This window comes from Pristis pectinata, chromosome 11, assembly GCF_009764475.1.
Source record: "Pristis pectinata isolate sPriPec2 chromosome 11, sPriPec2.1.pri, whole genome shotgun sequence".
NCBI lineage: Eukaryota > Metazoa > Chordata > Chondrichthyes > Rhinopristiformes > Pristidae > Pristis > Pristis pectinata.
The window spans coordinates 58570347-58714525 of NC_067415.1; positions in this window are offsets into that span (position 1 = coordinate 58570347).

Here is a 144179-nt window from a genome sequence, read left to right on the forward strand (position 1 = left end):
TCGACAAAATGATTCTCCAAACTACACCTTCGCTCCATCCGCTGCAACAGCCAGGATCTCCCGGTTGCCAGCTATTTTAATTCCACTTCCCATTCCCACTTCAACATGGCTGTCCACGGCCTCCACTACTGCCAACTGGAGGCTAGACACAGATTAGAGGAACAGCTCATCATATTCCAATTAGGGAGTCTCCAACCTGACGGCATCAACTTTGATTTCTCTAACCTCCAGTAACCACTTCCCTCTGTCCTCCCCTTTTTTTTCCTTATCACACGTCCCACCCCCTTCCCATTCCCTCCTCTGTCCTCTCCTTCCCCCCCCCCCACTCCCTCCATTCCCCCCTCCCCCTCCCACTGCCATCACCCACACGTTCCTCCTCCGTTTCCCCTCCTCACCTCCTTCCCTTTATTCCATGGTCCACTGTCCTCTTCTATCAGATTCCATCTTCAGCCCTTTGTCACTTCCACCTATCACCTCCCACCTTCTTACATCATTCCCACTCTCCCCCTCCCTCACCTGCCTGTCACTTCCTTCACCTGGATCCATCTATCACACTCCATTTCTTGCTCCACCCCTTTCCCTCATCTTTTATTCTGGCTTCTCCCCTCTTTCTTTCCAGTCCTGATGAAGGGTCTCAACCTGAAATGTTGACTGTCCATTTCCTTCCATAGATGCTGCCTGACTCACTAATTTCCTCCAGCATTTTGTGTGTTGCTCAATGTCAGCAAGTTCCCACATCCCTCCATCTCTATCATGAGTCTGTAATTATGCTCAGTTAGATCCAATGGGTGAGCCATGTTTACATGCCCAACACTAGTTTTCCAAGATGGATACTCTATTCTGACCATCTTCATGGTAAGTGATCTCCTGGTGCACAAAGGAAATGCATCAAGAATATTCTCAAAATCTTCTTGATAAATTCCAGGCCAATGATATTTAATCACTCTAAATGGGGAGTTTTCAGGATGGCACTGAGAACCTTGGCTGTCTGTGGGAGCATGCAGAAGCCGGGTGAAGATGGCAGAAGGAGTCCACAATATTATTCACCACACTATGCACCCCTGCCTCACCCGTGATAAGGTCTGGGCATCCCACATTTCCCTCATCAACCCCCTCAGAACCCACAGTACTGGAGTGGAGCCAAGTCATCCCCAATCCCAAGGGCGTGCATCAGAAGACTTTTTCTCTTTACAACTGTTCAATTTCAATGATTCGTGGTGGCCTTCATGAGAAATGTCAATTATGTGTTCCATTCGTTAGCTTGTGATGACAATGTGATTCTCTCATGGCACAATATCTAAGGAAGGTGTGATGATGAGCTGGTTCTGAACTCTCTGCAAATCCTGCAGCGTATGTGTAATCTCACAAGAGACCATGGTTTCCATGATGCATTTTCACTTCTGTGGCTGAAACACTGTTATTCAGACAGTAACAAGTTCCCGCTGTGTTACAGTTTTGATTTGCTCAGTGTCATCATCTTGGGCACAACATTCACGCTCATAAGAGACCCTTACTTTCTATCTAGTTTGGTCAGCTCAAGGAACTGAATGCATGATCTCCACAATGTGAGGACCTGTTGCTGTGTCAAAATCCAGAAATGTACTGCAAAAACCTAGATTACCGATGTTCAAGGATTTGTGATGAAAATGTGCCCAGAACTGTCAAAAAGGGTAGTACTGTCATAAGTAAATGGTCCTGCATTTCCTTGTAGAGTGACAGTGAAGATTGTTGAAGGTTTGTTCATCCTTCACATGATAACAAATTGATTTACAAGTTGCAGATATTTACTTTTACATATAGCTGAGTCCTTTGACAAGTGTGGTGAATAATAAAGGTGTACTCAAAACCATCAGAATTGTTGATGATCACTGCATTAATTTCAATGCTCACTACATCCTACTGAGCAGAAATTTATCTCAGTTAGACAGAGGGAATTCCATGAGAGAAATGAACTAACTGTGGTTAACAAAAGAGGTCAAGGAAAATATTAAAACAAAAACCAGTGCTTATAAAGTGACAAGGGTTAGTGGTAGACCAGAATACTGAGAAATTTTCAGAACCAGCAGCAAGAGACTTAACAGCTAATTAGGAGGGAGAAACTAGATTATGAGAGAAAGCTAGCAAGCAATATCAAAAGGATATGTAAAAAGGAAGAGGTGAGACCCCTGGAGTGTGAGACAGGGGAATTAATAGCAAGGAACAAGGAAATGACAGAGAGTTAAACCAGTACTTTGCATCAGTGTTCACAGTGGAGGACACAGTCAATATCCCAATGGTAACAGATGGGCCAGTTTCAAATCACATGGAAGAATTTGTAACAATCAAAAGAGACAAGATATTGGAAAAATCACTGGGACAAAAGGCAGACAATTTTTCAGTACCCAAGGCTTGCACCTGAGAGTTTTAAAGGAAGTAGCTGCAGAGACAGAGGAGCCATTGGTTGAAGTTTTTTCAAAATTCGCTGAGTTCTGGAAGGATACAACCCGTAAATCTGATTCCCTTGTTAAGGAAAGGAGAGAGACAAAAAGTGGGATCCTGTGGGCCTGTTAGCTTAACATCTGTTGTTGGCAAGATGCTGGAATATATAATCAAGGAAGAAATAGCTAGTCATTTCGAAAAGCACAATGTAAGTAAACCAAGTCAATATGGTTTTATGAAAAGAATATCAGGATTTCTCCTCCCATCACAGACTCTCAGGCAATACACTTGCCTAAGTCTCACAGCCTGCTTTCCCATTCTGCAGCTATTCCTGAAAGAACATCATGGTAGAAGCCAGCTTTTCCAGAGCAAGAGCTTACAAATATCATGTAGGATATCTTCTTCCCTAACTACAGAACTGAGGCCACCTTTCAGCAGGCTAGTAGCTGGCACCGGGAGAGGAGGTCTGAGAAGTCTCAGTCGGAAAGTAGAACCTACATGGAAAGCTAACACAATGAGGGAAGCCCTAGGGTTTGATAAATTCTTGGTTGTAAAGTAAGCTTCAGTTAAATGTTATCATTTTTTTACTTGGGCCCTACGAAAGGGAAATACTTACTACTTGTAATATCTTTGTCATTTTAATTTTACTTGTAATGCTGATTGAATCTCTTTTGTTGCATCTTGAGATTCATTGAGAAACGAGGAAAATGTACAGCACAATGAAGATGCCAGGCTCAAGAGAGGTGGAGAAATGAATTGTAGCACTGAACATTATTGTGTTTTGAGACATCTGAATCAGCCCTTGCAACGTGGAGAGAGAACAAAATTTGTTGTGATACAAATGTTAAAGTACTTGATTTGTCCCAATAAAAAGATAAGACAGAGCTCAGCTGTCCATTGGTCCACAGTGTCCATTGGTTTAGACCAGTGTGGTGGGGGAGGAGGGGGCAGAGCCTGTATCGTTTCCCACTTCTTGAGGTGGCAGAATGTTAACTGAAAGATAACTGACAGTAGAAACATTTCTTATGCACAGACCCTGACTCTTGGCCTTTGTCTCCAATGAACAATGAAGCTTCCCTCAGAGATGGTCAAGCATTGTGGCTGTGTTAAAGCTCTCATTTCTATTTAACTTGCAGTCCCCCAGGACCACCTTAGAAAAGAATCAAGCATTCAGATGTCTGTGATGGCTGTACGTTTATACCTGCTGACCCACTGGAAACAGCTTTATCCATGGTCTTGTATATCTTTGCCTGCTTTGGACCACCATGCCTTTATGTCTGCCTCTCAGTGGCAAGTAGGCAAAATGGGAAAGAAAATGAAAACCGGTTTTTTGCTTAGTCTTATGATATTGCATCAGAATTAATTGATCCTATGGTTTTCTTCAGTTGCAGCAGCCAGAGCAGCAGAGGGGAAGAGCTAGCAGCTTTTTTTTAAAGTTATCTGATTGGCTAAGTGTGTGGCAACTCAGCCAATAAAAGGAAGGTAGGGTAAAGTAGAGGGGCCATTGTGAGAGTGGACCAGTGTAGGACTGAGAAACTGAGGCTTTGGTGAAGAGGCACAGGTGAGTAGCAGGTAAGAACAGGTAAGTTTTTTTTAAGGTAGTTAAATAAAAGGACATCAAATTACAACTAATTAAATAAAGTAAGGATCAAGTGACGTGTTGTAGCTGCATGATGTGGGAGCTGGTGGATCCCATTGTGTTTCCTGGTGATGACATCTTCAGCAAGTGTTTGGTTGCTTGAGGAACTGAGGCTCAAAGTTGATGACCTGGAATCTGACCTTGAAACACCTGATGCATCAGGGAGGGGGAGTGTTACCTGGATACTGTGCTTCACGTGACAGTCACACCCATTAGATTAACTACTTCAAATTTGGTCTGTGGTCAGGGACAAGAAGGTGCAACTGTGAGTGAGGCAGGTAGGGGGATCCAAGAGGTAGTGCTGGAGGAGCCTCAGCCCTTGAGCTTGTCCAACAGGTCTGAGATTCTTGTTCCCTGTGTGGATGAGAGTGGGGGCTGCAGGAAGGATGAGCAACTGAACCTTGGTTCAGGGAGCCATTCAAGAGGGGGCAGAGAAGAAAATGTAGCTGTAATTGGGGATAGACACAATTCTCTGTTGCAAGGATCGAGAGTCCCGAAGGCTGTGTTGCCTGCCTGGTGCCTGGGTTCGGGACATCTCATCTGACCTGCAGAGGAATTTGGAGTGAAAGGGGCAAGATCCAGTTGTCATGGTTCATGTGGGTACCAATGATGTAGGCAGAGCAAGAAAAGAGGTTCTGCTGAGGGAATTTGAGCATCTGGGGACTAAATTAAAAACAGAACCAAAAAAGTAATGATCTCTGGATTCCTACCTGAGCCACGTGCAAATTGGCACAGGGTCAATAAGATCAGAGAGTTAAATATGTGGATCAAAAATTGGTGTGGGAGAAGTGGCGTTGAATTCGTGGGACATTGACACCAGTATGGGGAAGGAGGAGCTGTTCTGATGGGACAAGCTCCACCTGAACCATGCTGAGTGCAAGGTCCTGGAGAATCCCATAACTAGGGCTTTAAACAAAATAGCAGGGGGGGTGGGTTTGACAGATTGGAAAAGTATGGATAAAATAAAAGAGAAGGAGAGGTTAATGAAGTCTCCAGAATAAAGAATGAGATAAAGTTTAGAAAGGATAAGAATTGTATTTGAATGTACGCAGGTAGATGAGCTTATAGTGCAGTTATGAATTGGCAGTGTTGACGTTGTGGGCATCAGAGTCGTGGCTGAAAGAAGATCACCGCTGGGAGCTAAATATCCAAGGATACACATCCTATTGAAAAGACAGGCAGGTGGGCAGAGGGAGTGGGGTGGCTTTGGTTAAAAAATGAAATCAAACCCTTAGCAAGAAGTGACATAGGATCAGTAGATGTAGAATCCTCGTGGATAGAGTTAAGAAACTGCAAGGGTAAAAAAGGACCCAGATGGGAGTTATATACAGGCCTCCAAATAGTAGCCAGGATGTGGGGTAAAAGTAAACAAGAGAGAAAAAAGGCATGTAAAAAGGACAATGTTATGATGGTCATAAGGGATTTCAATATGCAGGTCGATGGGGAAAATCAGGTTGGTACTGGATTCCAAGAGAAGGAATTTGTAGAATGTCTGAGATGGCTTTTAAGAGCAGCTGAGGTTGAGCCCACTAGGGAAAAGGCAATTCTGGATTTGGTGTTGTGCAATAACCAGATTTGATTAGGGAGCTGAAGATAAAGGAATCCTTAGGAGGCAGTTATCATATGATAGAATTCACCCTGCAGTTTGAGAGGAAGAAGCTAAATTGGATGTAACAGTTGGTATAACACTTGAGCAAAGGTAACTACAGAGACATGAGAGAGGAGCTGGCCAAAGTTGATTGGAAGGGGACCCCTGCAGGGATAACGGTAGAGCAGCAATGGCAGGAGTTTTTTGGGAGTAATTCAGAAGACACAGGATTGTTTCATCCTGAAGAAGAAGAAGCATTCTAAAGGGAGGATGAGGCAACCGTGGCTGACAAGGGAAGTCAAAGACAGCATAAAAGCAAAAGAGAGCATACAATATTGCAAAAATTAGTGGAAGCCAGAGGATTGGGAAGCTTTTTAAAAACCAACAGAAGGCAACTAAAAAAAACACTAAGGGGAGAAAAGATGAAATATGAAGGTAAGGCAGCCAATAATATAAAAGAGGATACTAAAAGTTTTTTCAGATATATAAAGAGTAAAAGAGGCAAGAGTGGACTTTGGACCACTGGAAATTGACACTAGTGCAGGAATAGTGGGGAAAAAAGAAATGGCAGATGAACTGAATAGGTAAAGAGAAACAGAGGACTGCAGATGCTGGCAGCTAGATGAAAAACACGATGATGCTGGAGAAACTCAGCAGGCCAGGCAGCATCCGTGGAGAAAAGCAGGCGGTCAATGTTTTGGGTCAGGACCTTTCTTCAGGACTGAAGATAGGAAAAGGGGAAGCCCAATATATAGGAGGGAAAAGCAGAGCAGTGATAGGTGGACAAAGAGGGGAGGTGGGGTGGGCACAAGGTGGTGATAGGTAGATGCAGGTAAGAGATAGTGATAGGCAGGTGCGGGGGAGGGGAGAGCAGATCCACTGGGGGATGGGTCAAAGGTAAGAAGAGAGAGGAAACAAAAAAGGGTCTAGGTAAGGGAAGGCAAGGAGAAGCGTGGTGGCAGGGCGTGTGGTTACCTAAAGTGGGAGAATTTAATATTCATGCCATTTGTCTGCAAGGAACTGAATAAGTATTTTGCATCAGTCTTCACTGTTTAAGACAAGTAACATGCCAGAAATTCAAGGGAGTCAGGGGGCAGAAGTGAGTGTAGTTACTATTACTAAGAAGAAGGTGCTTGAGAAGCTGAAAGGTCCGAAAGTAGCTAAGCCACCTGGACCAGATGAACTGCACCCCAGGGTTTTGAAAGAGGTAGTTGAAGAGATTGTGGAGGCATTGGTAGTGATCTTTCAAGAATCACTAGATTCAGGAATGGTCCCAGAGGACAGGAAAATCGCAAATGTCACTCCACTCTTTAAGAAGGGAGAGGCAAAAGACAGGAAATTATAGACCAGTAGCCTGACTTCAGTGGTTGGTTCGATGTTGGAGTCCATTATTCAGGATAATATTTTGGAGTACTTGGAAACACATCATAAAATAGGCCAAAATCAGCATGATTTCCTTAAGGGGAGATCTTGTCTGATAAATCTGTTGGAACTTTTTGAGGAAGTAACAGGCAGGATAGACAAAGGAAGTGGATGTTGTTTACTTGGATTTCCACAAGGCCTTTGACAAGGTGCAACACATGAGGCTGCTAAACAAGATAGGAGCCCATGGAATGAAAGGAAAGGTACTAGCATGGATAGAAGATTGGCTGACTGGCAGAAGGCAAAAAGTGGGAATAAAAGGGGCCTTTTCTGGTTGGCTGCCGGTGACCAGTGGTGTTCTGTGGGGGTCAGTGTTGGGTCTGCTACTTTTTATGTTGTATGTTAATGATCTGGATGATGGAATTGATGGGTTTGTGGCCAAGTTTGTGGGTGATACAAAGGTAAGTGGAGGGGCAGTAGTGTTGAGGAAGCATGAAATCTGCAGAAGGACTTAGACAGTTTGGGAGAATGGGCAAAGAAATGGCAGATGGAATACAGTGTAGGAAAGTGTATGGTCATGCACTTTGGTAGAAAGACTAAAAGCGTAGACTACTTTCTAAACAGGGAGAAAATTCAGAAATCGGAGTTGCAAAGGAACTTTGGAGTCCTAGTGCAGGATTCCCTAAAGGTTAACTTGCAGGTTGAGTTGATAATAAGGTGGACAAGTGCAATGTTAGCATTCATTTTGGGAGGGCTAGAATATAAAAACAAGGATGTAATGCTGAGGCTTTATAAGGTGTTGGTCAGACAACATTTGGAGGATTGTGAGCAGTTTTGGGCCCCATATCTAAGGAAGGATGTGCTGGCGCTTGAAAGGGTCCAGAGGAGGTATATGAGAATGACCCTGAGAATGAAAGGGTTAATATGAGGAGCATTTGATGGCTTTGGGTCTGTACTTGCTGGAGTTTAGATGAGGGGGGATCTCGTTGAAACCTCCCGAATATTGAAACGCCTGGATAGAGTGGATGTGGAGAGGATGTTTCCAGTATCGGGAGAGTCTAGGACCAGAGGGCACAGCCCCAGAATAGAATGCCATCCATTTAGAACAGAGCTGAGGAGGAATTTCTTTCGCCAGAGGGTGGTGAATCTGTGGAATTCATTACATTCAAGTCATTGGGTATATTTAAAGCGGAGGTTGATATGTTCTTGATTAGTAAAGGCATCAAAGGTTACAGGGAGAGGACAGGAGAATGGGGTTGAGAAGAAAAAATAAATCAGTCATGATTGAATGGCGGAGCAGACTCGATGGGCCAAATGGCCCAATTCTGCTCTTGTGTTTTATGGTCTTGACAGTAAGTGGTTTCAAATTGACAAGCTCATTATTTGCCCATTCTACTTCACCATAACATTAATTCTAACAGAGAACTGACTATATATTTATTATATATACGATTGACTACCACTTTATTGTTGACATTGATTCTGCCCTCACATGTAGTGGACCAATTGACCCCCAAATTAAAGTTGATTGAGGTATACAGAGAAGCTTAATGGAAGGAATCATTTGCCATGGTGAGAATTGACCCTGCCTGAAGAGTTAATTTAAGTACAATAGACGACATGTACCCAGGCTGATGTAATTCCAGCCTGACTAATTTAGATGAGCCATCACAGAGGGAACCATGGAGGAATGCTATAATGATGATACAATAAACATTAGTCACCAGCCATAGTGGTCTTGGATCAATGACCAAAAGTAACATTGGAGACGATGAACCCTTTTTCAGAAAAAAAACAATTTGGCAATTGCAGCCATCTATCAGTGGCTTGTCTACTGAAGGGGAATCCATGAATAGGATGGCATCTTCTGGATGTCACCAAACGCATTTTTCCAGATCCTGACAATGATTGTTATAGTGCTTGTAAGGAATCAGACCAATACTGGCAAATGACTTGGATGGATTGGAAACTAGTGTTCATTAACTATTATGAGAATCTACGGGTTATCACACGGTCCCTGACTGCATGTCTAGACAGGGCCTCCCTTCTGCAAACCCTCCCATTTTCATCTGCTGTGGGTGTAGGTGGTGATGACCCTTCTTCCTTTCCTCCTTCTTTTCTTCCTCCTCATTCTCTTGCCCTGCTCTTTTCCTGCCACTCCTTCTCCTGCCAGAGACCCTGATGAAGTGGTTCAGATTAACTGCTTAAGTAGTTCACTAAACAACAGACACTGACAAAGTAGGAGAAGCTGAATGATGAATTCAGGAGGGTGATTGATGTGATGGAGACAGTGAAATCCCATTTTGTGGAGGCCATCAGAGGTATAAGAACATAAAAAAATAGGAGCAGGAGTAGGCCATCTGGCCCGTTGAGCTTGCTCCGCCATTCAATAAGATCATGTCTGATCTGGCCATGGACTCGGCTTCACCAACTTGCCTTTTCCCCATAACCCTTAATTCCCCTACCATGCAAGAATCTATCTAACTGTCTTAAACATATTTAATAAGGTAAACTCTACTGCATCCATGGACAGAGGGCACAGCCCCAGAATAGAACACCATCCAGTTAGAACAGAGCTGAGGAGGAATTTCTTTTGCCAGAGGGTGAGCCTTGTCCATGATCCATGGACATGCATCCACAAATTCACTACTCTCTGGGAAAAGCAGTTTCTTCTCATCTCCATCCTAAATCTATTCCCCTGAATCCTGAGGCTATATCCCCGAGTTCTAGTCTCACTTACCAATGAAAACAACTTTCCTGCCTCTGTCTTATCTATCCCTTCATAATTTTGTTTCTGTAAGATCCCCTCTCAATCTTTTATCATGGCTTGTGCTGTTGTGGCTTCCTTCATTATGATGCTCAGCTGCAGTGGCAGGAGGAGTCAAAAGCCAGATAAGGAGGGGCTGTTATCCCCAATAGCTGCAACCACCTCAAAATGAAGGAATTTGAGTTCAGACGATACCAAGCCTGAGCATGGGTATGATTGATGAAAAGCTCTTGGTTTTCAAGGAAGCCTAGAGTGTTATAAGTGCAGTCTCCGAGAGTCTGTAATTTTGTGAAGAAACAACATTAGCAAGCTTGTGTTCTTTGCTAAAGGGTCAAATGGGTGAAATTAGAGGAGATCACTTCATCCGAAGTGGAGAGTATCATTAACCTTTATTTCTTTGTGGTAGATAGTGAACTGTGAGATATGACATTGATCAGTCACAGCTGCCTGGAATCAGCTTGAGGAAGCCGATTGCTAGACTTAGCTCACGCTTGAATATGTGAGGCATGGGTGTGAGTTGCATAGTCAAGACAACTGTCTTCATAAACGTTAGCTGCCATAGATCCTGCTCCTTGGAATGTTGGTCCCTTTTGATTCTGTGGATATCATACCTTTGGAAGTGAGATTTTGTAAGCCTTATCCCTCAAGACTTGATCCATCTCTTCAATCTCTGTTCCCTCGAGATCAGTTCCATATCTTGACTCCCACCTCAGTACACGTCTCAGTAGTGGTTGGGAGCAGTTTCTAGAATGGGCTGGCATTCTCTGGGGTTTTCTGCAACAAACTACAGAAGTTACAGGTGATAGTCTATGTGGTCCTTTAAATTATGCAGTGGCACAGCAAACAGCATTGTGAAAACCTAGACAAACTACAAGTGACCAAAAGCAGATAAATGTTGTACAATGTTTCTGAAGTTCACTCGACAACACTGAGGAACAGTGTTGGTTGAGGAATGGAATCATTAGATGTGTGTCTGTTGCTGGAAACAAGACACCTGCACAATTTAATCCTTGCTGGGAACTGCCATACTGTGCAAAATGACTTGAAATGGTTGTTATCATGTTTCTCTCCAGGTAAGGTCAAGTTCAATTGTGTAAAGGGAATAAATCAGCATTGTATGATCGAATTCCTAAATGGGTCTTCATCTTCACCCAACCTACAATGCAATGATATTCCTTTTAAACTTAAAAGTTGTTATATCATCCCTCTGACACGTGTCATCTCTGTCTCATTCTGATGTCTTAACCTTTATGAACTAAATTCCAATATTTTTATTCTCTGTATCCATTTTCTGTGATAATTGACTCCTGATTACTCGTCTGGTATGGCTGCCAATTAATTACTGGTACCCCGCATGTTTAATGCCAGTGTAAAACAGTCCCATGATTATCGAAGTGGCAGTTTCAAATATAATAAAAGTTTTGTGCAATATCTTCCATAGGCCATTTTCACCCTGCATGAATGCTTGGAGCCACAGCTGAGCAGGTATCTCACACGTCCTGATAGCCACACTGTGTCAGAACGTCTCACTGCCATGCATTCCTGGAATCCCAGTTGCTAATGCTCCGTCAGACCCTGGCAGCCAGCGGCAAGTCCCTCGATTCCTTGTTACTCCATGGCTCATGGTTTCTTTCAAGGACTATTCAAAAGCCAAAGCGCTTCTCATTTTTCCTTTAAGTAAAAGGTAAATCAGTTTTTATTAGACAATTAAGGTTAAGGTACTTTCGATTGTTTAACAGTACAATTAAAGCTGTAATTAACTCTCAATTAATTTTCTTAATGGCATGACAGCCTAGCTGTAATCTAAGTATACCCTTACAAACTGAATGCAACATGATTTTGACAGATTGTTGTAGTTGATTCTGCAGTTGAGAGTTGAAAGGTCTAACTCTATTTACTTGATTCTTAAAGCAACAATGCAAAAGAGGTGATGGATACTAACATTGGTGATGGGGATGGGATGTTGCTGATTGAAAGAGTTGCAGAGCAATGATTCAGTGTGATAAATAGATCATGGGGTTCTCCGAATAGAGCAATGACAATGGCAGGAAGGGACATATTAGATACATCAATGAGATTCAGAGGTACAATTTGCCCCTGTAAGTGGAACAAGTGGATATGTTCTTGAGGGTATCAGTGTGTCTCAGGTCCTGTATGAACACTGAGAAAGGTGACCATACAGAAGGTGAAGATATTGTTGCTGGAGAAACAAGAGATGTTGATGAGTCTACTAGTGCCACATGCTACAAATGAGGTTTCATATAAGGACAGAGGGAAAATGTTGAAAAACATTTTACTTCAGAGCAATCAGGGATTTTCAAGAACTATAATTAATTGCCTGGTATCATTATGGTCAATGTGCCAGGCAACAATAATCGTTGAAATAGCTGCAAGACTGTTTTTTGAAAGGATCATATTATTGTGTCAATGATGTTACTGAATCTCTTTGTTGCTCAACGTTATAACCCTTTGGGAAGCACTGGTCACACTCAGCAGGCCACTGTGTCAGATGGGTTTTGTAAACATCAGAAGCCTCCAGCTAGCAGACACTGGCAGAGTTTCAATAAAACATTTATGGAAAATGATAGTTTGATGACTATTCAACTACCTGGCACAGTAAGAGCAAGTACAATCAGGGATGAAATTGCAGCAGATATAGAAAGCATTCTCCATAAGGGCAGATGAAGTATCACAACATGGCTGTCATTATGGATGGAGATTGACAATAATTTTATCTAACAAGAAAGATGAAGTTTAGGGTGAAGAGTGCTAAACAATCACCCAACAGAATCTGCTGAAAGATGTAAAAGAATAGTTTGGTTGAAGCCTGCAGATGTTGAATACAAAGAAATTCAAAGGAAAGTCATGCAATGGAATCAAGGACTGTGATGCCCTGAAAACCTTTGCTATCTATAGAATTGCTGAGTGGACTGAATCAAGCATCGGATGATTTGGATGCCTTAAGAAAAAGTGCTATAAGACAGTTCTAAAGCTCTGAAGAACTTATGAGGGATGTCACAATAAGTAGCCAGAATACAACATAGCCAGAATAGGTAGACAGACCTAAAATAGGAAGAGCAGAGGCAATGACTTTGTGACTTCAAAAGTGACAATGGAAAGAAGACGTCTGCGTGCCCACTATCAGTAATGGACCAAATACAATATATAATTGTAACTAATGTGGTTGCTGATAAGAGTTATTGGGCTCTGTTAAGTTTAGTGCATACAGCTGACATCTGTGTTGATCTTGAATATGCAACATACCATATTCATTGTTATGAAGGCAATTATATTGAAGCAAACAGTTACTGAACAGGATGTGAGAACCAGCTGAGTAAGAGGCCCACCTGAAGAAGTGATCCACTGGATTTTAATGGCTGGGTGGATACTAAAGAGATATCAAGTGCTGCTTGCTGTGAAGAGTTCAGTGAATGAAGAGACAAAGTGATCGAGTGAATTTATAGTAATTGAATTTATAAATGCACATTTAATGTTAATAGTTGACTGAATAATTAACTTTGTACATTTTATGCAATATTTTGTATGTTTATTTTTTCAGAGTTGTGTATTTGAGTGTGCTTTTAAGAATTGAACTGACCAATGGGTTGACTATGATACATTGATGTCCACGCACTGCTGTTACTTGAGAGTTATTGCTATCATAAGGGATGTTCCACTGAAAGCTCTGCTGATATTATGCAAATCCACTATCTAACAGGGTCGATAGCACTGGTTATAGCATGCATCTTGTAGTCAATGCCTGTACAAGCCCTTATAGCTCCCGAAGAACAGTCACCATCACCACTACATTCCAACAATGAAGCCCTGTGGGCAATCACTGGCAATTAGACCACAGACTCTCAGCAGGCTGTCCACTCCCATGTCTTTCACAGAGCACGTTGTCAGCTCCTGAATCTTCCTTGCCACTCTTCCAAGGAATTCACCACAAGCTGTCCAATGACTTAGACCAAAGGTTGTAACTGAGCACTGCTTGCTTAGGAGGTGAAACATTAACTAAAGACTGTTAGTTGGTTATTTTGTGGTATAATTAACACCTGTACTTACACGCAGTTAGTGTGAGAAATCGCAGGGAAGATTGTATATCATAATGATAATGTGTGCAAAGCCTTGCATGAGAAACATCAAATAAAATACATTCTCCAGTAGCATTGAAACAAACTGGTGCCAGCCCTCCTCTCAGTACATTTTCACACATGTTTTCATAGACAAATGATCTTACAGTTGATTGTTTCTTTTCCAAAGCAGGTTATTTTATATCATTCATGATGCTTGGCAACCTGGAATCTTCTTGTATACCTCTCAATCAGTTTATCTCAGCTCATGAAGTATTTTTCTTGTCAAGTTTTCCCTCATTTCACATTTTAGGGTTTAGCCACCCATACCTTACTTTTTTCCAAAGGCAGCTGGGGCAATTTCAATCTTTCTTTTGATGTCTGCATCCCTGACACCAATCCACCAATATTTACAAACATAACCATGTGCTGGTGATGGCAGAAAATCCAAGTTGCCCCAGTATTTTGTCTACCCCTTTCTGATGCAATCTCTTTTTGCAATCTCTTTTCCAATCATGAATGCATTCCTCAGGAACAGTGTGAGTGCTGAGCAGCACACCACAACTGCCATGTATCCACAGAAGGCTGTGGTTGTGGTGTGGGTGGAATAATTTAAAAGTTTATTTTTAAAAGTTTTTAAAAGCATCCCTGATTTAATCATTTTACCGCTTTTGACCATGCACTAAGCTCTGGAATTTCCTTCCTTTATTTTCCTTTGTTTTACTTCTCTCTCCTCCTGTGGAAGACTGTTTGACATTGCCTTTGGCTACTTGTCTAATGTTTCCTTTCCTGACCTACTTACTTTTTGTTTGATAATTGAATATACAATGTCCTTTTGCATATTTTACTGAGCTACCAGTGTTACATAAATGTTAGGACTGTTTGTATCTCTGTCTTAGTATGATAGTCTTCTTTCGATGTTGAAATATTTCCCTTTCCCTTCCCACTGCAAATAAAACAAAAACATGGGTTAGGCAAATAACCTGGCAAACTAGGTTGTATTTCCAAGATCTGTTATGGTATGCATATGTCCACAAAATGTATTCAAAACAGCATTCAATCCTCCCTATTTTTGGCATTGTAACACCCCTATGTATCATTATTTTCATCTGGAAATTCATAATGCTCTTCTCTGAAGATGGAAGGAGGTTTAGTCTTCACCTAATGTGGTCAAAGTCAATCCCCACCAGTCTGTTTACTCTGCACCTTTTCGCTTCAAGGGGATTGACTGAGCTGTAAAAGGTGGTTGTTGATTCATTATCAATCCATTGTAGCGACTCACCGTCCGAGCAAGCGAATCGGTTCGGTGGTCAGGTCGCGAGTCGTCGGAGCGGCGAGGCCCAAGATGGCGCTGGGCCTTCGCCTTCCCCGAGCGACCGGGAGAACCCGCGCGTGGGAAGAGTTTGATGATGTAGTGCATACGTCATTTCCGTTTTCAGTGGGCGGGAACCATTCCTCTTTAAAGGCCCGTGCAAGGCGGGAAAATAAATCAGTTTTTGTTCTGCAGCTGTAGCAGCTGCTACATTGGTGATCCCGACGGTCCAAACGGATTTTGGACCCACACAATGGACGACAACGCAGCAGCCAACACAGTGGCACTCAAGCTACCCACCTTTTAGACATTCTGGCCTCGCGTCTGGTTTGACCAGGCCGAAGCACAATTCCAACTTCGGCAGATCACCTCCGACTCCACAAAGTACTACTATGTGGTCAGCTCTCTGGACCAGAAGACAGCCGCCCAGGTCAGAGACTTCATCCAGTCTCCTCCAGACGGAGGCAAGTACCCAGCTTTCAAAGACCTTCTTATACGGACCTTTGGCCTTTCCCGTCGCGAGCGCGCCACCCGCCTGCTTCATCTCGACAGCCTGGGGGACAGATCCCCATCGGCCCTGATGAACGAGATGCTGGCCTTGGCTAAGGGACACAAGCCCTGCTTGATGTTCGAACAGGCCTTCCTCGAACAACTACCCGACAACATTCACCTGCTGTTGGCCAACGCCGATTTCAGCAACCCACGTGAGGTAGCCGCTCAGGCAGATGTCCTGTGGAAGGCCAAACGCGAGAGCGGGTCGTCCGTCAACCAAATCGCCAGACCGCGGGCCCAACGCCTACCTAAACCAGTCCCAGCAACCGAGCGACTACATCCCAGAAACACAGACGATGACACTGGCGACCAGCTGTGCTTCTACCATCAGAGGTGGGGTGCGGAGGCCCGTCGATGACGTCCACCCTGCAAGTTTCAGGGAAACGCCAGGGCCAGCCGCCACTGATGGCTACGGTGGCAGGCCATCAACACAGCCTCCTATTCTTTTGGGACAAGCAGTCTGGGCACGTTTCCTCATTGATACTGGAGCAGAGGTCAGTATTTTGCCCCCGACCGGCCGCGACACTTGTAGCAGGCAACAGGGTCCCGCAAATGGCACAACGATATGGACTTTTGGTCCCAGTACAGTTCAATTGCAATTCGGCGACAGCCGTTTGACCTTGATTTTGCCACCGTCGCCCAGCCACTCCTGGGAGCCGATTTCTTTCGGGCCCACAGCCTGTTAGTCGACCTGCGAGGGAAGCGGCTAGTGCACTCCAGAACTATCCAAACCTACCCCCTGGGAGAAGCCAGCCTACCAGCCCCACGCCTGGACTCCGTTTCCCTGTCTGGCAACGAGTTCACCAAGCTCCTATGTGATGCTGCACCCCGTGTTTTGGCACCTCAGTTTACAAATTCAATGCCCAAACACGGGGTGCGGCATCACATCATTACCACAGGGCCACCCCTTCATGCCCGCGCACGATGACTACCTCCAGACAAGCTCCACCTGGCCAGGGAAGAGTTCCACCGCATGGAGGAGCTGGGGATCTTTCGCAGGTCAGACAGTCCCTGGGCCTCCCCCCTGCACATGGTCCCCAAAGCCACTGGCGGGTGGAGGCCCTGCGGCGACTACTGCAGGCTGAATGACACCACCACCCCGGACCGCTACCCCATCCCTCACATCCAGGACTTCACGGCAAACCTACACAGGGCCCACATCTTCTCCAAGGTGGACCTCGTCCAGGGATACCACCAAATCCCAGTCCACCCTGACGACATCCCAAAACTGCGCTTATCACTCCATTCGGCCTCTTTGAATTCCTTCGAATGCCGTTCGGCCTTAAGAACGCCGTGCAGACTTTCCAGCGGCTGATGGACACGGGAGGCCGCGACCTGGACTTCGTGTTCATTTACTTAGATGACATACTAATCACCAGCCGTGACCGCCAAGAACACCTTTCCCACCTCCGTCAACTGTACGCCCACCTCTGTGATTTCGGCCTCACTATCAACCCGGCCAAGTGCCAATTCGGACTTGACTCTATCGATTTCCTCAGCCACAGAATCACCAGCGAAGGAGCAACACCCCTACCCGCCAAGGTAGACGCTATCTGCCATTTTGCCCATCCCAACACGGTCAAAGGCCTGCAAGAATTCCTGGGGATGGTCAACTTTTACCATCGGTTCATCCCTGCAGCAGCCCGTATCCTGCACCCTTAGTTCTCGCTGATGGCTGGTAAGGGCAAGGACATCGCCTGGAACGACGAGGCAGCGGCTGCCTTCGTTAAGGCCAAGGATGCCCTGGCAGATGCCGCAATGCTGGTACACCCTAGGACAGACGTCCCAACCACCCTCACGGTGGACGCATCCAACACCGTGGTTGGTGGAGTACTGGAACAACTGATCAAAGGCCGTTGGCAAACCGTTGGCATTTTTCAGCAGGCACCTTAGACCACCCGAACTGAAATACAGCGCTTTTGATTGGGAACTTCTAACGCTGTACCTGGCGATCCAGCATTTCCAGTACTTTTTAGAAGGCAGGCCTTTCACCGCTTTCACTGACCATAAGCCTTTGTCCTTCGTCTTCTCCAAGGTCTTTGATCCCTGGTCAGCTCATCAGCAGCGACATTTGTCCTACATTTCCGAATTCTCAACGGATAACCAACATGTCTCCGGAAAGGACAATGCCGTTGCTGATGCGCTTTCCAGACCGACCATCCACAGCTCGTCTCTGGGTGTCGACTACACGGCCCTGGCTGACGCACAGCAAGCCGACGACGAGCTGCCCTGCTACAAAACTGCAGTCTCGGGCCTGCAGCTCCAAGATTTCTTAGTCAGTCCAGGTCAGCAGACCCTCCTTTGCAACATAGCAACAGGTCAGCCCCGCCCTATAGTTCCTGCAGTCTGGCGGAAATGCGTTTTCGACTCAGTACACGGGTTGACCACACCCGTCCAACAGATCAACTGTCCGACTGGTCGCCAGCAAGTTCATCTGCATGGCCTGCGCAAACAGGTCAGTGAGTGGGCCAGGACTTGTCCTCACTGCCAGACATCAAAAATTCAATGACACACCAAGGTCCCGCCACAGCAGATCGAGACTACCTGTAGAAGGTTCAACCACATCCACGTCGACCTCGTTGGTCCTCTGCTAGTTTCAAGAGGAGCCCGGTACCTCCTTACCATCATGGACTGGTTCACGAGGTGGCCAGAGGCAACCCCTCTATCCGACATCACGACTAATTCCTGTGCCCGGGCGCTGCTCACAACTTGGATCTCATGTTTTGGTGTTCAGGCCCCACATCACTTCAGACAGGGGCACCCAGTTTACCTCCAGTCTCTGGTCTGCATTAGCGAACATGCTAGGGATGCAGCTGCACACCACCACGGCCTATCACCCTCAATCAAACGGGTTGGTGGAACGTTTCCACCGCCATCTGAAATCAGCCCTGATGACCCGCCTGAAAGGTCCTAACTGGGTCGACAAACTGCCTTGGGTCCTGCTCGGCATATGCACTGCCCCCAAGGAAGATCTCCACGCTTCGTCAGCTGAACTCATGTACGGTGCGCCCCTGGTCGTCCCAGGGGATTTCATACTCGCCCTTCGGGGCCAAGAGGAACAACCCACGGCAGTCCTGGAAAGACTGCGCGAGAGACTTGCAGCTTGGCACCGATTCCCACTTCGCGGCATGGTCAAGCCCCATCCTGTGAGCCCAAGGAACTATGTGACTGTAAGTTCGTTTTCGTTCACAGGGGCACACCCCGGGCACTGTTGCAACAACCATACGAGGGGCCCTTCTGGGTCATCAGGAGTAATGGGTCCACCTTTATTTTGGACATTGGGGGCAAGGAAGAGGTATTCACGATGGACCGCCTCAAACCGGCCCATTTAGATCTACAACAACCAGTCGAGGTCCCAACACTGCGACGCAGAGGCCAACCTCCTAAGCGACAGCTAGCACAGTCCGCGAACCTTGGGGACTGTATCGCAGGTTTTGGGGGGGGGGGAGTGTTGTGTTGCGACTTACCATCCGAGCAAGCCAACCGGCTCGGTGGTCGGGTCACGCGTCGTCGGAGCGGCGAGGCCCAAGATGGAGCTGCGCCTTTGTCATCCCCGAGAGGCGGGGAGAACCCGCGCGTGGGAAAAGTTTGATGACTTAGTGCATACGTCATTTCCGTTTTCGGTGGGCGGGAACCGTTCCTCTTAAAAGGCCCACGCAAGGCAGGAAAATAAATCAGTTTTGTTCTGCAGCTCATCGACTAGTGTCTCACCTTCACTTCGCGGTAGCAGCCGCTACACCATCTCTTTAGACTCAACCTTAACCCTAGGGTTTTATTTCCTAAGTCTGTGATGAGGAAGGTTTTACTTAGGACTTGTTGGTTTTATGCTTGTGGCTTTCAGGACGCCTTCCATTGTTCAAATTTAATGATATGCTTGCTCCTACAACAATTTATGCATCACAGTTCCTTACAGTGGAAGCAAGTCAGTATAGATTTTAATTTTATGTCATCGAGTAAAACAGGTGATAGTGAATCAGCAACCAATTTATAAGATTCTAAATTTTTATTTCCATTGAATTTGTTGGAATCTGCTATAAATGGGTTGTTGTTCATCTTATTTTAACCCACAAAGTCAGAATATACCCGTAAATATTGCAAGACTTGTCATAACTTGGAGCCTTGTACTTGCCACCCTGAATTGTTTGCCTGGTTTCCAAACATTCATTGCAGGGAAACAAAGGAGCTTTCTAATCAACAATACCAGTGTAGAACAGAGCTCATGCAGAACCTCATGAGAAGGACATCAGGAGTCCTTGAATGCTGCACCTTTGTTTAGAATGTGGAAATTGTGGTGGAAGAGATTGACTCCTGAATGCTGAAGTGTGTTCATGATGAGTGAATCCTTGCCCCAGCAATACTGATGACAGACTTATCCAAAGATATGAACATGGGTGAAAAACAATAGACCAATTAGATCTTATATTTAAGATGATATATTTAAGATGATGTATTGACTTAAACAAAATCCATAGGGCATGCTTCAGCTAGTTTGAATCTTGGAATCTCCTTTTACATCACAGTGAAGTTACCATATTATTTCATTAACAGCTAAGTTCCAACAAAATGGGCTTGTAGCTAAAGCAGGAAAATTATGAATATGGTAATAATGACTTTATTCAGGCAGCAATGGTCTAATTATGACAAGTAATAAATCACAAGTTATTCATTTCCTTCAAAATGTGAAATGAATCCTTGTGGGGAATCAGCCTCCTTTTTGTTATAGGTCAGCAATGGTTGCTTTCACTGCTGTTTCTCATTCCTGTGATCCAGGCATTCTGGAATTGTTTAGTTAAGCTCATTACTCAGACATCACAGGGGAATAAAAGCAAGGAACTCTAATAAAAGGCCTGAATCTGCCACTTGGGGTTAGTGTCTCCATTAACTGACAACACATCCTTAATTGGTTAAAAAAACATAAAACCTTTTAACTGCAAAAACAGTTCTTCAGTGTTACGCACTATATCACAAAATGTGTTTGAATGGTTTTAGAAACAGACTCCTGCATTAACTAAGACAGACGTCTTGTCATTTCAGATAGCATGCATTCTGAATGTGAAATGTCTTGTTTTATCCAAACCTGTGCAGCCCAAACACACATGTCAGTTCAGATTAGAACGCATTCCACCATATGATCCATAAAGAGCAAATAAAGGATGCACAGAATGATAAAACTAGAATGAGCAATACAGCTCACTCTAACAGTGTTCATCGTGAATGGAATATCTTAACTGTACTAAAGTAATTCTTTTGGTCTTCTCAGCTTCATCCAAATATCGATGGTATTAACAGCATATGAGGTGTGTATTTTATGTCCAAAATTCAACTGCTCCTGAATTGACGTGCTTCAATGAAAAATATCCAGGGTAACCCTTACAAATCTTTGCTTTCTTTCACTTTCAAATCAACTTCCAAATAAAACCACTGCTTAGTTACAACAACTAAATGTTGCACCCTAAAAGAGATACAGACTTCTACTCCATTTTTTTTTCATTATTATGTGATGGAAAGAGATTTTACCAAAAATGAAACATGATTGAAGCCATTTCCAGGTCTCATCTCACCACTCCAGAAATATGAGTGGGCACTTCTGATGCGGATATGCATTAGCACATCCAATATGTGTTTTCAGCATCAGACACATGCCTAATGACTTCACTCCAAGTGCACTCTATTTTTTAGCATTCTTGGCATAAAATTAAAGCTCCCAAGTCTAGTAATCAAAATAATGGGTCTCCATAACATTGCATTTTTGGTGAAATGCCATTTAAAATGCCACCCATATTACAAATGGAAAGTCCGGTAGGCTGCCACAGAACTCATTGGATGCCGTTTTTGCAGACTCAATAACACCCACAGTCACCATAGATGATTCTGTTGAGTTCTACCTAAAAAAATCACTTGCTGTATACTGACCATGGGTGCTTTCGGAGGCACACCACTGGTAGGTCTTTTGAACGGAAACTTCAGGCCAAACATCACAAGGTCAGGGGTTCTAATGGAGTTGACATAGAAATGTACCAATACAAACACCCTATCTTCAAAGAATTGACAGGGACACACTGGACATCTCATCCGATTTTATTGAAATCTACATAACAAACACAGAAATAAAAACAGGACCTACACATTATTACCAACAAAAGAAACTAACCCTCATTTAAGGATTTAGATGAGAGGATGCAACCTTTTGGAAGCCTAAGGGATTCATGCACCATGAATCAGATGACAATCACCAGTAACACAGCCATGAAGGCCACAAGAACTTCAGTCTATGCATTTTACTATCTATGCATTTTACAACCATGATTTACAGACTTCAAAGTGCATTACTGATAAAATGTCTTGGCTGAAATGTTTATATAACAAGGCCTATGAAGTGTAAATAATAATAAAACACAGCAGCTGTGACTAATGGGATCTTTAATTGATGGGGGTCCTTTGCTTCATAAGGTCCCACTATCATAGATTCCTAACAACTTCCATCAATTTACCTGTTCAATCAGCTATAGAACTCCTCACAGAAATCTGTCTACTAAGGAGTGAACATCACAACTTTTTCATTATAAGTGTTGTAATAAAATCTCTTTAAAACAATTACTTCCACTAGTTCCAGCGAACAGTGTGATGAACATATTGATCTATTGATCTAATTTAAGGCCCATTCTCAGTACTGATTCTATTCTTCCCACCAATCATGTGGCTATTGTGGCTGAGCAAGGATCCCTAGGAAACAGATTATGTCTGGATAATTACATAAAGATTAATGAATTCACTACAGTTCTGCTCTCAAATCTGTATTCTCCACCTGGTCCAATGCAAGAAGGGCACAGTAATAATGTCATGCAGCCTCATTCACTCTGAAAAGAGATGTGTTGACACAAGACCCTTCTGCTGCTTTGAGGATAACTGTATATTCAAAGTTAACTGTCTGGCGGTTGATGAAGCAGTGGTGACTTGAAGCGATAGCAACTGATTATCAGATCTCTTAGGTATTTGAACATTGATGATGTATATTGTGTATAATGTGAATTGCTTAAATATACTCCAATTATCCAAAATCATAATGCCTTAGGCAAGGGATGCATTAACATTTCATGATCATCAAGTATTACTGCAGTTGCAAAGCTGCCTCAATTTCAGGAAGTCTTTATCAAAATCAAGTCAAAATCAGGTCACAAGAGTCAATGAGTCATGGAGAAATACAGCACAGAAACAGACCTTCAGCTACTGAGTCTTCACCAACCTCCAAGCACACATTTTTGCACCAGTCTTAGAGTCCGTCAGCATATGATGTGATGATGATGACAGGAGCAGTTCTTACTCAAAGCTGTGATGTGCAGTGACTCTGCCAGATGACTCCAGTCATTTACTGGTGTTCACATTTAAGGAAGTAACTAGCACACACAAGGACAGTGTTAGAGTTATCTTTTATAAACTCATGGACATATTAAGGAGACACAAGACTGCAGATGCTGGAATCAGAGCATCTGCGCTCTGTCCGCAATGGCCAACCCGACATCCCAGTTGCAAGCCATTTCAATTCCCCTTCCAATTTCCACACCATCCTGTCCACCCACAGTCTTCTCCACTCAAGGAACAAAACCTCGTATTCCGCCTGGGTAGTCTACAACCCAATCGTATGAACGTTGAATTTTCCAGTTTCAAGTAACCATTACCTCTAGTGGGATCCCCCACCGCAGCGTTACCCCTTTCCTTCCAATCCTCCTCCAATTTTTGTCCCATTTTCTGATACTCCTCCCCCCCAGCCCCCATTGTCCATTTTCATCGCCTTCCCCCTCCTGGTACCATCCACCTACTACCCACACATTTCACCCACCAACTTTCCCCCTTCTCCCCTCCCCTATTCTGGTTCCATTTGTCATTTACCTCTCCCCTAATGGGCCCATTATCACCTTCCTTACCTATCAGATTCCAGCACTGGTAACCTTGTGTTCCTGCTTATCACCCTCCCAGCTGTCTCCACCTTCACCCTTCCCTTCCCCCACCTGCTCTTGTTTTTGTTTATTTTGTCTGCCTCCATCTATCATTCGCCTTCCTCTGTTTCCCAACTCCACCCCTCCCCTTCCCCCGACCGGCTCCATCTGCCTGTCACCTCTCCTCAGTCCACCAATCACCTCTGGGCCCTGTCTCCCCAATTCCCTCCCCTCTTTATACTGGCTATCTCCCCTCTCAGTCCTGATGCAGGGTTTCAATCCAAAATATTGACAATTGCTTCCCATCCACTGACCCCCCCCCCCACCCCACAGATACTGCTCAACCTGCTGATTTCCTCCAGCAGATTGCTTGTTACTCATGGAAGTGTTTAACCTTTCTTGGAAAGGAATCATCTGAACGATTGACATTGTGTCCTTTTGGAAGTTGCAGCCCCAGTTCTCTCTGAACTCAGACAGAATGAAAGAAATACATTGCTTGAACAATTTTAACTAACAATAGATTAATTATTATAACATTATAATGAAGTTTAAAGTATTGACACATTTAGGTCAGTGCCTTTCCTTTCGAGTGCCTTCCAAGTGGATGTGGAATTGAAGTGGCTGGCCACAGGGATGACCTGGCTGTTGCGGCAGATGGAGTGAAGTTGCTCGATGAAGTGGTCCCCCAATCTGCATCAGGTCTCATTGATGTAGAGGAGGCTGCACCAGGAGCACCAGATGCAATAAATGACACCCTCGGATTCACAGGCGAAGCACTGTGAAGGACTGTTTTGGGTACTGAATGATGGTGAGGGAGGAGGTGTTTGCAACGATAAGTGCCAGGAGGGTGATGAGTGGGGAGGGGCAAGTGGACAAGGGAATCGCAGCTCCATTGCTCAGTCCGCCAGAACAGCCAGGATCTCCCGGTGGTCGGCCACTTCAATTCCACTTCCCATTTCCCATACTGGCATGTCAGTCCATGGCCTCCTCTACTGCCACATTGAGGCCAGATGCAGGTTGAAGGAACAACACCTCATATTCCATCTTGGTAGTCTCCAACCTAACGGCATCAACATCGATTTCTCTAACTTCCGGTAACCTCTCCCCTCTGTTTTCCCTCCTCCCCCTTTGTTTTCCCTCATTCTTGTGGCCCCCTCACCCCTTCTCTTTCCCCTCTCCCACCCTCATGACCTGCCCATCACCTCCCTTTGGTTCCCCACCTCCTTTCCTTTATTCCATGGTCTACTCTCCACTCCTATCAGATTCCTTCTTCTTCAGCCCTTTGCCTCTTCCACACTTAGAATACTGTGTCCAGTTCTGGTTGCCTCATTATAGGAAGGACATGGAGGCGTTGGAGAGGGTGCAAAGGAGATTTACCAGGATGCTGCCTGGATTGGAGAGTATGGATTATGAGGAGAGACTAAAGGAGCTAGGGTTTTACTTATTGGAGAGAAGGAGGATGAGGGGAGACATGATAGAGGTAGGCAAAATATTAAGAGGATTAGATAGAGTGGACAGCCAGTGCCTCTTTTCCAGGGCAACAATCCTCAATACAAGAGGGCATGGCTTTAAGGTAATGGGGAGGGAAGTTCAAGGGAGATGTCAGAGGGAGGTTTTTCATCCAGAGAGTGGTTAGTGCATGGAATGCACTGCCTGGGGTGGTGGTGGAGGCTGACACATTGGTCAAGTTCAAGAGATTGTTAGATAAACATATGGAGGAATTAAAAAAAAGGGATATGTGGGAGGAAGGGGTTAGACAGTCTTAGGTTTGAAGGTCGGCACAACATGATGGGCCGAAGGGCCTGTATTGTGCTGTATTGTTCTATGCTTCTATGGTTCTGTCACCTCCCAGCTTCTCACATCACTCCCTTTCATCCCCCTCTTCCACCTACATACCTTCTGCCACTCACCTGGGCTCACCTATCATCTGCCAGCTTGTGCTCCTCCCCCTCCCCCACCATTTTATTCTGGCTTCTGCCCTCTTCCTTTCCAGTCCTGATGAAGGGTCTTAACCCAAAATGTCAACTGTTTATTTCTCTCCATAGATGCTGCCTGACCTGCTGAGATCCTCCAGCACTTTGTATGTGTTGCTTGCCATCTCTAACATTTGTTCAGGCAGGCCAGACCATGTGCCGACCAGCCTGGTGGGCATTTGCACCAGCCTTCCCAACACACCTCCTGATTATAGTCCATATCCAGCCTTGGGAAATGTGAGAAGGCCACCCGTCCTGTCTTGGGGGCTCTATCATATTGGTAGCACCTTCACCTGAAATGCCAAAAGGTAGATGACTAGGGGTTAGTTTGGGAGGGGGCAGAGGTGTGTATGGTGTTTGGATGGATGTTGGTTAATTCAGGAAGGGGTAGAGGTCTGTGGGGCTATGGGTTAGGCTGAGTGGGGGTAGAGGTATATAGGGTTTGTCAGTGAATGTGGGTTTGTGTGAGGAGGCAGGAACATGTGGTGTGTGGCTGTATATGGTTTGGATTAGGATATATGTGTGTGTGTGTGTGTGTGTGTGTGTGTGTGTTGGGGTGAATTTCAGTTACTATAGGTGAGGATATTGGTGTTGGGTGTTACAGGTGGATGTGATTTAGTGTGAATGGGGACGGGGAGTGTGGGGGGCATGTGGGTTAATGCAGGTGGGGTAGGGATGTGGGAATCATGGGTGAATGTGGGTTAATATGGAGGGATTATGTTGTGTGGGTGAATGTGAGTTACTCTAGTTGGGGATGGGGTGTTGGACAGTTTGGATGGATGTGGGGTTGGGGTGTGTGGGGTACAGGTGAACATGGGTTTGTGTGAGTGAGTAAGAGCGTGTGAGGTGGATATAGATTATTGAGTCTGGGGCAGTTCCATACATGGATATTGAAGCTAGAGGAAGTATTATTGGTAGGAGTCTTCAGTAGTGCAGCTCCCACCTTGAGATATCAGGTAAAGTCATGGTAATGTTGCTGCACAGGGGGTCACTCCCAGAGATCAGGATTTTGTGAGTACCCAGGGAGGTGAGCAGTCTGTCCTGATGCAGGGCCTCTCCCTCATGGCACTGACTTCATTCACAGAACATCCTGGTCCATAAATAGGGCTGCTTGCTTCCTGCTTCCTATTGACCCTCCTCATCCAAGCCAACCGAAATATGTCTTGCAACTATTTAACTGCCATGGAGAATGTCCTTTAAGTTGGGAAGCCCCTCTGTGATTAATGTGTAGTTGACTGCTGCAGCTGTTTGAAGTTCAACAAGCAACCAGCATGATCCATAATGCTTCCCATACATGGAAATCTGTCAAAAAAGCACAATGATCGCTATCTTAAATCACAACAATTTTCAGTGGAGTTTATTGCAAAGATGACAGGTAATAAGGACTCCAGAAATGGAGCCAATGAACTTTGATCATAATACTATGAATGTAGGGCAGAAGCTGGTCTTGTGAGAACATTGCTACCCAGCCTTCTGTCTACCTGTTTATGAGAGCAGTGACATTAGGGGATCTTCAGAGGTTATACAGTCAGCAAGGGAACAAGATGATAATCAATTTTACTAAGACAGCAACTAGAGAACTGTCTCAGTACCTTGGCCCTCAAAATAGGCGCTCAAAAATGTCCGTCAGTAAATTTTCCAATTGAAACAATTCAGTGGGAGCCACACTTATTCACTTTCTTAAAGGCTGCTTATGTTAACAACTTTCCCAGCAATTTGTGTTGCAAGCTCCAGAGGCAGGCATGTGCCTGAGAGTCAACTTCTCGTTATATATTCATTGTTCTTTTGTAATAACTCTGGGGCCATACCTGTTAGCTGAGGGCAAGATGGAGAATGTCAGTGACCGAACTTGTGTACAGAACTCTCTTGGTCTCTCTCACAACACAAAAAAAATGTGAGGAACTTACTTTTGAGTTTCTCGTTGTCCAGGTGCACAGGACACATCTCAGCCAAAACTTGTAGTAGTGTCCCCATGTGCATCACATGGCCGCAATGAACATTTTAAATGACCAACCCAGCCAATGTAAGGCCATCCTAACCCATCAACAGCTCCTGCAATGGGGACAAATGGAGTCACAGGTTTTTCTCGCTAAGTTTGGCGATGTGCTTTCCTGCTTCAGTGGAGCATGATGCCAGAAAGTTCAGACTCAGTTAGCCAGCACAATGTAAATGTTTAAATTCTGCTTCACAATTTCCAACTTTCATATCTTTCTGCTTGGGAAGAAAATAAGTATCAGAGAGTCAGAGTCACACATACAGTGCAGAAGGAGACCCTTTGACCGAGTTGAACGAGCCTTTTGAGATTTATAGGAGATATAGGAGTGAATTTAAGAAAGAAATAAGAAAGGCAAAGAGAGGCCTTGAAGTGACCTTGCAAGTAGAATTAGGAGAAATGCTAAAATCTCTTAAGTATAATAGAAGCAAGAGGGTAGCTAAGGAAAGAGTAGGTCCCCTCAGGGACCAAAGAGGTAATCTATATGTGGAACCAGGAGACATGAGCGAGGTCCTAAATGAATACTTCTCAGCAGTATTTACCAGGGAGAAGGATGTGGAGGCGGGAGAAGGATGTGGAGGCGGGAGAATTAAGAGAGGGTATGTTGATATTCTAGAGTATGTCTGTATTAGAAAGAAGAAATCGTTAGAAGTATTGGCACACATTAAGGTGGTTAAATCCCTTGGGCCTGATGGGACCTATCCTAGGATGCTAAAGGAAACAAGAGGGGAGATTGCTGGGGTCTGATGGAGATTTTTCATTTTTGTTAGCCACAGGTGAGTACCAGAAGATGGATGTCAGCTGATGTTGTCCCTTTGTTCAAGAAGAGCAGTAGGGACAAACCTGGAAACTATAGGCTGGTGAGCCTTGCATCAGTGGTAGGGTAGTTGTTGGAGAAGATCCTGAGAGACAGGATTTATGTTTAATTGGAAAGGCAAGGGCTGGTTAGGAAGAGTCAGCATGGTTTTTTGCAGGGGAGATCATTTCGTACGAAGTTAATTGAATTCTTTGAAGAGTTAACTAAGAACATTGATGAAGGCAGAATGGTAGACGTGATTTACATGGACAAGGCCCTGCATGGTGGACAATAGGTTAAGCCATATGTTGATAGATTGGATTCAAAATTGGCCTGGTGATGGGAGGCGGAGAGTAATGGTGGATGGGTGTTTCTTTCTCTGACTGGAAGTCTGTTACAAGTGCTGTACCACAGGGATCGGTACTGGGGCCTTTGTTGTTCATAATATGTGTAAATGACTTGTATGAGAATGTAGATGCTCTGATTAGTAAGACTGTAGACAACACAAAAATTAGTGCAGTTGTAAATAACAAATAAGGTTGTCTATGGATACAGCAGAACATAGATCAGCTGGAAAGTTGGGCAGAGTAGTGGCAAGTGGAATTTAATCCAGATGTGTGAGGTTATGCTCCTTGGGAAGTCAAATTTAGGTAGGACATATGGAGTAAATTGCAGCGATCTTAGGAGCATTGATGAACAGAGGGACCTTGAGGTGCAAGTCCATAGCTCATTGCAAATGGCAACCCACATGGATAAAGCAGTGAAGAAGGCCTTTTGTATGCTTGCCTTCAAATATGCTGAGGGATGACCTTATAGAGGTTTATAAAATTACGAGGGGTATAGATATGGTAAATTGTTAGAGTCCCAGGCCAGAGGAGTAGTTCTAGGTTTATGGTGAGAGGGGAGAAATTTAAAGGAGATCTGAGGGATAGGTTTTTCATACAGAGGGTGGTGGTTATCTGGAATGAACTACCAGAGGAAGTGTTTGGGGCAGATATAATTACAAGGTTTAAGAGGCATTTAGACAGGTGTTTGGATAGGGAAGGTCTAAAGGGATATGGGCCTAATGTAGGCAAATAGGATTAGGATAGATAGCCATCATGGTCAGCATGGATGATGTGGGCCAAAGGGGCCCATTTCTGTGCTGTACAATTCTATGATTCTATAATTCTATGACCGATTATGTCCATAGTGACCATTAAGTACCCATCTATACGAATCCCATTTGCCAGGATTTGTCCCATTACCTTCTATGCCTTGGGATTTCAATTGCTGAAAATTGACAAATAGAGCTGAATTTTCATCATGCTGGTATTACTGTTCATTACCAACAACAAAGAAATTGATCACCTGCTGAATAATACTCCCGACTCTTCCTTCAACATGCCTGTATTTCTGAATTTGTGTATGAATGTCTTATTGAAAAATGGTCTGTGGACTTGAGCACCACAGAAGGAGGCCATTCAGCCCAAACTACTTATCCCTTCCTTTCTCAGATGAATAGTAATTTAGTTCTATTGTAGTTCTTTTGGAATCAACACAGAAAGAAAATAAACCATTGTAGGCCTCATCAACTCAGAGTGTTGTCATTACTGATCTTTATCAAAGGGAAATTATAACGGATTGACTGGAGGCCATTTATCCTGCTCTGGTTTTCACAATGGATCATGTCAGCATTATGTACCTGCCTTTGTTGTTTAACCTTCCTAATTATACTTTGCATACCTCCCCCTTATATAGCTTTCTTCATGTGGAAGGAGCCTTCAAAGGATATCAAACAGTTAAGAAAGGAGTTATGCAGGCAATAGGTATTGGTTTATTATTGGTATTGGTTTATTATTGTCACTTGTACCGGGGTACAATGAAAAGCTTGTCTTACAAACCGATCGTACAGGTCAATTCATTACACAGTGCAGTTACATTGAGTTAGTACAGAGTGCATTGATGTAGTACAGGTAAAAACAATAACAGTACAAAGTGTCACAGCTACAAAGTGCAGTGCAATAAGGTGCAAAGTCACAACAAGGTAGATCGTGAGGTCATAGTCCATCTCATTGTATAAGGGAATCGTTCAATAGTCTTATCACAGTGGGGTAGAAGCTGTCCTTAAGTCTGGTGGTACGTGCCCTCAGGCTCCTGTATCTTCTACCCGATGGAAAAGGAGAGAAGAGAGGATGTCCTGGGTGGGAGGGGTCTTTGATTATGCTGGCTGCTTCACTAAGACAATGAGACGTAAAAGACAAGAGTCCAAGGAAGGGAGGCTGGTGTCCATGATGCGCTGGGCTGTGTCTACAACTCCCTGCAGCTTCTTGCGGTCCTGGGCAGAGCAGTTGCCATACCAAGCCATGATACATCCAGATAGGATGCTTTCTATAGTGCATTGGTAAAAGTTGGTGAGAGCCAAAGGGGACATGAGACCTCTGAGGGATTTTTGGATGGAAGAAGAGAGATAAAAACATGTTTTCCTTTTACAAGAGGACAGCAGATGTTAACTCATATCTCATCTTCTGATGGTGAACTGGATGGGATGAGTTGAATATTATTCAAAAGGCAGAAAATGGAACTTGTAGACCAGGACAGGAAAATGAAGGAGCATTCCCATAATGTGAGATTGCAAGGAAGCAGACATGTTTGTGGTTGTGTACAGAGAATCGTTTAACAAACCTAAATTTATGGATGCATTTAAAATAAAGCTAAATTGTCATCCGAGGGAGAAGAAGTATGCTTTTGGGGCTCAGTAAGGTTAAGTGGGAGGAGATTTAACCTATTGGGTTGAATGGCCAGTTTCCTTGCTGAACATCCTTTGTAGGTGTATGTAAAAATGGCGTTGCTCTGTTAGAGTTGACTTTTTGGTCAGAGCATCAACTGAAACATTTGGCCTCCTTCTTTTCCAGAAAGCTTTGCTTGAGATGGTAGGATCAGTATATTACCAAATGTTCATAAATGCACTTCCTCTTGTGTCTGAGCAGCCTTTTTCACCCACTTAACTGCAATTCAAGTGTAGCACGGAAGTCAACCCTGATTACAACTTCAAGGAATCTGAAAGCATTATTAGCTCATGGATCAAAACCACAGTCTCCAGAAGAATAAGAACAACATGCTCAAGAGAATATCAACACCTTTGGATTGCCCCTCCAGGTCATATTGCACATTGACTTGGATATATGTTCTTCATGTTCACTGGCTTAAAGTACTTGAGCTACCTTTCTGACAACATTGTGGAAGTGCCTTCATCGGATGGACTACAGTAAGTAGTAGACTGCAGCACGAAGTCAGATCACCACCAACTACTCAACAGCAATTTGGAATGGGCAATAAATATTGCCAGTCTGCCCATGTAATATGAATGATTACACAAAAAATGGATTAGCAAGAAACATGGTGAGTGTCTTGGAAAATGGTTTGCTTGATTTAAGCACCAATTATTCCAGCAACACAACTTAATATTTCTTCAGAACTGCAGTGCTGACAAACCACTTTCTCCTGTTAGTAGTTTAAAAGTCTGCAAATAACAGGGGTTAAATTGGAGCTGTTCTGTCATCCTGAAATGCAAGAGTTCAACAAATGAATAGTAGACTTAGTCATTGTGACAGAAATGGTTTCATTTTTTATATAGAAAGCAAACATTTTGAAGTGCAAGTATTTCATTAACAATTGCTTTATTTTTCTTGATAGGGGGTAAATGGCTAAAATCCTGTAACACAAATGCTCCTCTGGAATTCGACTGAAGGCAAGTAAATTAGTTTATTTTATTAATATTAAAATAATTAGCATTGCAATTTGCCAAGTAGAACACCAACAAAGCATCCTAAGGCAGCATGAGGCATGACTCATTGATGTTTCTATCAGCCCAAATACACCATTAAAGAATAGGTTCTGTGTTAAAGCAGATGACTTAATTGTCACTAGTTTTCCCACTCTATTTGCAGCTGTTGATTTGGCAGGGACTCTATGTACCTTGAGGCACAGCAACAAAAATAGTTGTGTTGTCACTTAAGATATTAGCTTTGACAAAGAAAGACATGAATTTACATTCACCTTAATGTGGATCCCATAAATGATTTAAATGCAATGAGTTACTTTGAAGGTGATGTGTCTGTTGCTTTGCATAATACACAGCAATGAAAGTAGTTGTTTCATCAGTTTAAAAAGATAGCAATGCATGGTAATGCATTCCCAGTCAATAACACTATATGTATTCTATAGAAATGTTAGTGCACTGTCCTCTATTACTGACTGGAGATTTCTAAACAAGATGCCTATCTTTATTCTTTATGCGGCACCTAAGAGATTGCCTGAAGAGATATGCATGTGTAGGATAACTCAGCAATCCTGTATAAACCATGCATTTTCACATCAGACAATTAACATCACAGTGTCGCCCCTTCGAAACATATCTGTAAGGGCATCAGCATGACACCTGAAACAACTAGAAGCAGATGTAGAACAGGCAGATCATTAGTGTACAGACTTTAATACTAGCATATTTGGTACTAGCTATATTAAAACTCCCCATTCCAGCCAAGCATGGATTCAATGGCATAAAAGTTATCCCAACAGCACTATTTAAATCAGTAATCAATTTACAGGTAAGATGATGGATAAATTCTCCTTGCTGTTAATGAAATTCTACATGTTTTGAATGTTTTTTTCATATACTGTACTTAGCACCTTCAATAGACAGGTCAGCTGGCGCCAAATTCTTTTTTGGTAACTTAATGTGCACCAGCCACCAGCTTCCTGTGAGGTCCCAGTGGATCTTCCTCTGGAGAATGAGTATGAGGTGGAGAATGAGCAAGTGCCCTGCAGACTTAAAACAGGCTGCATAAGTTTGGACGAGAGACGGAAGAGCTCTTAGCAGGAGACCATTTCCTCAGAGGAATTTTAGGGAATAGTTTGTCGTGGTAGCAGGTTGTTCTGATGCCTTGAAATAGACATGAAACCAGTACCTAGATTCATGATAGCAGCATTCCATCTTCCATTTCAAAAGAACCAGATGATGGGAAAATTCTGTTTGTTCTGCAATGAATCTGAGACACAAGAGACTGCAGAATCTGGAGCAACAAACGATCTGCTGGAGGAACTCTTCCTCGTCCCTCCCCCTCCCACCTTGCTCCATCCTGTCTCTCATTGTTTTTCTCTTTGTCTGCCTCCATATATCATCCACCTGCCTCTATCTCCCAACACCACCACCCTCCTTTCCCCTACCTGGCGCAACCAGCCCAACATCTTTCACCCCTTCTCAGTCCACCAATCACCTCAGGCTCCTGTCATGCTAGCCACCCCCGCCCCCTCTTTATACAGGATTTCAGCCCGAAACGTTGACAATGAATCTGGGGATTGAGCATCGAGTGCAACGAGTTTGGTTCCAGAAGTAAATCTGCTGGAGGAACTCAGCAGTCAGTCAATATCCATGGGGGAAGGGAATTGTTTATTACAGGTTGGACACTCTGCATTAGGGTTCCTCCAGCAGCTTGTTTGCTGAACAGATTCCAGTATCTGGCATCTCTTGTGTCTCCATAAAAAACTCAGCAGCTCAGACAATATCAGTAGAAACAAAGTCCACATGTACTGATTTGTTGAGCATTTCCAAAATTTCCTACTTTTTATTTCATTTTTCCAGCATCTATAGTTGTGTGTTGCATTTGGCTCTAGAGGTACACTGATAGAGCTGTCCACCTGTTCCATACTGGAAAGAATGAGCTAAAGCTCTTGGCAGTATGCTGTACCAAATTGGTGCTGGGCTTCTCCTTGCTCCCTGATATTAAAGGCAGCTTTGGCTGCAGACTTCTTAATATATCAGCCGTGTAGTGTGTATATCTGCATTAGCCTTCTTCTATTGCTAGCTCCTTCAAAGTCCCCACCTGAGACCACAGTAGCAGAGCTACCTTGTAACCTTGAGCATTGATAAGCTGGGACCAATACCATTGTGTCCGTCAGCCCTAAGTGCACAGCAATTGCATCTAATGTATTGTCAGATGCCCCCTTCCTATCACCTAAGTTATCTGTTGCATCAGTGTCTGAGCCAGTCACTGCAGCTTTAAAATCAAATAAAGCTGTCCTTTCATCTTCCTTTTCTCCTACTTCTCACCGCCCTCTGAGCAGCTTACAGTTGTAGTATATCTAATATGGTATAAAAAATTACACAAGTAAAGTTTTGGTGAGAGGAGAGGAGAAAGAATAGGTGCTTACACCATCTGCTACTTGTCAGAGAACATAGAGGGGTGAAGGCAACATCAGATCAGATATCCTCCTCATTGACAAGTTCACCTTGTCAATGGCCTCTGAAGCTGCACTTCTCCCAGCACTCTCTTCCTTCTTAGGTTGAGAACATTCAAATGTGTCTCTAGCCTTGGTCAGCTCCTGTTTTTTCCAGATATGCATCACCTTCTCCTGCAAGATGTGGATCAGTGTGACTGTCGTGCAAGCCACTTAGGTCATGTAACAGATATTGTTGGATGGCTGTACACATGCTGAGACATGGGCGAAGAAGTTTCCTGAAATGTTAAATATGTGAAGATAGGGTGATGCATGTGAATATATAGCACAGACACAAGTTTTATGGTTAAATTATTCAATGCCTTTTTAATGCAAATAGCTCCTATTTTTGGAAGGTGCTTATGAAAAATGTCCTAACACTTTGGTTAATTTTTAATATGTTGATCAAATGATAACTGTGCACCATTCATTCCAGTTAGAAACATCGCTACCCTGTAAGGAAATTAGTTTGAGATTTGAATCAGCGGAACCAAGCTACAAGAAGTGTTTGATGAAGAGGTTTCTAATACCATAATCTTATTGTGCAATAAATCAAGACCACAATTAAAGCATAATTGTTTTCTTCAAAAATAACTGTTTTATTTAAAAGAAAAACAACATTTAAATAAATCTCTTAGAAAAATTGCATCTTGATAGGAACTGTCATAGCACAAGATCTGGAAGCTTGGGGAGAGCTAGGGGATGAACCAGCAGTGCTGTCTCTGGCTGTTCTAAAAGATGTTTCTGCCAGATATATCCAAGAATAATGCAAATAATTATACATCTGGTGTGATTATCCCCTTTGTAGATCTATTTATGTGCCTTAAAATTAGGGATGAAATTTTATTAATTATTCCATACACTTTATAGCCTCATTCATGTAGTTAATTATTCATCTGTTTGCATTGTTCTGCATCTAGAAATGTTGATTACTTAGAGTATAGACACAAACTGTACATGTACATCTTTACTGGCTGTCCTCTGATGCACAATAAGATCAGATCAATTTCCATAGACTGTCTCAATCATAAAATTCGTGCTGGTATAATTAACATCCTATAAGTATTAGGCTGTAAAAGCATGATAGATTGGTCATAGATATTGCCGATAAATAGTCCCACTCTTTTTGAAAGAATCACTGAGATGGACCTAATAGCATTTTTGGTGATCCATCACTTCACTTGTCCAAATACAAGTTCTCAAATCCAAGCAGTGCACTGTATTTTAGAAAGACAGAGAGATCAATAGCAAAGTTAAGTAACCAAACAAGATTCCATTTCAGTCTCTGCATTTACTCTTTGATCCATGCTACATTTAGGGTCATTAATTCTGGATCTTTTTTTCTCTAATCTTTGTATTTTCAAACTGGAAATGAAACTGTCAGCTTACTCCTTTTAACCATTAGCCAAAATAGTTGACAAGAACATAGAACATAGAACAGTACAGCACAGGGACAGGCCACTCGGTCCACAATGTCTGTGCCGGCCATGATGCCAATTTAAACTAATCCCATCCTGCCTGCACAGTCTCTATCCCACCATCTTCTGCCCCTTAACATTGTTATTGTATCTTCTTCCAACACCTTCCTTGGCAACACGATCTAGATGCCTAACACTCTCTCTGTAATAACTTGCCTCATAAAGCTGCTTCATGCTTTCCCCCCTCATCTTAATCTATGCTCTCTAGTATTTTCACATTTTCACCCTGGCAAAAGACTCTGACTATTTATCTATGCTCTTGTAATTTTATATATTTTCTGTCAGGTCACTCCTCAGCCTCCAATGCTCCAAAGAAAACAATCCAAGCTTGTCCAACCTCCCGGACATGTGCAAACTTGTTGGCATGGACTAGTTTGGGCCAAAGGGCTTGTATCCATGCTCTATTGCTCTAAGACTCTCCTTATAGGTATACTCTCTAATCCAGGCAACGTCCTGGTGAACCACTTCTGCTCCCTCTCCAAAGCGCTCCACATCCTTCCTGAAATGTGGGGACCAGAATTGCACACAATTACTTCAAATGTGGCCTAACCAAAGTTTTATACTGCTGCAAAATTACTTCTGACTTTTATACTCAACACCATGGCCGATGAAGGCAAGGATGCCATACACCTTTCGACCACCCTATCCACTTGTGTTGCCACTTTCAGGGAGCCAATGGACTTGCACTCCAAGATCCCTCTGTACATCAATGCTCCTTAGGGTCTCACCATATACAAGCTTTAAACATAAAGAGTAACACCATTGTAATTAGTCTTCTATATTACTAGTAAATGGTTAATCCCCTTCCCCAATATATGCAGTGCCTGTAAAAGGTCATGGGCAATCTAAGTAGTGAGGACTATGTTTACACAGCTTTTGTTACCATCTCTCATTCTGCAGCCTAACGCCAGTGTGGGCAATGGCATCTGAAGCTTATTTTGGCTGCTTGGAATTTAACAAAGACTATTTTGTTGAGAACCATTGATCCAGAACTTCTTCAAAGTGACTCCCTCTCCACTGTTTCATTAGAAATTCAAAGAAGACTCCATCCGTCTAAGCTGAGGTGGTTTCCTGCTGCTGTTCCAATAAAGTTATAGTGCTGGAACAGGAGCAGATTTGAAGAAATTCCGAGGGTGTCAGAGTAGACACACGTCTTGGCACCATGTGTGTAGCTATCAGTTAACATATGATAAAGATCAAGAAATAAATGTCTAATTCAAATGAAATGATTTCAACCTACAATATTAGTGCTGTTGCTCTTTCTCCTCAGATATTGCCTGACCTGCTTGTTATTTCCAGCATTCTCCATATTTCAGATTTCCAGGAACTGCCGTGTTTCAATGTTCCAGGTTTGTTACATTTTCATTTTCTCCCCCCTCTGTTTTCATCCATCTTTCCATTCACAGTTCCTCTTGATTGATGAGCTGTATTTAATAAGCCTTCATCACTTACTCTCTCAGCCAGCACAACCACCATTTGCATAATTCCATCTCTGTTGGTCTCCCTCATCACAAACATACCCGTTGTTCTCTTCATTCTCCCCACCCCCATCCCCTACCATTTCCTGCATCTTCATACACAGAATGATAGAATCACACAGCATGGAAACAGGCCATTCAGCCCAACTCACTCACGCCGGCCAGTGGCCATTGCCCAGCACTTGGCCCATGGCGCTCTATGCCTAAGTGATTCAAGTGTTCATCTGGACAGTTTGTAAATGCTGTCAGTGATCCAGATTCAACTACTCTCTCAGGCAGGGCATTCCAGATACTTACCACTCTCTGAGTGAAGAAACAGGTTTAACTAAAAGATAACTAAAAGAACTTTTCCTAGTTCTGATGAAAAGTCATGGACCTGAAACGTTAACGCTGTTTATCTCTCCACAGACGCTGCCTGACCCGCTGAGTGTTTCCAGCATTTTCTGTTGTTATTTCTGATGCTATTATCACCCTTGACACCTTATTTGATATTGTCTTGTTAGAAGTTTTCTATATTTATAACAACAACTTTCATTATCTGTGTCTATGTCCTGAACTGTGATATAGCAGTGACGTTATGACTTTACTGTGCATATTTTCATCCCTACATGCATAAGACAATTCCTTGTACTGAAAACTTTCACTTCACTCTTCCATTATAACATTCATGAAAGCCTAGACCCCTATCAGCACAAGAATTTAATTTCCTAACTTGCCTTTGAGCTATTCTCCAACACAATTGCACACTCTACACCTGAATTAATGAAGTTTAAGAAATTTTCTTGCTTAAGTGGCATGCTAGCTACCTGGAAAGTGTTAGAGGATCATTAAAAAGTGTCATGATTGGCTTATATTTGTTCATTACCACAAGCACAATGCTTCCCTCAGGAGTCACTCATTCCAATTATGTGCATTCCCATGTTTCGTTACTGATTAGCAAAGAAAGTCAGGTCTCTCCTGCATTTTCATAGAAAAAGGAATTTTATATCCCTGGTGGATTATCCCAACTGCTCCAACTTGGGTCAATTTGAAATTGAAATTCAATACTTTTCCCTTGCGTCTATATCTCATTAAAATGTTTCCATGTGCCATTTGTTCAATACACCTCAGCTTAACCAAGTAAAAAGACCAGCAGATTGTTTACATGGATTGATTTATTGCAATAATGAATTATTAACATGGGAAATATGCAGATAAGGATTTTTTTGCTGGCAGGCTTGGTCCTGTTGCTAAGAAATGTGCAAATGGAGACAAGAAATTAAGAAGGGAGACTTTTTCACTGCACCTTTTCAAACAGGCCTAAATCCCTCCGGCATAGAGAGCATTGGAGCTTAATGTAAATATTAAAATGAATGCGTAAGAGTGTTAACACTATTCTTTTGAAGAGACAATTCTTTCTGCAGTCAGATTCCTGTGGAAAATGTGAAACATCAGTCCTTAAAGGGTTATACACTTACTTTTGATTTGGAGTTTTACTCTGGATTTTTTAGAGCTGAGTTTGTGTTGCTGTTTGTTTTGCCACCCTATTTCTTGTTGCTTTATTGGCCAGGTTTTTTTTGTCTCAAAATTTTCACTATGAATTAAAACGTTAATATTGGAATGCCCCTTCTTGGTATAATTTTTAACAGCAGGATAGAAAGACTGGGAAGTAGGTTTACTTCTGCAGAGGTGAAGTGACCCATGCATCCCACAACTACACAGGTGCATCTTGTCTGAGAAATAGTGCATAGTGCAAGTGACTTAAGATGATTATTTTTTCCCCAATTAATTTATCAGCTGGGAGACCATTACAGATGGAGAATTATTGATTGTAGAAAGTAGCGGGGTTGTATGACGCAGAAGCAAAAATAATATGGACCAAGGAGATTGAAGAAAAACTGGATCAATGGGTTCAAACCAACATTATACGTGAAATTGTTGGAGTTTTCCTGGATTTCTCAGAGAAGTTTGCTTCATCTGATCACCTTCAGCCCTGCTATTGGAAAGTTATTAATGGAAATTTAAAAAAAACTGCAGATGCTGGAAATCTGAAATAAAAACAGAAAGCACACAGCAGTTCAGCAGCATCTTCAAACCTGAAACCATTACCGTGTAGCTCTTTCCATGGATGCTGCCTGGCCTGCTGAGTGTTTCCAATGGTTTCTGTTAGGTTAGTAATGGAGATGTTTATTGAAGAAGTTGGTGTTTGGATACATTCAGAACCAGAATCAGAATCACATGTATTTATCACTGACATATGACATGAAATTTGTTTCTTTTGCAGCGCAGTACAGTGCAAAGGCATAAAAATCTATAAATTACAGAAATAATAAATACTGCAAAAAAAAAGGAATAATGATGTTTATGGGTTCATGGATCAGTCAGAAATCTGATGGTGGACGGGAAGAAGCTGTTCCTGAATCATTGAGTTTGTGTCTTCAAGCTTCTGTACCTCCTCCCTGATGGTAGTATCAAGATAGCAGAAATAAGAAGAGGGCATTTCACAACTTATCCAATAATGAAGCATCATATGATAGCCTACATCAGAATTTGGATAACAGATAAAACATACCAGCATATGAATTATGAATAAGATTAGACTACTTGTTCCCTTGAAACTGCTCTGCCATTTAATAATATCATGGTGAACTAATCGTACCTTAAAATCCATATTCCACTCCACCCATGGTAATCTTTCATTCCTTTGCTTATCAAGAATCCACTTGTACTTGCTTTAAAAGAAACTGTTCCACACCCTTTGAGGAAGAGAGTTCCAAGTCTTATGATCCTCTGAGAGAAACAAAATCACTCCTCTCTGTTTTAATCCACCCTGTCAAATCCTGCAAAGGGCAGTGGAAAAAAAGTTTATTTTAATGCAGAGTGGATAGATTCTTAATAAGCAAGGGGGATGAAAGATTACTGAGGTCAACTGGAATGCAGAGCTGACATTACAATCAGATTAGGCCACTCAAGATAGAAAACATAGAAAACATAGAAAAACTACAGCACAATTCAGGCCCTTTGGCCCACAAAGCTGTGCCGAACATATCCCTACCCTAGAAATTACTAGGCTTACCCATAGCCCTCTATTTTATTCAGCTCCGTGTACCTATCTAACAGTCTCTTGAAAGACCCTATCATATCCACCTCGACCACTGTTTCTGGAAGCCCATTCCACGCACTCACCGCTCTCTGGATAAGAAAACTTACCCCTGACATCTCCTCTATATCTACTCCCCAGCACCTTAAACCTATGTCCTCTTGTGGCCACCATTTCAGCCCTGGGGAAAAGCCACTGATCAATACCTCTCATCATATTATACACCTCTATCAGGTCCCCCTCATCCTCCATCTCTCCAAGGAGAAAGGCTAAGTTCCCTCAACCTGCTTTCATAAGCATGCTCTGCATTCCAGGCAGCATCCTTGTAAATCTCCTCTGTACCCTCTCTATGGCTTCTACATCTTTCCTGTAGTGAGGCGACCAGAACTGAGCACAGTACTCCAAGTGGGGTCTGACCAGGGTCCTATATAGCTGCAACAATACTTCTTGACTCCTAAATTCAATTCCCCGATTGATGAAGGACAATACACCATATGCCTTCTTAACCACAGAGTCAACCTGTGCAGACCGCTTTGAGCATCCTATGGACTCGGACTCCAAATCCCTCTGATCCTCCACACTGCCAAGAGTCCTAACCATTAATACTATATTCCACCAACATATTTGACCTACCAAATGAACCACTCCACACTTATCTGGTTGAACTGCATCTGCCACTTCTCAGCCCAACTTCGCATTCCTATCTATGTCCCTCTGTAACTTCTGACAGCCCTCCAAACTATCCACAACACCCCCACCCTTCGTTGTCATCCACAAACTTACTAATCCCACCCCTCCACTTCCTCATCCAGGTCATTCATAAAAATCACAAAGAGTAAGGGGTCCCAGTACAGATCCCTGAGGTACAAACACTGGTCACTGACCTCCACTCAGAATACGACCGTTCAACAACCACTCTTTGCCTTCTGTGGCCAGCCAGTTCTGCATCCACACTGCAATGTCCCCTTGGATCCCATTTCTCCTCACCTTCTCCATAAGCCTTGCATGGGGTATTTTATCAAACGTCTTGCTGAAATCCATATACACTACATCTACTGCTCTCCCTTCATTGATGTGTTTAGTCACATCCTCAAAAAATTCAATCAGGCTTGTAAGGCAGGACCTGCCCTTGACAAAGCCATGCTGACTATTCCTAATCATAATGTTCATAAATCCTGCCTCTCAGGATCTTCTCCATCAGTTTACCAACCACTGAGGTAAGATTCACCGGTCTATAATTCCCTGGGCTATCCCTACTCCCCTTCTTGAATAAGGGAACAACATCCGCAACCCTCCAATCTTCCGGAATCCCTCCCGTCTCTATCGATGATGCAAAGACCATCGTCAGAGGGTCCGCAATCTCCTCCCTTGCCTCCCACAGCGACCTGGGGTATATCCTATCCGGACCTGGCGACTTATCTAACTTGATGCTTTCCAAAAGTTCAGCACCCACCTCTTTTCTAATATCTACATGCTCAAGCTTTTCAGGCTGCTGCATGTCCCCACTACAATCCCCTGGATCCTTTTCTGTAGTGAATACTGATGTAAAGTATTCATTATGTACCTCCGCTATTTCTTCCGGATCCATACACACTTTCCCACTGCTGCACTTGATAGGCCCTATCCTTTCGCATCTCATCTTCTTACTCTTCACATACATGTAGAAACGCCTTGGGGTTTTCCTTAATCCTGCCCGCCAAGGTCTTCTCATGTCCCCTTCTGGCTCTCCTAATCTCTTTCTTAAATTCCTTCCTTTTAGCTTTGTACTCTTCCAGATTCTCTAACATTACCTAGCTCTCTTTACCTTTTGCATTCTTTTCTTTTCCTTTTGACTAGATTTATTATAGCCTTCATACACCACGGTTCCTGTATCCTCTCGTGACTCCCCTGTTTCATCGGAACATGTTTATGCAGAACTCCACACAAATACCCTCTGAATATTTGCCACAGATCTTCCGTACTTTTCCTAGGGAACATCTGTTCCCAATTTAATCTTCCAATTTCCTGCCTGGGAGCCTCATAATTCCCTTTACTCCAAGTAATCGCCTTTCTAGTCTCATATTTCATATGTTCATATAAATATTTCATATTTCATGTTTCATATATGTTCTTTCTCACTCTTCAAAACTCCAGCAGATGCAAGTCTAACTTTCTTCCCTTGAATTCTGCAAATAAGGAGGACAAAAATGGTAACACATTGGGAACATTATTACCTTTAGTATCCCTTCAAGTTGCACACCATCTTGTCTTGATAATTTGAAAACAAGTTCCACAAAGGGTGAAGAGAGAAATGGCCAGATAATAAGTTGTACCCAAATATAAACAGCTTTACCATTATTGAATTTGACAATTTTCAGAATGGAGTTCAATTCTGCCAATTTCTAGGTTGAATCAACCTGAAAATTCAGCTGGCCATTTGCAGCCCTGAATTGTTCTTGCATTGATGACAACTTATCTGATGATGATGATGTTTCTTTCCAGGCAATGCTAATATAGTGTGTTTTCCTGGAAATTAGATCACACTGTTGTGAGTTATGCTCATCTGTGGGTTCAGTCAGAGCAATCAAATTATAATATTGGTGTTTCCTTAGCCGATCCTTACCAGGGCTGGATGCCTGTTTCAGGCATGTTTCTTTACTTATCTCCTCTCTGCCATGGACCTGATGCATTCCCTGACCCCATCTCTGTCCTCAATGACCAGATTTTTTCCTTGAGTTGGTTTCAAACCTGGACCTTGACTGAGGTCCTGACTCCAGTCCCTGACCTTTGAGCTGACCATAAACACCATGACCAAGGTCCTCATTTGATACCTGACTACTCACCTTCTCTTTTCTATGACTCCCTGGATCTGGACCCCAAGGTCAAGAACACTCCTCAGTGGCACAGCATGCATAGTAACTTGTGCAGTAGGTATTCAATTTTCCCAATCCATCTTGGACCAAATCCACAGCAGAATGATTTCTGGATGAAAACTGTTTTAGTGCTGATCATTGAAGGATAGATTTTGACCAGAATTCCAGGAATATTCACTTTCCTTTTCAGAATAATTTCAAAGATACCGTTACATAAATCTATGACAGTAGATAGAGACTCCATTTAATATTCCATCCTAGAGCCCAACAGTGAAGTACTCCTCAAAAACTAGACTAATATATAAGGTCATACTTGGTCGTGAATTTTCTGAAGTGCATCTTCAGAACCTCAAGGTCATGGAGAAACTTCGAATGAACCAAATACTTGCACTAAATACTGCTCTTCCATTGCCCTATTTATTATGAGAGCATCATCTGCATCTGGTGAAAGCTAATAATAGGATGAGTAGACTTTTGAAAGTCAAAGTAGAGTTTATTGTCATATGCACAAGCACATGTATGCACAGATGCAATAAAAACTTACTCACAGAAGCTTCACAGGCATATAGCATCATTCTGCTTGGTTGTCAGTGCTTTAGTTGAACCTACATGCATTTTTTTGTGGAAGTCCTGTAATCTAGTGCTGACAATGGTTTAACTGGGAGCAGCATCTTCTGGTAAGCTCTTTGTGCTGCAGCCTGTGTTGCTGGCTGCCCTGTGATAAGCAAGTACAGTGGGCTCCACTGAAGCAATGGGAAGAAATGCCTGCAGGGTAAATGGTAAGTGGATCTTTTTACTTTGTTTAATTCAGTTAGTTTAAATGCACTCAATCATTTTTTAAGTGAATGCGAGTGCTTTTAGCACTTCAATTTTTAAAACTTATTTAATAAATTTAATTATTACAAATTCCCAAGTGTTTTGAATGTTTTTGAATTCATAAATGATCATTTGCAGTGACATCTTTGATAACAGGATGAACCTCAGCCGCTATCAGAGCCATTCTGTGAGTGCAGTCAGCCACTTGCACTGACAGCGGTCCTGACGGGCTCTGTGCTGGACCATGTTGTTATAGTGGGAGCCAGACTCCCAGGGGAAGGCTTGAAAAGGATCACACCTGGAAGAAACTACATGGTCCAGGGACAGGATACCGAGGTCAGCAGGAGGTCCAGCCGGTTATTTTAATGCATTAGGTGTTCACAGCACTGACAAATGAAGCAGTGGGATGTACTCAGCCAATCAACATTAAGGTCAAATTACTACTGAGTTTATTAAGAGTAACTTCTAAACTTCTCTGGTGGTCACACAAACCGGAAATTGTACTGCGTCTCATGGTAAAATGGTTCTTGTCCTGCTCTAATGTTAACATTTTGACTAACTTAGTGAAGTGCAAACACCTCAAGACTTTATGGTTGATGAGATTTGAGTATACAAATTGTTCCCTGAATCATTCCTTAATGGGTATAACATCAAGCCTCCCGTTCTGCAGCAACATAGGGAATCAGTTCTCACATGGCAGCAGTCTGCTTGCTGATGACAACAGTGTGATCCTCGTTGTCAGCTCTCTGTTCTTGGAAAAGATCAGTCCACTTGCTGATAGCACTAATCTGTTCCTGGGTGTTCTTGCATGCAGTTGAGTAGAAATCTGATTGAAACTTTGTCACTTCTCTGAGGCAGAAGGGGTCTCTATTAGTGCTTCCAATGAAGTTTGGCAACTTTCCCATCCTATATCTACCAATCTGTTTAAGTCTCCCCTTGGTTAACAAGGCTTCTGGTCCATAGGACTTTGATCCAGTTATTGGGCTCTCATTCTGTGAATGGCTCGATGTTGCTCTGCTTTTTAAAGTAGTGATATGTGGCAAAATATGAGTTGTTGATATCTCCTGATCCTGCCAGGGAAAAGCCAGATATGTAAAGGGTTATCTGTATTCTCATTGGTAAACTGGTGCTTGTCCTGCTCTAATGTTACCATTTTGACTAACTTAGTGAAGTGCAAACAACTCAAGAGTTTGTGGTTGATCTCTCCCTCAATGGATTTGCAATAAAGCTTCCTTCTCTTTCTAGGCTGACTGGGGCCCAGAGAGCTAACCGCCTTTCCCTGTGAACCTGCTCTTGCATAATTGAGCCACTTCAACCTTTGGATGCCTGTATCTGGACTGATGCTTTGCAATATCAGGTGAAATTATGTTTTTTCTTGTTCAGTCCTAATTCAGGGTCTTGACTGAAATGTCAAAAATTCCTTTCTCCTCACAGACTACTGCTCGGCCTGCTGAGTTCTTCCAACAGATTGTTTTTGTTTTGCTTTCTTGTTTTGCTTCTTCCTCCACTTATTCCTTCTCCTCAGCAGAGTGGGGTTCCAGTGTGGTTCAGATTGGGGGAGAGGCATGATGTAGTAGGTCCTTTTGAAACTTCTGCAATGATAAAACAAAACAAAGACCAAGGGTACATTAAGTAAAATAGTTATTATCAGAACATCTGTAGATTGCCAAGGAAGGTAGCATAGGAAATACTAATACACACCAATAGTTGAACGATGATTGTTTTTTTTTCCATGTTTAATCTTTTCTTTCTTTTCTTTTTCAATCTTTTATTAGTTTTCAAATTAATACAGATTGATGATATAGCATCAATATTTATACATGTAATACAAAGAGATCAGGATAACAATCATAGCATATATAATCATAAGAACAATAAAATATAAAAAATCTGTAGAATCCAATGATCTCTTAGTAAATGAATATAATATAAAAGAAAGGAAAGAAAAAGATTTATTATATAAATTTAAAAAAAGCCCAAATCAATAAAAAAAGTTATAAACAATATAAACTAACAAAAAACTTTTCAAAGAAAAACAAACCAACAAAAAAAGGGAAAAAAAACTGGCTAAAATTTCTCAGTAGAAACAGAGCAATATTATGTCGTCAAGTCCGTTCCTCCAAGTTGGAAAGTTATTGAAGGGGGATCTACATCATGTGAAAATATTGAATAAATGGACTCCAAATATCTTCAAATTTAAGCGAAGGATCAACACGGTACCACTACTAATTTTTTCCAAGTTTAATATGATATAGTTGAGAAACCATTGAAAAGTACTAGGGGGTATTGGATCCTTCCATTTAAGGAAAATGGATCGTTTGGCCATTATTGTAACAAAAGCAATCATACGGTTAGCGGAAGGAGATAAATAGCCAGACTCTTCCTTGGTATTCCTAAAATTGCAATGATAGGGTGAGGTTGTAAATCAATCTTCAATACCTTTGAAATAATGTTAAAAATGTCTTTCCAATATTTTTCCAGAAGAGGACAGGACCAAACCATATGTGTCAAAGAAGGCACATTCGATTTACATCTGTCACATATAGGATTTATATGGTTATAGAAATGAGCTAACTTATCTTTTGACATATGGGTCCTGTGGACTACCTTAAACTGTATCAACGAGTGGCTGGCACACATTGAAGATGTATTGACTAAATGAAGAATTTTCTTCCAAGTCTCTATAGGTATAGATGTCTGGAGTTCACTTTCCCATTCATTCTTAATTTTGTCTAATTATTCTAGACATATTTTCATAATTAAATCATAAATTATCGCTATCAAGCCCTTCTGATAAGGATTAAGACCTAACATTTTTTCCGTAGTTTCAATTTTGTAAGGTGTCGGAAAGAGGGTATAGTAGTTTTAAAAAATTTCCAATCTGCAAATATCGAAGAAAGTGTGATCTAGGCAAATTATATTTATTAGACAATTGTTCAAAAGATGAAAACAGTTATCAATAAATAGATCCCGAAAACATTCTATTCCCTTCCTTTTCCATATGGAAAAAGCTGAGTCAAGCTCTAGATGGATGAAAGAAAAAATTAGATTGAATGGGACTTGACAAATTAAATTTATTCAATCCAAAAATTTACGAAATTGAAACCATATTCGTATTGTATGTTTAACAATTGGGTTAGTCGGTATGTTTACTTAACTTGTTAAGTACAAAATGGGAGAGAAGCACCTAAAATAGAAACTAATGAAAGTCAGGAACTGATTGGTGCTCAAGGAATACCCATTTGGGGCATTGAATTACATCAGAATCTCGTATCCAAAAAATTAAATATCTAATATTAATTGCCCAATAGTATAATCTAAAGTTAGACAAGGCCAAACCACCATCCTTTTTTAATTTTTGTAAATATTTCTTACTTAACCTTGGGTTTTTATTCTGTCAAATATATGAAAGAATTTTAGAATCAATAGTGTCAAAAAAAGATTTCGGGACAAAAATTGGAATCGCTTGAAATGAATATAAAAATTTTGGTAAAATATTCATCTTAATCGCATTAATTCGGCCTACCAATGATAACAACAGTGGAGACCACTTAGTAAATAATTGTTTAACACGGCCAATTAAAGGCAATAGATTAGCTTTAAATAAGTCCTTATTTTTCTTGGTAATTTTAACACCTAAATACATAAAATAGTCAGTTACCAATCTAAAAGGTAATTGGCTATAAATTGGGGTTTGCATATTCAATGGAAAAAGTTCGCTCTTATTAAGATTTAATCTATAGCCAGAAAAAACACTAAACTGATCTCGTAGTGATAGTACTGTGGGGATAGATTCATCCGGATTAGAAATATAAAGTAACAGGTCATCGGCGTAGAGAGATTTCTTATGAATCATCTGTCCGTGAGTAATGCCACATACATTTGAAGAGTCCCGAAGTGCAATAGCCAAGGGTTCTAAAGCAATATCAAATAATAAAGGGCTTAACGGACAAACTTGTCTAGTACCTCGAAAAAGCCTAAACAAAGGAGATCTTTGATTATTAGCAAGTATTGAAGCCATAGGTGTATAATAAATCATTTTAATCGCAGATATAAATTTAGGGCTAAAATTAAATTTTTGAAGTGTAGTGAATAGATATTCCCATTCGACTCTGTCAAACGCCTTTTCAGCTTCTAGTGAAACAACACATTCTGGAATTTGGGATGAAGGGGTATATATAATATTCATTAATCTCCTGATATTAAAATGTAAATAACAATTCTGAATAAATCCTGTCTGGTCTTCAGAGATAATTTGTGGGAGAACCTTTTCCAGTCTAAAGGCCAATATTTTGGAAAATATTTTTGAATCTACATTTAATAAAGAAATAGGTCTAAAGATGCACAATCAGTGGGATCTTTATCCTTTTTAAGAATTAAAGAAATAGTTGCTTCATAGAAAGATTGTGGTAGTTTACCCACTGATAGGGCATCTTTAAAAAGTTTGGCTAACCAGGGAACAAGATTATCAGAAAAGGATTTAAAAAATTCAGCTGTATATCCGTCAGGGCCAGGTGCTTTACCCGAGTTCATTGAAAATATTACTTTCTTTATTTCTTCTTCCGAAATGGGAGCATCTAATGGAGAACGTTCATTTAAAGATAGTTGGGGAATCTTCAGATCTCTTAAAAATTCATACATTTGTGGCGACTCACCGTCTAGTCGGGCAAACCGGCTTGGCAGTCGGGTCGCGCGGTGTCGGAGCGACGAGGCCCAAGGTGGCGGCGGGCCTCGTCTTTCCGAGCGACGGGGAGAACCCGCGCGCGGGAAAGTCCTGATGACGTAGGACTTATGTCATTGCCGGTTTTTTTGGGCGGGAGTTTTCTCCCTTAAAGGGCCCGCGCAAGGCGGGAAAATAAACCAGTTCTGTTTGGCAACCCTCCGAGTAGAGTCTTTTTTTATTCCCCGGTAGCAACCGCTACATTGGTGACCCCGACGGTCCAAACGGCTTTTGGACCCGCAAAATGGACGACAGCGCAGCAGCCAACACAGTGGCCCTCAAGCTGCCCACCTTTTGGACACTTCGGCCCAGCGTCTGGTTTGACCAGGCCGAAGCGCAATTCCACCTTCGGCAGATCACCTCCGACTCCACGAAGTACTACCATGTGGTTAGCTCTCTGGACCAGGAGACAGCTGCCCAGGTTGGAGACTTCATCCAGTCGCCTCCGGAGGAAGATAAGTACCTGGCTTTCAAAGACCTTTTGATCCGGACCTTCGGCCTCTTCCGTCGTGAGCCTGCTTCATCTGGATGGCCTGGTGGACAGATCCCCATCCGCCCTAATGAATGAGATGCTGGCATTGGCCGAGGGACACAAGCCATGCCTGATGTTCGAACAGGCCTTCCTCGAACAGCTCCCCGATGACATCCACTTGTTGTTAGCTGACGCCGACTTCAGCAACCCCCGTGAGGTGGCCGCCCGGGAAGATGTCCTGTGGAGGGCCAAGCGCGAGAGCGGTTCGTCCGTCAGTCAAATCACCAGGCCGCGAGCCCAACGCCCGCCTCGCCCGGCCCCAGCAACCGAGCAGCCACGCCCCAGGAACGCAGACGACGACACGGGTGACCAGCTGTGCTTCTACCATCAGAGGTGGGGTGCGGAGGCCCGTCGATGCCGCCCACCCTGCAAGTTTCAGGGAAACGCCAGGGCCAGCCGCCACTGATGGCTACGGCGGCTGGCCGCCGACAGAGCCTCCTCTTCGTTCAGGACAAGAAATCTGGACGGCGTTTCCTCGTTGATACTGGAGCGGAGGTCAGTATTTTGCCCCCCGACAGGCCGCGACACTCGTGACAGGCCACCAGGTCCTCTACTCAATGCCGCCAACGGTACAACGATACGGTCTTTCGGCACCCGTACCCTTCAATTACACTTTGGCGGCAGCCGTTTTACCTGGACCTTTACCCTTGCCACCGTCGCCCGACCACTCCTAGGAGCCGATTTCCTTCGGGCCCACAACCTGTTAGTCGACCTGCGAAGGAAGCCGTTAGTTCACTCTAGCACTCTCCGGACCTATCCCCTTGGAGAAATCAGCCCACCAGCCCCGCGCCTGGACTCCATTTCCCTTTCTGGCGACGATTTCGCCAAGCTCTTAGCCGAATTCCCATCGATTTTGGCACCTTCGTTTACAAATTCTAGGCCCACACATGGGGTACGACACCACATCATTACCACAGGGCCACCCCTTCATGCCCGAGCACGGCGATTACCTCCAGACAAGCTCCGCCTGGCAAAGGAAGAGTTCCGTCACATGGAGGAGCTGGGGATTGTTCGCAGGTCAGACAGCCCCTGGGCCTCCCCCCTGCACATGGTCCCCAAAGCCACCGGAGGGTGGAGGCCCTGCGGTGACTACCGCAGGCTGAATGATGCCACCACCCCGGACCGCTATCCCATCCCTCACATCCAGAACTTCACAGTGAACTTACACGGGGCCCGCATCTTTTCCAAAGTGGACCTCGTTAGGGGATACCACCAAATCCCGGTCCATCCGGATGACGTCCCCAAAACTGCGATTATCACCCCATTCGGCCTGTTCGAATTCCTTCGGATGCCGTTCGGAGCCTTAAGAACGCTGCGCAGGACCTTCCAGCGGCTGATGGACGCAGTAGGCCGAGACCTGGTCTTCGTGTTCATTTACTTGGACGACATACTGATCGCCAGCCGTAACCGCCAGGAACACCTTTCCCACCTCCGCCAGCTGTCTTCCCGCCTCTGCGATTTCGGCCTCACGATTAACCCAGTCCAAGGTGCCAATTCGGACTTGACTCTATCGATTTCCTTGGCCACAAAATCACCAGCGACGGGGGCAACACCCCTACCCGCCAAGGTGGATGCTATCCGCCATTTTGCCCGCCCCAACACAGTCCAAAGGCCTACAGGAATTCCTTGGGATGGTCAACTTTTACCATCGTTTCATCCCTGCAGCAGCCCGTATCATGCGCCCTCTGTTCTCGCTGCTGGCTGGTAAGGGCAAGGACATCACCTGGACTGACGAGGCTGCGGCTGCTTTCGTTAAGGCCAAAGGACGCCCTGGCAGACGCCACGATGCTGGTACACCCCAGGACTGACGTCCCGACTGCCCTCACGGTAGACCGCGTCCAACACCGCGGTGGGTGGGGTACTGGAACAGCTACTTCGAAGGCCGCTGGCAACCCTTGGCATTTTTCAGCAAACACCTTAGACCGCCCGAAACTGAAGTACAGCGCTTTTGATCGGGAACTTCTAGCGCTGTATCTGGCGGTCCGGCATTTCCGATACTTTCTAGAAGGCAGGCCTTTCACCGCTTTCACCGATCGTAAGCCTCTGTCCTTTGCCTTCTCCGAAGTCTCCGATCCCTGGTCAGCTCGTCAGCAGAGACAATTATCCTACATTTCCGAGTTCACAACTGACGTCCAACATGTCTCCGGAAAGGATAATGTTGTTGCTGATGCACTTTCCAGACCAACCATCCACAACCTATCCTTGGGTGTCGACTACACGGCCCTGGCTGACGCACAGCAAGCCGACGACGAACTGCCCAGCTACAGAACCGCAGTCTCGGGTCTACAGCTCCGAGATTTCTTGGTTGGTCCAGGTCAGCGGACCCTACTTTGCGACGTTGCGACTGGTCAGCCCCGCCCTATGGTCCCTGCAGCCTGGCGGAGATGCGTTTTTGACTCGGTACATGGGTTGGCGCACCCATCCATCAGATCTACTGTCCGACTGGTCGCCAGCAAGTTTGTCTGGCATGGCCTGAGCAAACAGGTCAGTGAGTGGGCCAGGACTTGTCCGCACTGCCAGACGTCAAAAATCCAGCGACACACCAAGGTCCCACCACAGCAGTTCGAGCCTACCCGTAGGAGGTTTGACCACATACACGTCGACCTCGTGGGCCCTCTGCCGGTTTCAAGAGGAGCCCGGTACCTCCTTACCATCGTGGACCGGTTCACGAGGTGGCCTGAAGCAACCCCCCTGACTGACATCACAACTGATTCCTGCGCCCGAGCGCTGCTCACAACTTGGATCTCACGTTTTGGCGTTCCGGCCCACATCACTTCAGACAGAGGCACCCAATTCACTTCCAGTCTCTGGGCTACATTAGCGAACCTGCAAGGGATGCAGCTGCACACCACCACGGCCTACCATCCTCAATCAAACGGGTTGGTGGAACGTTTTCACCGCCATCTAAAATTGGCCTTGATGGCCCGCCTGAAGGGTCCTAACTGGGTTGACGAGCTGCCTTGGGTCCTGCTCGGCATACGCACTGCCCCCAAAGAAGACTTCCGCACTTCGTCAGCTGAGCTTGTATACGGGGCGCCACTAGTTGTCCCCGGGGATTTCATACCGCCCTTCGGGACCAAGGGGAACAACCCCCAGCAGTCCTACAAAGACTGCGCGAGAAGCTTGGCGCCTTGGCCCCGATTCCCACCTCACGGCACGGTCAAGCCCCATCCTGCCAGCCCAAGGAACTACGGGACTGTAAGTTTGTTTTCGTTCGCAGGGGCACACCTCGGGCGCCATTGCAACGACCATATGAGGGACCGTTCCGAGTCATACGGAATAACGGATCCACTTTATTTGGACATTGGAGGCAGGGAACAGGTTTTCACGGCGGACCGCCTCAAACTGGCCCATTTGGATCTGCAACAGCCTGTCGAAGTTGCCACACCGCGACGCAGAGGCCGCCCCCCTAAGCGGCAGCTGGCATAGCCCACGGACCTTGGGGACTGTCTCGCTGGTTCTGGGGGGGGGTTGTGTGGCGACTCACCGTCTAGTCGGGCGAACTGGCTCGGCAGTCGGGTCGCGCAGTGTCGGAGCGACGAGGCCCAAGATGGCGGCAGGCCTCGTCTTTCCGAGCGACGGGGAGAACCCGCGTGCGGGAAAGTCCTGATGACGTAGGACTTACGTCATTGCCGGTTTTTTTGGGCGGGAGTTTTCTCCCTTAAAGGTCCCGCGCAAGGCGGGAAAATAAACCAGTTCTGTTTGGCAACCCTCCGAGTAGAGTCTTTTTATATTCCGCGGTAGCAACCGCTACACATTGATGTAAGATCCTCAGGGGATTTTGATTGGTATAAAGAAGAATAAAATTCTTGAAAGGATTTGTTGATTTGAACAGGATCAATCGTGTAAGTACCATCTGGTTTACAAATTTTATTAATCTGACGTTTAGATAAAGTAGCTTTCAATTGGTTGGCCAATAATTTACCGGATATGTCACCATGTATATAAAATTGACTTTTGTTTTTAAGTACTAGATTTTCAATTGAAGATGTTAATAATAAGCTATGTTGCAATAGGAGTTCTGTTCTCTTTTTAAAAAGCTCCAGATTCAGAGTACCAGAATATTTTTTATCGATTTCTTTAATCTTATCTACCAATATACGTATTTTGTTATTAGTTCGTTTTTTCAAGCCAGCAGAATATGAAATAATTTGACCACGGATATATGCTTTAAAAGTATCCCATATTATCCCATTGGAAATTTCTTCAGTAAAATTAGTTAAAAAGAAAAATGAAATCTGTTCTTTGAAAAATTGGATGAAATCTGAGTCTTGTAATAGAGAAGGATTAAATCGCCATTGTCTGACATCAAAGGATACATCTGGTAATTTAATTGATAAAATCAATGGTGCATAATCAGAGATGGCAATTGCATCGTATTTACAGGTCCATAGTAAGTGGAGCTAATCTAGCATCAATAAAAAAATAATCAATCCTTGAGTAGTTATGGCAAACATGAGAAAAGAATGAAAATTCTTCATCATATGGATGCAGAAATCTCCAAGCATCTAAAATTCCAGATTCAACTAAAAAGGAGTTATATCCATGGAAGGGTTTAGACAACAGTTAAAATCTCCACCCATAATCAAAGTGTATTCATTTAAATTAGGAAAAAATGCAAATAGATGTTTAAAAAAATTCAGGGTGATCTACATTGGGTGCATAAACATTAACCATAACAACTTTTTTATTATGAAGCAGACAGTGATTAATAAAAATCTACCATTTGGGTCTGATATTGTCTCATGACGAACAAACAAAATTGAGGAGTCTATAAAATAGAAGCTCCTTCACCTTTGCTTGTGAATCCGAATGGAACTGTTGACCCCTCCAAAATCTAAAAAAACCTTGATTATCTTTCTTCCTGATGTGAGTCTTCTGAACAAAAATAATCTGAGCATTTAGTCTATGAAAACTTTAAAAATCTTCTTACGTTTAAGTGGATTATTTAAGCCATTAACATTCCACAAATAAATTAATAGTCCATATCCATTTTACAGGTTAAAAAATATGGTTAATCCTTAATATTTCCAAGTCTTACCAAACAGGAAGAAGTAAAGAAAATATTCAAGAGGAAACGGATGTGACGACAATTTAGAAAAATTTGTAGTTTAGCCCAGAAGAAAAAAAACATAAAAACAACCCCACCCCCCTCCCCCAACAGCCCGAAAACTGGCCAATAGGCAGCCAGTACGCTACCCTCTAATTGAACTAACCCCTGTTCTATTGGTGGCAATAGTCCAAATTGAAAAAATATATAACCCACCCATGTTTTGTCTTAAAATGAAACAACATAATACAAACAGAGATAACGAACTCACAACATAGTTGTGAGATTGAAACAGAGCGTTAACAGCCGACAGTTAAAAATACGGTTTAATAATTATTTCGAAAAGAAAGCAAACAATCAGTTATTTGTTAAATTCTAATGTTATTAAAACAAGACATTAAAATATTGAAAGAAGAAAAAGAAAGGTTTAAATCTAAAATTAGATTAATAAAAACAAGTAGGTAGTAAATCAAAGGAAAACACTGTGTCTCTTCCCCAATTTCTTAGCTTCTAAAATTAAAAGCTAATTCAAAGAAAATTCTCAGCTTCTTAGAAAATTCTCAGCTTCTTGAATAGATTTAAACCATCTACAAGATTTATCAGGCAGTGTAATTCGCAGCCTTGCTGGGAATAATAATGCAGGATGGTAATTGCTTTGATAAAGACGAGCCATAATTGGTTTGTAGGTCAGTCTTTCTTTCATAACTTGCTGGGGTGTAATCTTCAACTATTTGAAACTTCCATTGTTTAAATTGAATCATTCCATGTCTACGAGCAGTACGAATCAGGAGCTCCTTGACGCTGACAAAATGAAATCTCAGTATTACTGGCCGAGGTTTTGATCCGGAGCAGGTTTGGATCTTAATGCTCTGTGAGCCCTATCCAAATGGGCTGATGAGGGAACATTTCGGAACCAAAAACATCGACCAAAAGATTAGAGAAGAATTCTGTTGGGTTATCAGTCTCGGGTATTTTCTGGAAAATTGATGGTCCTTAAATTTTTTCCTCCTGCCTGCGTCCTTCCAGCTCGATGATCCTCTGTTGTTGCTTTTCCAGGTTTTGCTTGGTCGTAATTAAGGCTTTTCAAGTGAGCGCAGTTTGGCATCTCTCTCTTTACCAGCTTGGTCGAGTTCAGCAATTAATTGCCTTTGTTTGACGTTTTCCTGGATAAGTGTATTTTGCTTTCCTTCAAAGTCTTTTTAAAATAGACTTCAATTCAACAAAGCTCCAATCAAACTTCCTGTCCAGATTAGAAATAGCTTCCAAAGTAGGTTGTTCTCCACTACCTTTACCATTAGCAGAGGCTTTAGATCTGATGGTCATTTTCACAGTTAAAAATCAAGATTAAACTTGTGCCAGTATTGTAAAAGACTTATTAAAGGGTGGTAAATAATAGATTGAAAAGTGCCTGGACCAAAGCCAAATTATGACTTAGTCCATGGAGCGCCACCAACAGACTGCCGAACGATGATTGTTATCGATGAGTTATGTTGTGACTATGACTAAGTCAATGGAGAGACTGGAGAAACTGGTAGATGTGGATGGTTTTTTATTTGAAACAACAAGCAGATATTCTCTTGGATACATGCTCAGTGAATCTGTCCAAGCTCAAAGTACATTGAGTTTTTATACTCTTAAGAACCAAGATAACAGACTGTGATTCAATACAATTTCAATAGCTACAATGATATTGTTTACTTCAATATTTTGTGTCTGACAAATGGTTCTATTGAATTACATAATTGTAATACTGTACTTGACATGACTCTTCTGAATGTTCAAACATCTTACTGGGACAAAGTAATTCACACGGATGCGTCTAAAAGCTTCTGAGGACAAAGATTCCCAGGACATGCATAATTAGTTTTTATGAGGGCTGACGCTTTGAGTCTACAAATATCCCAATTATTGATAGACAGAGCAAATATGTCTATAACTATGCTTGATGTGCTAAGTAAGAAAATAACTTATCTGATGCCTGGTTTGGTGTAGGCCAATTAACATAGCCCCATTGTCTCATGTTTGGTTGATGCATACAAGAATCTCTCATGGTCATATCGGTTTGCAAACAATGTCTCTTGAGCAGCCTCCTACTGTGGGCCAGCACACTGTAGGCAGCACTGTTTATTTACATAGCTATCCTTTTAATTTCAAAACTGATTACTGCTTGTACTTTTTATATTTCAACATTGTATTTGAAGACTCATTTTCCTTTGAATTAATACTTGCTATATCCACATAATTCCATAACTCCTGAATCCACAAAAAGTTGCAACAACATAAATAGGGTTGTTCAAGTTTAGCATTGTGTCCAAATGAAATGTACTATTAAGTCTGAGTATGCATTGGGGTTTGAGTAAAGCTTCGAAGATTTATGTGTTTTATTAATTTTCATAATTAAATTAGAAATTAAAATTAAATAAAATTGATTCAAGACATACTCTTCTGTAAGTTCGCTATCCGATATAAAGGGATCAGAATGTAACGAATGAATGTTTTAGTTGTAAACATTAACAACCACAAAAATATGTGACATTTACTTTAAACATATTGTAAAATAGTTGGCTCAGTGTTGACCTGGTATTAATTATTTCTTGTCACATTAAAAGCCTCATCCATGAGTTTCCTGCACCCTCTCGTGATAGTGTTTTTATATAGAATGCTCTGTGGTCCCAGTACTCTATCAAAACCTCAGGATTTATCAAACCACTTTAATAATATATGTACAATCAATGAAACGAGATTATTTGAATGATTATTTTATTCCAGTTAATTTTCTGTTAACAAAGGTCAGTTAGGAAATGTTGTCATTCATTATTTTGCATGTAGTAAATTATTGGGCAGTTGCAACATAGGAATCCAATGTTCAAGTTTAGATTGGGATTATGAATACCTGTTTGATTAGTAACTGTTGGCACTTGAATAGCAACTGATGGTTAATAATTACTAGATCACCTTTGAATCTTGATTCTGTCCTCAACTGCCCCATGGTATTTCAGCATTCTTTTCTGTTATTATTCAAAGCATCTCATGGGATTGAGCCAATTTACTTTGCAGCACTGCCGTAACGTCATTTTACTATGCACAGTACGAAAGCCCCAAGAGACTGTCAATTGCACCACATTAAAAAAAATTACTGATAGAAAGTACTGAATAAATGAAGATAATTAACATACTAATAGTCCTTAATAATTTTAATCACATTAAATATTATACAAGGCCAAAGGTCCAATTGAATCATGTCACAACTTCATATATATAGTTTTTGTGACAGTTTTTGCAAATGGTAAATTGCGAAAAAGATTTCAAGGCTTGTCCATAAACAACTTCTTTTAGTTTTCCCTGTATTTTTGCCTAACTGTGATGACTTGAACCTATAAAATTATGTTATTGCACCTCACAAATGTTTGCAACAATCTTAGTAGAAGTATTTACTTTTTTATGATAGACAGTGGAAGACTAATTTGACATTGAGAATGAGTTGAAGGTTGTGCTTCATCAAGCCTTTGCCTTAGAACTCACTTTCTAAATACTGTCAAAACAATACTGAAGCCTCCTCATTCTCAATCTTATTTCTAAAGGAGCTTTGTCTGTGATTAATGATGAGGGAGATTAATTAGTATTTGTAATTTTGGTATGTTACTGAATGCTACAGTACAATTGCTTAGATATTATGAGTGCATTTCAAGAACACCCACCTTATTATATTCATTGAAAACAAAAAGCAGGTAATATGGAGACACCCATGCAGATTATGAAGTGATTATTTTGAAAAAGTAACATAAATTTTAGAACAGTTGCAAAGTTCTGTATGGGATTCCATAATTAATGTATGTAATAAAATCCATGATATGAATGACTGCTGTTTGAAATTTAAATAGTTTCCTGAAATTTCGATTGAAAAAAAATCAAACAATACTGAACTATTCTTGCATGAAAGATTCTCTTGTGTCTAGAAAAAGAAATCTGACATCAATTTTATGCAAGATCAAAGCTAATTGTTGATACACCATGAACCAACTTTGCTTATTTCTCCAATTGGGTGAGAAATCTCATGTATTCTTTACACATTTTGAAAGGAATGGGTTTATGAGATTCTACATGCAAAGAGGGAGTATTTCACTTGTTCTACAGGATTCATACAGAAATGCCCAAACTGAGAAGAACCTCCACAAATTTGTGTAATAACAACTCAAGTTTGCATAAGACGGTCAATCTGTTAGTTGAACACAGAGCGATAAACTACAAACAAAAGTAGCATGATGTAATTTTAGATCAGTATAATTTTTAACATATGATATTCAAATGACAATTCTACCTCAGATTTATGATTTTTATAAGCACATGTTCATTTTTGATTCTGAGTTGGACATTCTTGTTATTATTGATGATCCTGTTCAATGCCAAACACAGAAATTAATCACCTTGCCCTGTTTAGTATTATAACCAGCCTCTATTATTTAAATGCGGCAATTACAGCAAATAATTCAAGTAGATTATGAATTATTTGCTTGGAATTTATATTGCTACCTTGACTATAAAGTGGTTGCTGATTTTAAGACTGTTTTGGAATTTAGTAAGGTTTATTATATTCTGTTATGTGGATATGTTGTTCATGAAAAGATGATAAGGTTTTTGTCCAGTGGCAGAAGAACCCGAAACTGTAGTCCTTCCCCACCGAGCCCTTGCGTTGGCTGCACCCAGCTTCAGTGCAGGCCTCAGCATGTGCTTCTGCAGCCTGGAATGTGCCAGTCGGCAGCATTCCTCTACGGACATCTCTCAGTGCTTCTGCCACTGGAGAAGGAGGGGTGGGGTCAGGCGAGGAAGCCCCATAAATATTGTAAATACAAGATTGGGGTAGCACCCCAGGGAGCCATATGGTGTGGCATCGGTGCTGGTTTTTTTAAATAAAAGGTAACACTAATGATTGATCTGTACACAAAAGTAAAGGTTTGCACTGCTTTATTGTTGTATATAGTTTTTTTCTTTATGATGAATAAAGTTTATTTTGGAATTAAAAAAAACTTAAGGTTTTGTTGCCTGTGAGTGAAGAAAGGACAAGCGACTTCCTTATGTTCTGTTTTTTCAGTACAAAACTCATACAATGTCCAATTTCTAAGGAGATTTAGTTAACTGAAAGAGTAATTGATTAACCTATAAACAAAGCACTTTTAAGATGAGTTTCACTCATTGGGTGAAAGGTGCTACTGCTGAGCAATTGTATTGTTTTGACATTCAGTGTCAGAATCAACTTCTTGTCAGGTATAACACTGCTGAAGAACAAAATTTAGGGACACACACCAGAGTGCTTAAACGTAACTCATGTTCCACAATGTGGACACAGGAAATTTTAGACCCATCATTTGGACTTGGACTCTGTTTGTAGAAGTGGGAAGGCAATAACTATAATGCTGCTTCATATACTTTGCTGATATTTTTACTCAAGTACACATCAGAATGATAATTAAGTTAATGTTCCACTTGGTGTTTTTCTTATACTTGAATATAAAAACTTCCATTGAAGGATTAACTGTGGATGTCAACAGCAAAGTTCCAAACCAATTTCCTAACTTTGCATGTGAGCATGAGGAGTTAGAAGATCAGATTTAAATCAAATTACCAACTAACTATTCGAAAATTTCCAGATTCATATTATTCCTTGTTTTGTACTATATAGATATATGATGGGACAAGTCATGGAGTCATAGGGCCATGGAGTCATACAAACGGTCGAAACTGGCCATTTGGCCCACCATGTCCATGTTGGCTAGAGAGGACCCATCTGCATTAATTCCATCTTCCAGTACTTGGCCCACAACATTCTATGCCTAGGCAATTCGAAGTGCTTGTCTAAACATTTCTTAAATGCTTTCAGTGACTCCTGCTTCCACCACTCTCCCAGGCAACCCACCATCCTCTGGGTGAGAAAGGTTCCCCTCAAATCCCTTCTAAATCTCTTACCCCTTATCTAAATCTATGTCCTCCAGTTTTATCCACCTCTGATATGAGAAAAAGTTTTGCTGCACCTATCGATACGCCTCATAATTTTATATACCTCAATCATTGTCCCCTCCTTCCCTCCTCAAACTCCAGGGAAAACAGACCTAGCTCCTTCAGTTTCTCCTCATAAATCAGCTGCTACATCCCAGGCAACATTCTAGTGAATATCCTCTGCACCTTCTCCAGTGCTGTGCATAGTGACCAGAACTGCACACAGTACTCCAGCTATGGTCTGACCAATGTTTTATAAAGTTGGAGCATAAGCTCCCTGCTCTTGTATCAATGTCCTGCACCAAAGAATGCCATTCTTGTTCAGTGCCTCCCTACACTTTTATACTCTTGAAGGGCCTCCCAGCTTTAGTCCTCTATATCTGCAACATATTTCCTTTGTTTCTCTTTATCCAACCCTTGATATCTGTTCCTCCATCTATGGTGTATGTCCTAGCCTCATTAGTACTCCCTAAGTGCTTTACCTCACACTATCCTGATTAAAACGTATGCCATTCTCTCAGCCCATTTTGGAAACATATTGATATCAAACCATAGACCCTCCACATAGTCAAAAACTCCACCATGTTATCTGTGAACTTAACGATCATGCCTCCCACATCCATATCCTAAATCATTCACATATATTACAAACAGCAAGGGTCCCAACACCAATCTCTGTGGAACACCACTAGTCACAGGCATCCAATCATGAAAACAATCCTCTACCATCAACCTCTGTCTCTGACTGCAAAGCCAGTTTTGGAATCCAATTACTAAGTTGCCTCGGATCTCATGGGCCCTAATCATTTGGACCTTGACAAAGGTCTTACTGAAGTCCATGTATCCCACAATTACTGCAGTGGCCCTCATCAATACACATTGTTAGTTCCTCAAAAAATGATCAATTAGATTGGTTCAGGCAAGATCTGCCCTTGACAGAGCCATGTGGCTATCTCTGATTAGTCCCAGCCTTTAATTTTGTTCATTAATCCTGTCCCTCAGAATTTTTTTTTCCAACTTCTAATGTAAGGCTCACAGGTCTGTAACTACCAGACTTTTCGTTGTGGCCCTCACTGAAAAAGGGACCACATTTGCCATCTTCCAGTCATCCAGTACCTTACTTGTGACCAGCAAAGATGTAAAAATCTTAGCCAGAGTGCCGACAATCTTGTTCCTTTCCCCCATTGCAGCCTGGGATAAATCTCATCCTGATTCAGGGGATTTATCAAACTTTAAACCCATCAAGGCACTCAAGTGATTCCTCTTTATTTATGAGACTTGCACTAAAATTTAACCTTTTCCTTCACTTAATCCTCCAACTCCAAAGTCCATTTCCTTTGTGAATACCAATGAGAGACATTTATTTAAAACCTCACCTATACCTTTTGGTTCCACACACAGATTGCCTCTTTTATTCCCAATGGGACCTACTCTTTTCCTGAATATTCTTATGCCCTTTAATATAGTTATAAAACACGTCAGATTTACCTTAATCCTATCCACTAGTGATATTGGTGATCCTGCTCCACCTTCCTTATTTCCTTTTTAAATGCCTCCCTACACTTGTAATTTTTTGAGGGGCCTCCATTATCCTCAGGTCCTCTACACTTGCCACATGTTCCTTTTTTGTCTTCATCCAACCCTTGATATCCCTTGACATTCATGATTCCCTGTACTTTCACCCTGACAGGCACATGTTGGCCTTGAACTCTTACTATTTCTCCTTTGGATGTTTCCATCTGTGAAAGTGTAGACTTACCTACATTAGACACTCCCAGTCAATCTTTGCCAGGTCCTGTCTTATTTTAATAAAATTTGCTTTCCCCCAGTGTGAAACTTTTATTCAGTTCCATCCTGTCTTTGCAATATGGTCACTATCTCCAAAATGCTCCCTCACTGACACTTCCTCAGCTTGACAACTTGACCCAAAATGAGGTCCGGTAATGCTTCTTCCCTTGCTGATCCATCTACATACTGTGTCAAAAAGCTCTCCTGGGCACACCTTCAGAATTCTACCCACTCTGAGCCTTTTATGCTTAGGCAATCCCCGTTAATATTTGGGAAATTGAAATCCTGGAGTATTATAACTCTATTTTATTACATCTCTCTTCTATTTGCCAGCATATCTGTTCCTCTATCTCCTGTTGACTCCTATCTCCTGGAATACATCCCCAGCAAAGTGACAACACCCTTTTTTGTTCCAATCTCTACCCATATGGCCCCATTTGAGGAACCTTCTAGGATTTGTCCCTCAATAATGAAGTAATACAATTCTTGCCAACCACTTTTATATCACCCTCTGTTTTGCTTGAAAATTCTATACCCTGGATATTAAGTTCCCAGTCCTGCCCATCTTCTAACCATGTCTCCCTGAGAGCAAAAAAATATAGTCTCATGTGTTAATTAAAGTTTTGAGTTCATCTACCTTACTAGTTAGACTCCTTGTATTAAAATAGATGCAGGTTTAGTTTTGTATTGGTATTGGTTTATTATTGTCACTTGTACCAAGGTACAGTGAAAAACTTGTCTTACAAACCGATTGTACAGGTCAATTCATTAGACAGTGCAGTTACATTGAGTTAGTACAGAGTGCATTGAGGTAGTACAGGCAAAAACAATAACAAGGTACAGAGTAAAGTGTCACAGCTACAGGAAGTGCATTTCAGGTGGACAATAAGATGGCAAGGTCACAACAAAGTAGATTGTGAGGTCAAGAGTCCATCTCATCATTTAAGGGAACCATTCAATAGTCATATCACAATTGGATAGAAAGCTGTCCTTGAGCCTGGTGCTATGTGCCCTCAGGCTCCTGTATCTTCTGCCTGATGGGAGAGGAGAGAAGAGAAAATGACCCGGGTGGGTGGAGTCTTTGATTATGCTGGCTGCTTCACCAAGGCAGCAAGAGGTAAAGACAGAGTCCAAGGATGGGAGGCTGGTTTCCCTGATGTGCTGGGCTGTGTCCACAACTCTCTGCAGTTTCTTGTGGTTCTAGGCAGAGCAGTTGCCATACCAAGCTGTGATGCATCCAGATAGGATGCTTTCTATGGTGCATTGATAAAAGTTGGTGAGTGTCAAAGGGGACATGCCAAATTTCTTTAGCCTCCTGAGGAAGTAGAGGTGCTGGTGAGCTTTCTTTACCTCATGTACATTTATCCTTCTGCTCTGCCTACCGGACCTACTGACTTTTTCTCCTCTAGTTGACTGTCCCTCCTCATCTGAACATCTACTTTGATCGCTTTTCCCCTGTCAACTCAGTTTAAACATTCCCCAACAGCACTAGCAAACCTCCCCAGAAGGATATGGTCCCATTCTGTTTAGTGCAACCTGTTCCACTTGAACAGGTCCCATCTTCCTCAGAAACAGTCCTAATGATCCAGGAACCTAAAAGCCCATGCTCCATTCCTTCACCAAGCATTTACCTGACTTATTCTTCTATTCCCATACACAGTAGTACATGGCACTGGAAGCAATCCAAAAATTAGAGCCTTTGAGATCCTACTCTTTAAATGGCTACCTGTCTAAGTTCATGTTGCAGAACTTTGTCGCTTTTACCTCTGTCTATTTCTCAGTATTAATTTCCAATGTGACATAAGGTTAGCTACTTTAATGAATTGTTCCCTCCTGCTACAGTCTCACCATGTTTCCTGTGAACAAACCTTATTTATCTTGCAAGGCAAAGACTGCTTCATCGTAGAGTTCTGCACCTGCAGGGCCTTTCACCTTTAGGACACACAGATTTCTGGATCTCTAGTACTTCCTAATCTTCATTTCTCTGAAGACGATCCCCTACCAACATATCTCTCTTAATGTGGTCTCAGGTTTTTAAATTAAACAATTTAACTATTTAGGTTAAACAACTGAAGCTGAACTGTGGTGCATGGAAGGACTGACACCCTCAATGAGTGATCATGCAAAGATTTTCATTTGGTGGGGAGCTTTGATGATGAAATTGTAGAGACATAATCCAGTTTTCTATCAATTTAAATTAGACCATAATTTGTGATGTCCAAAACTTTGTTTAAAATAAGTTCTACTTTCTAAATTACTTTAAAGTACCTTTCTAAATCAAACCCTTTTGCATCAACTCAATGAATCTTTCATGGCATTATATCCTCAGACATAAAGAACAATTAACAGTCATTAATAAAAGACATGTTTTAAATTTAATCTAAAACTCAAGGTAGTTACGCTTTAATTAACTTACATTTATGTATATCTAAATGTTGTCTTACTTTAGATCACCTTAACCTCAGCAACTCATTAATTTGAGAACAATGTTGTTAGACATGTAGAAAGGTTCAAATTTCCAAAATTCCTCTTGGTATTAAAGCAAGACATTTTGCGGATTCATACGTTTCCTGTGGTATTGGGTAGTGTAGGCATTTTGCTTTAATAGGTTAATCCACCCCTCCCCCCCACCACTCCCCAAAACAGTTGTTTTATGAAAAAGGTTATCAGGGCACAAGGGTACTGAAGTCTTTCATCGTCTATAGGTGAATAACTATTTTGTCTTCTGGTGATAAGAAATGATACAGCTTCTCAAGTTCTTCTACTTTCTCAAATGACAAAAAACTTTCCAAATGTATTTTTAGGGAGAATGGTGCCTCTTTGTGTCTGCATTTTGCCAAACCAACTCTGTCCAATTCAATCAATGTTTTGTGACAGTATTGTTAAAATAAATTTAAAATATACCGAAATTAAAGGTGACCACTTACTTTATGATTTGTCCATATTTTTGCAGAATAGAGAACTGTCTTTCTGAGGCATTTATTGTAGTGATGGTGTGAAGTTAAGAAATATGCCCTGCAGTACTTGATTTCAGCAGGTAGTTAGGAAAATAGTGAGTTGGTTAACCATTGGCATATTCTATATTCTTTGCGATCCAGGTCTGAATAGGCTGCCTCTGATTTCCCAACATCTGGACTTCCTATCTTATCTACCTCAATCTTCACCTTTCTCTCTATCAATGTTATTAATTCCTACAAGCCTCAATTAGGACACCCTTTAATTCTGTAGATTTCAAAAACATTATCACTCCTCATAACAACCAGTTCATTCCTGATAGGAATTCTGATAAATCTCCACTGTACTCCTTCCAAAGCCAACTGCCCAGAACTCTTGCAGTACTCTCAGTGTGGCTTTGTATTGCTACAGAAAATCTCCTCCTTTAAAATTAAGCCCTCCAATGGTAAATGTTTTATTAGCGTCTTTGATTACTTTTAGTACATGACCACAACAATTTGATCATCTACTATTCCTAATGTCTATTTAGTTAAAAAAAACATTAATATCTATTTGTTTTGGTCCAAAGTGGATGACCTGTTGAAATTCATCTGCCACAGATTTGTGCACTCACTTAATAAATCAATATTCCTCCCATTTTGAACCTCCAATATGTTAAGGTGTTTCCTGTTATGCTTAAGGTTTTGGTTCTGACTCTGAGCTGGGTCCAAAGAGCAGTGTCAAATTAACTTCCTTAATATTTGGGATGCATCCAGGTTTGAATTTATGAATATAACTCTCTTATTTGCATCAATAACTTGAAATTAAATCTGAATTCTTTGGAATTTAGAAGAATGAGGGATGACCTAATTGAAACATAAGGGAACATGACAGGGTAGACGTCGAGATGTTTCCAATGGTGGGAGAATCTTGAAGGAAAGGACATAGTTACAAAATTAGGGGCTGTCATATAATTCTGAGGTGCTTAGGAATTTCATCTTTGGAATTATCTGCCTTGGAGGATAGGGTAGATCATCAGGGGCATTTAAAGAGAAAGTAGATATATTTTTGAAAGATCAGAGAATTGAAGGCTATGGGGAAATGGGCCAGAAAAGAAGATGAGGTTTGGGACAGATCAGCCATGATCATTTTGAACAGTGGGTCAGGTTTAAGAGGCCAAATGGCCTTCTCCTGATCCTATTTTCTAATGTTCTTATGTTCTCAGAAAGTGAATAACGAAATTTCCACAACAGGAAGCAGCTTACATGTTGCAGGTATAGTTAAAGTAAAAATGTGAAGTGGCCATGTGATGGGAGATTAAATTAAATGCACTTAACTGTAAATGAGTATAACGCAGACCAAAGTCACTTTTCTTCTTTTCCTTCCTGTCACCTCTACATGATTGATTCAACTAACCTTCCTCTTGTTGAAGTTGCACTTCCAAATCCTATCCTTCCTCATCACCCTTGCAGAAGTTTCCAGAAAATCTCTGATTAGAAGCAGAAGTAGTCTTACAAATCCTCAAGCATGCCCCACTATCAAATAAGGTCATGGCTGATTGTATGGAACATAATAACATTCTGAGGGGGATTAACAGGGTAGATGTTAAAATGACATTTCCCATAGTGATGGAATCTAGAACCAAGAAGTATATTTTCAGAATAAGGGATTGCACATTTCCAACATTGATGAGGAGGAATTTCTCCCCTCAGTTGGTCACAAATCTTTGGAATTCTTTACTTCATAGCTATGGAAGACGTGTCATTGGATATATCCAAGACCGAGGTAGAGAGATTGTTAGTCTATAGCGGAAACAAGTTTACGGCAAACAGGCAAGAAAGTGAAGTTGGGGCCAAGATCAGTTCTGCCATAATCTTACTGAATGGTAGAACAGGCCTGGAGGGTTGTATGGTCAATGCCAACTCCTTAGTTTCATCATGGAAATGATGAATGCATTTGTTCATATTTTTTGTTTGTTTCTAAGCTATATCAGACTGATTTATTCTGATTTTTAAAAAAATCACTGTCTATGGGCCCATGGCATGATTATACCCATGCAAGAAAAGAAAAGTTTTCTCACTGAATTTTGTTTGACAAGCTCTTTTCTTTATTTTTAATAAACTAAATACATTTTATAATTCATCTTTGTGGTTGCATTTAGTGCTTTGTTGGACACAAAAGATTCAACAGGATTTGCACATATTCCCTCAGTCCTTGTTATCTGCAAGGGATTGGGCATATTTACCTGCAGATACCACACAATGTAGATACCACTAAGGCCCTCTCCTATATACTCAATATGCCAGCACCCCCTAATAAACATAAATATCCCTTACAATGTTCTAGCCGCTGCTGTGCATTAATAAACAGAGTTAAACATTTAATCGCCTGAATGGAAAAAAAACATTTGTTGATTTATGTTTCAGCATTCTTAACAGGGAATTACCAGATTATAATGCTAATATGCTGAATTTAAGATGCAAAAGCCTGCGTGAGGCAGACGGCATGCGGAACTGGATAATCAAGGGATGCGGATGCTCAGATCCAGACGTCATGGGAGAAGAAATGCATGTGTGCACTTTCCCATTGTTTGGAGGCATTTTAAGTGCAGCTCAAATCTTCCAAAAAATTTTCAGGCGGGGTGTGGGGCTGACCTCACGAGTATATGAATCCACGGACAACAAAGCAATAGACAACGAGGACTGAGTGTACCTGAAACAGAACCTTGTGGCAGCCTACCACATCCAGTGTGGAGGTGTTTTACCTTCTTTAGGTGGGAAAGTGCAGGTCCCCATTGCTGGTTGAGATAACTGGCTGCTTTCACTCAAACTGTGTTTCAGAATGAATCATAGCAGTGACCAGAGTGCAAGGCCTGAGGTCTAATTTTCCTATTTGCAATCACCATTAGAGAGGCTCTGCAGCACAAGCTAAATTGTCCTAATTGTACTGAAATTCTTAGTGAATCCATTGATTTCTGTGATGGCCTGATGGATATTTTTTCCACAAAACAGCCATTTCTGTAAATGCTCATGTGTTTGCAGCTTCATTTCCCTTGAGGTTCAAAGGCCAGGGGCTACACATGAAAGGAATTGACCTTTCTGGAAATCTTGCTAATAACCTCCTGCATCATTGAAGGAATGTTTTTCTTTCAAAGGCCAAGGATATTCACATCATCTACTCAATAGATCAAGCCTAGTCAGGAGGTCCTGATAATTACTTAAAAAGTAGAATGAAGTGAAATGGAAACTTTTTGCTTTTTTAGCAAGTCTGCTATTTCAACCCATGCTTTGCCAGAAGCTGGGATGCCAGGCTTTGAGTTCTAGCTTTGGCTATTATTCAACCCTGAAGCTCCTCCCATGTCCCAAAGTTTAATCCAGGTCATCAATACCCAATAACAAACAGATGTGAAGTGGCGAGCCAATGGAAGGGAATGAGAACAGGTAGTTGTTAGGGTTTACTTTAATGTTCCTCACTATGAATTCATAGATTAGATGGTGGATGCTGAGAAGATACGCAAGATCTGATTTGTTTTTAATGACTAATAATCCTGGATAATGTGTTTTATTGTACCAATCACCAGGGCTAGCGAGTCCACTGAAAATACTGTTAAGTACATTTTGCAAACTGCATCCTCTTCAGGCGAAAAGAACAACTGTCTTTGTACAGTAAGGGGAAAATTGGTTTTAAAGTAAGGTAAAATACTTTTTAAAGTAAAAGTGTTTTACTTTATCATTAAACTACCGTTAATTGATGTATTTTCTTATTTCTTATTTAGTTTAGGGAAAATTCAGATAGTTACAGATCACTTTCCTGCAACTACTAATCTGTAGAAATTTGTAGTTGTAAAAATAATAAGCATTTAAAGAAAACAATGGAAAAGGTAGCTCAGTTATTTTGAAAGTACAAGTCTTGCTTTATGTCAGAGATTTTGGAAACAAATGTAACTTCACAAACTTGTCCTGAAAATCAGATCTACAAAAACTGCATGTCTTGCTGGCAATGTCTAGCAGGCAGAAACAATGTGGTCTTTGACAGTTATCCATATCAACTTTATAAATCTCTCACTCTTTGCTCAATTCAATTATAAGGAGCCAGGTTTGTCACATGAGCATAGTTCAGATTGACTGTGGGGTGCTCTCTTTGCACAACTACACAACAGCCTTCTTCTGAAGGGACATCACATTAAGGTAATGCTTTAAGCTCTTTGAAAGTGCACTACCTCTAAAATTGGGGATTTAGGGGGAGAGGAGGGAAAGTGGTGTCTGTGGGGAGATCTCAGCAAACTGTGACAAGGCTGTTGAGTCCAGAGATAGTATGGGGGATTTTCTCTGACGAACTTCCAAGTGGTGCTTGCAGAAAAGGTAAATGCTACTTCTGGAACAGAAAAGCAAAAAAAAGCCCTGCAGATACTTGAAATCTGAATTAAAGGCAGAAAACTCAGCAGATCAGGCAGTATTGGTGGAGAAAGAATCAGAGTTAATGTTGCAAGTCAATGGCCTTTCATCTCTTCTGATACTTGCTGCCCATCCTTCATTGTTCTTGAAAAAGTGGAACTGAGTTGCCTTCTCGAATCTGTTGTCTTGTGTGAATATACTCTCACATTACTTAATGACACATGTCAACACATATACACTTTTCAACTTGCTTCCCACATTACTGTTAGAGAGGGAATTTCAGGATTTTAGTCCCAAAAAGATGGAGGATTGGTGAGAATTTTCCAAGCTGCGTTAGTGTATAACTTACAGTGGCAACGTACCGTGGTGTCATTTTCACACTTATGCTTCCCTTGTCCTTTAATTTGACATTTGTCCTGGGTTTGGGAGGTGCTATTCAAGGAGATTTAAGGAGTGGCTGCAGTGTATTTTGCTGATGGTACGTCTTGCAAACAAATTGGTCAAAGACAGATGGAACGAATGTTTTACATGGTAGATGGGGTGCTGAAAAGAATTCTCACTAGGGAGAATTGAAGGATATGTCAAAATCATCTCAAAAGGCCAATGTAAGCTGTCAATATGTTTTACTCAATAGCCCACCATCAAAATGACAAAAAGAAACTGAACTTGGAAATAGTTTATCATTCTTTCAACATGGAGCAAAAGCTAACAAGCTGTTGGGGCTGTGCACTATTTTCTTCTAGTACAACCATGACCTTGAAATATCTTTGGATTTAAGATTTATTTCTGTTGAGTGGAATTGTCTGCAGCTGCAAAACCTTCAGTTCTTGAGACTTCACCATCTACCTAGAACATAAAATGTCACTGGCACAAAGGAAAATTATTAGTGAAATTTAGAATTACTATTGGTCTGACATTTCTAATGAAAAGTTTGATTTACCTTGCTTACATTGTTAAATATTATACTACATGATTACCTCAAGAATTTATTACAAGCTTGTTGCAACAGGAATCCCAGCACTGCCAAACACATAATACCCTGTATGTGACCATAGAAACATAGGAGCTGCTTGAATCATCTGACCCATTAATCTGAGTGCTATGGTTTTGCTTCACTTCTTTTTAGTGACAGCAAAGTTGATGAATTTGTGTTTTGATTGCCTCATATGCTGCTGCATGCCTCAGATAAAAGTGCTCATTTCTTGCCTGACAACTGAATCACAGTTCTGCTCAACATGAGGGTGATAAGCAGCAAAAGGTGTTTGAGTGAGGAAACAAACACTCACTGATGGTATGTAAGATAATGCCCAAAGGTAGACATTCACTAATGGTTGATGTACTGTTCACTGAGGGTTTTGTTACAGATCTAGACAGGTTGGCACTATTTGTACAAACTGACCTTTGATCCATCTTCTCATAAATTGTTTTTATGCAATTTGTTTAAAGAGAGGCTCTTTGCTAAAATAGAATTTATGCATAGAACATTTACAGGTATGTAGTATTTCATAATTCTCCACAATCAACACAAATCTACAAGGTCGCAGATATCTCCGTGAATTCACAATATTAAAAAACATGAAATTTTCCAAACTGATCATTTCTGCAAATGTACCCAACAAAAAGTTTAACATATACAACAATATTGCATGTCTAACATATTAATTCATAGAGCTATACAGCATGGAAATAGACCCTTCAGCCCAAATCATCCATGCTGTTCAAGATTTAAATTGTTTTTTAATTTAACATTTTATTTACAGTGTAGTAACAGGCCCTTCCAACCCAACGAGTCCGCACCGCCCATTTTAAACCCCAAATTAACCTACCTGTATGTCTTTAGAATGTGAGAGGAAGCAGGAGCACCCAGCGGAAACCCACGCAGACACGGGAGAACGTACAAACTCCTTACAGACAACGACGGGAATCGAACCCCGATCGCTGGTACTGTAATAGCGTCGTGCTAACCGCCACGCTACGGTGTCTACAATAATCCCATTTGCCTGTGTTTGACCATATTCCTCACAACTTCTCCTGTCCATGTGCCTGTCCAATGGTCTTTTAAATGTTGTAATTGTACCACCTTTTCTGGCAGCTTGTTTAATATACACATCATCTTTTGTGAGGAAAAATTGCCTCTCAGATCCCCTTTAAATCTTTCCCCTCTCACCTGAAACCTATGCCTTCTGGTTTTAGACTCCCCTACCCTTGGAAAAAGAGTGTGACTATCTATTCTATCTAAGCCACTCAAAATTTTATAATCCTCTATAAGATTATCCCTCAGTCTACTTTGCTCCAGGAAAAACAATCCCAGTCTATCAAATCCTTATAACTCAAGACCTCCACTACACTCAATATTCCCATGAATCTTTTCAGCACCCTCTCCAGCTTTATCACATCTTTCCTGTACTATGGTCACCAGAACTGCACACTGTGGCCTAACCAACTATTTGTACAAATGTATCATGACATCCCAACACCTGGACTCAATGCCTTGGCCAGTAAAGCAAGCATACCATTCTGTCTGTCTGTATCACCAGTTTCAAGAACTTTGTACCCCAAGGCCTTGTTGTTCTATAACACTCCCAGGGGCCCTGCTGTTCACTGTATAGGCACTGGTCCAGTTTACCTTCCCAAAATGCATTACTTCACACATGTCTGAGTTAGATTCCATCAGCCATTCCTTTGACCCCTTCCCCAGTTGATATGGATCCTGTTGTAAGCTTAGACAACCTTCTTCACTGTTCAATGTTCCACCAATTTTGGGTCACCTGAAAATTTACTAAGCATGCCACCTGTATTCTCTTCCAAATTGTTAATGTATATGACAAACAATAAAGGACCCAGTACCTATCCCTGCAACACAACACTAGTTACAGGGCTCCAATCTGAAAAGCAACCCTCTACTACCATCTTCTGGCTTGTGCCCTCTTTCTTTCCGGTCCCGATGAAGGGTCGTGACCCAAAACGTTGACTGTTTATTTCCCTCCATAGGTACTGCCTGACCTGCTGAATTCCTCCAGCATTTTGTGTGTGTTCCTCCACTATCACCCTCTGACTCCTTCTACCAAGCTGATTTTGTATCCAATTTGCTATCTCACAGTGGATCCCATGTATAATAACCTTCTAGATCAACCTACCATGCAGGGTCTTGTCAAAGGCCTTGCTGAAGTCCACATAGATAACTTACACTGCCCTGCCCTTGTCAGTCATGGTAGTGTTGCGGTTAGCGTAACATTATTACAGCGCCAGCGACCCGGGTTGAATTCCAGCCACAGTCTGTAAGGAGTTTGTACGTTCTCCCCGTGTCGGCGTGGGTTTCCTCTGGGTGCTCTGGTTTCCTCCCACATTCCAGAGGCGTACTGGTTAGGAAGTTGTTGGCATGTTATGTTGGTGCCAGAAGGGTGGCGACACTTGCGGGCTGCTCCCAGAACACTTTACACGAAAGATGTATTTCACTGTGTTTTGATATACATGTGACTAATAAAGGTATCTTGTCTTATTTTAGCTTATCTTATCACCTCTTCAAAAATCTCAGTCAAATTCGTGAGACATGATCTCCCATGAACAAAGCCTGCTCAGGCCCCAGCAATTCCTTTAAAGACCACAGACATCTCCTCCGTTGTTGTGTTGATCTACATCAGGATGTCACTGTTCTCTTCCCTGAACTCAATAGTTTCCATATCCTTCTCCACAGGAAATACAATCAAGAGGTATTCGTTCAAGATCTCAACCATCTCCTGTGGTTCCACACATGGATTACCACACAGGCCCTGAAGGGAACCTACTCTCTCCCTTGTTATCTTTTTGTTCTTAATGTACTAATTGTTATCATGGGAGACTTCAACTTCCCAAATATTGATTGGCACCTGCTTAGTACCAAAGGTTTAGACGGGGCAAAGTTTGTTGAGTGTGTCCAGGACGGATTCCTGTCACAGTATGTTGACAGACTGACTAGAGGGAATGCCACATTAGATCTAGTAATAGGTAATGAACCGGGTCAGGTGACAGATCTCTCGGTGGCTGAGCATTTGGGGGACATTGACCACCACTTCATAACCTTTAGCATTGTCATGGACAAGGATAGGAGCAAAGAGGACGGGAAGATATTTAATTGGGGAAAGGCAAATTATGAGGCTATAAGGCTAGAACTTGAGAATGTAAATTGGGATGACATTTTTGAAGGGAAATGTACGATGGAGATGTGGTTGATGTTCAGGGATCTCTTGCAGGATGTTAGGGATAAATTTGTCCCAGTGAGGTAGAGAAAGAATGGCAGGGTGAAGGAACCATGGGTGACAAGAGAGGTGGAACAACTAGTTAGGAAGAAGAAGGCAGCATACATAAGGTGTAAGCGACAAGGATCAGATAGGGCTCGTGAGGAATATAGAATAGCAAGGAAGGAACTTAAGAAGGGCCTGAGGAGAGCAAGAAGGGGACATGAAAAGGCTTTGGCAAGTAGGGTTAAGGAGAATCCCAAGGCTTTTTATTCGTATGTGAAGAGCAGAAGGATGACAAGAGTAAAGGTAGGTCCAATTAGAGGCAAAGGTGGGAAGATGTACTTGGAAGCTGTGGAAGTGGGTGAGATTTCTCAATGAATACTTCTCTTTAGTATTCACCAAGGAGAGGGGCCTTGATGACGCTGAGGACAGTGTTGGTAAGGTTAATGTTCTAGAGCATGTAGATATCAAGCGATAGGTTGTGTTGGAGCTGTTAGAAAATATTAGGACAGATAAGTCCCCGGGGCCTGACGGAATATTCCCCAGGCTGCTTCACGAGGTGAGGGAGGAGATTGCTGAACCATTGGCTAGGATCTTTGAGTCCTCGTTGTCCACGGGAATGGTACCAGAGGATTGGAGGGTGGCAAATGTTGTCCCCTGATTCAAAAAAGGTAGTAGGGATAATCCAGGGAATTACAGACCAGTGAGCCTTACATCTGTGTTGGGCAAGCTGTTAGAAAGGATTCTAAGAGATAGGATCTATGAACATTTAGAGAATCATGGACTAATTAGGCACAGCCAGCATGGCTTTGTGAAGGGAAGATCTTGCCTCACAAGCCTGATAGGGTTCTTTGAGGAGGTGACCAGGAAGATTGATGAGGGTAGTGCAGTAGATGTGGTCTACATGGATTTTAGTAAGGTGTTTGACAAGGTTCCACATGGTAGGCTTCTTCAGAAGGTCAGAGGACAATTGATCCAGGGAGGCTTGGCCATGTGGATTCAGAATTGGCTTGCCTGTAGAAAGCAGAGGGTTGTGGTGGAGGAGGTGCATTCAGATTGGAGGGCTGTGACTAGTTGTGTCCCACAAGGATCGGTTCTGGGACCTCTACTTTTTGTGATATTTATTAATGACTTGGATGAGGGGGTGGAAGGGTGGGTTAGCAAGATTGCAGATGACACAAAGGTCAGTGGTGTTGTGGATAGTGTGGGGGGCTGTCGAAGCTTACAGAGGGATATTGATAGGATGCAGAGCTGGCCTGAGAAGTGGCAGATAGAGTTCCATCCGGAGAAGTGTGAGGTGGTACACACTTTAGAAGGACAAACTCCAAGGTGGAGTACAAGTTTAATGGCAGGATTCTGGGTAATGTGGAGAAGCAGAGGGATCTGGGGGTTCATATCCACAGATCACTGAAAGTTGCCTCACAGGTGGATAGGGTAGTTAAGAAAGCTTATGGGATATTAGCTTTCATAAATCGTGGGATTGAGTTTAAGAGCTGCGAGGTAATGATGTAGCTCTACAAAACTCTGGTTAGGCCACACTTGGAGTACTGTCCAATTCTGGTTGCCTCATTATAGGAAGGATGTGGAAGCATTGGAAAGGGTGCAGAGGAGATTTACCAGGATGCTGCCTGGATTGGAGAGTATGGATTATGAGGAGAGTCTAAGGGAGCTAGGGCTTTACTCTTTGGAGAGAAGGAGGATGAGGGGAGACATGATAGAGGTATACAAAATATTAAGAGAAATAGATAGAGTGGACAGCCAGCGCCTCTTTCTCAGGACACCAATGCTCAATACAAGAGGGCATGACTTTAAGGTAATGGATGTGAAGTTAAAAGGAGATATCAGAGGGAGGTTTTTCACCCAGAGAGTGGTTGGTGCTTTGAATGCGCTGCCTGGGGTGGTGGTGGAGGCTGATACGTTGGTCAAGTTCAAAAGATTGTTAGATAAGCATATGGAGGAATTTAAAATAAGGGGGTATGTGGGACGAAGGGGTTCATTTGTCTTAGGCGTGGTTTAAAGGTCAGCACAACATGGTGGGCCGAAGGGCCTGTATTGTGCTGTATTGTTTTATGGTTCTATGGTTCTAATAGAACTTCTTCCAATTATCCTTTACCTTATCTGCCAAGGATATCTTGTCCCCTTTTTGCAGACCTAATTTCCTTCCTAAGTTTACTCCTACACTCCTTAAACTCTACAAGAGACTCACTTGATCCCAGCTGCCTACAGCTGACATTTGCTTCCTTTTTCCTGACCAGAGCCTCAATATTCCTCATTAACCATGGTTTTTTAATCCTACCCAGCCTTGCACTTCACTCTGATAAGAACATATTGGTCCTGAATTCTCCCTATCTCACTTATAAAAACCTCCTAATTGCCAAACATTCCTTTACCTGCTAACGTTCTCTCCCAATCAACATTTGCAAGTCCCTGTCTAATGTCATCAAAATTCATGTCCTCAGATCCTGCGAAGATCTGCTGATGGGGATATTTTCAATCTAAGGTTCCCACCTGCTTTAAGAAGACCACTTTCATTCCATTTCCTAAGAAAAATAAGGTAAAGTGCCTTAATGACAACCGCCTGATGGCATTGACATCCACCATCATGAAGTGCTTCAAGAGGCTGGACATGACACTTATCAACTCCAGCCTCCCAGACAACCTTGACCCACTGCAATTCACCTATCACCAAAACTGGTCCATGGCAGATGCCATCTCCCTGGCCCTACACTCATCCCTGGAGCATTGGACAGTAAAGGTACTTACATTAGACTATTGTTTATTGACTACAGCTCCGCCTTTGATACTATAATTCCAAGCAAGCTCATCACCAAACTCCTGAATCTGGGACTCAACACCTCCCTTTGCAACTGGATCCTTGATTTCCTGAACAACAGACCACAATCAATAAGGATAGACAGCAACACCTCCACCACGATTATCCTCAACAGTGATACCCATAAGGCTGCGTCCTCAGCTCCCCTACTCTAATCCTTGTACACTCACGGCTGCATGGCCAGATTCTGCTCTAACTCCATCTTTAAGTTTGCAGATGATACCACCACAGTGGGCCAAATCTCAAATAGTGATGAGTCAGAGTGCAGGAAGGAGGTAGAGTGACTAGTGGCATTGGTGCATAAAAACTTTCCCTTAATGTCAACAAAACAAAAGAGCTGGTCATTGACTTCAGGAAAGGGGCAGTGCACATATTCCTGTTTACATCAACGGTGCTGAGGTTGAGAAAGTTGAAAGCTTCAAGTTCCTAGGAGTGAATGTCACCAATAGCCTGTCCTAGTCCAACCGTGTAGATGCCATGGTCAAGAAAGTACACCAGTGGCTCTGTTTCCTCAGGAGACTAAAACATTTAGTATATCCCCTTTGACAGTCACCAATTTTTATCCATGCACCATAGAAAGCTTCCTATCTGGATGCGCCACAGCCTGGTATGGCAACTGCTCTGCCTGTGACCACGAGAAACCACAGAGAATTGTGGACACAACTCAGCACACCACGGAAACCAGCCTCCCCTCCATGGACCCACAGTCTACACTTCTCGCTGCCTTGGTAAAGCAGCCAGCATAATCAAAGACCCCAACCACCCTGGATATTCTCTCTTCTCCCCTCTCCCATTGGGCAGAAGATATAAAAGTCTGAAAGCACATACCACCAGGCTCAAGAATACTTTCTATCCTGCTGTTATAAGACTATTAAAATGGTCCCCAAGTAAAACAAGATGGACACTTGATCTCACAATCTATCTCATTATGGCCTTGCACCTTATCGTCTGCCTGCACTGCACTTTCTCTGTAACGGTACCTCTTTATTCTACATTTTGTTATTGTTTTCCTTTGTACGACCTCAATGCGGTGATGTGATGAAACGATCTGTATAGATGGCATGCAAAATAAAGTTTTTCACTGTACCTCAGTATGTGACCCACCTTTTTTATTTCTAAGTTCTACTGATACAGCTTCTCTGAACAGGATATCCTCTCTTAAGTACTGCCTTGAAGTTCTCCTTAATCAATAAAACAAGTTCCCCCCTCTCTTACCTCCACCTCTATCACAACCAGAAGCATCAATACCCCAGGACATTGAGCTACCAGTTCTGGCCATCCTTCAACTGCATTTCTGTAATAGCTGTAACATCCCAGTCCCACGTACCTATCCATGCACTGAGTTCAGCTGTCAAGCTTCTTGTACTAAAATAAATGCGTTTAACCTATCAGATCTTCCCCTCTCCCTGTCCTGCTCCTGCCTGTCATGCCTACTGGACTTGTTTGTTATACTTGCTTCAACATTCTGATCTGCCACACTACTACTTTACATCCCACCCCCTGCCAGACTTGATTAAACTCTCCTGAGCAGTTCTAGCAAACCTTGCCGCCAGGCTCTTTGTCTCCCTCCAGTTCAGGTGCAAGCTGTCCCTCTTGTAGAAGTCACCTCTTGCCCAGAAGAATCCCTCCCCTCTGCACCAGATTTTCAGTCACATGTTCATCTGCCCTATTCTTCTATTCCTACCCTCACTAGCACATGGCACCGGGAATAATCCAGAGATTACTATCCGTATGGCCCTTCTTTTTAACCTACTGCCTACTCCCTATATTCACCCTGCAGGACCTCATTCCTTTTTCTATCCATGTTGTTTGTGCCAATATGTACAACGACCTCTGGCTGCTTACCCTCCCCCTTGACAATGTTCTGAACCTGCTTGGAAATTACCTTGACCCTGGCACCCAAGAGGCAACACACCATCCTGGAGTCTTGTTCACGGCCATAGAATCTCCTATCTGTGGCCCTAACTATCATGTCTCTAATCACAACAGCTCCTCTTGTCTCTGCCCTGCCCTGTTGTGCATCAGAGCCACAGACCTGGCTGCTACTGCTGCTCTCCTCTGAAAGGCCAGCCCGCAACAATATCCAATATTATATGCATATTGTTGAGGGGAATGGCCATGGCAATCCTGCACACCATGTGTACCCCATCTTCCTTTCCTGGTGGACACACAGCTACCTGCTGCCTGTACCTGTGGAGTGACCACCTCACTGAAGCTCCCATCCATGTTATTCTCAGTGATTCTAGCTGCAGCTCCAGCCACTCTGTGCAGTCAGTTAGGAGCTGCAGCTGGACACACCTTCCACAGGTATAGTCACCAGGGACAGTAGAATTTTCCCTGATCTCCCACATCCTGCAGGAGGAGCATGCAACTGCCCTGACTGCCATCTTTAAACCATCAATTCAACATGAGGAAAGTAAAAGATCTTACCTTCCCACTGCTCAGCCTCTCTTGACAAAGCCTCAGCATTATACCTCAAATACAGCACTTCAGCTTCAAAACAGTCACTTTGACAATAGCTCCCCCAAAATGGTTGGAAATGAAAATATAGTCAGCTCTTTTTAAACAGTTCTTTTCCCCCCTCACAAGTGGCGCCAGTCTGAAATTGATATGCTTAATTAGATGGTGCAACATGAATTTAATCTTTAATTATCATATTTTTAAAATTCATTTATGGAATGTGGACATCATTGGCATTTACAGCTCATCCTCAATTGTCCTTGGGAAGGTAGTACTTAATTGCCTTCTTAAAATGGTGTTGTCCATGTGCTAAAGGTAATCCCACAATGCTCCCATGGAATCAGTTCCCTGATCTTAAGACAGCAATGATATAAGTATCCAAATGACTTGGTGCTCCCATGTGTCAGTTCCCCACATTCTGCTGGATGGTAGAAGCCATAGGATTGACCAGTGTTGTGAAGGCAGCCTTGGCAAGTTGCTGCCCATCTCACAATAGATGGTAGATTTTGCTGTGGTGATGCTTTAGTGGTGCAAGAAGCAAACATTTAACATGATAGATATTGTACTTTGTCATGGGTGAATTTGAGCTTCTTGAATACTTTTCGTGCAGCATTCATCCGAGTGATGTGAATTCCATCATGATTTTTATGTATTATGGATGATGGAGAGTGGAGAGTGACTTGTTACTGAACATCTGACCTACTCTTGAAACCACAATACTTATGTGGTTAGTCCAGTTATGTTCCTGGTCAATCTTATTCATGTTATTCACTGTCTCTCTCTCTCTCTCACACACACACACACACACACACACACACACACACACACACACACACACACACACACACACACACACACACACACACACACACACAGGATGCTGAAAACAGAGGATCCGGTGATAACGACGACACTGAATATCATGGGGAGGTGGCTGGGCTCCCTTGCTGGATACAGTCATTTCTGGTGTTTGTGTGGTGTGAAGGTTAACAACCAAAATTTGAACATTCTACATGCCTTGGTGTGTTTAACATGGATTGTATCGCTATGTCAGGAAGTTGGAGCTGTAAATGAACACAAAACAATCTTTGATAAATGTTCCCACATCTAACCTGATGATCGAGAAAAGATTATCTAATGAATCAGCCAAAGATGATTAAGCTTTGAACACTGGTCAAAAGAAGATAAGACAAGATAAGACAAGATAAGATAAGATAAGATAAGATAAGATAAGATAAGATCAGATAAGATCTTTATTAGTCACATGTCCATCGAAACACACAGTGAAATACATCTTTTGCTTAGAGCATTCTGGGGGCAACCCGCAAGTGTGGCAATACTTCTGGTGCTAACATAGCATGCCCACAACTTCCTAACTGGTACTTCTTTGGAATGAGGGAGGAAACAGGAGCATGTGGAACATTTGTAGTGATGTCCTGTGACTGAGAAGGTTAGCTCCCAACAAATACAACCATTTCCTTTTTACAGCCATGATTCTAGTCAATGGATTGTTCTCACATTTATTCACATTGACTTCAATTTTACGAGGGTTCCTCGAGGCTACACCTGATCAAATGCTGCTTTGATGTCAAGTTCAATTACTCCTGCCAAATCTCTTGAAATCACATCTTATGATTAAGTTTAGGTCATAATTATAATGAGATCTGGAGCTGGGAGGTCCCAGCAGAATCCAAACAGTGCATAAGTGAGCAGGTTATTGATGAGGGTCACATAAATGCACTGTCAACAATATGTTCCATCACATTGCTTCAGAGTAAGCTGATCTGGCAGCAAATGATCAGATTAAACTGGCCTTGTTCTTTGTGGTCAATGCATACTTGAGCAATTTCTCATTTTGTTGTGTAGATCTCCTTGTTGTAGATATACTAGAATAGTATAAAAGTGCGCTAGTTCTGGAACACAAGTTTCAGTAGGACTCCCTTGATGTTGTCAGGACCCATAGCCTTCACTGTATATATTACACATCGACCCACTTTTTAATATTAGTATGGAATGAACTGAATTGTTGAAGACTGGTTTCAGTCAAAGTGAGGATCTCAGGAAGAAGCTACTATCAGTCATTCACTCAGTGTTTCCTGCTGGAAGTGACTGCAAATGCTTCTACTTTATCTTTGAAGCTCATGTGCTGAGCTATATTGTCATTGAAGATGTCATTGGTATTCCCTTTACTTGTTTAATTGTCCACCAACATTCATGACTACTTTAGATCACATCCATTGGTTGAGCCATTGCTTAAGTATGTTTTATAGTCCAATGCACCTGCTGTTTAGCAGAAATATAAATCCATTCTGTAGCTTCACTGGTGTAGTATCTGTGTGGTTACAAGAAGCAATTAGATGGAGGTGGGCTATAAACAGAACCTGCTTTGTTAAAGGTGGGTAACTTGCAACTAAATTGCAATGTCAGGGTACACCAACATATAAGAGTCCTGCTTTGTGACACAAATTAGTCCTCAAAGTGGGTGGCACAGCAGCACTATGAATAATACTGCTGTCACACAATTCTAACAAACCAAGTCTGATTTTGACTTTCAGTGTTGTCTGTGTCAAGTTTGCACATTTTACTTGTGAGTGAATTGGTCACCCCCCTTCTTCAGTTCCCCCCCACATCCCATGATCTGTTTGTTAGGTTAATTAGCTGCTGTAAGTTGCTCTGAGTGTAGATGGTTGTCAGGAGAATGGGGGGAGGGGAGGATGTTGAAGGACATGTGTGGGGCAATAGGTTACAGGGAAAAGTGGAAGAATGTGGAAGATTGCCCTGAGAGTCTGCGTAGAATGAATGGGTCATATGGCCTCCTCTATGTCATTATGAAAATATGAAACAGTTAATGATGCCCTATATATTTACATACTTGGAGACACAAGAGACTGCAGATGCTGAAAATCTGGAGCAACACTCAAATAGCTGGAGGAATTCAACGGGTCAGGCAGTATCTATGGAGGGAAATGAACAGCTGACTTTATGGGTCAAGACCCTTCATCGTGACATTTACATACTTGACAAGTTGTCAGCTTATTTTGAGATACGCTTGGTACTATGCTTGGCATTGTACCAGGCATATATCAAAAGAGTTGGGCAGGCACGGTCGTGTAGCAACTGTTACAGCGCCAGAGACCCGGGTTCAATTCCGGCCACTGTCTGTAAGGAACTGTATGTTCTCCCTGTGTCCGTATGGATTTCTTCCGGGTGCTGCGGTTTCTTCCCACATTCCAAAGACATACAGGTTAGGAAGTTGTAGGTATGCTATGTTGGCGCCAGAAGCGTGGTGACACTTGCGGGCTGCCCCCAGAACACTCTACGCAATAGATGCATTTCGCTGTGTGTTTCGATGTATATGTGACTAATAAAGATATCTTATCTCTTATGTCCTAAATTTCACATGGAATTATATTTGGTTTCCTGACTTGACGGTGGAATATGTCAACTCAGAATGGTTCAGGTTTCTGTGAAACAAAATCCTGTTGCTGCTGCTGATAACTCATGGCATAAAACATACAACATACAACATAGAACAGTACAGCACAGAAACAGGCCCTTCAGCCCACCATATCTGCACTGACCATGATGTTAATCTAAACTAATCCTATCTGCCTACACATGACCCATATTCCTTTATTTCCTACCTGTTCATACATCTGTCTGGATGTCTCTTAAACATTGCAATTGTATCTGCTTTCACCACCTCCACTGGAAGTAATGATCAGAATATCTACCACTCTCTGTATGAACAACTTGTCTCACAAATCTCCTTTAAACTTTCACCCTCTCATCTTAAACCTATGCCTTCAAGTATTTCACCTTCCCGCCCTGGGAAAATGGCTCTGACAATCTAACCTATTTATGCATGTCTTTCGATCAGGTTGCCCCTTAGCCTCCAATGCTTCACAATAAATCAATTCAAGTTTGTCCATTTTCTCCTGATAGCTAATACATTCCAATCCAGGCAATGCCCTCATAAACCTCTTCTGCACTTTCTCCAAAGCCTCCATGTTCTTCCTCACAGATGCCCTCCACTGAAATGCTGGAACTATTCTGAATTCATTGCACAATGGTCATGCCAAAAAAAAGTTTGAATATCTATTCAAAGAATAGGACCTTTTTTCACAAGAGTAATTCAGTGGATATTATCATTATTTTCAGGAACATCTATGCCAGATGTATAGATAATAACGAGGTCAGTTCTTTTTTTATATATAACAGTGGTGTGTTATAACACAGGGATAACACAAAGCATAACCCTGGAAGGAATCAATGGGCCAAACTGCATCTGCAGATGTAAAAACTGTAAGTCAACATTTTGGGTCAAGACCCTGATCAGAACTAAGAGAGAAGAGGAAACATTGCCAGTATATAGCAGTACCGGGGTTGGGAGTGGGATAGAGGCTGGTAAGTGATAGATGGAACCAGATGGGGAGGGGATGATGGGCAATGGAACCAGGTGGGGAAAGGGAAGGGAGAGGTGAAAAAAGGAGAAAAAACTAGGTGGACAGGTGAGGATGTAGGAGGAGAACACCAGGGGTGTGGGTTACTTGAAATTGGAAAATTAAGAATTCATACCACTGGGTTCCAAGTTGCCCAAGTGGTAGATGAGATGTTGTTGTTCCAACTTGCATTTAGTCTCATCATAACAATAGAGAAGGACAAGGATGGTCAGTGAATGAGTGGGAAGGAGAGTTAAAATCACATGCAAACAACAGCTCAAGATAGCCCTTGTGGACAGAGGGCAGGTGTTCCACAAAAGGGTCAGCTGGTCTACACTTGGTCTCGCCAATGTGGAGGAGATCTCATCGTGAGCACTGACTGCAGCAGACAAAGTTGGAAGAAGTGCAGGTAAACCTCTTCCTTATTTAGAAGGGCTGTTTTTGTCCCTGGATGGTGATGGGGGAGGAGGTGAAGGGACAGGTGTTACATCTCCTTTGGTTGCTAGGGAAAGTACTAGGGGATGGCAAGGGGTGGGTGAGGAGGGATGAATGGACCAGGGAGTCACAAAGAGAGTAGTCCCAAGGAAAGCAGAAGGGCAGAAAGGGGGAAAATGTGATTGGTGGTGGGAACACATTGGATCTGGTGGAAATGGTGGAGGATGATATGTGGGATGCAGAGGTTTGTGGGGTGAAAGGAGAGGACCATGGGAACTGTTGCTGTTCTATATGGGGAGTGGGGAGGGTGAGGGTGAGAGCAGATGCACAGAAAATGGAGGAAATGCATGTGAGGGCTCCATCAACTATGGCAGAGGGGAAGCCATTTTTCTGGAAGAAGAAGGACATTTCAGAAGCCCGAGAGAAGAAGGCCTCGTCTTGAAAACAGATTCAGCTGAAACAGAGGAAAGCGAGTGGCTTCCTTACAGGTGACAGTGTGGGAGGAGGTGTATTCGAGGTAGCTGTGGGAGTCGGTGGGTTTATAGTAGATGTCAGTGGCAAGTCTGTCTCCTTAGATGGAGACTGAGAGATCCAGAAAAGGAAGAGCAGTGTGAGGGATGATCCAAGCAAATCTGAGGGCAACTTGATTCACTTGCAACACTTCCAACCTGGTCTGCATTTGGTGCTGGCAATGAGACCTCATTTACACTGGTGAAACCAAGCATAGACCAGGCAACTGCTTTGTGCCTGCCCTGCACTCTGTCTGTAATGGACATCTCGAGCTTCCAGCTGCAGTCCACTCTGCAGTCATTTTAACTTTCTTTCCCACTCCCACACCAACCTGACTGTCCTATCACTTTCCATTGCTAGGGGGAGGACAGACGCAAACTAGGAGAACGGCATCTCATATTCCAATTGAGCAGCTTACAATCCAATGGTATGAACATTGTATTTTCCATTGTTAGGTAACCCACACCCCCAGTGTTCTCCTTCTACACACACTCAGTTGTCCACTCGGTTCTCTTCTCCCTATGTTCACATCTCCCTCCACACTACACCCCCACTGACCTGGTTCCATCTGCCCATCATCCCCTCCCCATCTCGTTCCACCTATTACCTACCAGACTCTCCCACCTGCCCTTGTACCGCTATATACTGGCACTCTTTTCTCTTCCCTCTCAGTCCTGTTGTAGGGCCTTGACCTGAAATGTTGACTCACACCTCTTTCCTCCACAGATGCTGCTTGACCCACTGAGTTCTTCCAGTCTTCTGCTTTTTATTCATTCATACTGATGGATTTTGGAGTCCTTCACCCAGAGTGGTGTCCTGTGCTCTTGTTCCCCTCGGAGCTTCTTCAAGTGGTAATTAATGTGCAGGGGTACTGGTCCATCAGTTAAGGGAGGGTGGTAGTTGGTAACCATCAAAAGTTTCTTTCCCAATTTTGTGCTGATGCCATCAGTTTAATCTGAGTGGATTTCTGGAGTCAACATTAAAAACTCATAGACCTTCTCCCATCCAACTGTGCACCAATATCTATCTATAAATATGCAGCATAAATTCAATGGAGAAGGCAGCAAAGAATAGTGGAGAATTCTGTCTTTTGCCAGCCACAAATTAGATAGCAGCCTACATTCAAAAGACAAAAATTTGGTCTAGAAGCAGCGAAAGCAGTGGAGAGAGTCAACAGCTTTAAATTCCTGGCTGTTAACATATCGGATGACCTGTCCTGAGCCCAGCACCTAGATGCAATCACAAGGAAAGTGCACCAGCATCTTTACTTTCTTAGTAGGTTAGAGAAGTTTGTCTTATCGCTGAGCACTCTTAAAAACTTCTACAGATGTACTGCTGAAAATATCCTGATGGGTTGCATCATGGTCTGGTATGGCAATTTGAATGTGCAGGAATGTAAGAAGCTGCAGACAGTAGTGGACTCTGCCCATTACATCATGGGCACATCCCTCTCCACCATCGGAAGTATTTACTATTTACTGGTAGGAGGCATTGCCTCAAGAAGGCAACATCCATCAACAAAGGTCCCTACCATCTGGGCCATGACATCCTCTTGCAGCTACTATCAGGCAGGAAGTACAGAAGCCTGAAGTCCCACACCACCAGGTTTAAGAACAGCTACTTCCCTTCAACCATTCAGTTCTTGAACCAACCGGCTCAATCCTAATCACTATAATTTAACAACACTATGACCACTTTGATCACTTTGCACTAAAATGGAATTTGTTTTTATTTTCTTCTAATTGTGTTCTTTCTTGTAAAGATTGTGTATAATTTATGTTTAATTTATGTTTTTCTTATGAATGCTGCTTATATAATGCTATGTGCCTGTGATGCTCCTGCAAGTAAGTTTTTCATTGTACCTGTACATACATGTACTTGTGCATATGACAATAAACTCAACTTTGACTTTCAGTATTTCCTTTTGACGTTCATTGGCACAACTATTGTAAATACTACCAAGGTGGGCAAGGGCAGCAAGTGCAAGAGAAGACCACCACCTGCAGTTTCCCTTCCAAGCTGCACAGCACTCTGATTTGAAAATATTACCCTGTTCCTTCATCATCACTGTCTAATTCCTAGAATTCCCTGTGCAACAGCATTGTGGAAGTGATCACACCAGAAGGACAAGAACTGTTCAAGAAGGGATCTCACACCATCTTCTCAAGGGGAATTGTTGATAGGCAATAAATTCTGGTGATGGCAGTTGGGCCAGATAGATAGATAGATAGATAGATAGATAGATAACATGAGATGCCAGCAAAACTAATATCTGACAATGGACTATGGTTTACTTCACATTTATTTGAGAGTTTTATGCAACGTAAAGACATAAAAGGTCTATTGATGCTTTTGTCTCATGTTGCTTTCAATGGTGCGGCAGAAAGATCTATTGTGTGCTTTCAAAGAAGCCTTAAAGAAGCAAGAGTTTCAAGGTCGCTCTAGCTATACGATGAACCTATTCATTAATTTAATAATGTATGACTCCACATTCTACAGCTGGTTTACTCTCGCAGATTTCATCTTTGAATGTGATTGAGCTTGGTACAATCTAACAGGGGTGAGAATAGAGGCCACGAATGAAGCAGAAGGCATTGTTTTGAAGAGAAGGTGAACAATTTCAATCTAGTGAGAGAGTTAGAGTCACCAGACTAGTGAGCAAATTTGAAACAGCAAAGGGACCTTGGTGATATACAAAAGGAAAGAGTATTGTGAGTAGAGAGGAGAATGCATAGAGACCTCAAAGGCAGGCAAGCTGAGTAAGTGGGCTAGAACATGTCAGATGTAATATAAGTAGAAAAAATTTGATGTTATCCACTTTGGTTCATAAAACAGAAAAGGTGAGTATTTTCTTAATAATGAGAAATTTGATAATGTTAATGTCCAAAGGGACCTAGATATCCTGATAAGCAAGTCATTGAAAGCCAACACGCAGTTCCAAATGAACGGTAGGAAGACAAATGGTATACAGTATTGGCTTTTATTAGGAGGAGAATAAGTACAGAAATAACAATGGCTAACAGTAATCACTTAGAACCTTGGTGAGATCACACCTGGAGTATTGTGTACAGTTTTGGTCTCCTTACCTACTTGTCATTGGGGAAATGCAGAAAAGATTGACTCGACTAGTTCCAGGATGGCAGGCTTGCTCCACGGCAATGCAGTAAGTAGACTAAACCTGCATTCTCTGGGGCTTAAAAGAATTAGAGGAGATTTCACTGAAAAATAAAGACTTGACAGGCTGGATGCAGGGAGAATGTTTTTGCTGGCGGTGGGGTCTAGAACTAAGATTACAGAATAAGGGATAGACCATTTGAGACAGAGAGGAGGAAAGATTTCTTCACTCAAAGGCTGAATCTTCTGAATTCTTGAGCTCAAAAGGCTATGGGCACTCAGGTACTGAGTTCTTTCAAACCGGAGAGCCATAGATTTCTAAATATAAAAGTAATCAAGAGGCATGGGGATAGTGCAGGAAAATGGCTATAATCTTGATGAATGACAGAGTAGGCTGAATGAGCTAAATGGTTCTGCTTCTTAGGTTCTTAAATGGTACAGATTTGTAGTACAAGAAGGTACTCAGTTCACATCAAAGATACTGTCAGAAATATTCATGTAGATCAAATGACCACAGCAAAAAACATGCTCGTAAGACTGATAAAGTTGATGCAAACTCTGCTACTATCAACAGTTATGGAGCAATAGTGAATCTCCATTCCAGGAATGAGTGCACAGTTGAAAAGGTCAAACCAACTCAAGAAGCTGGTCCACAAATTAAATCTGCAATGACTGTGTATATCTGTGAAAAGTTTTTACACATTTCTTCTTCAATGAGAAGAACTAATTTAATGTATTTTTAATAACAACAGAAAATTCTGGAGATCGTCAGCAAGTTGAGCAGAATCTGTGCAGAAAGAAACAGAGTTAACATTTTGTGTCAATAACGTTTCATGAGAACTGGAAAAGTAAGAAAACAAATAAGTTGCAGTAAAGGAGGGGAGAGGGGAAAAAAGGTTAATAGCCGTGATAGAAAGGGAAACATGAAAATCCAGGTGACACAAATGCTTTTGTTGCTGCCTAAGAGAGTGTTGAGAAGGCAGCTGGAGATATTTGCTAAGGAAATAGTTGCAGCTGTGAAAGCAAATTTTGGTCAACACCTCATCGAAACAAAAGGGAAATAGAAACCATTGAAAGTAAGCAAGGAACAGGACCTCAAGGGTAGCAATCTCAGGAGTGCTGCCAGTGCCACGTGATAGTGAAGGTAAGAATAGGAGGAGATGGCATTTGAATGCATGGCTGAGGAGTTGGTGCAGGGGGCAAGGTTTTAGATTTTTGGATCATTGAGATCTCTTCTGGGGAAGGTGGGACCTGTACAAATTGGATGGGTTACACCTGAACTCGAGGGGGACCAATATCCTTGCAGGCAGGTTTGCTAGTGTGGTTCGGGAGGGTTTAAACTAGTTTGCAAGGGGGATAGGAACTGGAGGGATAGGTCAGTGGAAGAAGTGCATTCAATAAAGCCATATCTACCATGTCGAGAGGCTTTGAGGAAGGAGAAGCAGAGTATAGGGTATAAAAGTAGTAAGGTGGATGGGCTAAAGTGCATTTACTTTAATGCAAGAAGCATCAGGAATAAAGGTGATGAACTAAGAGCTTGGATAAATACATGGAACTATGATATTGTGGCTCTTGCAGAGACTTAGCTGTCACCAGGGCAGGAATGGATATTGAATATTCGCAGATTTCAATGTTTTAAAAGGGATAGGGAGGGGGGGAGAAGAGGAGGAGGGGTGGCGTTACTAGTCAGGGATACTAGACAGCCAGCGCCTCTTTCCCAGGGCAGCAAAGCTCAATACAAGAGGGCATAGCTTTAAAGTAATGGGTGGGAAGTTCAAAGGAGATATCAGAGGAAGGATTTTTTACCCAGAGAGTGGTTGGGGCATGGAATACGCTGCCTGGGGCAGTGGTGGAGGCAGGTATATTGGTCAAATTCAAGACATTACTGGATAAGCATATGGAGGAATTTAAAATAGAGGGATTTGTGGGAGGACGAGGTTAGATAGTCTTAGGCGAGGTTTAAAGGTTGGCACAACATTGTGGGCCTGTATTGTGCTGTACTGTCTATGATTCTATGATTCTAAAAGAGAGAAATGGAAATCTCATCGGGGTAGGTCTTACGTACTTTATGTAACAAGGTCATGTGGTCATATATACAGCATATATGAAGTAAGCAAAACAGGTAGTTAGTTCCTTGCTATTAGAGTTAAATGAAGTCAACACTCATGTTCAAGGCTCCTGTGTCCAGTAACAATTCTTCCTGTTATCAGAACTCCAGCTGTATCTAAGTTTCAACATGGGATATATTATACAATGAGCAACCAAGGGACCTCAAAGAGTCCTCAGGATCTCCACAACCCTTTCATACCCTGGACTTCCACTGAAAGGGAACACTGGCCTATCCTTCCCCAACACCAACACCAGAGGCTGAGATCAACACCAACACCAGAAACTGAGGTCAACACCAACACCAAAGAGAATACAGATCAGTAAAAAATGGATTAAATTATTGAAAAGAGAGAGGGAAGTATATTTGTCTAGAAATTGATCATTGCACCTAAAGCCATGTTGGGCAATTTCTTTACAGTGCACAAATGCACAATTTTCTTGAAGACCTAGTGCTGTGAAATTCAGTGACAGTTGAGGCACAAGGTGTCATGGGCATAGTATCAATGGTGGCGGGCAAGTTTGGTATTTGCTGGACGGCTGCTTTTATTGTCTTTGTAGGAGTTGGTTGTTGGTAGGGATATTGGTAGTGGATTGGTAGCATTAATATTGGTGCGCAGGCTGGTCGATTGTATGGGCTAGAAGCTGATGGCTTTGAGGTGTATTCACTAGTTAGTGAGATCAGTGTTTGGGGGTTGATGGTCAAGTGGGTGAAGGGTAGATTATTGTTGGGATGGATCAACAGATCCATGGGTGGGGAAGTTAGGGAAGGTTCATAAGCTCAGGGTTAGTGGACCAGCAGGATCACTCCTGAGATTGGGTGCTCAAAGGACAGGAAACACTGAACCTTTTTCAAAAGGTGGTATCACAGTGATGAGGAAGAGTTGGGGAACAGAGAAAGGTTTGGGGCAAATTGATATTTAGAAAGGTCAAGGCAGGTGAAGGTCACAGCAAAAGCCTATTTCTTCAGGAATAACCCATATTCTCTATTGAGCCATTAGCTATCATCACGTACTTCTGAGGTCCTCTTCACATTGGCATGTTAGATGTACAGAGGACCCAACAAATCTAACAACTTATTCTCCACTTTCTGCAGTTGGTCTAAAGTCTCTGATTTCAATGATGCTTATTTATTTTGCATTCATCCTTGTAGTTTCAGAATGATAGTATAGTGTAAATTTGGACAAGCTGTCATATCTGAAGGAAATCAGGAGGAAGGAAGTGAAGTTCTGAGATCACACACCATTGGTGAGCATTTCCATGGAACGGAAGTGAAGTAAAAGTGGAGATGAAAAGTGTTGCTGAGGAGTTAATTGGAGGACTTGGCAATGCAAAGAATTTTGTAGATCAGGGTTAAGTATGAGTGGACTGGTTAATTATCACAGCTTCTCATTTTCACTGTACGGAAACCAGGATGTGTTTTTTTCTCAACAGCATTTGGTGTCTTAGGTTACTCCTTTGATTCCTACTTGTTAATTAACTGCTACAAGATTGCACATCTTGCGATGTCATCTATCATTAGGTGTCAATAAAGGCCTGAGCTCACAAATCAAGTTTTCTCTAATCATGGTAGGCTCAAAGCTTTTTTGTTCTATGACAATCATTTGGAGATTTATTAAAGTTTTTTCTCTCACAATATCTGCACTGAATCTGAAATTGCCTTCACACTCACTGTCAGATTTTACTTCAGTCACTCCTAAGAGATATGGAAAATCTAGCTCACAACAGATTCAGCTTTGTAATGATGCATCCTGTGAAGTGAAATACAGTCAGAAAGACCCAAACTAATTCCAAGGTTAAGTGAAGTCAAGCTATCTCCTCCAGGGAATATTGTTCCAACATTAGCAAAGAGCTTTAGATTTAGAAACATAGAAACAGAGAAAAAACCTACAGCACAATTAAGGCCCTTTGGCCCACAAAGCTGTGCCGAACATGTCCCTACCCTAGAAATTACTGGGCTTACCCATAGCCCTCTATTTTTATCACCTTCATGTACCTATCCAACAGTCTCTTAAAAGACCCTATCGTATCCGCCTCCACCACCGTTGCCAGCAGCCCATTCCACACACTCACCACTCTCTGAGTAAAAAACTTACCCCTGACATCTCCTCTATACCTACTCCCCAGCACCTTAAACCTATGTCCTCTTGTGGCCACAATTTCAGCCCTGGGGAAAAGACTCTGACTATCTACCCGATCAATGCCTCTCATCATCTTATATACCTCTATCAGGTCTCCCTTCATCCTCCATCGCTCCAACGAGAAAAGGCCGAGTTCCCTCAACCTGCTTTCATAAGGCATGCTCTGCATTCCAGGCAGCATCCTTGTAAATCTCCTCTGCACCCTTTCTATAGTTTCCACATCCTTTCTGCAGTGAGGCGACCAGAACAGAGAACAGTACTCCAAGTGGGGTCTGACCAGGGTCCTATATAGCTGCAACAATACCTCCCGGCTCCTAAATTCAATTCCACGATTGATGAAGGACAATACACCATATGCCTTCTTAACCACAGAGTCAATTTGCGCAGGGGCTTTGAGAGTCCTATGGACTCAGACCCCAAGATCTCTCTGATTTTCCACACTGCCAAGAGTCCTACCATTAATACTATATTCTGCCATCATATTTGACCTACCAAAATGAACCACTTCACACTTATCTGGGTTGAACTGCATCTGCCACTTCACAGCCTAACTTTGCATCCTATCTATGTCCCGCTGTAACCTCTGACAGTCCTCTATACTATCCACAACACAGCCAACCTTTGTGTCTTCTGCAAACTTACTAACCCACCCCTCCACTTCCTCATCCAGGTCATTTCTAAAAATCACAAAGAGTAAGGGTCCCAGAACAGATCCCTGAGGTACACCACTGGTCACTGACCTTCACGCAGAATACGACCCTTCAACAACCACTCTTTGCCTTCTGTGAGCCAGCCAGTTCTGGATCCACATTACAATGTCCCCTTGGATCCCATGCCTCCTTACTTTCTCAATAAGCCTTGCATGGGGTACCTTATCAAATTCCTTGCTGAAATCCATATACTCTATGTCTACTGCTCTCCCTTCATCGATGCGTTTAGTCATATCCTCAAAAAATTCAGTCAGGCTCGTAAAGCAGGACCTGCCCTTGACAAAGCCATGCTGACTATTCCAAATGACATCTCCAAATGTTCATAAATCCTGCCTCTCAGGATCTTCTCCATCAGCTTACTTACCACTGAGGTAAGACTCACCGGTCTATAATTCCCTGGGCTATCCCTACTCCTTTTCTTGAATAAGGGAACAACATCCGCAACCCTCCAATCTTCTGGAACCTTTCCCATCTCCATCGATGATGCAAACGTCATCGTCAGAGGCTTCGCAATCTCGTCCCTCGCCTCCCACAGCAGCCTGGGGTACATCCCATCTGGTCCCGGCGACTTATCCAACTTGATGCTTTCCAAAAGTTCCAGCACCTCCTGTTTCCTAATATCTACATGCTCAAGCTTTTCAGCCTGCTGCAAGTCCTCACGACAATCCCCCAGATCTTTTTCCATAGTGAATACTGATGTAAAGTATTCATTAAGTACCTCTGTTATTTCTTCCGGATCCATACACACTTTCCCACTGCTGCACTTGATAGGCCCTATTCTTTTGCATCTTATCCTCTTGCTCTTCACATACTCGGAGGATGCCTCGTGACTCCACTGTCTAATTGGAACATGCCTATGCAGAACTCCACACAAATATTCCCTGAATATTTGCCACATTTCTTCCGTACTTTTCCCTGAGAACATCTGTTCCCAATTTAATCTTCCAATTTCCTGCCTGAGAGCCTCATAATTCCCTTTACTCCAAGTAAACGCCTTTCGAGTCTGTCTGTTCTATCTCTCTCCAGTGCTATCATAAAGGAGATAGAATTATGATCACCATCTGCAAAATGCTCACCCACTGAGAGATCTGACACCTGACCAGGTTAATTTCCCAATACCAAATCAAGCACAGCCTCTCCTCTTGTAGGCCTATCTACATATTGTGTCAAGAATCCTTCCTGAACACACCTAACAAACTCCACCCCAATCACTCTGCACTTGCTCCATCAACTGCAAAGTGAAACATTTTACACAGTTTTCATTCAGAGAATGCCTCTCGATAGCTGAATAACTTTATCAAAACCACACCTTGCACATTTTTGTGTTAATTTCTTAAAACCCATAATTTTTACAAAACAACTTCTGGTGAGGATCAAACTTACTACCCTGTGAAGCCACAAAACATTTGGCTTAGACACAAGATCAAGATTTACACCAAACTAAAATTAAGTAAATGTTATTCAAACCAATGATTGGTTTGATTAATGGCTCTAAGTTTCCCTTGTAACTGTCAGGAAGTTTGGGAATCTCATAAACACATGGAAGAATTGAACTTGTAAACTTTCTTTATTGGTACCCTTCCTGGTCATGATCCACTACTGCCCTTCCTACAGCGTCCAGCAGTGAGTCCAAGCTTCCTACAGTTCCTCAGTACCCATACTGGGGAATCTGCCCATCCAACCTGTATCTGGGTAGGTCTGGCACAAATACAATAATTCCATTCAGCCCAGTGGAGAGGAATGACTGAGATGGATAAGGCTAAGGATAAGACAAGTTACGTTTGTCTCAGTTATCTTGGGTTTATATTCAATATTTTTATTCCAGAACATAAGAAGAAGGAGCAGGGGTAGGTCAACTGGTGCCTTGAATTTGCTTGAATACAGTTGATGACCCCACCTCTGCAAGTCTCTGGGATAGACAGTTCCAAAGATTCATGTCCTTCTACTGGAATAAATCTCTCCTCATTGTCATTTTAAATGAGCAATCCTTTATTCTGAAGCTGTGCTCCTGAGTTTTGATGTTCTCACTAAGGGAACATCAAAACTCTCAGCATCCACTCTCTTAATTCCCGTCAAGTTCAGTGCAGATTTAGTGGGTAGGTGATGAACTGTCCTGGGCCATTACAATTTTACACAGGTAAATTCAATATTCAAGCCAGCAGTTCGGCCTTATATTTTGTGAAGACTACAGCCTGCGTAAATACAGGGATTGGGTGAATTGGCAAAGAAGTTTTGGATAGGAAGTATCATATATTTGAGTCTCCCTGCATGTTGGACAAAATTCATGCCCATATGGCAGTCTGGTTTATCTTCTGTTTGTATCAGAGATGGCCATTTCTGCTTCTCATCAATTGGCTCTCTTTTTAATAGTATGGTCCAGCCTGGTGTTCACGTCCCATAGCCCTGCTATTAGCATCATATAACACAGGCAACAAAGCACAATGGTCTCTCCTGATCAGAAATATTCCTCTTCTTCTACCCATCCCTCCTCCACCTAATGTTGCTGAAATATAGTTTGTTTACCTTCTTCCAAAAGGTTTAGAACCTGAAACACTAACTGTTTTGTTTATTAAAGGTGCTGATTGTTTCCAGCATCTTCTGCTTTTACAAACCTGTCTTCCAGTTAGGTAAGGACGACATCAAAGCAGTTCATAGATCACACACGGAAAACCTGCTGCTAATATTGGGAGGGTGGTGGTGAGTTCAATACCTGGTCCAAGGATCTTTGTGGGGAATGAAGGGGGTACATGCACTAATGTTGCATCAGTGACATAAAACATGCATTGCAACCCAGATGGCATCACTGCTTTGTGTCCAGTGGTTTCTGGGCACAGTTATTTAAAGTGCAACAAGGCCAGCAAATCAATTTCGTAATGTCCACAAAGACAAAAGAGATTGCAGATGCTGGAATCTGAAACAAAAAACAGAATACTGGAAGAACTCAGCTGGTCAATCAGCATCTATGGAGGCAAAAGATGTAAGTTGCTGTTATGGGTTGAGAGCCTGCATCAAGACCGAGAGGGAGAGAGGAAAGATTACCAGTACGTGACAGTGGGGTAGGTGGGGTGGGGAATGGAGGCTGGTAGGTAATAGTTGAAACCCGAGGGGAGGGGATGATGGGCAGATGGAACCAGGTGGGGGGCAGGGTATGGGAAAGGTGAACAAAGGGAGAAGAAAATGGGGTAGAAGGGTGAGTGTGGATGGGAGAAGAACACCCGGGGTGTGGGCTGCTTGAAAATGGAAAATCCGTGCTCAAACCCAAGTATGGGGGCATTTAGCTGCCCAAGTGGAATATGAGACTTGTCCTAACCTTCAGAAACTTTTTCAATTCCTCCTACTTTCTGCAGAACAAAGAGGAAGTCATGGGCACTTGAATAGGCCCCAGATATGCTTGACTTTTTGTTGGCTACATGGAACAGTCCTTGTTCCAAGCCTATTCTGGCACCATCACCACTGTCTCCCCCCCCCCCCCCCCCCCCAGTGTCTTTTCTGCATCAATGACTGCTTTGTGTAGAACTCATCAGTTTCATCACCTTCACCACCAACTTCCACCTTGCTCTCTTGTTCTATTTAAGACACTTCTCTTCCCTTTTCTGGATCTCATTCTCCATCTCAGCAGACAGATTTGCCACTGACATCTTCTACAAAACCCATTGACTCCCACAGCTACCTTGAATATCCCTCCTCCCACCCTGTCTCCCGTAAGGATACCATCCTTTCTCTTCAATTTCTTCATCTTCGCTGCATCTGTTCTTAAGAGGCCTTCTCCTCTAGGGCTTCTGAAATGTCTTCCTTCTTCTGTAAATGTGTCTTCCCCTCTACCACAGTTGATGAAGACACCACACAAATATCCTCTATTTCTGCATATCTGCTCTCACCCATCTCTCCCTCCATTCCCCATGCAGAACTGCAACAGGCTTCCCATAGTCCTCACCTATCACCCTATCACCTTCTGCATCAAATGCATCATCCTCCACTATTTTCACCAGCTACGACCAGTCATATCTTTCCCTCTCCCTCCACTTTTAGACAGAGGGCCTACTCTTTTCATGCCTCCTTAGTCCACTCATCCTTCCCCACCTATCCCTTTCTGTCCCCAGGTACTTTCCCCTGCAACTGTAGAAGATGTGACACCTATCCCTTCAACTCTTTCATCATCACCACCTAGGGACCTAAGCAGTCCTTCCAAGTGAGGCAAAAGTTCCCCTCAACTCTTCCAAGTTAGTCTACTGCAGTTGGTGCTCACGATGTGGCCTCCTCTACATTAGTAAAATCAAGTGGGGACTGGATGACCATTTTGTGGAGCACCTGTGCACTGGTTGTACCAGCCATCTTGGATTTCTGGTTGCATGTCTTTTTAACTTTGCTTCCCTCTTCCACACTGACCTGTCTGTCCTTTGCCTTCTCCATGAAATGCCAAGGAGATGCCAATTGGAAGAACAACATCACATATTCTGCTTGGGTGGTTTACAACCCAATGGTATGAACGTAGAATTTTCCAATTTCAGATAACTGATCCCACTGATGTTCTCCTCAAACATAGTCAATTGTCCACCCAGTTTTCTTCTATCTTTGGTCACTTTTCCCATTCCCTCCTTTCACTTGGTTCCATCTGTCCATAATCCCCTCCTTATCTGGCTCCAGCTCTCACCTACCAGCCTCTCCCACCTACCTTTGTAGTGCTATATAGTGGCAATCTTTCCCCTTCAGTTCTAATGCAGAGTCTCAACCCGAAATGTTGACTGATGCCTTTTGCCTCCATAGATGCTGCATAGATGCTGCATAAGTTCTTCCAGTGTTCTGTTATTTCGTTCACATTGTTCACATTATACACATGGAGGTGCCGGTCATGTTTCAACATTGCACTCCCACTCAGTCACGTAATGCTTGAAAAAACATGTGTTCTGTAACTGAATCTCTGAGACTGTGAGTTTTTAACAATGCAACGTATTTCAAGAAGAAGAAACGTCAAAGCATAAGAACAAACTATAACAGTAAATGCCATTTTTAATGACATTCTTTCAGTCTTAATGAAACTATTAATCTCAAATTTTACAAGCTAACATGTACAAGTAAGAAGGGGTATTTAAATCAAGTTGATGTAAATTCCCAAAAATATATTTAACTTCTATAGTGACTAACAGAGGATAAATGCATTCGTACACTCACTGACATTGGATCAACGAGTTTCAGTTCATTGATTTAATCAAATACTTTTCTTGTCAAACAGATGGAACTTCAGTGTAAAATGAGCAGAAAATCTCAATGTGGAATGATGTTGCTTCAATTAATATTTATTTTTCTTGGCTTTATTTCATGAGTTTTGTGTTGGTGAAGTTTTCAAAGGGTTTTCTATGATGAACACTACCCATAAAACAGAAACACGGGTCTAGATGTTCCAATTGGCTTTTAATATTTGATACTATAGCTGTATCATAAATCCTACTCTGAATATTTTCCTGATTTGATAGTTTTTGAGGTTTAGTCATAGAGTTGTACAGCACAGAAACAAGCCCTTCCGCCCATCGAATCCATGCTGATTTCTTTACCATCTACACTAATCCCATTTGCCCCAATTAGGATCATATTCTTCCATGCCTTGCCTCTTTAAGTGTCTGTCTAAATGTCTCTTAAATATGGTAATTATATCTGATTCCAGCACCTCCTCTGGAAGTATATTCCAGACATTAACCACTTTCTGTGTGATATAAGCTTGCCCTGAAGTATCCTTTAAACCACCTGCCGCTCATCTTAAAACTATGCCACCATTGCAGCTATATAGGTCCCTGGTCAGACCCCACTTGGAGTACTTTGCTCAGTTCTGGTCGTCTCATTACAGGAAAGATGTGGAAGCCATAGAGAGGGTGCAGAGGAGATTTACAAGGATGCTGCCTGGAATGCGGAGCATGCCTTATGAAAGCAGGTTGAGGGAACTCGGCCTTTTCTCCTTGGAGAGACGAGGATGAGGGGGGACTTGATAGAAGTGTATAAGATGATGAGAGGTATTGATAGGGTAGATAGTCAGAGGCTTTTCCCCAGGGCTGAATTGATGACCACAAGAGGACATAGGTTTAAGGTGCTGGGGAGTAGATATAGAGGAGATGTCAGGGGTAAGTTTTTTACTCAGAGAGTGCTGAGTGTGTGGAATGGGCTGCCGGAAATTGTGGTGGAGGCTGATACGTTAGGCTCTTTCAAGAGACTGTTAGATCGGTATATGGAGCTGAGTAAAAGAGAGGGCTATGGGTAAGCCTAGTAATTTCTAGGGTAGGGACATGTTCGACACAGCTTTGTGGGCCGAAGGACCTGAATTGTGCTGTAATCGTTCTATGATCTATGTTTTTCATACCCCTCCCATGGGGAAAAGATTTTGACTATCTACCTTATCCATATCTCTTATGGATACTTCAATCAGGATATACTTCAATCAGGTCACCTCTTAGTCTGCTTTGCTCCAGGGAAAACAAGCCCAGCCTATCCAATCTCTCCCCATACCTAAATCCCTCCAGTCCAGGCAACAACCTGGTAAATCTCCTCTACACTCCCTCTAACATAATTACATCCTTCCTATAGTGTGATGATCAGGACTGTACACCATACTCCATGCAGCCGAACCAGTGCTTTGTAAAGTTGCAGCATATCGTTCCAACTTTTATATACTATGCCCCGATAAGGCAAGCATGCCATATCCCTTCTTCACCACTCCATCAACCTGTATTGCCACTTTCAGGGAGCTTTGGACTTGAACCCCTTGGTTTCTCTGTTCATCAACAGTGCTCTATCTTTTACTGCATATGTCATGCCATATTTGACTTCCTAAGATGCATCATCTCACTCTTGTAAGGATTACAGTCCATCTGCTAATGTTCCACCCATTTTCCAACTGATCCTTAAATAACCTTCCTCACTCTCCACAATACCACCAATTTTCATGTCATCCACAAACATACTAATCATACCTCTTACATTCTCATCCAAGTAATTAATTCATATCACAATAAACAAAGGTACCAGCACCAATACCTGTGGTACACCACTGGTCACAGACTTCCAATCAGAACAACATCCTTCCACCACTACCCTCTACCTCCAATCACCAAGCCAATGTTGGATCCAATTAGCCAGCTCACATTGGATCCCATGCGCCTTTACCTGCTGGACCAGGCTATCATGTCGGAGCTTATCAAATGTCTTACTAAAGTCAATACACACAGAATCCACCACTCTGCCTTCATCAGTTTCTTTGGTTATCTCCTCAAAAAACTCAATCAAATCAGTGAGACAGGATTTTCCCCTCACAAAACCATGCTGACTATTTGTAATCTGCTACTGAATTTCCAAGTTAACATAAATCCTGTCCTTTAGAATTTTCTCCAATAATTTCTCATAAGGCTCACCATCCTGTAGTTACCTGGCTTATACCTGCTGCCCTTCTTAAATAAAGGTGCAACATTAGCTATCCTTCAGTATTTTGGTACCTCACTTGTGGCTAGCCAGGATGCAAAAATCTCTGTCAGGGGTCCAGAAATCTTTTCCCTTGGTTGCCGGAACATTCTGGGATAGATATTCAGCCTGAGAGATTTATCCACACTTACCAAGACATGTAATACCTCCTCCTTCTTAATACTGATACACTCCAATCAATGTACCCTTCCCTGAACTCACTGCCCTCCACTTCCTTCTCATTTGTGAATACAGACAAGAAGTATTAATTTAAGACAGTGCCGACATCCTCTGTGTCCATGCATGGATTACCCTTTTGGCCTCTAAGGGGACCCATTCTTTCCCTAGCTAACCTCTTACTCATAATATACTTACAGAATGACTTAGGATTCTCCTTAATCTTCACTGCTGATGATATTTCATGACCTCTTGCTCTATGGATTTCCTTCTTAAGTAATCTCCTACACTCAACATATTCCTCAAGGGACTCACTTGATTATAGTTGCCTACATCTGTCATATGTATCCTTTTCTTTCCTAATCAAACCTTCAATAACCTTAGAGGGCAAAAGGCAATCTTGCCTTCTTTCCCTTTCACCCTTCCCAGAACATAAATCCTGTACCTTAGAATTTTCTCCAAAAATTTCTCATAAGGCTCACCAAGACATTCTGTCACTGAACTTTTGCTCACTCTCATTTAAAATACTCCCACCCATTAAGTGATGTTTCACCTGCAAGCATCTGTTCCCAATCTACTTTCACCTAGTCCTCTCTTGAGCTATCAAAGTCAGTTTTCCCCCACTTTAGGACCTTAGCTGGGGAACTAACCTCATCCCTCTCCATAACTACCTTGAAACTTATAGAATCATGGTCAATATTTCCAAAATGTTCCCCAACTGACACTTCTACCACCTGCTCCATTTCATTTCCTGAGATGAGGTCATGTGCAGTCCCGTCTCTACATCTTGTCTCAAAAAGCTACCTTAGATGTACTTATCAAATTCCACCCCCCCTCCTTCACCCCCCAGCATCACCATCTAATCCCCTGACACTAAGGTTATCCGAATTAATATTGGGAATGTTAAAATCTCTCATTAGCGGTTAGCGTAACATTATTACAGCACCAGCGACCTGGGTTTGATTCCGCCACTGTCTGCAAGGAGTTTTGTAGGTTCTCCCTGTGTCTGTGTGGGTTTCCTCTGGATGCTCCGGTTTCCTCCCACATTCTAAAGACGCACAGGTTAGGAGCTGTGGGCATGCTATGTTGGCATTGGAAGAATAGCGACACTTGCGGGCTGCCCCCAGTGCATTCTCAGTAATGCAAAAGGACGCATTTCACTGTGTGTTTCGATGGACATGTGACTAATAAATATCTACATATCTATTGATTTTACATCTTTCTGCTATTTTGTTTTACATATCTGTTCCTCTAATTCCCATTATAACCTACAGTATAACCCTAGCAAAGTGAATGCCCCCTCTCTTTTCCTAAATTATTCCCATATGGCCTTGCTTGACGATCATTCTAGGATATATGCTCCACATACTGCTGTGATGTCTCTCTAATCAGCAGTGCAATTCCACCTCCTCTTTTACACCTTCCATCACACCTGAAACTTCTATACCCCAGAAAATTAAGCTGCCAGTCCTGCCCTTCATTTATCCACATTTCTGTGATTGCAATAATATTATAACTCCATGTCCTGATCCACCATCTAAGCTTATCTGTCTTCCCTGTGAGGCCCCTTGCATTAAATTAAATGCAGATGAGCCTACCAACTGCCCAATCCCAATCCTCACAACGTTTCTGAACCTGTCTCTGTCTTCTCTGCCTTTTAGACTTGCTTAATTTATCTTTTGCACTCAGGTCAATCTCCCCATCTGTAACACTGTTACTGACTTTCCCACCACCATGCCAATTTAGTTTAAAGTTTTCCAAGCAACATGAGTAAACCTCCCTGCAAGGATATTGATCCTTTTCCAGTTTAGATGTAATGGACCCCACTGTCACAGATCCTAATGATCCAACAACCTAAAACTCTTCTTCCTGCACAACTAGACATGTGTTCATCTGACCTATCCTCCCACTTCACCTTTGCTAGCATGTGGCAAAAACTAAGATTATGAACTCAGAGATCCATCTTTTTAACCTTCTGCCTGACTCCCTAAATTCATTCTTTTTAAATTTTTAAAAAAATTTTATTTACAGCGTGGTAACAGGCCCTTCCGGCCCGAGTCCGCGCCACCCATTTTTTAAACCCAAATTAACCTACCCGTACGTCTTTGGAATGTGGGAGGAAACCGGAGCACCCAGAGGAAACCCACACAGACACGGGAGAACGTACAAACTCCTTACAGACAGCGACGGGAATCGAACCCCGATCGCTGGCGCTGTAATAGCGTAGCGCTAACCGCTACGCTACCGTGAAATTCTGCTGGACCTCATCTTTGAATTCTAATTTTATTTTATATTCTTACTTTATTTTTATTTCTATTTTAAGCTTATATGGATCTGAACTATTGTTAACATTTTTAGGTGGCTACAAGGAGTTAAAATGATGTAAGATAATTAAAATTAGTCAGACTGTTACCTTGAGGTCATAAGTGTTATATTGTTGAGAAAGATCCCTAATTTCATCCTTGTAGACTCTTGTCATCTATCTATCTAAGAGATTATTGATATTATTTAATAATACAAATAATATGAAGACTTTGGCTGTGCTTGCTCACCAAACCAATTCTTGTGTTCATTGCACTTATATATTAATTTGACGTACTCTTCATTCCTTCTTCTTAAAGCTCTATTTTCAGTCCCTCTTGTTAAAGAGAAAGCACAATGTCTCCAGGATTCCTGATTATGTTTTATCATAGTTAAATTTGACAATGGACTCCATTTTTTTCCTCTTCTTTCAAAGGATTAAGCATTGTAACCTGGTTCCTGGCAAACTAACTCAAACTTTTCATTCTTTCCTTTCCTATGATGTGAACATAACTTATTAGTGTTCTGTCACTGTCTAAAAGTTTTATCAGGGCAATTGTCTTCTTCAACTTCATCCCTACTCTCTGCTAAAGAACACCTCAGTTAGTTGGATTACTAATTCTGCGAGAAGGAAGATGAAAAACATCTAGCATTCTCCTTACTATGAATAAAAGTACAATAATGGCATGAAGCAAGTAATAGAACCATAGAACCATAGAACCATACAGCACAAAACATGCCCTTCGGCCCACCATGTTGTGCCGTCCATCAAACCACCCTCACACTATCTAACCCTTTCCTCCCGCATATCCCTCTATCTCACATTCCTCCATGTGCCTATCCAACAAACTATTGAACCTGTCCAATGTATCTGCCTCCACCACCACCCTAGGCAGTGCATTCCATGCACCAACCTTTTCACTCTCTGGGTGAAAAACCTGCCCCTGACATCTCCCCTGAACCTCCCACCCATAACCTTAAAGCCATGCCCTCTCGTCTTGAGCATTGGTGCCCTGGGAAAGAGGCGCTGATGTAATCAATCCAGATTCATTGTCCTCTGAGTATGGCCATATCTGTTATCAGTTAACCAGACTTTGCTTTTAGTACAACCTGAAGTGAATCCACGACATCTGGTTTTAACCAGATGCTTTAAAGGAAATGCAACAGTCTGAAATTGCAGATGGTTGGTCCTCAAGGTAAGGTCTTGAATCAGGAGAAATGTGATTTTAATAGCATAAGAGAGGACCTGGTAAAAGTAGATTGGAAGCAGGTGCTTATGGGTAAAACTACATGTGACAAGTGGGTGTCTTTTAAAAGAGAATTATAAGAGTTCAGGGCTAGCATGTTCCGGTAAGTATGAAAGGAAAAGATAGCAAGATTAGGAAACCTTGGATGACAAAGAATATTGAAGATTTAATCAGAAAAAAGGGGAGCATATGACAGATACAGACAACTGGAATCGAGGGAGTCTCTTGTGGAACTTAGAGTATATAGGAGAGAAATTAAGAAAGAAATTAGGAGGAGAAAAGAGTCCACGAAATATCCTTGGAAAGTAAGATTAAGAAGAATCCCAAGGCTTTCTATAAGTATATCAGGAACAAAAGGGGAGCTTGAGAAAAAGCTGGTCTACTCAAGGACCAAAGGGGTAATCTATGTGTGGAGCCAGTCATTGTAGATGAGTCCCAAATGAATGCTTCTCATCTGTATTCACCAAGGAGAGGGACATGGAAAATAGTGAGGTTCAGGGAAAAGTACATGGATAATCTGGAGCAGGTCAGTATAAAGAAGGAGGTGGTTCATAAATACCCAGGGCTAGATGAGATCTATCCCAGTTTGCCTTGGGAAGCAAGGCAGGAAATAGCTGGAACCCTGACGGAGATTTTTGCATCTTCATTAGCCATAGATGAGGTACCAGAGACTGGAGAATAGCTAACGTTGTTCCTTTATTTAAGAAGTGCAGCGGAGATAAATCAGGCAATTAGAAGTCAGTGAGCCTTGTGTTAGTGGTAGGGAAATTATTGGAGAAAATCTTAAGGGATAGGATTTATGTACATTTGAAAAGACAAGAGCTGATCAGGGATAGTCAGTATGACTTTGTGCAGAGGATAATCCTCACTCTATAATTTAATTGTGTTTTTTGAGGAGGTAACCAAGGAAATTGATGAAGGTAGGGTGGTAGATGTAGTCTACATGGAGTTTAATAAGGCACTTGACAATGTCTCACATGGTAGGCTTTTCCAGAAGGTTAACACACATGGGATCCAAGGCAAGCTGGCTAATTGGATCCAAACTTGGCTTAGTGATAGAAGGCAGATAGTAGTGGTGGAGGGGTGATTTTCTGACTGCAAGTCTGTAACCAGTGGTGTATTTCTGGGCCCCTTGTTGTTTGAGATATATATTCATAACTTGGGTGTGAATGTAATCTAATTAGTATGTTTGCAGATGACATGAAAATTGGTGCCGTTGTGGATAGTGAGGAAGGTTGTATAAGGATATAGATCATATAGCATAAGATCAGCTGAAAATTTGGGTGGAACATTGGCAGACTGAGTATAATCCTGACAAGTGCGAGGTGACGCATTTTAGGAAGTCAAATCAGGGTCGAACATATACAGTAAATGGTGGGGCATTAAGGAATATTGATAAATAGAGGGATACCGGGCTACAAGTGCATTGTTCCCTGGAAGTGGCAACACAACAGGGTGGTGAAGATGGTATACAGCATACTTGCCTTCATAAGTAGAGCATAGTAAATAAAAGTTGGGATATTATGTTGCAACTTTACAACACACTATGTAGACTGCGCTTGGAGTATTGTGTGCAATCCTAATCATCACACTATAGGAAGGATATGGTTGCACTGGAAGCGTACAAAGGAAGTCCACAAGGATGTTGCCTGGACTGGAGGACTTTAGCTATGGGGAGAGATTGGATTGGCTGAGCTTGATTTCCCTGCAGTGAAGGAGGCTGAGGGGTGACTTGACAGAGGTATGTAAACTATGTAGGTATGTAGTATGCAGGTCTCGATTGGGAGCAAGAGACGAGCAGCCAAGGAGTTCTGAAGAGATAAGTGTTTTTTTTCCTCTAATGGTTTCGGGGATAGCGGGGAGTAACTGCGCAGGCACGTGACATCAGTCGGAAGCGCGTGCACAGTTTAAAAAGAAGACTGCCATATCCAGTGGGCAGCGTCAGAGTGGGCAGTGTAGTGAGTAGGAGCAGAGTGTTTTGGGCTTTGGCTCAAGGGGCTTCAGCATAAAAGGGTGAGGCGGGAGAGTAGCTGGTAAGTAAAGGTAAGGTTTTACCTGTTACAAATTTTTAAGTCGGAAAAAAAACTAGGTAGGGGAAAAAAAAGAATTAGTTCAGATGGAGGACATGGTGGTGTGCTGCAGCTGCTTGATGTGGGAGCTAGTGGACCTTGCTGTGGTCCACGGTGACCATGTCTGCAGTAAGTGTTTGAGGCTGGAGGAACTTTGGCTCAAAATTGATGAGCTGAAGTTGCAGCTTCAAACACTACGGAGCATCAGGGAGGGAGAGAGTTATGTAGATGCTGCACATCAGGAGATAGTCACCCCCCACTTAGAGCAGGTATTTCCGGGGACCAGGAAGTAGGTAGAAGGGTGACTGTCAGGGGAGAGAAAAGGAAAAAAGAAAACGAAAAGGCAGATAGTGCAGAGGACCCCGGAGGCTGTTCCCCTCAATAACAGGTTTTCCGCTTTGGAGGCTGTTGAGGGAGATGACTTGCAGGGATCAAGCAGCAGGAGCCAGGTCTCTGGCACTGGGACCGGTCCTGCTGCTCAGAAGGGAAGGGAGGAGAAGAGGAAAGCAGTAGTGATAGGGGACTTGATAGTCAGGGAAACAGGAAGTTCTGTGGCAGTGAGCATGAATCCCGGATGGTATGTTGCCTCCCAGGTGTCAGGGTCCGGGATGTCTCTGATCAGGTCACAGGATTCTTGAGCGGGAGGGCGAACAGCCAGAAGTTGTGGTTCATGTTGGTACCAACGACATAGGTAGGAGTAGGGATGAGGTCCTGAAAAGTGAGTTCAGGGAGCTAGTCAGAAGGCTGAAGAACAGGAGCTCAAGGGTAGCAATCTCGGGATTGCTGCCAGCGCCACGCGATACTGAAGGTAGGAATAGGAGGAAATGGCAAATAAATGCGTGGCTGAGGAGTTAGTGCAGAAAGGAAGGTTTTAGATGTTTGGATCATTGGGATCTCTTCTGGGGAAGGTGAGACCTGTACAGAGAGGACGGGTTACACCCGAACCTGAGGGCCAATATCCTTGCAACCAGGTTTGATAGGGTGGTTCAGGAGGGTTTAAACTAGTTTGTGAGGGGGATGGGAACTGGAGGAGGAGGTCAGAGGAAGAAGGGGATGGAGGAAAGCCAGACCTAACAAGTAGAGAGGCTTTGAGGAAGGAGAAGCAGAGTACAGGCTATAAAAGTAGGAAGGTGGATGGGCTAAAGTACATTTACTCAAATGCAAGAAGCATCAGGAATAAGGGAGATGAACTGAGAGCTTAGATAAGTACATGGGACTACAATATTGTGGCTGTTCCAGGGACATGGCTGACACCAGGGCAGGAATGGATATTGAATATTCCTGGTTTTCAGTGTTTTTAAAGGGATGGGGAGGTGGGGAGAAAAAGAGGAGGGGTGGTGATACTGGTCAGGGACACTATTACAGCTGCAGAAAGGGTAGATAATGTAGCAGGATCCTCTCTAGAGTCAATATGGGTGGAAGTTAGGAACAAGAAAGGAGCAGTTACTCAACTGGGAGTATTCTATAGGCCCCCTGGTAGCAGTAGGGATACCAAGGAGCAGATTGGGAGGCAGATTTTGGAAAGATACAAAAATAACGGTTATATCGTGGGAGATGTCAACTTCCCAAATATTGATTGGCACCTGCTTAGTACCAAAGGTTTTGATGGGGCGGAGTTTGTTAAGTGTGTCCAGGACGGATTCCTGTCACAATATGTGACAGGCCGACTAGAGGGGATGCCATATTAGATCTAGTTTTAGGTAATGAACCGGGTCAGGTGACAGATCTATCGGTGGGTGAGCATTTGGGGGACAGCGACCACTGCTCAATAACCTTTAGCATTGTCATGGACAGGGATAGGAGCAAAGATGACGGGAAGGTATTTAATTGGGGAAAGGCGAATTATGAGGTTATAAGGCGAGAACTTGAGAGTGTAAATTAGGATGACATTTTTGAAGGGAAATGTACGATGGAGATGTGGTCGATGTTCAGGAATCTCTTGCAGGATGTTAGGGACAGATTTGTCCTGCTGAGGCAGAGAAGGAATGGCAGGGTGAAGGAACCATGGGTGACAAGAGAGGTGGAACAACTAGTTAGGAAGAAGAAGGCAGCATACATAAGGTGTAAGCAGCAAAGATCAGATAGGGCTCATGAGGAATATAGCATAGTGAGGAAGGAATTTAAGAAGGGGCTGAGGAGAGCGAAAAGGGGACATGAAAAGGCTTTGGTGAGTATGGTTAAGGAGAATCCCAAGGCTTTTTTCTCGTACGTAAAGAGCAGAAGGATGGCTAGAGTAAAGGTAGGTCCGATTAAAGACAAAGGTGGGAAGATGTGCCTGGAAGCTGTGGAAGTGGGTGAGGTTCTTAATGAATACTTCTCTTCAATATTCACCAAGGAAAGGGGTCTTGATGATGCCGAGGACTGTGTTGGTAAGGGTAATGTTCTAGTGTATGTAGATATCAAGAGAGAGGATGTGTTGGAGCTGTTAGAAAATATTAGGACAGATAAGTCCCCGAGGCCTGACGGAATATTCCCCAGGCTGCTTCCTGAAGTGAGGGAGGAGATTGCTGAACTGTTGGATAGGATCTTTGAGTCCTCGTTGTCCACGGGGATGGACCTGAAGGATTGGAGGTTGGCGAATGTTGTCCCCTTGTTCAAAAAATGTAGTAGGGATAGTCCAGGGAATTACAGACCGGTGAACCTTATGTCTGTGGTGGGTAAGCTGTTAGTAAGGATTCTTAGAGATAGGAACTATGAGCATTTAGAGAATCATGGACTAATCAGGGACAGCCAGCATGGCTTTGTGAAGGGAAGATCTTGCCTCACAAGCCTGATAGGGTTCTTTGAGGATGTGACCAGGAAGATTGATGAGGGTAGTGCAGTAGACGTGGTCTACATGGATTTTAGTAAGGTGTTTGACAAGGTTCCACATGGCAGGCTTCTTCAGAAGGTCAGAGGCCAAGGGATCCAGGGGGGCTTGGCCGTGTGGATTCAGAATTGGCTTGCCTGTAGAAAGCAGAGGGTTGTGGTGGAGAGAGTGCATTCAGACTGGAGGGCTGTGACTAGTGGTGTCCCACCGAGATCGGTTCTAGGACCTCTACTTTTTGTGATATTTATTAATGACTTAGATGAGTGGGTGGAAGGGTGGGTTGGCAAGTTTGCTGACGACACAAAGATTGGTGGTGTTGTGGATAGTGTGGAGGGCTGTCGGAGCTTACAGAGCGATATTGATAGGATGCAGAGCTGGGCTGACAAGTGACAGATGGAGTTCAATCCGAAGAAGTGTGAGGTGGTACACTTTGGAAGGACAAACTCCAAGGCGGAGTACAAGGTAAATGGCAGGATTCTGGGCAGTGTAGAGGAGCAGAGGGATCTGGGGGTTCATATCCACAGATCACTGAAAGTTGCCACACAGGTGGATAGGGTAGTTAAGAAAGCTTATGGGATGTTAGCCTTCATAAGTCATGGGATCGAGTTTAAGAGCCGCAAAGTAATGATGCAGCTTTACAAAACTCTGGTTAGACCACACTTAGAGTGCTGTGTCCAGTTCTGGTCGCCTCATTATAGGAAGGATGTGGCGGCATTGGAGAGGGTGCAGAGGAGATTTACCAGGATGCTGCCTGGATTGGAGAGTATGGATTATGAGGAGAGACTAAAGGAGCTAGGGCTTTACTCATTGGAGAGAAGGAGGATGAGGGGAGACATGATAGAGGTATACAAAATATTAAGAGGAATAGATAGAATGGACAGCCAGCGCCTCTTTCCCAGGGCACCAATGCTCAATATAAGAGGGCATGGCTTTAAAGTAATGGGTAGGAAGTTCAAGGGAGATGTCAGAAGGAGGTTTTTCACCCAAAGAGTGGTTGGTGCATGGAATGCACTGCCTGGGGTGGTGGTGGAGGCTGATACGTTGGTCAAGTTCAAGAGATTGTTAGATAAGCATATGGAGGAATTTAAGATAGAGGGATATGTGGAAGGAAGGGGTTAGATTTTCTTAGGCATGATTTAAAGGTCAGCACAACATGGTGGGCCGAAGGGCCTGTATTGTGCTGTATTGCTCTATGCTTTCTATGCTTCTAAAGTTATAAGAGGCAGAGATAGGGTAGATGATCAGAATCTTTTTCCTACGATAGATGCATAACAAACAAGAGGGCATAGGTTTAGAATGAGAGAAAGGAGTTTAAAGGTGATTTGAGAGGAAAGATATTTTTTACACAGAAAATGATGTCTGGAACATACTGCCAGAGGGGACGTAGTGGAATCATATACATTCACTGTGTTTAAGAGCCATTTAAACAAGCACTTGAATCGGTAAGGAAAAGAAAGATATGGACCTAATATGGACATGTGAGATCAGTGCAAATGAGCAAAAAGGTTGGCTTGAATGTGTTGGGCCAAAGGGATGTGTTGTGCTGTACAGCTCTATGACTCCATGACACTTCTGTATGTGGTCTTGGTCACTAATAAATCTTCATTCTTATCCTTCCTGTATCTCCTGTGTGGTGGTTCCAGCAGCAGGGGAGATAGGCTTTGAAGATCTGAGCTTTTTCTGAGGTGCTTGCAGAATCACTTACATTATCGGCATAGAAGGACACCACTTAGTCCATTGAACTCCAGGTAAATCCCACTTTCCAGCTTTGGTCCATAGCCCGACTCATTCTGGCTATTCAAGTGCTCATACTGATCATTGTTAATGTTGTGAGGGTTTTTTGCCTCCAGCATTCTTTCTTGCAGTGATTTCCAGACTTCTCACCACACAATGAGTAAAATATTATTTTTTTTCTTAACCTCCTATTAATCCTTCCATCAATTAGCTTAAATCTATGCCCCCTGGTTCCTGACCTTTATGCTAAGGGAAGTATAAGTCCTTACTACTAACGTTTTCCAAACCCCTTATATCTTTTTTACACCTCAATTCAATCTGCCTTCAATTTCCCTTATACCAAAGAAATCAACACCAGCCCTGACAGTTTCCTTCCCTGAACAACCTTCTCCTAAACCTCCCCAGGACCCTCTCTATTGTTATCATATCCTTCCTGTAGTGTACTCTCTACTCTAGCTGTCACCTAACTAATGCTTTACACAGTTCCAGCCTGAACTCTCTTGTCATGTGCTCTATGTTATGGAAAAAGGTTCCCTATTTGACTTCTCAACCACCTCATTAACCTGGGTAGCTGCCTTCAGGGATTCTTGGACATGCCTCCCAGATCCTTCTCAATGTATTGAATTCTCTTTCCCTGTTTGGCCTCCTCAAACCCCACAATTCTTTGGATTGAATTCCATTTACCACTTTTCTGCCCATTAACCATTCCATTGACATCCTCTTGGAGTTGGAATTGGCAAATTGGTTTATTATTGTCACATGTACTCAGGTACAGTGAAAAAGTTGTCTTGCATACCATTCATACAGATCAGTTCACTACACAGTGCATTGAGGAAGTACAAGGTAAAACAATGACAGGTGCAGACTAAAGTGTAATAGACACAGAGAAAGTGCAGTGTAAGTAGACAATAAGGTGCAAGGTCATAACAAGGTAGATTATGATGTCAAGAGTCCATCTTATCATACTAGGTAACCATTCAATAGTCTTATAACAGCAGGATAGAAGCTGTCCTTGAACCTGGTGGTACGTGCTCTCAGACTTTGTATCTTCTGCTCGATGAGAGAGAAGAAAGAATGGCTGGGCTGGCTGGGGTCTTTGATTATGTTGGCTGCTTTACCAAGGCAGCGAGAAGTATAGACAGAGTCCATGGAGGGGAGGCTGGTTTTCATGATGTGCTGAGCTGTGCCCACAACTCTCTGCAGTTTCTTGTGGTCTCAGGCAAAGCAGTTGCCATACCAAGCTGTGATGCATCCAGATAGGATGCTTTCTATGGTGCATCGATACAACTTGGTGAGGGTCGATGGAGACATGCCAAATTTCTCCAGCCTCCTGAGGAAGTAGAGGCTCTGGTGAGCTTTCTTGGCTGTGGCATCTATGTGGTTGGAGCAGGACAGGCTATTACTGATGTTCACTCCTTGGAACTTGAAGCTCTCAACCTTCTCGAACTCAGCACCATTGATGCAGACAGGAGCATGTGCACTGTTCCCTTTCCTGAAGTCAATGACCAACTCTTTTGTTTTGCTGATATTGAGGGTAAAGTTGTTGTCATAACACCTTGTTACTAAGCTCTCTATCTCCATCCTGTACTCTGACTCATTGCTATTTGAGATACGGCCCACTACAGTGGTATCATCTGCAAACTTGTAGATGGAGTTAGAGCAGAATCTGACCATGCAGTCATGAGTGTAAAAGGAGTGGAGTAGAGGGCTGATGATGCAGCCTTGTGGGGCACCAGTGTTACGAATAATTGTAGCAGAGGTGTTGCTGTCTATCCTCACTGATTGCAGTCTGTTGGTCAGGAAGTCAAGGATCCTGTTACAAAGGGATGTTTTGAGTCCCAGGTCTAGGACTTTGGTGATGAGTTTGCTTGGAATTATAGTATTGCAGGCAGAGCTGCTGTCAATAAACAACAGTCTAATGTGCCTTTACTGTCCAGATGCTCCAGAGCTGAGTGTATGGCCAGGGAGATGGTTTCTGCCGTAGACCTTTATCGGCAGTAGACGAATTGCAGTGGGTTGAGGTTGTCTGGGGGGCTGGAGTTAATGCGTGCCATGACCAGCATCTTGAAGCATTTCACGATGGTGTATGTCAGAGCCACCTGGCAGCAGTCATCTTGTAGCTTAGAACTTCCTTTGTAACCATAAACCACAATGGTAGCCTTGGTATCATCAACAACTGTGGCTCCTGCAAATAAGTTCAAATCATTTGTACATAGCGTGAGAAGGACATTTCAGAGATGTGCAGGGCAATTTTTTTACAAAGAGGGTGGTGGGTGCCTAGAAGATGCTGCCAGTTGTGGTGGTGGAGGCACATACAATACAGGCATTGTCGAGGCTTTCAGATAGGAACGTGACTATGTGGAGGATGTTGTGATATAAGGTATCTTTATTAGTCACATGTACATTGAAACACAGTGAAATGCATCTTTTTGCATAGAGTGTTCTGGGGGCAGCCTGCAAGAGTTGCCGCACTTCCGGCGCCAACATAGCATGCCCACAACTCCTAACAGAAACCATAGAAAAAATACAGCACAATACAGCCCCTTCAGCCCACCATGTTGTGCCGACCTTCAAACCACTCCTAAGATTATCAAACCCCTTTCTCCCACATATCCCTCTATTTTAAATTCCTCCATATGCTGATCTAACAATCTCTTGAACTCGACCAACATATCAGCCTCCACCACCACCCCAGGCAGCACATTCCATGCACCAACCACTCTCTGGGTGAACAACCTCCCTCTGACATCTCCCTTGAACTTCCCACCCATTACTTTAAAGCCATGCCCTCTTATATTGAGCATTGGTGCCCTGGGAAAGAGGCGCTGGCTGTCCACTCTATCTATTCCTCTTAATATTTTGTATACCTCTATCATGTCTCCCCTCATCCTCCTTCTCTCCAATGAGTAAAGCCTTAGCTCCTTTAGTCTCTCCTCATAATCCATACTCTCCAATCCAGGCAGCATCCTGGTAAATCTCCTCTGCACCCTCTCCAATGCCGCCACATCCTTCCTATAATGAGGTGACCAGAACTGGACACAGCACTCTAAGTGTGGTCTAACCAGAATTTTGTAAAGCTGCATCATTACTTTGCGGCTCTTAAACTCAATCCCACGATTTACGAAGGCTAACATCCCATAAGCTTTCTTAACTACCCTATCCACCTGTGTGGCAACTTTCAGTGATCTGTAGACATCCCCAGATCCCTCTGCTCCTCCACACTGCCCAAAATCCTACCATTAACCTTGTACTCCACCTTGGAGTTTGTCCTTCCAAAGTGTACCACCACACGCTTCTCTGGATTGAACTCCATCTGTCACTTCTCAGCCCAGCTCTGCATCCTATCAATATCGCTCTGTAAGCTTCGACAGCTCTCCACACTATCCACAACACCACCAATCTTTGTGCTGTCAGCAAACTTGATAACCCACCCTTCCACCCTCTCATCTAAGTCATTAATAAATATCACAAAAAGTAGAGGTCCTGGAACCAATCCCTGTGGGATACCACTAGTCACAGCCTTCCAATCTGAATGCACGCCCTCCACCACAACCCTCTGCCTTCTACAGGCAAGCCAATTCTGAATCCACACGGCCAAGCCCCCCTGGATCCCTTGGCCTCTGACCTTCTGAAGAAGCCTACCATGTGGAACCTTGTCAAACGCCTTACTAAAATCTGTGCAGACCACAACCTGTGCTGCTTTGGAATATGGGAGGAAACTGGAGCACCCGGAGGAAACCCACACAGACACGGGGAGAACATACAAACTCCTTACAGACAGTGGCCGGAATTGAACCCGGGTTGCTGGCGCTGTAATAGCGTTACACTAACCACTACACAACTGTGCCTGCCCACATGTAGACAGAAGGGATCAGTTTAATTAGGCATCATTAGCTTAATTAAGTCGGCACAACATCGTGGGTTGAAGTGCCTGTTTCTGTGCTGTACTGTTCTATGCTTTACATTCTCTGTAATCTGTATACCATATCAGGTCCTCAATTCTTCTTGTTACGTCCTCAGAAATTTCAGTCTAGCCTGAACAAATCCATGTTTGCTGTCATTGATTAGTCTCTGCCTCCCTAACTGCTGAATAAAGCCATTTCTGAGAATTTGTTCCAACAATTTTCCCATCAGCCTGTAGTTACACTTTCCAACCCTTGCATCTCCCTTGCCTCTCGAGGTTTGCTTCTGTGTCAGAGTTTCAGTATTTATTATAAACTTCTTTTTTGTTTTATCTTGTCCTTTATCCTTAACATCCATGAAGGTCTAAAATTTAGACATCTGCCTTTTTCTTTTAATGGCTACATATTTATTCTAAAACTTCAGTAACACCTCTTTGTGCACCATCCACCACTGTGATATCAATTTACTTTCAAGCACTTGTTTATAGTCCATGTTTGCCAAACCACATCACAGGTGAGTAAAACTGTTTTGGATCAGTAATGACCTCAGCTCCATTTGTCTCTTGGAGAGGGATATTTGGCCAAATAGACACCTGGCAGCATGTGGGGTTCTAATGGGGGAGGGGGGGGGAGGTTGAGTGGGATGTGGCATGATAAATGGAAGTGGCTTACTGGAGACTCACAGCCATTGTCCTGCCATACATCCAGTGGACATTCTTCCCTGGTAGTAGTCATCTACTGAGCACTTTGCTACACATCAGGCTGAATGGTCAAAGCTAGCATATCTGTTACCATTAAAGAAGCATATGCAGTATAAAAACCCACAATGTAATCCTTCACTGGCTTACTGGATGGTTGAGGGCCACATTTCCAAAACCATCATGATTACAGCTCCTCCTACCCATCACTAGCAATTTCTCTGCCTCCACCGCATCTGCTCCCATAATAAGGCTTTGCACTTCAGGACATCCGAGATGTCAAACATCTTTTCTCATCGGGGCTTCCTCCCGACTGTGGTCGAGAGAGCTCCCACCTGTATCTCTGCCATTTCCCGCACCTCTGCTCTCACCCCCACCCTGCCAAACCTAACAAGGATAGGATCACCTTTGTCATCACATTTCATCCTACCAGCTCATGCATCCGACATATCATTCTCTGCCACTTCCTCCATCTCCAACAGGAGTACGTGCTGAGGGACGAACTGAAGCTGGGTGCAGCCATCGCAAAGGCTCGGTGGGGAAGGACTACAGTTTGGGGTTCTTCTGCCTCTGGAGAGAGAGGGGCGGGGTCAGGTGAGAAAGCCCCTAAATATTGTAAATACAGGACTGGGTAGCCCCCAGGGAGCCACACGTGTGGCATCGGTGCTGTTTTTTATATAAAAAGGTAACACTAATGAATGATCTGTACAAGAATGTAAAGGCTTGCATTGTTTTATAATTGTATATAGTTTGTCTTTTATTACGAATAAAGTTTATTTTGGAATAAGAAAAACAGGACCCCACTACCAAGTATATCTTCCCCTCCCCACCACTTTCTGCCTTTCACATGGACTGCTCTCTCTGCAATCCCCTTGTTCAATCCCCACGCACCCATTCCGCTCCCACCCCGGGAACTTTGCGCTGCACCTGCCACAGGTGCAACACCTGCCCCTACACCACCTCCATCACCTCCATCCAGGGGCCCAAACAGTCCTTTTAGGCGAGACAGAGATTCACCTGCACCTCCCTTAATATCATCCACTGCATTCGGTGCTCCAAGTGTGGCCTCCTCTACATTGGTGAGACCAAACACAGACTAGGTGGCCATTTGGCAGACACCTATCCATAAACACAATTGGCACCTCCCTGTTGCCAGTCACTTCAACTCCCCCTCCCACACTATCACTGACATGTCAGTCGTCGGCTTCCTCCACTGCCAGGAGAATTCCAAGCGCAAACTGGAGGAACAGCACCTCATTTTCCATTTTGGAACCTTGCAGCCTAATGACATGAACATCAAATTCTCCCACTTTAAGTAATCCCCACGACCCTTCCCCACAACAATCCCCCCCCCCCCCACCATGCTTCTTCTCTTCTTCTCTTTCCTAACTTCTTGTCTCATTGGGGCTTCCCTCCGACTGTGGTCTAGAGACCTCGCACCCGTATCTCTGCCATTTCCCGCACGTCTGCTCTCACCCCCACCCCTATCAAACCTAACAAGGATATGATCTTTCTTTCCTTCTTTTTTTTCCTTTTCTCTCCTTACCTTGGACCCATCCCCCAGTGGATCTGCTCTCCCCTCCTCCCCCGCACCTGCCTATCTCTTACCTGCATCTACCTATCACCACCTTGTGCCCACCCCGCCTCCCCTCTTTTGTCCACCTATCACTGCTCTGCTTTTCCCTCCCATGTATTGGGCTTCCCCTTTTCCTATCTTCAGTCCTGAAGAAGGGTCCTGACCCAAAACGTTGACTGCCTGCTTTTCCCCACAGATGCTACCTGGCCTGCTGAGTTCCTCCAGCATCATGGTGTTTTTCATCTAGATTCCAGCACCTGCAGTCCTTTGTTTCTCCAGAAGTCATTCATCCTGATACCCGATTCCTCAGATAAATGAGTAGTGAAGCAGGATCATCTGTGTGGAGTGGATCCCAAATAGCAAGTTAGGTGATGTCTTCTGCTCTGATGTTGAACATGTACCATCAGGTCTACTTGTAGGTTCATAATAAAAAGCAAGAAGAATGGAGTGGGAGATAATTGACAATTGGTGGCAGAGCCCTGGCCTGTCCATACCTGTATCAGTGCTACACTCAGATTATTTTTTATTCTCGGATAGGATGGCGGTCTTCACTTCCTCATTGAATTCTTGAAAAAGGAGATGGCCTTTTGTTGACAGCTAAATTCCAAAAAGATCTTAAATGTTCAAACCAGGGGCAGATTTGTACAAGTGAACACAAGGCATGTGGGGTTCTAATGGGACCCACTAGATTTGCGGTCACCATGCCTACCCGTGGCTCCTCACGAGCTGGTACGGTTGCTGCTTTCTAGCGTTTGTGGTGCCCTATATCCATGCCCTATATGACGTTGGGGAGCACCCGGCATACAGCGGCCACCAGGACAAGAGAGCCATCATGGAGGCGGAGAGGTTTTGGATGATAACTTTTCCCACGTATGGCATGGCGCGATTGTCCCATGAGGTTATCCAGATGGCCAGCATGCACAAGGTGCAGGCCAACAAAATGGCAGTGGCACTGCAACACACCGAAGACCCCCTTTCGCGGATGGCGGCAGAGCTGACGGCCGTCAGGGTGGTCACCCTGCAGAATCGAATGGCCCTGGATTACCTATTCACTGCGGATGGTGGAACCTGTGCAGTGATTGGTAAGGAGTGCTGCATGTTGATCCCTGATGAGTCCAGCAACATCACTCACTTGGCTGCTCACATTCGAGACTTGGTGGCCAACATTCAAAAAACGAGGGATCAGCTCCTCCAGCACGACACCTCATGAGGAAGCTGGCGGCCGTTTGGGTCTCTGGGGTGATGGTGAGCAACTGTCATCCACTGGGTGACAGCTCTCATTCTCATTGTTATTGCAATCTGTATATTATGCTGTGCTTGCCAGGTTATTAAGAGCATGTCTGCCCTTCATTAGTACTGTACACTGACACATAGTCCTAGGCTTAGTAATAGTTATTTCCATGTAATGATTGGCAAATGGTGTGACTTCCATGGGGTGGATTGTATTGTGGAGGGTCGTGGCTGTCACATGTCAACACTGCCCCTACCTGGTCGGATGACAACACTACCCATTACCTGGTCGAAAGACACATCACTGCCAATCAAGGTTTGGCTCCACCCCACCCATCAGTGCAGACCTGGTCATTGGTCCCTTTAAGCACCTTTGTACTTGGCCTCGGGCCATTGGCCTTTTTAAATTACCTGGGCTGGACCCCCCAGCCCTCCAGCACTATAAAGAGTGCCACATGTGCTTGTCTCAGCCTCTTTGATTGCTCTGAGGAACCGTGAAATGATGCTGGAGAGACAGTTGGTAAAGTGTGCACTTCAACAGGGTTAGGAGCATTCTAAGTTAGTATTCCTGGTAGCATAGAGCTGTGCCTGCACTGAGTCAAGGGGTGGCGGGTAGCATATTGCTTTTTCTTGATTGTTTGTACCCAGTTTGTTGTGTGTGCGTGTGTGTGTTTTACCCTTGTTGCGATTTTCCCACACTCGCTATCACTGGTGTGTGTGTTGCCCCATTACCTTTTACCTACGTTTGTCTTTGTAAATAAATTATTTAACTCTAAGACTGTGTTCACAGTCCTTGTCCTTCGAGTCCTTGAATCTGTTTCACAACAAGCTTCCAGCTTGAATGCCACCTCTCTCTGTGCCTTTACTACACCCAGCATGGCATCTAGCAGGTCATTAATGAAGTTGGAGGCTGCTTTGGTGCATCCTCTGGACATTTACTTCTCCACTTCTAAAGTGCAGAATTCCAGAATCTATTGCATTTTGCTTTCAGTATGCCTTTAAATATCCAGGATAAAGTTCAACTATCTGCATCATCCACATGCTGAATTGAAAGTGAAGCACAGAATTCAGTTAATGGAGCAGATAAGTTAAAATTGCTCCACCAGAAATGATTGGATCCCCTCCCACTGTCATTAACTCCAGAAGTTAGAATACAGCCACCCAGTTACAATACAAGTGATATCACAGCAAAGACTCACTATTAGACTATTTGCTTAAGCTTATCTGGACTCTCTTCTGATTTTGGATGCATCAGTATTTGGAAAATCCATCTGTGAATGTCATTTATTGCAGTTTCTGAGTTTCTACCAAAGTGACTAATTCTCAACACTTTCCCACAGACCTCATCATGATCACGTAAGGTCTCATTCGTCATCTTAATAATGCAAGCTGTGTTGCTACGCTATGTAGAGCCAGTTGTACTGAATTCAATTCCTTGCCTGTCTGCATACACTTAGTAGGGACAAGAAGAAAGGAATAAACTGGCCTCAGCTTTCTCTATCTGGGGAAGAGCGAGGATTCCTGCTTTTGCTTTTGCCTGTGCTTTTATTGGAAGTTCATTTGTGTGAACATAAGAGTGGATTGGGTTCTGACCTACACTATCGAGGCACATAAAATTCACACAAGATACTGCACTATGACCATTGCCTTGGAAATTATTTTTCCAAAAAGAATCAAGTGAAGACGACGAGAGGAAGAGGAGGTAGAGTGAAGATGCTAAGTTGTAAGTTTTATGAATGAGCTTTTCCAAAGTGGAATCATTACTAATGCAGTAGACACACAAGGGCTACAAGTTTCTGATCTGTGTCTTGGTGGCTAGCACTCTTCCTAGGAATGCACACTTACCTACAAGACTCTTTAAAGAGCATTCTCAAAAGCAAGGACTGAAATATTATACTACTGTTAATACTTATAGCCAAAAATCAACAAGACTCTTCATCAATATTAATTCAATCTATAACTGAAAGATAATGCATTACTACTCTAGTTTATTCATTGAATTAATCCAGTTTGTTGCCATTTAATAGACAACTTAATATTTTATTTAATGCATTGCTGACTAAAATTAGCTTGCAAAACCATTGAAGCATAAACAGTGATGAAGCGTTTAATAATGGAGTGTAACGGTTGCTACCGCGAAACAAAACAAGACGCTAGTCGGAGGATTGTCAAACAAGAACTGGTTTATTTTCCCGCCTTGCACAGGCCTTTTAAGGGAGACTGTTCCTGCCCAATGCAACCAGTGATGACGTAAGTACTACGTCATCGAGTCTTTCCCGCGCGTGGGTTCTCCCCGTCGCTCAGGAAAGACGAGGCCCGCCGCCATCTTGGGCCTCGTCGCTCCGACGCCGCGCGACCCGACTGCCGAGCCGGTTCGCTTGGCCGGACGGTGAATCGCTACACAACCCCCCCCCCCGAACCGGCGATACAGTCCCCAAGGTCCGCGGGCTGTGCCAGCCGCCGCTTAGGGGGCCGGCCTCTGCGTCGCAGCATTGAAACCTCGACCGGTTGTTGCAGATCTAAATGGGCCAGTTTGAGGTGGTCCATCGTGAAAACCTGCTCCCTGCCTCCAACGTCCAAAATAAAGGTGGATCCATTGTTTCTTATGACTCGGAACGGTCCCTCATATGGTCGTTGCAACGGCGCCCGAGGTGTGCCCCTGCGAACGAAAACAAACTTACATTCTCGTAGTTGTTTGGGCTGGCAGGATGGGGCTTGACTGTGCCGTGAAGTGGGATTTGGGGCCAAGTTGCCAAGCTTCTCGCGCAGTCTTTGTAGGACTGCTGGGGGTTGTTCTCCTTGGTCTCGAAGGGCAGGTATGAAATCCCCTGGGACGACTAGGGGTGCCCTGTACACAAGCTCAGCTGACGAAGCGCGGAGGTCTTCTTTGGGGGCAGTGCGTATGCCGAGCAGGACCCAAGGCAGCTCATCAACCCACTTAGGACCCTTGAGGTGGGCCATCAAGGCTGATTTCAGATGGTGGTGAAAACGTTCCACCAACCTGTTGGATTGAGGACGGTAGGCCATGGTGATGTGCAGCTGTGTCCCTAGCAGGTTCGCTAATGCAGCCCAGAGACTGGAAGTGAACTGGGTGCCTCTGTCTGAAGTGATGTGGGCCGGAACCCCGAAACGTGAGACCCAAGTTGTGAGCAGCGCCCGGGCGCAGGAATCAGTCGTGGTGTCAGTTGGGGGGTGCCTCTGGCCACCTCATGAACCGGTCCACAATGGTAAGGAGGTACCGGGCTCCTCTTGAAACTGGCAGAGGGCCCATGAGGTCAACATGTATGTGGTCGAACCTCCTACGGGTAGGCTCGAACTGCTGTGGCGGGATTTTGGTGTGTCGTTGGATTTTCGATGTCTGGCAGTGCGGACAAGTCCTGGACCACTCACTGACCTGTTTGCGCAGGCCATGCCAGACAAACTTGCTGGCGACCAGTCGGACAGTTGATCTGATGGATGGGTGCGCCAACCCATGTACCGAGTCGAAAACGCGTCTCCGCCAGGCTGCAGGGACTATAGGGCGGGGCTGACCTGTTGTGACGTCGCAAAGTAGGGTCAGCTGACCTGGACCAACCAAGAAATCTCGGAGCTGTAGGCCCGAGACGGCGGTTCTGTAGCTGGGCAGCTCGTCGTCGGCTTGCTGTGCATCAGCTAGGGCCGCGTAGTCGACACCCAAGGATAGGTTGTGGATGGTCGGTCTGCAAAGTGCATCAGCAACGACATTATCCTTTCCGGAGACATGTTGGATGTCTGTTGTAAATTCGGAAATGTAGGATAAATGCCTCTGCTGACGAGCTGACCAGGGATCAGAGACTTTGGAGAAGGCAAAGGACAAAGGTTTATGATCTGTGAAAGCGGTGAAAGGTCTGCCTTCTAGAAAGTATTGGAAATGCCGGACCGCCAGATACAGTGCTAGAAGTTCCCGATCAAAAGCGCTGTATTTCAGTTCGGGTGGTCTAAGGTGCTTGCTAAAAAATGCCAAGGGTTGCCAGCGGCCTTCGATTAGCTGTTCCAGTACCCCACCCACTGTGGTGTTGGACGCGTCCACAGTGAGGGCGGTTGGGACGTCTGTCCTAGGGTGTACAAGCATCGTGGTGTCCGCCAGGGCATCTTTGGCTTTAACGAAGGCAGCCGCAGCCTCGTCAGTCCAGGTGATGTCCTTGCCCTTACTAGCCATCAGCAAGAACAGAGGGCACATGATATGGGCTGCCGCAGGGATGAATCGATGGTAAAAGTTGACCATCCCAAGGAATTCCTGTAGGCCTTTGACCGTGTCGGGGCGGGCAAAATGGCGGATAGCGTCTACCTTGGCGGGTAGGGGTGTTGCCCCGTCGCTGGTGATTTTGTGGCCAAGGAAATCGATAGAGTCAAGTCCGAATTGACACTTGGACGGGTTAATCGTGAGGCCGAAATCGCGGAGACGGGAATACAGCTGGCGGGGGTGGGAAAGGTGTTCTTGGCAGTTACGGCTGGCGATCAGTATGTCATCTAAGTAAATGAACACGCAGTCCAGGTCTTGGCCTACCGCGTCCATCAGCCACTGGAAGGTCTGCGCAGTGTTCTTAAGGCAGAATGGCATTCGAAGGAATTCGAACAGGCCGAATGGGGTGATAATCGCAGTTTTGGGGACGTCATCCGGATGGACCGGGATTTGGTGGTATCCCCGAACGAGGTCCACTTTGGAAAAGATGCAGGCCCCGTGTAAGTTCGCTGCGAAGTCCTGTATGTGAGGGATGGGATAGCAGTCTGGGGTGGTGGCATCATTCAGCCTGTGGTAGTCGCAGCAGGGCCTCCACCCTCCGGTGGTTTTGGGGACCATGTGCAGATGGGAGGCCCAGGGGCTGTCTGACCTGCGAACAATTCCCAGCTCCTCCATGCGACGGAACTCTTCCTTTGCCAGGCGGAGCTTGTCTGGAGGTAATCGTCGTGCTCGGGCATGAAGGGGTGGCCCTGTAGTAATGATGTGGTGTCGTACCCCGTGTTTGGGCCTAAAATTTGCAAACGAAGGTGACAAAATTGATGGGAATTCGGCTAGGAGCTTGGTGAACTCGTCGCCAGAAAGGGAAATGGAGTCCAGACGCAGGGCTGGTAGGCTGATTTCTCCCAGGGGATAGGTCTGGAAAGTGCTAGAGTGGACTAACCGCTTCCCTCGCAGGTCGACTAACAGGTTGTGGGCACGAAGGAAATCGGCTCCTAGGAGTGGTCGGGCGACGGTGGCAAGGGTAAAGGTCCAGGTAAAACGGCTGCCGCCGAATTGTAATTGAAGTGTACGGGTGCTGAAAGACCATATCGTTGTACCGTTGGCGGCATTGAGTACCGGACCTGGTGGCCTGTTACGAGTGTCGCGGCCTGTCGGGGGCAAAATACTGACCTCCGACAATACTAGCCATCAGCGTTTCCCTGAAAACTGCAGGGTGGGCGGCATCGACGGGCCTCCACACTCCACCTCTGATGGTAGAAACACAGCTGGTCACCCGTGTCGTCGTCTGTGCTCCTGGGGTGTGGCTGCTCGGTTGCTGGGACTGGGCGAGGCGGGTGTTGGGCTCGCAGCCTGGTGATTTGGCCGACAGACGAACCGCTCTCGCGTTTGGCCTTCCACAGGACATCTGCCCGGGCGGCTACCTCACGGGGGTTACTGAAGTCGGCGTCAGCTAACAACAGGTGGATGTCATCGGGGAGTTGTTCGAGGAAGGCCTGTTCGAACATCAGGCATGGCTTGTGTCCCTCGGCCAATGCCAGCATTTCATTCATGAGGGCGGATGGGGATGTGTCCCCCAGGCCGTCCAGATGAAGCAGGCGGGCGGCGCGCTCACGACGGAAGAGGCCGAAGGTCCGAATCAAAAGGTCTTTGAAAGCCGGGTACTTATCATTCTCCAGAGGCGACTGGATGAAGTCCCCGACCTGGACGGCTGTCTCTTGGTCCAGAGAGCTAACCGCATGGTAGTACTTCGTGGGGTCGGAGGTGATCTGCCAAAGATGGAGTTGCGCTTCGGCCTGGTCAAACCAGACGCCGGGCCGAAGTGTCCAAAAGGCGGGCAGCTTGAGGGCCACTGCGTTGGCTGCTGCGTTGTCATCCATTGCGCGGGTCCAAAATCTGTTTGGACCGTCGGGGTCACCAATGTAGCGGTTGCTACCGTGAAACAAAACAAGACGCTATTCGGAGGATTGTCAAACAAGAACTGGTTTATTTTCCCGCCTTGCACAGGCCTTTTAAGGGAGACTGTTCCCGCCCAATGCAACCAGTGATGACGTAAGTACTACGTCATCAAGTCTTTCCCGCGCATGGGTTCTCCCCGTCGCTCAGGAAAGACGAGGCCCGCCGCCATCTTGGGCCTCATCGCTCCGACGCCGCGCGACCCGACTGCCGAGCTGGTTTGCTTGGCCGGACGGTGAGTCGCTACAGGAGTTTAATTGTGTGACAACAAACTGCTGAATCACTTTAAGAAAAAGAAGATTTTTTTTCTTAATCTTATAAAGCTCCTGTATATTCCAAGCTTTAAATAGTGTTTGTTGATATTATCAACTTTGTCTTCTCTTAAAGTTTCAGCACCTTGAATATTTTTTTTCATTTCCACCATCTTACTTATTCAACTGAATCTTTTATCAGTGTCTGTGGTAATATGACTGCAGACTAATTCTACTAGACTGCTGCATAATCAGGACCTACAAAAATATACTCCAGCAAAAAACATTAGGCACTTTTCTCAGTCAAGCTGGTGAAATGCTGATACTAACTGGAACAACATTTGCTTCGTCAGATGCTAACACTGATCAGTATTCAAACTTGAAGAACTTTTGTTTTACCCACACATAAATATCACTCAATTAATCACTGAATCATCGAAGAGCTTCCTTTAAGTCATTGATTTACCCAGAAAATCAAAATTAAAACTTTTTAACCCTTCCACATACCAGAGAGAGCATGTCACTGACAGAGATTGCCTGAGGTATTTTATGAATGTGTGATGTGACAACCTGTGGCAGAGCTTCAAGTTCCTGTGCCTAGGGTAAATGGATTTCCACTCCATATTAGATGCACTCCGATAGTGGTGTACAGTCCTTTCTGCCCAAGATTCCTCTGCTGGCTTTGTCCAGGCATTCCATACGCCTACCAATGCACAAAACCAAATCTGCCACGATTGCCTCTGCCCTTTTCTATGAAAACGGTCCTATCATTTCACACCTCGTAGAAGAAGCTGATTCAGCAATTGTGCAGTCTCAGCACAGACCACTGGTTAGGTAGAGAGTGCTTGTAACTTTGTATTGATATTGGTTTATTATTGTCACTTGTACCCAGGTACAGTGAAAAACTTGTCTTGCATACCAATTGTACAGGTCAATTCATTACACAGTGCAGTTACATTGGGTTAGTATGGAGTCCATTGATGTAGTACAGGTAAAAACAATAACAGTACAGAGTAAAGTGTCACAGCTACAGAGAAAGTGCAGTGCAATAAGGTGCAAGGTCACAGCAAGGTAGATCGTGAGGTCATAGTCCATCTCATTGTATAAGGGAACCGTTCAATAGTCTTATCACAGTGGGGTAGAAGTTGTCCTTAAGGCTGGTGGTACGTGCCCTCAGGCTCCTGTATCTTCTACCTGATGGAAGAGGAGAGAAGAGAGAATGACCCGGGTGGGTGGAGTCTTTGATTATGCTGGCTGCTTCACCAAGACAACGAACTGTAAAGACAGATTTCAAGGAGGGGAGGCTGGTGTCTGTGATGTGCTGGGTTGTGTCTACAACTCTCTGCAGTTTCTTGCTGTCCTAGGCAGAGCAGTTGCTGTACCAAGCTGTGATACATCCAGATAGGATGCTTTCTATGGTGCATCAGTAAAAGTTGGTGAGAGTCAAAGGGGACAGGCCGAATTTCTTGAGCCTCCTGAGGAAGTAGAGGCGCTGGTGAGCTTTCTTGGCCGTGGCATCTACATGATTTGACCAGGACAGGCTTTTGGTGATGTTCACTCCCAGGAACACGAAGCTCTCAACCCTCTCGACCTCAACACCATTGATGTAGACAGGTGCATGTACACCGCCCCCTTTCCTGAAGTCAATGACCAGCTCTTTTGTTTTGTTGACATTGAGGGAAAGGTTGTTGTCATGACACCATGTCACTAAGCTCTCTATCTCCTTCCTGTCTCCTTCCATCATTGCTGTTTGGGATACGGCCTACAACGGTGGTATCATCTGCAAACTTGTAGATGGAGTTAGAGCAGAATCTGGCCACACAATCATGAGTCTATAGGGAGTAGAGTAGAGGGCTGAGGACACAGCCTTGTGGGGCACCAGTGTTGAGAATAATTGTGCCGGAGGAATTGCTGCCTACCCTCACTGATTGCGGTCTGTTTGTTAGAAAATCAAGGATCCAGTTACAGAGGGAGGTGTTGAGTCCTAGGTCTTGGAGTTTGGTGACAAGCTTGCTTGGGATTATTGTATTGAAGGCAGAGCTGTAGTCAATAAACAAAAGTCTAATGTAGGTGCCTTTACTGTCCAGATGCTCCACAGCTGAGTGTAGGGCCAAGCAGATGGCATCTGCTGTAGACCTGTTCTGGCGATAACTTTGGATCTGCCATCTGTATGGACATAAAATTATAAACCAGTGTTGGGGCAGGGCTGGTGAGAAAGAAAGCAGGAGGTGGAGTAGACGTGAGGGAGGGCTGTAGGGTGAGAGAATGGTCAGTGGTGAGGTAGATGGCTGGGGTGAGGAGGATGTTGGGTATGTACATGGTTTTGAATATCCTTGGTGAGCTTTTTCAGCACTGCTCCTTGATGGAAATGACTAGTTGTTGAATTGTATTTATACAATGACAGATGACTGAAATGATTATAATGCCCTAATGGATTTGCTTAATGTCAGGAGAAATGAAATAAAGTGGAAAACTGATCACAAAATAGAAATATCCCTTGGAGATGGTAATTGTCTTATGTCAGCAGACAGTTGGAAAAATGTCAAGATTAAAAGGAAAGAAAAGAATGCTTGCAACAGGAGTGAAAATAAATATGAAGTGTAGAATCCTACTAAATACATTAGTGTGGCAGACCTGTTCCCTGCAGAATGAGGACAAATCTGAAACATGAACATGTAGACATTGCAAAAAGTCTGCTGGCACTGGATGAACAGTCTATATTCACATTACTTCAAACACACTTACAAAATGTAGCTAAGGAACGAATAGCCCCAGTTTGTAACTAGATTCACACTTTTAAAGCATGCTGCACCTTGTCAGGTGGATCTAAGGGATTCTGTGGCACTAAATGAAGTAATGCAGGGATTCCTCCCAATTTCCAAGCTAACATTAATTATCTGCTGCATATCCCTGTGAAACAAAAACTTTGTCTAATTTGTAAATTGTTTCAATGTCTCAAAATATTACAAATGTGACTAAATTCAGTAGTAAGTCATTATGAAGTTTGGTGGGGCATTCTTTGACATGAAAAGTACTATATAAACAGAAGTCCTTTTGTTTAGAATGTATTTCTAGGGCCACAATAAAAAGGAAAGATCTTAAAAATGGGGAGAAAGGTTTAAAATAAGTAAGCACATCCATCTTAAGAAAGTGCTTTAAACCAATGGATGTTTAACTTTCAAAATGGTGGGTACAGACAGGTTCTTTTTCAGCTCAAACCAAAAGCTGAAGATGCTGGAAATCTGAAATAAAACCAGATAATGCTGAAAACAGGCTACTTCTGTGGAAAGTGAAACAGAGTTAATATTTCAGGTTGAAAATCTTCTGATGATGGGTCTTTGTTTTGAAACATTAACTCTTCTTCTCTTCCTGGAGATGCTGCTTGACCTAGAATATTTCAAGCAATTTTTCAGTTCCACTCAGAGTTACAGCAAACTGACCCCACAGGAATATTAAGCAAAAAACAAAGTGAAAACATTTTGCTCTCTTCTCTTCATGCTACCCAAGTCAAACAATACTAATTGCCTTATCTCTGCACAAAATCCATTATCTTGTCAGGGCAGCAAGGGGAAAAAAATAAATTAGGCTTGAAAATCTTGCACTTGAACTGTTAATTCATCATTATGTATTAATTTATTCAGGGCATGTTTAAATATTCACATTCCATTCCGATGACTTACAAAGCAGCTCCTGTAGCATATGATATATTTACACAAAATAAAGCTCTCCAGAACCTTGTTGGTGAAAAGATGAGATGGTCAGTAATTGAAGTACTCCAACAAATACATTATGAATCTATTCCATTGTTACATTTCTTTTTTCTGAAGAACAATATGGAATGAGGCGAACTTGCTGTCAACCTGTGTATCAGAATCTAAAAACTGAATGAGGACTCATGCCAAGAAACGACTTCTCTATGATTTTCATCAGTCAACTGAATAATTTTAAATTATTTATTCTATAAATACCATTCTATGAAGCTTAATGTATCAGATGGAATTTTTCATCAACTGCAGCAGTTATAAATATTCCTGTAAGAACCAACTGTAAAACTAAAATAAAACATATGAGAGGTTGCAAAAAGAGATTGATGAAGATAGAGCTGTGGATGACATCTATATGGACTTCATTAAGGCATTTGACAAGGTCCCACATAACTGGCTAATCAAGAACGTTCAGATGCATGGGGTCAGTGGAGAATTGGCTGTGTGGATCCAGAACTGGCTTGCCTGTAGAAGACAAAGGGTGGTGGTCGAAGGGACTTATTCAGGCTGGAGGCCTGTGAGTAGTAGTGTTCTGCAGGGATCTGTGCTGGGACTTCTGCTGCTTGTGATGTACATAAATGAACTGGATGAGTATGTTGATGGCTGGGTTAGTAAGTTTGCAGACGATACCAAGATCAGTGGAGTTGTGAACAGTGTAGAAGACGGGTGATGGATACAGCATGATATAGACCAGCTGCAGATGTGGGCAGAGAAATGACAGATGGAGTTTAACCCAGATAAATGTGAGGTGTTGCATCTTGGTAGGACCAATGTCAAGAGGTAGTACACTCTTAAGGGCAAGACCCTCAACAGTGTTGTAGACCAGAGAGACCTTGGGGTGCAAGTCCATGACTCATTGAAAGTGGTTACAAAGGTGGACAGTGTGGTTAAGAAGGCTTATGGAATGCTTGCATTTATTAATCGGGGTATTGAGTATTCGAGTCAAGAAGTTATGATGCATCTCTATAGGTCTGGTTAGGCCACATTTAGAGTATTGCATGCAATTCTGGTCACCTCACTATAGGAAGGATATTGAGGCTTTAGAGAGGGTGCAGAGGTGGTTTACTAAAATGCTTCCTGGATTAAAGGGCATGTGCTATCAGGAGAAGCTGGACAAACTTGGGCTCTTTTCTCTGGAGCGGTGGAGGCTGAGAGGTGGTCTGTTGGAAATGTATAAAATTATGAGGGGCATAGATAGATGCAATATCTTTTCCCTATTACTGAGTGATCCAATACCAGAGGGCACGCATTTAAGGTGAGAGGGGGTAGGTTCAGAACAGACGTGAGGGGTACATTTTTTACTGAGAGAGTGGTGGATGCCGGGAATGCGTTCCCTGATAGGGTGGTGGAGGCAAATTCATTGGGGGCTTTTAAGAGGGGCTTGGATGGGCACATGAATGAGAGGAAAATAGGGGGATATGGACATTCTAAAGGAAGGAGGGAATAGCTATGTCAGCACAACATTGTGGGCCGAAGGGCCTGTTCTGTGCTGTACTGAGATATTAATTTGGCACTGTACTGCTGCCACAAAACAACAAATTTCACGTAATATAGGTCAGTGATAATATATCTGATTCTGACTTGAAAGTCAACAAACTTAGTGCTGCCTTTTGTCATGTTGAGCAAATATAAGAAAGACTTTCGTTTATATACTGCTATTTACAATCTTAGGATCTCCCAGAATACTTTGTGACCAATGAAGTATTCTTGAAGTGTACCTAATGTCCCAATGTAGGAAGTGTTGTGGACAATTTGTGCACAACAAACATCATCATTATAATGGAGACATAAGAGACTGAAGATGCTGGAATCTGGAGCAAAAAATAAACTGCCAGAGGAACTCAGGTTCTAATGCAAGGTCTCAACCCGAAACATCCACAATTCCTTTTCCCCCACAGATTCTTCACGACCTGCTGAGTTCCTTCAGAAGATTGTTTTCTTTTTGTTGTCATCATTATAATGACCAGGTAATCTTTTTCCTTAGTGGTGTGTGAGGGACTGGATGGAAGGCATAGTTTCCTTATTACTTTTTGCAATAACAACAATGGAACAGAGAGAGGGAGCCTTAGGTTTAATGTTTCATATGAATGTAGATTAAAACTGATGGTACTTGCTTTATACTTTAAAATGAAAATTCTGGGGGTGGGAGCATCTTAAATAAATAGGCAAAGTGACAAAAACTCCCAGCAAATATACTGGTCAAGGTTACCAACAAACTTTCAATCTGAAAATGTCAGCCTTCGTTGTTCAGAGCTTAGTTTGATTTTACATAAAACCAGGCCCAGAAATGGAGGTTACCTGAGTAAATCACAGTCTTGTTTGTTTTGTACAGGTGTTATACCAATAAAACAAAGCTTATCTGTGTTTCACATTTCAGGTACCTGAGATATATTGAAGATAGCTGTTGCAAAACATAACATGTTAACGCCATGATGTAAATCTGTCAATGTGAACTTATATATTCCATCTGAAAACAATACCCTCAGGTATCAAAAAGAGTATTTCCACATGTTGTCCTATGACAGTGCCTTAATATGCATTACTTTTCTGCACTGTTTGATAAATTCTATACAGCATTCTATTCCAATCAGTACGGACGTTTGCAATATCGGTATGGTTGTAGTCTGTTTGGTGGGAGGTTCAGTTTGCTATTACCTCTGAATAAGAAAATGAGCATCAATCATAGAAAAAGTAAAACATTGCCTGCTTTTCTGTGATTTTTTCCAATTGTTTTTTCAAAGATTTGGTCTGCACACAACTCCTTTAGTTCCATTATTAACAGGCTAAGGGCCAGCTGCACTCACAGGACTATGGTTCATCTGACTTGTAAAGCTTCAGTTCAGAGAGTCACTTCATTTCAAGTCACTTCAGACAGGAGCCAAACCATGAAGCCATAAACATCTTGAATGATACTGTTCAAGTGTGCTTTTCATTGGAGATTTGTTTTATATTTAAGAGATGATTACTTAAATTCTTTGGGTCCTAGCTATATTCATGAAGATATTTATCAACTTGTTGTTTCACATCACAGTTTGATGTTTAACTGGTAAATTGGACAATCTGGGATCAGGCAGGGGTAAATGTACAAAAGAATATGTTTCATCAGAAACCCAATGCTAACACTGCAATTTCCACATATAACCTAGCTGGGCCAGGATCCAAGTGATATCCCTTGGTGATCATGCTTTAAGAGAGAGATTAACAGGATCTTGGGCTATAACTCTGCATTTTCAAGACTTCCTGAAACTTTCCAGTGAAAGCAAGGCAAGAGAACAGCTTAGGATGAAGTACCTCATCTGATAAGTTCCAGGAAGTCTTGAAAACACAGCTTCTTTACCTTGTGATGCGGCTGGAGAAAGCTGCAGGACATTGTATTCAGTGGCACAGAAATTCATCGGGCAAGTGACTGATAGCTTGTTTATGGTAAGAGCCAATTATGTTGACATTTTCACTGATGAGCTCAGTCAGAATGAATGGTGGCTTGGATTTTCAGCTCTTGTTAGATTCCCACAGGTACAAAGAATCATCAAAAGTATACATATGGCATTTAAGGCACAATCTTGCCACTGATCACTCAGACATTTTCTTCCAGGTGTGTGCAAAATTCTCAAGCAGTAATTATGATGCTTTCGTCTTGTGGCAGCCAACTCTGATTACTGACTGACAGCTTGCAGACGGGGGATGTTGTCTGTAATAGTGGTTGATTACACACATGAGGAAAGGGATGATGAAACCCAGTGGTAGTACAATGAAGAACATCAGGCCAAAAGAATGGCGATGGAGCAAAATGTTGGGAAAAATAACATGCACATCATGTGCTTGGATAGATCTGGAGGTCCATTTCAGTACACAACTACCAGAATCTTCAGAATGGTAGTGACGTATTACAGAAGGCAGAACATTGCATGCAGAAGTAATGGGTCCACAAGCAGTGGAGCACACAACCTTTTCAGGCAATCTAGAAGATAATGAGGCAGAGAAGAGGAGAAAGAAGAAGAATTGACGCAAACAATATAAATATATTACTACACATTTTGGTCCCTGGTCCTCATGATGTGCATATCAGCCATGGTGTTGAGAATGTGTACAGCAGCCATAGTGCTTGGGATGTACACATCAGGGTATGCTACTTCTGGACTCTATTAATTCAGCCATTTGACTTTGGAATGCCATGCCCATTTTCCAGCTGAGCCAAATTAAGACATTGGAACATAACAGAGGCAGATGCAGGTCACAGCCCACCTGAACCTGTTCTACCATTCAATAAGGTCATGGCTGACACCAAGTATTTTTCTTCCCCAATACCATAACTCTTGACTCCCATGCAAGACAAAATCTGCAGGCTTCAATGTACCCAATGACTCAGCACCTGCTGTGCTTTGGGTAGAAAATTGTGTAAGTTCACAATCATCTCCTCGACTCAGTCTGATGAAACTGAATCTTCATCCTAAGACTATGTTCCCAACACCCAGGGTAAGACTGCCCCAGGGGGACCATTCACACAGTACAAACCCTGTCAAACTCTTCAGAATGTTACATGTTTCAACAAACTCATGGCTCACCACTCATTCTTCTGAATTTCAGAGACTACCGGCCTATGTTGCTCAACCTTTCTTCAAATCTACCCAAACTGTTCCCCTACACTAGGCAACCCTGCCAACAGCAATGCACAACTTACATAAGCACCAGTACCACTCACTCCCACCACCCACTACTCAATCTAAGTTCATGCCTCAGCATTCTATACAATTAAACAATCATTTGCCACTCACCATCCAAAACTGTTCCAGACCCCCAGTATCCATATTAGTAAATAAGCCTTAGTTCTTGACAATTGAAGTTAGACACCACAGAAATTTAAAGTTGTAACATATGCACAGGTATATAGTCAACATCCAGATTAACCTTATAACCACATCCCTTATTCCGTCCATTGTCCCTTCATCTTTGTTTTGGTTATCCTACATCAAGTATAGCCGGAGCAGATATGTTTCTAGCTAATATCCATTGCTACTGACTCTATACATCTCCCTGGCAACTGTCTGAAAATGAACAGGTTGTTTTGTATTGTTGGTGTCAGATTTGATCCTAAGATGTACTTTAAACCGTACATTTACACCTTAACTCAGATCCCCTCAGTAAGGTCAGTGACTCTATCTCCACTTTGCCTCACCTCCTGCTGAAACCCTCATCTATGCCACTATTACAACCAGACTTGAGAATTCCAGTACACTCCAGGCTGGCATCCCTTACTCTACTCTCCATGATTGGGATCATTCAATTTTCTGAGGCTCATATCTTAATTTTCACCAAGTCTCATTCACCCATCATTCCTGCACTTGTACCTAATTAAATAATACTTTAAATTTATATTTCTCATCATTATTTTCAAAATCTTCCCTAATACTGTGATCACCTCCAGCCTACCAACTCCCTGAGTAATCTGTAATCATTCATTTTTGGTTTTTTGGTCATATCTGATTTCACTCACTCCACCATGGTGGCTCTGCCTTCAGTTTCCTAGGCCTAAAGATCAGTGATTACCTCATGAAGTTTCTCTGACTCTTTTCCTTTCTTTGCTCCTTAAAGTTGCTCCTTAAAACCTACCTGGATCACCAAGCAGCTGGTGGTGTGCCAAAAAAATCTCCTGATGTAACTCTGGATTATTTGATTTTATGACAGTCCTGTCACTCCTGTGTGAAAATGTGATGCAAACACAACTTGTAGTTATTAGTGGAAGTCAATTTGACTGACGGTCTGTCTTCCTATTGGACACAGATGCCTCTGGAGTGAGTGGATTTGATCCATGATCCAATCTACGGGACATTCTCAGAGCTGGAGCATGGTTGATCCAAGGTCCTAGGATTGGGTGGCATCATATTCTGGACTGAGTTCAGTTCGTCAAGTGGCTTATCCTTGTCTCCAAATCTTTTTGTGTAAAGTCGGGATGGGGATTGGGTTGAGCTTGAAAGGCTGGAGGAAGAAGTTCTTCACCTCCAGGGCTTCAAGCATTGCTTAAAGATATTTACCTTCTCCCTGAAGCTGACTTCACCTCCCTTCAGCTGCTGGGATTCCAAGGTCTGGCAAACATAGACAATCGGAATTCATCAAGGAAAACAAGTACATTCAGAGGCTGTCTGCATTATTAAGATATTTAATTATTAATCTGCCATGAGAGAGCAGGTTGATTGCCTGCGCAATATGTCACCTCTGAGATCAGAAAGGACTAGTTGCCAGTCAATTGGGGTCAGATCTTTAAAAATTTAACATCTGATAAAAACTGGGTTGGGGCAGTAAAAAAAATCATCTTTCTCACTCTAATATCTAGATTTAATATTAATATGATAAATTAACTACAGTTTAATTATTCCTAGAAATGGGATTTTATTTGGAAACTTTTTATCTAACCATTTCAATTCCAGACTTAATACATCTGAACTGCTCTCTGAAGCCCCTTTGGTTATGGTTGGCTGGTTTGTTTTGAACAATTTACAATTTTGGGTGTCCAAATCAAATTTTCCCAAACCTTTGAACTCATCTCTGCATATCCTAATCATCCTAATTGGAAATCATCAATCTCATGAGAATAGATATATTTCACATTCATTTTATAATTTACTCCAGCTATCATCTGATTACTTTCAGTGATTTATCTTCATAGGAGCAAATTTGACACAAAACAGTATAAATACCAATTGCTGAATTAAAATATGAATTGGTTGAAGAAACAAATGATAGTCATTATGGTTTATAGCCAAGGATAAACTGCTTTTATTCTTACTAACAATCTAATTGAGAAAAATCAGCAACGGCTTAAGAGCTTTCTATGTTTCATTCCGATTTAGCAGAAGGAATGGATGATCAAAATGCCTATTTCAACAATACATAAAGCCATCTGTTTGCTAATCATTGTGTTATATTATTTATGAGTAAAACTCACAGACATTTGCTTCACAACTGATTGTGGCAATGTTATTAATGTTATGGTGGTATTGATCAAACCATGCACACATGGAGTCCTGGCCTTTTCTCTGTATTCAGTCATGTGATACAGCCATTACGAGTAAGACAAACCTTTATTGCCCATTACTAATTACTCTTGACAAGATGAAGTTGGGTGACCTTCTTAAATCACCACAGACATTGTCAGCATATTGAATTCAATGGAATGAATTTCAGAGGCAAAATACAGCATGTTGATATTAATGTAAAGAACATTCAGTGCTATTGACTGGGGTTGAATTTCTCCCTTGAAGTGATCATTAATTGTCATCTGTGTACAGTAAGTGTTATTTGCCCTATACATGTCTAAAGGTTGTGCCGGTCTTGCTGCATGGAAGTGTGGGCTGCCTCATTATCTCACCAGTCATCAGCAAACCTCTCATAACTAATCACATAATGATAGGAAGTTCACTGAGGAAGCAGCCGAAGATGGTTGGGCCTAGTACATCATCTTGAGGAACTGCTGTAGTGATAACCCTGAGACTTAAGTGATTAGCCTCAATCTTCCTTTCTGCAAGGTATCTACTCCAGGAAAGTAGTGTTTTCGACTTGATTCGCATTGATTTGAACTTTATTGAGGCTCCTTGCTGCCGTACTCAATCAGATGCTGCTTTGATGGCAGGGGCATAATTTCAGAATTCTTCTGTCCATGTCTGGACCAAGGCTGATTGAGGTTTGGACTGTGGTCCTAGCAAAGATAACTCCTTGGGAATTTAACTCCTTCAAAATACTTGCTATTTATGGTGATATAGATATAATATTTCTTTAAATAATTGATCTATCTTCTCCTTTGAATTCACTCCCATATTGCTCATCTCCTTTGATAACAAAGCTATTATAAATATTTTGCTGACAAAGGTCTTTCCAGCTGTTTTAAATTTCTCTGATTAAAAACAGACATTAAAATCAGTCAAAATAGATGAAAATAAATTAAAGAATCATAAAATACAAGAAATAATTAACACGTTAAAAATATTAACTTTATTTAAAAACACATTTCACTAACATAAATTAATTATTCAAGATGCCATACCACTATCTTCTAGTCAGGGTGACAACCCCATTCAAAAGACTTAAGACACTGTGATTAAGCTGTGGGGCCAGTCCAGAGTGTGCTGACTGCTCAGTTCAACATAACTGAGCTTCACGTGGCATTGGTGCTGAGTCCAGGGAGAGCAACATCTGACCCCCAGCATGTTCTGTACTTCCACCCTGCAAATGAATAAATATGGAAGTTGAAGGCATGCTGAACATAAGAGAGCAGAGGGATGGTGGTTCCCGATGGAACTGCTGCCCACCTCAGAGAGCAATCCAGCCAAAACTGCCCTTGGTATAGTGGTAAATGACAACCTTAAGTAAATGCTTTGTCAGAAAGCATATTTGTGTTGTCAAGAAATGACAATATGTTGGTGTGTGCATGCCAAGAAATAGATGTCTCATTTTCTATCGTCAGTGTCATACAGAAATGAATAACTTTTCATCTTGGTACAAGCTGACAGCATATTAGTTATCTCTTGGAACTTATTGCCCATTGGTGCTTAGCATCACAATGTTTTTATTGCAGATTTTTTTGAGAAATTTCCTTTATTTCTCTAAGCTTCATCAATGTTATCACCAAACTTGACATGTGCAGGAAGCTGCAGCAATTAATGAGATTAAATCTGCAGATTCTGATTGTTCAAAGATCTCATGCTTCAGTTGCATGGATTACTTTGGCAGTTAACTTCTTAATAATCTAACTTTCATTTTAACTCATTGTACGGATATAGGTAAGGATATAGGTATTCAGGTCTGTGGCCACATTTGCATGACATGATTTCTCTATCAGTTCTGACAGAGTGCACCAACTGATCACATTAACACTGTCAATTGCTCTGGTTGCCATTTGCAGAGGGTGTTAGTATGATCACTACCAGCACCCTCTATTAGTATACAGAAGTCATTATGATATCAATCACAAACAACAGCAAGATTGATTTGATGCTAGCCCAGCCTTTTTAGAGATCACAGTTCTAGTTAACAAACTTGCTGGACCTTGAACACATAAATTCTTGGTCTCCCCAGCACAATTTAAAGTGGGCAACAACTTAAATGTTAGTTGCTAACTAAATACTACTATTCCACGGGTACTTAGCATTTTCTGGAGTTGTTTAAAGTTACTAGATGTTTACAGAGAGTGGGATGTTAGGTATTACGATGTTTGTCATGACTTCAAGAACTGTTGTACAAACCAGCTAGTGCCAGGTTTCTGAGGAATAGTAATCAGTCCTCTTGGAATGCTCCTTGACAGTGAGGATAAATCATGGGAGTATCAAGACAAGCAGGGGGAAAGAAAGGGAAAATAAATCTCAGCTGGAGGACATATCTGCCAGGGAGCATATTTCCTACCTGAGGCTCAGCATGGAACAATGTAAGAGATCTCTGCATATTCCCCACTGACATATGTCACTTTCTTATGCCACAACTTCAGCCTCATGTGGTTGGATTGCCAGTGACCATGAAGTTGACATAGTTGGAATATATTTTCTAATTACCTGTGGCCACAGTTCACCTTATTTCTTGCAGCATTTGCAATACCTTTCCAGGTTATTTGCACAACAGAATCTTGCTCATTATTAGTAGGCCCATCCCATTGCCTCCACGGATACTGCTTGATCCATTGAGTTCCTCCAGCAGTTTGTTTTTTTTTGCTCCAGATTCCAACATTTGCCGTCTCTTGTGTCTGCATTACAAGTGGGACATGACATGTCCAAGATGACAACTGTGATTATTTTGCCTGTTCTGTGTGATATGTTGTCATATCTACACCTACTACAATAATTTGAGCACTTCTGATTTTTGATATGAACTGCTGCAGTCTTTTTGCTGTATATGATGTGGATATCATTCAGATACAATGACTTAGAGGTGTATATGATGTGAATATCATTTGACACAATGACTTAGAAGACATCTTTCTGAGTTTATTCCTTGCCTGGAGTATTATGGACCAAGGCTGCACCTGGCATACTGTGTACAGTTTTGGTCAGTCTGTTATAGGAAAGATGTCATTAAACTGGAAAGAGCGTAAAGAAGATTTACAAAAATGTTGCCAAGACTCGAGGTCCGAGCTCTAGGGAACAGTTGGGCAGGCTAGGACTTTATTAACTGGAGCATAGGAGACTTGAGTGGTGACCTTATAGAGGTGTATAAAAGCATAAGGGGCATAGATAGAGTGAATGCACAGGGTCTTTTTCCCAGGAAAAGGGAATCAAAAACTCGAGGGGATAGGTTTAAGGTGAGTGGGGAAATATTTAAAAGGGAAGTGAGGGGCAACTTCATCATGAAGAGGGTGGTGCATATATGGAGTGAGCTGCCAGATGAAGTGCTTGAGGCAGTTACAACAATAAAGTTTAAAAGACACTTGAACAGGTATATGGATAGGAAAAGTTTAGAGACATATGGGCCAAATGTAGACAAATGGAACTAGCTTAGATGGATTTCTTGGTCAACATGGATGAGTTGAGCCAAAAGACCTGTATTCTGTGCTGTATAACTCTATGACTCTAAATCACAGACTGTGGTTCCCTATGTCAGCCACATTTGGTTTGCTTCTGATACCAGATATCCAGTTTTATAAATTATAACAGTAGGGTGCTTTAAATGGGCAGGAAGAAACTGTGTGATTTCCCTAACATCGTTAACAGACCACCCTGCCTTTTTGCAATAATGTGATCTGCATCTTACTTGTCTTTTGGATTCCTGCATCAGCTGATATCCTGCTGAGATTGCCCTAAGCCCCAACATTACAAGATCCTGGTGAGGAAGATGTGGCTGAGTGCCCCTGTGCATTGCTAGTAAATTCACATCTGCACCTTAAGATGATCAAAGGTTCTTCATGTTCTCTGTACCATTGTATTGGTTCCATAATTCTTATCCCTTCTCAAAAGTAATGTGTTGAGTGTGAAAGAACTTCATGCACATACACATGTATTAATAAAAAATGTGCCAAAAGACATGAATTCTCTCAGGCTGACAAGGTAATTTCTGATTACCTGCTGTAGGATTTGGTTATGTATCAAACTTGTTGCACAGTTACTTTGTACAGTACTCTGTTGAAGTGTTCTATTAACTTAGAAGTCATTGAATCAGAAAGTCATATGGTGACCATCAAGTACCCATCCACACAAGGAAAACAAATAAAATTACAAATTCTAAGAGCTGAAACAAAAACAGGAATGCTGGAATAACTCAGCCAGTCAAGCTGTGGTAAGAGAAACCAGGATGAAGACCCTTCATCAGAACTGTTCCTCAAAGGCCTCACTGAAGGATTAGTAGACTACATATACTGCCTGCCCACATCAAGATATTTTGTTGCTTCTTCAAAAGAAAATTCTCAGCAATCTCAACAAATGAGACTCTATTATACTCCTTGATGCCAACTAGTCTGCCAGCATTTTAAATGCTAACTAATAAAATGTCCTTCTTCCGCTTTATTCAACGTTGATGTTGATAGCCTCTATAAAGATGCTTGCCTTAAAAGAATCACATCCAGTTTCTCCAAGTAAATAGTAAGTGTCTCATGCTCCTTATCACTTTTCTGCAGCTTTCCACGAATCCCATTTGTGCCATTTCTGGAATTGGAATTAGTTTATTATTGTCACATGTATCGAGGTACAGTGAAAATTTTGTCTTGCATACCATTCATACAGATCAATTCATTACACAGTGCATTGAGTTGTACAAGCTAAAACAATAACAGAATGCAGAATGAAGTGTAACAGCTACAGAGAAAGTGCAGTGCAGGTAGGCAATAAGGTTCAAGGTCATGAAGAGGTAGATTGTGAGGTCAAGAGTCCATCTAATCATATGAGGGAACTGTTCAATCGTCAGAATAGAAGATATCTGAGCCTGGTGATGTCCTTCCAGATTTTTCTACCTTCTGCCAAATGGGAGAGGGGAGAAGACAGATGTCCAGGGTGAGTGGGGTCTTTGATTATGCTGTCTATGTTACTGAGGCAGCGAGAAATATAGACAGAGTCCATGGAAGAGAGGCTGGTTTCTGCAATATGCTAAGCTGTGTCCACAACTCTATGCAGTTTCTTGCAGTCATGGACAGAGCAGTTGTCATAACATGTTACTAAGCTCTCTATCTCCTTCCTGTACTCTGACTCATCGTTATTTGAGATACGGCACACTGCAGTGGTGTCATCTGCAAACTTGTAGATGGAGATAGAGCAGAAACTGGCCACGAAGTCATGAATGTACAGGGAGTAGAGTAGAGGGCTGAGGACGCAGCCTTGTGGGGCACCAGTGTTGAGAATAATCATGGCGGAAGTGTTGCTGCCTATCCTTACTGATTACGGTCTGGTAGTCAAGAAGTCAAGGATCCAGTTGCAAAGGGGAATGTTGAGTCCCAGGTCTCGGAGTTTGATGATGAGTTTACTTGGAATTATAGAATTGAAGGCGGAGCTGTAGTCAATAAACAATAGTCTAAAGTAGGTGTCTTTCCTGTCCAGATGCTCCAAGATGAATGTATGTCCAAGGAGATGGCTTCCGCTGTAGACCTGTTTCAGCGGCAGGTGAATTGCATTGGGTCAAGGTTGTCTGGGAGGCTGGAGTTAATGAGTGCCATGATCATCCTCTCGAAGAGCATCATGATGGTGGATGTCAGAGCCACTGGGAGGTTGTCATTAAGGCAAGTCACCTTGTTTTTCTTCGGTACTGCGATGATTGTGGTCATCTTAAAACAGGTGGGAACCTCAGATTGAAGCAGGGAGAGGTTAAAAATGTCTCCAAATACTCCCACCACCTTATCTGCACAGGATCTAAGGACACGGCCAGGTACACCATCTGGACCAGATCCATGGGTTCACTGTCCAGAAGACTGATCTTACGTCCTCAACGGTGACCACAGGTTCAGGTCCCTAGACCACAGTATCACTGTTACTCCCTTACATAGAATTCAAGTAAACCCAACCTTTAGAGCAGTCTGCCTTAAACTGGTCTGCAAGCAAGGTACAAAGCCTGTTACTAGATATAACCAGCTGATCTGTTTTTCAAGGTAGTGGTATCCCATCAACTTTAAGGCAGCACTTTCCTTAGCAACTGTCAGGTATATACCACAGTGACCACATGCAGTTCATCAGTACAGGTCAGTGCTTGAATTCTTGGGACCAATCACGATGCACTCATTCAGCTGCAGTTGCTCTGGCAGTTAGATTTCAGTGACTTTGACAGCCCTGTGAATGGCCAGTTGGTACCAGTCAGCAGATAACTGGCTCTTGAATTTGAAGAATAGTGCATGCCCTCAAGAGCGACATGCACATGAGAAGTGACCTAAGCAGAACAATTGTGGATTGTTTGCATGTTGCATCAATAATTCACTTCTCTGGATGTTGTCAGCACTCGAGGGACTGAGTTATGGAGAGAGGTTGAGCAGGTTGGGACATAATTCATTGCATAGGAGAATGAGGGGCGATTGTACAGAAGTGTATAAAATCATGAGCAGCATAGATAGGGTCAATGTGCACAGTCTTTTTCCCAGGGTTGGGGAATCAAGAACTAGAGGGTATAGGCTTGAGGTCAGAAGGGAAGGTTTTAATGGGAACCTGAGAGGCTGTTAATTCACCCAGAGGGTGGTCAGTATATGGAAAGAGCTGCCAAGAAAGTGGTACATGAGGAGCATTTAAAAGGTACTTAGCCAGTTTCGTGGATAGGAAAGGTTTAGATGGATATGGGCCAAATGCGGAAAATAAGAATAGCTTAGATGGGAATCTTGGTCATCATGGACCAGTTGAGGTGAAGGCCCCGCTTCCATGCTGTATCATTCTGTGACCCTATGACTCTATAACCCTTCAACACTCAACAGAGTGGGTGTCAAGTAAACCTTGTCGTCACGACGGCTCACTCTTCGCCATCAGCTAGAGAGAAAGGAGCTGTGGAGTATGAGGAGGAAGAAGGGGAGGGAGAGGAGCCAACAGTGTACCCAGCTCCTTTCTAGCTAGGCCATCATGAATAACTCATTTGTATGTGAAACAATGCCATTGCCCTTAGTCTCTCCCACAGAATCTTTCCCCCCGGCCAACAATTCCTTTGCTTTCCTTTTCAATTGTCACAAATCCAAACTGGCTGCAACTCTTCACAAGCGTGGCCACAAGATGAGCTGGACAATATATCCGTGCCATAACTGAGTGAGTCCTATATCCACACTCGCAATACCTTTTGACTTCACTTCCGATTCAGCTCATCTTCAACTGAAATCACCATCAATGTTTTCATTGTCTCTTGATATCCCAAAGTTCTTTTATTCAGCCTTGTATCTTCTATCCTTCTTGAACCTGAGGTCATATTAAACCCTATTGCCAATCTCCTCACTCCTTCAAAGACTGATTTTTGAACTATAATAGCTGCCGGTTAAAATGATTTTAAGACTTAGATTCTTGTTTTCACATCCCTCCATGGTCTTCCTGTCTCTGCAGTCTCCTTCAGACCTGCAACCCAAAATGACTGCCCTCTCTGCTTCTCTTTGTCCCTTTCATGCATGACCTAAAAACTGACTTTTCTACCAAGTTTTTGATCATTTCGCCCTAATGTCTCCTCATGTGACTCATAGCCAAATTTTGTTTGATAGCTTCTTGTTACAACTCTGGAAATAGATAAACATGTGATCCCACTGGATTAGTACAATTAGAAAGCACTTGAACAAGGTGGTTACTCAATGTGTGAGAAATTCCTTCTGTGGGATCAATACATTTGTGGTGAAAATAATGGAGAATATTTGAACTTTGACAACCACTGCCAGAGACACAAAAGGATATTGTTTATCTCCTGCTATTTATGCCATCTATAACAGCCTTCCTTCATTATCTCAATCTTCTCCTTGTTGGAGATGTGGGCTCACATTCTCTCCCACTCAGACATGAAGCACTGATGTTCATGTGTTTTCACCTTCGAAGTGCAGCTGCATGGGGAGCTTGTGCCAGTTTGATTCAAAGGGTCAGGACCCCAACATTCTACCACATACAAGTGATGTGTGCAGTACAAAAGGTTTTGCAAATGTCACTCTGTGTAAAGATGCTTCTTCCACATCCTCTCACTGTCGAAGAGTGTTGTCATCACGGAGGAAGTGTTCCAGGTAACATTATTGAAATGGGGGATGCAAGTAACTATTGGAAACATTGGGATGTGCACTGTCCACATGTCCTGCAAACTCTCTTATATGTAGGCCATGAACATGGAGGATGCAGATCAAGTATAAGTGCACAGTCTGCACATAAAGTACATAATTGGATTACAGATAATGTCTATTTCAGTGGCACAGAAAAATGCTGTAACATGCAAGAACATTTCTGGATCTCCATTTTAAATTCTATCTACTCTTCATAATAGCAATTTTATAATATCAGCACGCACTATGCCGATATTTTTTTTCTTGCACACTTCTTTGTGGCTGAGAAATTTTATTGTGAAGAACTATATTTTATTTGCTTTGCAAACAAATTTTATCTGAAACCCTCAGCAGGTCAGGTAGCAATCAAAGAGACAGAAACAGATGATATTCCAGGTGGAAGACCTTTTGTCAGTTCCAGATAGAATTTTTCTTTATTTGCGCTGATCAATTTCTTCATGGTTATATACACCTCTTATCAGAACCCTTCTCTGAGAAGTATAACCCCAGATTATTTACATAACACATATCCCTTAACTGTAGAAGCATTGAAGTAAATTCCATCTTTATCCTGCCAAAATTCTTTCTCAACCATTCTAATAGTGCTCAGAAATGAGCACAATCTTCCAAGTGGCTCAAATTAATGTTTTATATAAGCTTGACATGGTATCCTGTCTTTTGTCCTCTTTGCCTCTACTTATAAAGCCTTAAATTCAGTTGTTTTGTTTACCTGTCCCGCTACAAAAAAAATTCTGCAACATGCCCTCAGGTCTCAGTTCTTGGGTCCTTATTAAAATTGTAACTTTCAACTGGAATTGTCTCTCCTCATTTTTCCTTTCAAAATATATCAACTCCCATTTCCCTGCATTCAATTTCAATTTGACAAGTCTACCTGTTCCTCCATGTGTGCCAATATCTTTTGAAGTCCATT